This window comes from Pantherophis guttatus, chromosome 4 (genome assembly GCF_059756535.1).
Source record: "Pantherophis guttatus breed Tessera chromosome 4, ASM5975653v1, whole genome shotgun sequence".
In the NCBI taxonomy this organism is placed as follows: domain Eukaryota; kingdom Metazoa; phylum Chordata; class Lepidosauria; order Squamata; family Colubridae; genus Pantherophis; species Pantherophis guttatus.
The window spans coordinates 62,535,470-62,675,135 of record NC_142066.1 but is presented as its reverse complement, the minus strand read 5'-3'; the positions used below and the strand labels follow the sequence as shown (position 1 = coordinate 62,675,135).

General features: G+C 39.0%; 3 protein-coding genes across 9 annotated transcripts; 1 reads left to right on the top strand and 2 right to left on the bottom strand.

The window, feature by feature from the left end:
• Window positions 1–30,225: 30,225 nt before the first annotated feature.
• On the top strand, window positions 30,226–66,094 carry YTHDC1 (YTH N6-methyladenosine RNA binding protein C1). 4 transcript variants are annotated; one of them, XM_034416280.3, is made up of 17 exons: window positions 30,229–30,539; window positions 44,543–44,644; window positions 45,402–45,733; window positions 46,026–46,428; window positions 48,459–48,548; window positions 49,019–49,072; window positions 50,066–50,160; window positions 51,240–51,348; window positions 51,817–51,934; window positions 53,636–53,720; window positions 55,173–55,339; window positions 57,546–57,628; window positions 58,300–58,336; window positions 58,416–58,455; window positions 58,542–58,604; window positions 64,218–64,352; window positions 65,151–66,094. In XM_034416280.3, the coding sequence occupies exons 1-17, from the start codon at window positions 30,512–30,514 to the stop codon at window positions 65,367–65,369; spliced, it is 2,160 nt and encodes a 719-aa protein (XP_034272171.1). In that variant the 5' UTR covers window positions 30,229–30,511; the 3' UTR covers window positions 65,370–66,094. The 4 variants fall into 4 exon arrangements, with proteins under 4 accessions (XP_034272172.1, XP_087748439.1, XP_034272171.1 ...); XM_034416281.3 differs by lacking the exon at window positions 49,019–49,072 and having other exon boundaries at window positions 30,226–30,539; XM_034416282.3 differs by lacking the exon at window positions 58,542–58,604 and having other exon boundaries at window positions 30,236–30,539.
• Window positions 66,095–67,431: 1,337 nt separating this feature from the next.
• LOC117664885 (UDP-glucuronosyltransferase 2A2-like) lies at window positions 67,432–98,623 on the bottom strand. The gene is made up of 8 exons (XM_060691758.2): window positions 98,550–98,623; window positions 88,139–88,184; window positions 83,235–84,120; window positions 80,389–80,537; window positions 70,409–70,540; window positions 69,700–69,787; window positions 69,385–69,604; window positions 67,432–68,747 (listed from the first exon to the last, which is right to left on the bottom strand). Exons 3-8 carry the CDS (start codon window positions 84,001–84,003, stop codon window positions 68,468–68,470), a joined length of 1,638 nt encoding a protein of 545 aa, XP_060547741.1. The 5' UTR covers window positions 84,004–84,120; window positions 88,139–88,184; window positions 98,550–98,623; the 3' UTR covers window positions 67,432–68,467.
• LOC117664883 (uncharacterized) lies at window positions 96,413–126,131 on the bottom strand. Of its 4 annotated transcripts, none has more exons than XM_034416278.3 (5): window positions 125,661–126,131; window positions 119,959–120,016; window positions 113,468–113,546; window positions 100,648–104,678; window positions 96,413–96,552 (listed from the first exon to the last, which is right to left on the bottom strand). In XM_034416278.3, exons 1-5 carry the CDS (start codon window positions 125,674–125,676, stop codon window positions 96,477–96,479), a joined length of 4,260 nt encoding a protein of 1,419 aa, XP_034272169.1. In that variant the 5' UTR covers window positions 125,677–126,131; the 3' UTR covers window positions 96,413–96,476. The 4 variants fall into 4 exon arrangements, with proteins under 4 accessions (XP_034272169.1, XP_034272170.1, XP_087748437.1 ...); XM_034416279.3 differs by having other exon boundaries at window positions 96,413–96,549; XM_087892311.1 differs by lacking the exons at window positions 113,468–113,546; window positions 119,959–120,016; window positions 125,661–126,131 and adding an exon at window positions 112,737–112,812.
• Between the last annotated feature and the right edge of the window lie 13,535 nt (window positions 126,132–139,666).

Here is a 139,666-nt window from a genome sequence, read left to right as displayed (position 1 = left end):
TATCCTTACAATTTATATTGATTGTTTCCTAGTATTATTTGATTGCTTAACCATTTCCTTGAGCATATATACTTTCTTAAATGGACATATAAGGAAGAGCTAAAATGTATGAGCAAAATAGTTATAGTTATAGTTGCATCAGCAACTATAGTGAATGGAGACCGGAATTCCAACCCAATGAAATGTGAGGTCTCCATGAAAATTACTATTAATCTTCTCATCGTTCCTATCACCCATCTCCTTCCACTAATGACTGTAACTTTGTTGCTTGTATCCTTACGATTTATATTGATTGTTTCCTAGTATGATTTGATTGCTTATTTGTACCCTATGACTATCATTAAGTGTTGTACCTTATGATTCTTAATGAATGTATCTTTTCTTTTTATGTACACTGAGAGCATGTGTACCAAAGACTAATTCTGTGTGTCCAATCACACTTGGCCAATGAATAAATAATTCTAATTCTAAAAATATATTGATTGTAGTAAGTTTATGTAAACAGTGTCTATGTCTTTGTTGAACAATGCATTAATGCATTATTGCATTATTGCTTGCTGGAATACTGAATCAAATGCCTTTTCATAGTCAATGAAAGCCATGCACAGAGGCATGGTGTACTCGTTGTACTTTCAAACAACCTGGATGTGATCCATTGGGCTGTATCCACTTCTGAACCCTGCCTGCTCCTTTGGTTGTGCATCACTTAATGTTCTCAATATTCTTTTTGCTATTATCTTGTTGATGACTGAAAGAAGGCTCATTGGGCGATACTTCTTTAAATCATCTTGGACCCCTTTCTTGTGTTTAAGAATCACTTCAGTATTTTTCCATGCATCAGGTATTTTTTATTTCTCTGGGGCATCTCAAGTATAGTTTTGTTAGTATCTTGTGAAAACTGTGACCACCAGCTTTCAGCATTTTAACTGTAACACAGTCATTTCCTGAAGCTTTGCCATTTTTCATTGATTTTATGGCACTTGATACTTCCTCCACTAGGATATCTGGCATTTCCTTTTGTGGGTGTTGATACTTTTGAATGACCTTGATGTTTGTATAGCTTTCAATAGATTTTTTTCAATTATTTTAAACATTTCCTGTCTTGTTCAACACACACAGAGCCATCTTCATATTTTCATGCAAAAACCTTTTTTCTTGTATTTATAAGCTTGCATTTTGTTCTATTAATCCTTTTGTTTTCTTCAGTTGCCTTTTTTCACAAACTTCATATTAAACTGACATGTTTCTTCTTGGATATGTTTTCTTATGGTCTTGCAAAGTTCAACATACTCCCTTGTCCATCATTTTTTTCATTAAATCAATAGTTTCATCAGAGTTTTTTGACTGTACAAAGTGTTTTCCTGGTGGTGCTATAGATATAAAAGATTCAAGGACATTTTTGACTATTTGTTCATTTTATTTATTTATTTATTATTTATTTATTATATTTCTATACCGCCTTTCTCCCGTAGGACTCAAGGCGGTGTACAGTCAAGAAAAATATAGACACACAAACATCATAAAATTGCTAATTAAAATTATTACTTAGTTTGGTCAATTAAATAAAACCCAGAATTAGATAACATTTAAAAAATCATTCACATGTTCGTATGTTTAGCCCCGCCTGTTGGAACATCAGGGTCTTGAGGGCACGGCGGAAAGCACGGAGATCAGGGATATTCCGTATCTCCTGGGGCAGTTCATTCCAAAGGGTTGGAGCCCCCACAGAGAAGGCCCTCCCCCTGGGAGTCGCCAGTCGACATAATTTGACTGACGGTACCCTGAGTAATCCCCTCCCTCCCTATTTTGATCCATAATATTAATCTCTTCCAAATCTTTCAACACAGCAAAGCTACTTGATAGATTAATCTCAAAATCGCTACTTGATAGATTAATCTCAAAAAAATTGTTTTTGTTTTTTATTTTTGTTTTTTGTGATATCTTTATCATTTTCATATGCTCTTTTCACTTTAGCTCATACCATTCTATAGTCACTTTCAACATTAAAACAACTGACGTCACTACAATTGCAGAATATGGTTTTATCACTTGACAAGATGTAGTCAACTTTGCTTGTGCACCAAGATGGACTCTGCCATTTTTCTTGTAAAATGAGTTCATGATATAAAGTTCCTGTCCTTCAGCAAAATTTTCTAGTCTCTCACCTCTATTATTTCATTTGCCACTTCCATACTTCCATGCTATGGTTGCTTTTTCTCCAGTTATTGTTCTTCCTATTCTTGCTTTAAAGTCACCAATTAGAATTTGGTATTGACATTTTTCTTTCTTGAAGGAGGGCTACTTCGACCTCATCATCACTATATAATTTTTATAATACTAAAAAATCAGATACCTGATTTTCCCAAGTACATATTTCAGTTAATTTAGAAACCTATTCATTCCCAATAATATCATCAAGCTAGACAGAACTCAACCTTTCTGCTATCCTTAATTCATATTGAAAATTACTTTGATTGCAACAGGCATATCGAACATTTGCACCTGCTGTGTTTTAAAAAAACACCTGTGGAGATATGAAATATATTTGAATTGTTCCAATTTCTGGGTGTGTATGTATTTCCCCCCATAAATATTGCATCCTAAATCCTTCTTTAGTGATTAGCTTCTATAAAGATGGTCATTCATTACTACCACCGTCCCAACCCCTTTTGCCCACCCTCTAAATCTCAGCAACAATGAAGTGGAAGCCCAACATCCTCCTTCCTTCCAGACCTGTGAAATTACTCTTCCTCAGCCAGTTTGGCTATAAGCTTCACTGCTATCCCAGGGCCCCTTTATGGAATGGCATAATCTCAATATTGTACAGTAGCAGCTCATGGGTGGAGCTGCTTGTCACATTAGTGCAAATTGTGACAGGAGTCTTTTGAACCTCTCCCTTGTATTCTCGCTATTCAAGACACCAGGGAGACTGGGACTCAAATAGCTATTACAACCCAGGTCTTAATTAAGGCTACACCTCTCTTCCCATTCAAACACCTTGGGTAACAAGTCTTTATGCACCAATCCTGGGGACAGGATCTGATTCATGAATTTAGGTGTTAGAATGGGATAAGCAAGGCATGTCAGCTGAGGAAAGGGCCAAATGCAACTGTTGAATAACCTATTAGGAAAATAAGAGATGCTGTTTGTATAAATTAATTCAGTACTCATACTGAATACTCATCTACTCATCTAATGGAGTTCAGAAAAAAGACTCTTGAGGAAGGTCTGGCATAGGCATAAATTCCGCATCCATAGCCACTTGAAAGGGGGTAAATCCAGTGCTACTGTGAACAGAGTTCTCAGTGAAGGGCAAGAACTCATTCTAATTGTTTTGCTGGCACCGTGTTCCCCCCAAAATATGACCTACCCCAAAAACAATCCCTAGCCCAATTTTATGCCTGTGCCTAATATAAGCCCTACCCCTGGGATACTCTACACTTTCTTATACATAATTGGGTGTGTACTGTATGTATTAAGGCACCAGGAAAATTCTGTTTTGTTTGTTTTATGCATTTTATTGTTTTTGTTCTTTTATCACTGTCTGTGAGTCACCCAGGGTTATATTACATAAGATGGGTGGCTATAAATAAATAAATGCTACCACATTCTAGACCAGATACAGCATTTATCTTCAAGAGTAACCACATGCAAAATGCATTGTAGTCTATTGGGGGCGGAGGGTGTTAAACAATGCATGAATGACAATTAATAATGCCTCTTGGTCCAGGAAAAGGCCCAATTGACATACAAGAAGAATTTATGCAAGGCCCTCCTGGCAATGGTTGTCACCTGTTTCTTAAACAGAAGCATCAAGTCCAGAAGTCATCACCACTACCCAAAACTAGGCACCAGTTATGTCTGAGGTACTCCAATCCCTTTGAGAACTAAAGATGAAAGCTCTCCAAATTCTGTGTACCTTAAAACCCAAAGTCATTCAGTCTTGCTAAGGTTGTTGAATTGAAGCCCATTCTTTCCCATCCAGATTCCCATCGCCAGCATCACTTTGTTGGCCTGAAGTAGAGATTTATTTATTTATTTAATTTATTTTATTATATTTCTATACCGCCCTTCTCCTGCGGGACTCAGGGCGGTGTACAGCCAGGATAAAACATAGCATATAAAATTTAAAAACATTTTAAAAAACAATTAAATAATTTTGGCCCGAATTTAAAACAACCCAATTAAAATCGAATTTCGATTAGAAAAACTGAGAGGATGGGATCAAGCCAGCCCAGCTAGATGGAACAAGTGTGTCTTCAGGGCCCGACGAAAAGTCCGGAGGTCTGATATCGTGCGTATCTCAGGGGGCATTCCAGAGGGCAGGTGCTGCCACAGAGAAGGCTCTCCCCCTGGGGGTCGCCAGCCGGCACTGCCTGGCCGACGGCACCCTGAGGAGGCCCTCTCTGTGTGAGCGAACCGGTCGGTGGGAGGCTATTGGCGGCAGAAGGCAGTCTCGCAAATACCCCGGCCCTAAGCCATGGAGCGCTTTAAAGGTGGTCACCAACACCTTGAAGTGCACCCGGAAGACTACAGGAAGCCAATGCAGCTCGCACAGGAGAGGTGTTATATGTGAGCGCCCCGTCTCTCCCATAATCCCCCGTGCGGCCACGTTCTGGACCAACTGCAGCCTCTGGGTGCACCCCAAGGGGAGCCCCATGTAGAGAGCATTGCAGTAGTCCAGGCAGGAAGTGACGAGTGCTTGAGTGACCGTGCGTAGGGAGTCCCGATCCAGAAAGGGATGCAACTAGCGTATTAGGCGAACCTGATAAAAAGCCCCCCTGGCCACGGCCGTCATATGCTCTTCTAAAGACAGCCGTGCGTCCAGGAGGACACCTAAGTTGCGAGCCCTCTCTGTGGGGGCCAGTGATTCACCCCCAATAGCCAGTGATGGCACCAGCTGGCTATATCGGGACACCGGAAGCCACAGCCAGTCGGTCTTGGAAGGGTTGAGTTGGAGCCTGTTTCTCCCATCCAAGCCCACACGGCCTCCAGGCACTGGGACATCACTTCAAGGGCATCGTTGGGGTGGCCTGGGGTGGAGATGTACAGCTGAGTGTCGTCAGTGTACTGATGGAACTCCACCCCAAAGCCACGGATGATCTTGCCCAGCAGCTTTACATAAATGTTGAACAGAAGGAGCGAGAGGACCGACCCTTGTGGCACCCCACAAACAAGGCACCTCGGGGTCGACTGCTGCCCCCGTCAACACGGATTGCGACCGGTCAGAGAGGTAGGAGGAGAACCACCGCAGGACGGTGCCCCCCCACCCCCATCCCCTTCAACCGGTGCAACATGATACCATGGTTGATGGTATCAAAAGCCGCTGAGAGATCTAACAGGACCAGGATAGAGGAACAACCCCTATCCCGAGCCCTCCAGAGATCATCCACCAATGCGACCAATGCTGTTTCCGTGCTGTACCCAGGCCAGAAACCGGACTGGAGCGGGTCCAGATAGACAGCTTCATCCAGGTACCGGGGTACCAGGAGTGCTACCACACTCTCAACAACCTTCGCAACGAAGCGAAGGTTGGAGACTGGACAATAGTTAGCCAAAATAGCTGGATCCAGGGAGGGCTTCTTGAGGAGGGGCCTCACCACCGCTTCTTTCAAAGCGGTTGGCAGGACCCCCTCACTCAAAGAAGCATTAACAATCCCCTGGAGCCAGCCTCGTGTAACCTCCTGGGAAGCCAGTACCAACCAGGAGGGATATGGGTCCAATAAACATGTGGTTGCGTTCAGCCGTCCCAGGATCCTGTCCACGTCCTCGGGAGCAACAGGATCAAACTCCTCCCAGATAACACTCTCAAGACCTGCCTCAGTCATCCTGTCCAGACTTACCCAGTCAGAGGCCAGGCCTTCCCGAATCTGAGCGATCTTGTCATACAGATACTGCACAAAGTCCTTAGCTCGACCCTGCAAGGGATCGTGCTTCCAGATGGAGGAGGGAGCAGGTCAACCTAAACAGGGCGGCTGGGCGATTATCTGATGACGCGATAAGAGCGGCAAAATAGCTAGATTTTGCCACTTTTATCGCCACTAGGTAGGTCTTAATATGAGACCTCACCAGTGTTCGGTCGGATTCGGAGTGGCTGGTTCTCCAACTACTCTCCAGGCGTCTTTTCCGATGCTTCATCTCCCTCAGCTCCTCAGAGAACCAAGGAGCTAGGTGAGTTCGGTGCCGGGTCAGAGGCCGCAAAGGCACGACACAGTCCAAAGCCCTGGTGGCCGCACTATCCCAGGCAGCCACCAGGTCTTCAGCCGAGTCATGAGCCAGAGTCTCAGGAAATGGCCCAAGCTCCATCTGGAACCTATCAGGATCCATCAGGCGCCTGGGGCAGAACCACCTGGTCGGTCCCGCCTCCCTGCAGCGAGGTGCAGCGGTTAGAAAGTCCAGTCGAAGGAGCGAGTGGTCAGACCATGACAAGGGTTCAATGACTATATCCCCTGTATCAAGGCCACTCAACCACTGACCAGAGACAAAAATCAAGTCCAGAGTGTGTCCACCTATGTGAGTAGGGTCATGAATTAACTGAGTAAGGTCCATGGCCGTCATGGAAGCCATGAACTCTCAAGCCACCTCAGATGTTTCACCGATAGATGGCAGGTTGAAATCCCCCATGACTAAAAGTCTGGGGGTACCAATCGCCACCTCGGCTATGATGTTGAGCAGCTCGGGCAGGGCCGTTGCCACGTGGCAGGGAGCCAGGTACGCGATCAACAAGCCCCACTTCACAAAAAGGGACTCACATCCAGCTATCTGTGGAATAGTGGTCTCCCTCGTAGATGTAGAATTGTCTTCAACATACCCCATTCTGGAAAATAAGCTCTTCCAACAACTTTGTATACTGTGGATATTGAACAGGAGCAGAGAGAAATTATCAGTTTAAATTGACATAAATTCTGGGAGGAATATCAGAGCTATTATTTTACTCTAGATCAGTGGTGAAATTCAAATTTTTTTACTACCGGTTCTGTGGGTGTGGCTTGGTGAGCATGGTATGGCTTGGTGGGCATGGCAGGGGAAGGATACTGCAAAACCCCCATTCCTACCCCACTCCTGGTAGGATTGCCAGGTCTGCTTCCAAAAAATAGCGGACAAGCAGGGGGTGGGGGTTAAGTAGTAAAAAAATTAAAAAAAAATTTACGATTAAATTATATATTTTCTTACAAACATTTTAACACGTATTAAAATAATCACTTCAAAACTTTACTTAAAATTCAAAACATCAAATATATTATGATTAAATTACATTTTACTTTGCTGTCGTGTGTATTTTTTATTTGGCTGCGCAGCTTTGATCAATTCTTTGTGTTTAAGGAATAATTCTTTAATTTCAGTACAATGTTGAGAAATATTAAAAAATGTACAAAGTTCACTTCGAACTGATGGTACAAGCAGTCAGTTACGTTTGTCAGTCCACAAATTTCCCATGACGCTGAAAATTCGTTCAACGTTTGCATTTGAGACCGGAATTGATGCACAATACTGGAACAGTTTCAGTAAACTCAGAGCTGGCTTTTTCTTGAAAAAGTACGTCCACTTATCAAGGGATGAATCGCCTTGCAGATGAACATAAATTTCTTCTAAGGCAGAAATTTCATCGAAGAGAGTGTTGGGTGGAAGTTCTTCTCGCCATGGTGATAATAACCAGATGTTCGTCATTTCTTTTAAAGTTGGAGGATTATTGCGATCAATTAGACTGAAACAACTTAGCGTCTCATATACTGAATCGGTGAAATTATACGACTTTTCTAGGTAAGCAATGGCTCTTTGATACACGTTGATGGCTTCTTTCTTGAACTTTTGCACGGCATTCTCAGGCAAATGTTTTTTACGTAAGGCAAATAAAACTTTCATTCCAAAAAACTGCTCATCGTATTTTTTATGCAAAGAATCATGCAGCTTACACATGATAATGTGAAGATCACATGCAAGAATTTTCTTTCTTTCCAGCTTCAGTAGGATGTCTTGCATTATTGACATGAAGAAGTGCATGAAATACAAATACAATTCTGAAATTGTTAGTTCATCGTCCTTTGCGAGTTCATTTTCCTGATCCGAAATAAGGTTCCAGATAACTTTATGGCACTCATCAGATCCAAGAGAAATAAAATACGATTTTAGAGGTATCCAGTTTAAAAGAAGTCTTTCGACCACTTTAAACAAACTTAACCAACGTGTTGGAACATGGTGCAAAACTTCATGGAATTCTGACTCGCAAAACTCAAAAAATGATTTCAACTCTTCTCGTTTCTTCGCAGAATTCGAAAATTCGGCAAAAACCTTCAGCACTACATTTTCGATATCAAAAGATAACTGCTTTAATGCATTTTTTGCACTGTTGTGTAAAATGTGATTATTGTAATGAGCATTCGATCTTTGTCTCATTCTAACTTATGAAAAAAAAGACAAAACATGATTCTCCCATCCTTATTCTCTTAGACTGTACAGCTTTAGATTACGTACCATTTCATCATAAAGCTTTTGAATAAAAAAAATGTCCACTATTTTGTGAAAAAAAATAGTGAACATAATGTGAAAAAGTGGACTGTCTGCTCAAATAGTGGACACCTGGCAACCCTATCTCCGAACTACTCCAAATTTCTGCTACCAGTTCTCCAGAACTTGTCAGAACCTGCTGAATTTCACCCCTGCTCTAGATCCAGCCTGGAGAAGAAAGTTGGGCTGGGCAAGAATGATGTGAGGTCAGAAGTCAGACTGCATCTCAGCATTGATTAAGGATTTGGATCCTGGAGTCACATGGCTATGTGCAGAACTCTGCATCACCCTAAGTATCTCTGAAAATATTTCACTGTAACCACAAATAAGCTGATGTTGTATATGTTGAACATATGTGAGGCTGCTATTGTTTACAGGTAATTCCAGACTTACAACAGTTCATTTAGTGACTGTTCAAAGTTACAACAGCACTGAAAAAAGTGACTTGAACCAGAATAGAGCTGGAAGGGATCTTGGATGTCTTTCTAGTCTAATCCTCTGCTCAAGCAGGAGATCCTATCCCATTCCAGACAGGTCTTTTCTTTAAAAACTTCATCCAGTGATGAAGCACCTAAAACTTTTGATGGCAAGCTGTTCCACTAGTTCATTGTTCTCACTGTCAGGAAGTTTCTCCTTAATTCCAGTTGCTTCTCTCCTTGATTAGTTTCCATCTATTGTTTCTTATTTTGCCTTCTGGTGCTTTTGAAAATAATTTGACCCCCTCTTCTTTGTGGCAGCCCCTCAAATTCTGGAATACTGCTATCATATCACTCCTAGTCCTTTTTTTTCCTAGACTGGCCATACACAATTCTGCAACTGTTTTTGTCTCTAGGCATCTTAGTTGCTCCTCTTTGCACTTTTTCCACAATCTCAACATGTTTTTTGTAATGTGGTGACCAAAACTGAATGCAGTATTCCAAGGATGGTCTTACTAAGGATTTATAAAGGGGTACTAATAGTTTATGTGATTTTGATTCTATGCCTCTGTTTATAACATCAAGGATTGTATTAGATTTTTTTTGGCTGGTGCTGCACACTGCTGGCTCATGTTTAAGTGATTGTCCACTTAGGATTCCAAGGTCCCTCTTACTGTTTTTGAGCCAGGTTTTGCCTAATTTGTATTTGTATCTTTGCTTTTTCCTGTCTAGATCTTCGCTTTTCTCTACATTAAATTTCATGTTGTTGGATAGGACCTATTGTTCAAGTCTGCCAAGATCTTTTTGGATTCTGAGCTTGTCTTCTGGGGTGTGGGCTATTTCTGCCAGCTTAGTGTCATCTGCAAATTTGATGAGTTCCCCTTCTGTTCCCTTATCTAAGTCATTTATGAAAATATTGAAGAGTACTGACCCTAATGTAAACCTTGTGGTATCCACTGCTTGCTTGCTTGCTTCCTTCCATGTTGATGTAGTACCATTAAGGACTACTCTTTCAGTATGGTTTGTCAGCCAGTTACAAATCCATCTGATGGTGTTGCTACCTATCCCACATTTTTCTAGTTAATCAAGAAGTAGGTTGTGGTCTACTTTATCAAATGCCTTGCTGAAGTCTAAGTATACTATTGTAGGAAGTTAGCACCCACCCCTCTCCTAGAAGAATGAAATATTTTAGGAAATATTAAAAAGACAGAATATATTTCCCTGGATGAGAAATATGTTTTAAAGACAAAGTAGTTTCCTGCCTCCCCCCACCTTTGTCAATGGGCCATTAAGGCCTCAGCCAAGCTCACTCATTCCCCCCACTTTTGTCAATGGACCATCATCTGCAACACAATAGCAATAGCATCTAGCAATAGAAACTCACCACATGGAACCTGGGAAGATTACATCAGCCAGCAAGGGTAGCTAAGACCCCCACCCCCTGGGAGTTTGACAACCAATCAGGATACTCTTCCTGTGCCTCAAGTAGTTCAAAGCTCAGAGAGGGCATAAAACCAAGGCACGCTCAGCATCTTGACCTTTTTTCTGCTCAGGAACCATGTGAACCTATCCACCATTAAACCATCTTTCCAAGCAGTCTCCATGTTTCCAGAGTCTTTTTCTCCACTGAAAACTGAACCCAGAAGGGTATTTCTTCCAACACTATGTCCACAGCATTTCGCTGGTCTACTAATTTAATCATTTTGTCAAAGAATGAAATAAAATTGGCTTGGCAAACCCATGCTGCCTTCTGGTTATAACTTTGTTTTTAGATATTCACAAATCTGTTTTTGATTATTTTTTCCAGTATCTTCTCAGGTATTGATGTTGGGATGATTGGTCTGCAGTTTCCTGGGTCTGTTTTTTTTCTCCTTTTTTGAAGATGAAAACTTCCTCAGTGCTCCAGGATTTTTTAAAGATATGGTACAATGGTTCTGAGATAACATCTGCCAGTTCCTTCAGAACTCTGGGATGTAATCTAACAAATTTTTCACACTGATAAGTGCAATTTATGACCATTGCAGCATCCCCATAGGCAGGTGATCAAATTTCAGACACTTGGCAATTGACTCATATTTATGATGGTTGCAGTGTCCTGGGGTCATGTGATCCCTTTTTGCAACCTTCTGACCAGCAAAGTCAATGGAAAATCAGATTCACTTAACAAACATGTTACTAACTTAGCAACTGCAGTGATTCACTTATCAATTGTGGAAAGAAAGATCACAAAATGGAGCAAAATTTACTTAACTGTCCCACTCAAGGACTACCTGTATGAATTTATTATGCTTATAGAACAGCATCTCAGGGACACATATTGTGGGTGTATGTGTGTGTGTGTGTGTGTGTATAAATTTAAATTGCTAATTTAAAATAGTGGAGTAACCATGCTCTGCACATGGATAGAGTTCTAGCATCATATAAAGCTCATTTCTGGCTACATACTTTCATCTTTTCCCTTTTCTGTTTAATGGCTTTTCTCATAGCTCTGGGGCTTTTAATCCTTGCAACAGAAACAATTTGGATTTTATTCTACATTCTTGAGCTATATTTTGTATGCTGCTGAGAATTTGAGTTCTAAATCTTAAATGACATTATGATACAGTACTTTTGTAATCTGCTAGTAGTTCCTTAGTTAGTATGTATTTAGTTTCCTCTATAAATATCTTACATAAAATGTGATGAATTACTGTTTTCTTTGCCTAGTTATTACATTATTTTTAGAGTGATCTGATACAAACTTTTAGCTTTTATCAATGGCAATAAAAACAATAAGATATGTGTGTGAAAATTAATAAACATACCTCATATTTTTTAAAGAATCCTCTTTTGTGTTTCACAAGGAAAAAAAAGAAAAATGTTAAGGTACACGTGCTTTCATTCAGTTTAAAGGAATGTTCTTAGCAAGTTCTATCCTGTATGTATTCTAGCAGTTAACTCTTCTGTCAACATCCAATGAGAAATGAACAAGGTGTGGAGCTACTTTGACTTGGAAACCACTGAATTGAAGACTGAATTTAACAATGTCTATTATGATTTGAGTGTCGTCATAAAAGCAGATATTGTGGTGAACTCTCAAAAACCTGGTGACTCACTCAATAAATAACTAGTGAACATAATTGACTGCAATGAACTATGTGCTTCAAACAACTCCAAGTTTCTAAAGTCTGTTGCTTAATAGCTGGGTCCTGATTCTTTATATAATTCTTTATATATGGGCCTGTGTAGGTGCTTGTTTATGGAACCGAATAGCTTCATGCTGGTCTGGAGGACAGGATACTGAAGATAAGGAAGATTCAGTAAGCTAGCAGAGGTTCCTTTGCTTCTTAGAATTATTTTTTTTCAAACATATTTCCTGATTCATTCTATAATACCACAGACTTATCCTGAATTATGGAATTATTAATATGATATAGTTAGAGGACCTGACTTGTCAAGAAATTGAGAAATGTGTCTGGTTCACATATAAGAATTTAAACTTTAATTTGAGAAGATAGACCTCACCTTTCTCTCCAAAGTTCTTCAAAGCAATTAGCAATATAAATATACATCCACTAATAACAATATTAAAAGTGGAAAATAATATTATGAACATGGTGAAGAAAACATGGACCAAGAGACAGAATATCAAAATAACCCTAATCTAAAACAAATGAAATGTTGAAAATGTTGACACAAACAGCATCTCTCAGGATACAGAATTGTAGATTGTTTTAATCCCCCCCCCCAAATTTCTTACAGAGTATATCTAGATTTGACCCAGTAAAGGGAGAGTAGAAAATGGAACAATAGGTGATTACATGACTAATTATCTTTGATATTATAGAAAAAGTACTGAAGATGTCACCAGACACAATGCCATCATAAATCATCCAAGTATCACCTAGCATTTTTTTCTGAAATTAAATAATTGCCCACCATTATACTCTAAGTAAAGAACAACCAGGAACATCCTCAATGGAACTACTTTTTGTGGTTTTATATTTTGTTTAGGTGTTGCCCTTTTCAGCTCATTAGTCATCTGCCAGAAGTAGGACTGAAAATGAATTTATCTGTTTGTTTCCACATGACAAGATGCAATAGGGAGCAGCACTTTTATGCACAACAGAAAAAAGGTATCTCCTTGATGTTTCAACTTCTTTTCATAAAAAAATCAATTGTTTTCTCTCATCATATACACTCCAATACACATGTGCACACACATTTGTAGGCAGGAAGAACTCCAATATATCTTGTCAAAGAGATAATGCCTATATCTCAAAGCAAGTATTGTTGCAATTAACAGATTTCTTTCACATAAAAGTACACAGAGTTGAGGGCTTCACTTTATTCTCCTGGATATGTAAGCAGAAGGAGACAAGGAAAATGTACACATGTACAAAACAGGCAGGATAACACAACATCATTTCAACCGTATAAGTCTTTAACACTTTGGATTGTAAGGGGAAAAACAACAGTAGGCAGACAGGACAACAGTTCTCCCTTAACAAAAAACATTGCAATATTGCTATAATAGTTTATTTAAAGGATTGCAGGCATGGAACACTATTCATACATAGAAAATGGAATATATGGAAATCCTGTTGACAGGCAATTACCAATTTTACATTGGCTATTAAATGTATTACAAACACAGCATGATATTCTTGTGACCTTTTTGCAGTTGCATGTAGTTTAACTTTTTGAGAGTCACTATTATCAAACGAATGTTTTTCCGTCTAGCAACTTTTACAATCCTTTGCTTCTGTTTTTATTTTTTTGGGGTGTAATGTTTATACCATTACAGTGTGAAGGTCTTTTAAGGAATGTTTATCTTTGGAAACTTTTTTTTCCAAAATACCTTTTTTCATGTAAATGTTTTCATTCGCTCCTAGTTGACAAATATTGTGCATTAATACGTTGGGGAGAAGCTCTGATTTATAATCATGTCATGTCTACATTTAGTTATAGTCCTATCCATGGTTATTCAGAATCTGGATCCATGGAGTGCATTCACATTCACATTTGGCTCTACCAGATGCTGGGACTCATCACGTTGTGCTGAAAATGAGCGTTGGTCTTACCTGATACGCCACTTCTAGTCACTAGGAAACGCCGGTCACTAAAGGGTTATAACCTAGCCAGTAGCTCTAGAACCGAGTCCACCAACAAAAGAAGCCCCGCCTCTTCCTGTATCCAGTTTGAGACGAGGACGAAAGGTAGACTGTCGTGTCTGTAAAAAATAAAGGAAAGGTAAAAAATCCCCAGGACCCACCCCCCTCTGTCAACAGCCAAAAGCCAGCACAAGAGGTGCCGGACCAATTGGGAGGAATTGACCGGCATTTCCTAGTGACTAGAAGTGGCGTATCAGGTAAGACCAACGCTCATTCTCAGTCACGGAGGAAATGCTGGTCACTAAAGGGATATACCAAAGCCCGTGTACCTATTGGGAGGGAGAAGGCCGGCGCCTCTCCTGGTCCTGGGAAGATACCCGCTGCAGCACATGTCTTCCAAAGGAGGCTTCCGCCGATGCATAAACATCCAACCGGTAATGCCGGATAAATGGAGATGGAGACGTCCAAGTAGCGGCTCGGCAGACCTCCTCGAGTGAAGCTTGGGTAGACCAGGCAGCCGAAGTAGCTGCGCTCCTGGTAGAGTGGGCTGTAACACCATGAGGCACTGGCAACGATTGAGCTTCGTAAGCTAAAGAAATGGAAGCCCTGAGCCATCGACCCAAGGTAGTAGAAGAAACCTTTGACCCCATGGACTGGGGTTGGAAAGACACAAAGAGAGCCTCAGAGCGACGAAAGGAAGAAGTCCTGGAGATATAAATCTTGAGAGCCCGATGAACATCAAGCTTGTGCCACACCTTCTCCAAGCGATGACGGGGGGAAGGACAGAAGTTGGGAAGAATGATCTCTTGAGAACGATGAAAAGCTGAATTGATCTTTGGAATAAAAGCTGGATCCAATCTCAAAATTATTCGATCAGCATGAATAATACAGAGATTCTGGCGAACTGAGAGGGCAGCCAACTCCAAGATCCTCCTAGTCAAGGTGATAGCCACTAGAAAGGCTGCCTTAAAAGACAAGAACTTCAGCGAGACTTCCCGGAGAGGTTCAGAAGGAGAACCAGTAAGAGCTAACAGAACCTTATTCCGGTCCCAGGTGGGAAACCGATGAACAGCCGGAGGACGTAGATTGGTTGCGCCTCTGAGGAATGAACGGATGAGAGGATGAGTGGACACAGACTCAGCGGTGTCGCAGGTGAGGATAGATGAGATGGCAGAGATTTGCCTCTGGAGGGTATTGGGAGAAAGCCCTGATTTGAAGCCATTGTGAAGGAAGCCCAGGATGTCAAGAATGGAAGCAGCAGTAGGAAGGACCTTCTTACGGCGACACCAGGCAGAGAAGGCCATCCAAGTGGCATTGTAAATACGGTTCGTTGATCCTCGACGAGAGGCCTGGATCATAGAAATTATTTCCGAAGGCATCCTGGCTGAGGACAGGAGTAACCACTCAACCTCCAGACGGTCAGCCGGAACCACTGAGGGTCTGGATGAGCTAGACGGCCCTGCCACAGAGATATTTTGTCGGCTGGGATCTGCCAATGGGGAGCAACAGAGAGAGCCATCAGATCCGCAAACCACGGTTGTCTGGGCCAGAAGGGAGCCAGAAGGATGAGCTCAGCTTGTTCCTGCAACAGCTTCCTGATGACCCTGGAGATGAGGGGAAGAGGTGGGAAAGCATAGAGAAGAAGACCACAAGGCCATGGGCTAATCAAGGCGTCCACAGCTTCGGCTCCCGGGACAGGAAATCTCGTGTAAAACCTTGGAAGCTGGTGATTGGATTCGGACGTGAAGAGGTCCACTGCTGGAAGGCTGAAGCAATGCATGATGTCCTGGAACAGAAGTGGATCGAGGCTCCACTCCGTCTGGTCCACCACCGAACGACTGAGAGCGTCCGCCTGAACATTTGCTGACCCTGAGATGTGAGAGGTGTGGATGGATGCCAAGTGACTCTCCGCCCACCTGAAGAGACGAGATGCCTCCCTCATGAGAGCCTTGGAGCGGGTCCCTCCTTGCCGGCTGATGTGGGCCTTGGCAGCTACGTTGTCTGTTCTGATCAAGACATCCAGACCTCGAAGGAAAGGAGCGAACTTGCGAAGAGCTCAGAAGATGGCTCTGAGCTCCAAGATGTTGATGTGAAGTCCCCTCTCCTGGACCGACCACTGCCCTTGGGCCAGCTGAGACCCCAGGTGAGCCCCCCATCCGAAGAGGCTCGCGTCCGTGGTGATGCTCACGTGCTGAGGCACTCTGAACAGGCATCCCTGAGCAAGAGCCGGAGAGGTCCACCATGCCAAGGACTGGAGAACTTGAGGAGTCAAGGGGACTCTAGCCTCTGACGTGCTCCTGCGAGACCGTTGAAACGGAAGTAAAAACCATTGAAGTTCCCGGCTATGAAACCGAGACCAGGGAGTGATCCCGAAGGCAGAAATGACCCGCTCAAACGCCAAACGGCCAATTGGAGCCATCCTGGATCTGGGTGGGACATTGCTCCTTGGCGTAGAGAGAGACGGTTCTGTGGAATCTCCCACGGGGGAAGTATGGACAGAGCCACAAGGTCGGCATACCATGGCCGACGAGGCCAATTGGGAGCCACCAGCAGAAGGTCCGCACGTTCTTCCAACAACTTCTGAATTACCTGAGGAATCAATGGAATTGGAGGAAAAGCGTACAAAAGGCCGGGAGGCCAGCGGCATCGTAGTGCGTTGTGATCCTCTGCCATCTGAGATGGGTAACGTGTCACAAATCTGGGAAGTTGGGCGTTCGCCGGACTGGCGAACAGGTCCACAACTGGCAGGCCGAAGACGTTGGTAGCCTCCCAAAAAATCTCCGGATCCAGTTGCCATTCTGACTGGTCTATCAGTTGTCTGCTGAGCCAATTGGCTCGGACGTTGTCTACGCCCGAGATGTGATCGGCCTTCAGAGATAGAACGTGACCCTTGGCCCAAGAGAACAGCTTCTCTGCTTCCAGCATCAGTTCCCTCGATCTCGTGCCCCCTTCTTTGTTTATATGGGCCTTGGCTGTGATATTGTCCGTGAGGACGAGGACATGCTGATCCTGCAACAGGGACTGAAAGTGACAGAGAGCTAGGCGAATCACCCTCAACTCCAAGAGGTTGATACTTAACGTCTGTTCTGAAGGTGACCAGCGGCCCTGCACTATCTGATCGTGGAGATGGGCTCCCCAGCCCAAGAGGCTGGCATCTGAGGTCAAGGTCAGCTGATCCGGGAGCAGAAACTGTGTACCGAGGAGAAGTTTGGGACCTGTCCACCAGCTGAGGGACAGGGAAATTTGAGGGGGAAGAGATACCTTGTGGAGAGAATCGCTGCGACCTGTGCGTTGAAAGGGGAGCAGGAACCACTGTAACGGCCTCGTGTGTCTGCGCGCCCATGGCACTATCGAGAAGCACGAGACCATTTTTTGCAACAGCTGGGATAGATGTAGTAGAGGAACAGACCGCTTGGATTGAATGAGCCGAATCAGGTTGCGAATGCTCTCTACTCTTTCCGTGGAGAGGGAGACCTGGCCCCGAAAAGAGTCGATCACTGCCCCCAAGTGTGGAGAACAGTGGTCGGGTGAAGGTGACTTTTCGGGAAGTTGATCGAAAAACCGTGGTCCTGAAAGGAACCGATGACAAGGGCCAGGTCCCGAGATGCTTGGCTTCTGGAGGAGGATAGGACTAGAATGTCGTCCAGATAGCACAACACCCTCACAGGTATCACTCGGAGAGCAGCCGCCACCACCGCCACCAGTTTTGTGAAAGTCCTTGGAGCAAATGACAAGCCGAAGGGCATTGCACAGTATTGATAATGGTCCTCCCCAATTTGGAAACGTAGGTATTGGCGGTGGGCCGGAAGGACTGGAACGTGCAGATATGCCTCCTTGAGATCGACAGACTGGAGGAGGTCGCCCCGTCGCACTCCAGCAAGGATGGATCCCAGGGAGTGCATCTTGAATCTGCGGTAGCGGACCGACAAATTCAGCTGCTTTAAATTTAAAATGGCTCTCCAACCTCCCGAATGCTTTGGAACCAAAAAGAGAGTCGAATAGAAGCCCTTGCCATGCTGATCCAGTGGAACAGGTTCTATTGCATGGATAAGAAGCAGGTGGACAACCTCCTTCCGCAAAAGAGCTTCCTTGTCGGGGGATAGGTGGGTCAGACAGCGGACGTAGCGAACTGGAGGACGCCCCAGAAACTTGATGGCCAGGCCGGAAGACATCGTCTGAAGAATCCAGGCGTCTTTGGCTGAGCGTTCCCATCGGTGGCTGAAAAGTTGAAGACGCCCGCCAATGGGATCCTGCAACCTGTAGTCATTTCCCTCGACGGGCCTGGCGGAAGCCCGCTCCACGGAAGGGGCATCTGGAGTTGCTGGGCCTGGGCCTGTCTCGAAAACGCTGTCTATCCAATGACCGGTCGGTTCCAGGAAAGAAATTGCGCTGTGAATAGGGCCCCCCCCGACCCCAACGAGGCCCGAAAGAGCTGACATTGAGAATAGGATGCGTAGTGCCATTCCGGTCTGCGGTACGAGGACGCAGGCATCACCTTCCTTTTGTCCTTGTCCTCGACCAGGACGGAATCTAGGGCAGGACCAAAGAGGTTCGGGGCCTTATAAGGGGCCGCCGCCAACTTCCACTTTGCTCTGGCATCAGCTCTCCAATTTCTGAGCCAAAACAGCCTGCGAGATGTCACAGATGAGGCCAAGGCCCTCGAGGCGAACTTCACCGAGTTTAACGAGGCATCCGCCGAATATTCGGTGGCAGCCACAATTTTATTTATATCTTGGTGAAGACGTGTGTCTTCCGGCGGCAGTCTCTCTTGAAGTTGCCTCAGCCAAAACAACGTGGCTCTATTAAAGAACATCGTGGCAGTCGCAGTCTTAATTGTCCAAGCAAGGGATTGATGTTCCTTACGAAAGGAGAGTTCAGTCTTTCTGTCCTCTGATTTAAGAACATCCAAAGCGTCCGAAGACAAGAGCAAAAAAGAAGAAAGGCTTGCAATCGGAGGGTCAACCACAGGTAAAGACAACAAGGAGTCCATTTCCAGAGCCCCACAGTATAACTTTTTGTCCAAGCTGGTGGGACCCATCAAAGAGCTCGGCTGAGACCAGGGGGACTGTAGAACATCAGAAAAGAGCTGAGGGCAGGGAATAAAATCCTTCCCTGGTTTAGACGACGAAAACAAGGCCCCATGGGGGATTGTGGAATCAGAAGGTTCAGCAGGCGGGACCCCCATGTTGGTGGTCTGTCGAGCTTTATGCAGCAGTGATTTAAACAAAGAGGGCCGGAATAAGCCGGAAAAGGCAGGAGTGTCCGGTGTAAGGCCCTCATCCTCTGAGAATTCCAATTCCTCAGGTAGCTCCTCATCCTGCTCGGAGTCTTCAGAAGAAATGTGAGCCAACCGAGATGGAGACTTGGAACGACCAGGAGCAGCTGAGTGAGAAGTAGAAGGCAGAGCTGGAAGAGGTTGCTGAAGAACAGATTGCTGAAGTCCCGCAGCCAATATGGAGAAAGGAGCATTGGACAACACCGCCTGGAAGTCCACCTGGGGAGTCAGCATCTGTCCATCTGGACCCCGAAGCCCGGCAGCAGTTGGGGTAAACGTTGCCTCTGCCCGACAGGAGGATGGAGCATGGGGTTCTGCAAGGCCCACAGCCAAAACATCTGGCAAGGACATTGAGGTCCTCTTAGAGAGACCACAAGGAAGTCCAGACGGAGCCTGAGATGTGGAAACGTCACGATCCGGAGCAAGGTCCGTACCTAGATCAGGGGTAGCATCAGGGGCCAAAATAGACCGACCTTGTGGGGATAGCTGCTGGTTAGTAGCAAAAACAGAAGCCGAAGTGGCCTGTTTGGCCCTATCATACTGCCTCTCGAGCACTCTATGTCGGCGCTGGGCGTCCTTCTCCGCCGCTGATGAGAGTCTGTGCTGGCGAGACTCAGTAGATGCAGCAGCAGACCTTCCTCGCGATTTCGATTTGTGCTTGGACTGGGCCCTAGGTGGACTGGGCTCCCGCTCCGAGTCAGAGGACAAGAAGGAATCCGCCATTCCAGGAAGGTAAGTCTATATATATATATATACAAATCTTTTTTTTTGTTTGTTTGGGTTTTTTTTATATTTTCTTTATGTTTTATATATATATATATATATAGAGGCGCAGTGAAAAAAAGCCTAGGAGATCCCCAATGGCGAAGACCAAGGACTTGGCTCAGGACAGGTAAGGCTAGCCTCTGGTCCCAGCACCACAGGGACAGCGATGAGGCAGAAACGGGTAAACAAGCGTCCAGACGTGAAACGGAGGATTGAAAACCAACGCGCTCGAGAGCGAGATCAAAAACATCTGTCACAAAAGAAAATGGAGCGACCAGCCGGAGGATCGAAGGAAAATGGCCGCCGGAACGACGACAGCCTCAAAATGGCGCTCGCAGTGCCCCGGACCACAGGGGCCAGTAGCGGCTGGCTCGGGGCGTGCTCAGCGAAGCAAGGCCACAAGAACGCGCCCCTCAGTCCCGGCTATACACTCCAAGGGCGTCGCCCGAAGGTCAGACGCCTAGCTCTCTTACCACCGGCAGCTCGGGACACAGCACGAAGCTCCAGAGATCGACGATCGAGAAGTCCCCTCAGCGCAGCAAACTCGGCAAGAAAGGGAGACCCGGCTGAGCTAATTAGTCTTCGCTCCAGCAAGCAAGTGCCGAGCACACATAATAATAATAATAATAATAATAATAATAATAATAATAATAATAATAATAATAATAATAATAATTTTATTTCTATACCGCCCTTCTCCCGAAGGACTCAGGGCGGTGTACAGCCAATTTAAAAACACAAGACACAACAATAATTAAAAATTAAAATAATTAAATAGATTTGGCCGATTTGAAACCCCAAAAATTTAAAATACCCCAATTTAAAATTATTAAGTTGATAGCCCGGCCTGGCGGAACAACAGGGTCTTCAAAGCGCAACGAAACACCCGGAGGTCGGAGATCTTACGTATTTCCGGGGGCAGTTCATTCCACAGGGCTGGGGCTCCCACAGAGAAGGCCCTCCCCCTGGGTGTCGCCAGCCGACATAACTTGGCTGATGGCACCCTGAGGAGACCCTCTCTGTGGGAGCGGACTGGTCGGTGGGAAGCTATTGGTGGCAGAAGACGGTCTCGAAGGTACCCGGGTCCTATGCCATGGAGCGCTTTATCAGAGCCTGCAGGGCAAACCATGCAAAACTCCGGAGCTGCTCCTACGAGAGCCGATGTATAAGCACAAACACAAATTCAAAATAAAGGTGTGGGGGGTGATTACGGCGATCCACAAAGCCCGCGCTCACACCGGCGGCTGTAATTTAGATCAGGGGACCGCCCCGAAGGGTCGGAAAACCCCAGCTGCGGTCTGACGGCCGTCAGAAGCCCCGGGGGAGAACGGACTGGAGCCCCAGTGCCGATTCCTACTCCCTGCAGCCTTCTCTTATACAGGCTCTCACCGAAAGAAAAGCTAAACAAAAATAAATAAAACCCTTAACGCCATAAATCTAAGAAAGAGGCAAAGGTTGATCACGAAGAGAGAAAAAGCACACCAGCCTTCAGTGACTGAGTGAAAAGACTGGTGCATTATGGGAGCAAGGGGCGTGGCCACAGGACGAAGAGAGATCCTTTGAAATATCACCCAGTCAAAAATGAAGTGATGATGAAGGAACCAGCTATGGACTGCAGGAGCAGTGCTCTGGAAAAGAGTAGATTGAAGAAGGGAGGGAAAGGAAAGAGAGGAGAGGGGGAAGGATTGTTGTAAAACAAGGGAGATGAAATGGCAGAGGAACAATCCTGAATATAATTAAATTGTTTAGGATGAAGATTGTATTAGTATGAAAGTTAAAATAAAATATGTATGTTAGATAAAAAATTATACATTTAAGATACGTTTATGAGAAAATAAAAAATAAAAAACTTTTTCAAAAAATATATATATATAAAATTGAGCCCAAGGAAAGAGGGGAGCGGAAAAGAGGTAGCTATTGATATAGTTTGGTGAAGCGTTTATTAGAATTTAAAAGCTGGCACAGTTTTGAGTGATCTTAATAACATAATAAGGATTCTACAATGTTTATAGAATTAGTTGTTTTTCTTAGTTTTCCTGAAGGATCACAGGAGAAGCTCAAGGTATTTGGAAGCTGAATATTTTGCCTCAGCTAGTTAGTGACTGCATGTACAATTATTATGGGTTTTCTTTTCTCTGATCTGAAATTGGGTTAACACATTTATTTATTTATTTATTTATTTATTTATTTATTTATTTATTCATTCATTCATTCATTCATTCATTCATTCATTCATTCACATATTCCCACTTCTCCCCAAAAATACTACTAGGGAACAAATAAGAATTATACAACCTGTCCTTAATTTATATTGTATCTCTTTGTGAAGTTTAAGGATGCTGAAAACAGGATAGAAAGATAATGCAGAAATAAACAGCTTGGAGCCCATCATGTCATGATGTCTCTCAGGTTCCCAACTTATCTGCCTTTATTATTCTGTAGATTACTATAATAAAAATTAAGCAAAAATCTAGAAATGTTATTTCCAAAATATCTCTTGCCCTAATGTAGATATAATTGGTACCATTAGAAAATAAGACAGTTTATGACTGCAAGCCAGTGCTTTATTTAGAAATATCAGCAAGAAGACAAAATTACACTTGGATGATACAGTGCATTGTGAGAGGCTAGTTGTAACTGGAGATAAATTTCAGTTTCTTTCTGGGAGAAAATGTTTTGGATTGGCTGTCTCCCCATGGCCTTCATTTTGTATTTGAGGGGCTGCCACGAAGAAGAGGGAGTCAACCTATTTTTCAAAGCTCCTTGTGCATGACTATGCACAAGAAGCAATGGATGGAAACTAGTCAAGAAGAGAAGCAACCTAGAACCAAGGAGAAATTTCTTGAGAGTGAGAAACAGGAAACTCTTAAGTCTTTACTACCATCTAGTGGTCACCTTATATTTTGTAATCCAGATGTTATTTTATTTAATTAGTTTATCTCTATATTTAAATAGGTAGTCCTCAATTTATGATCTCAGTTGAGCCCAAAATTTCCATTGTTAAGCAAGGCAGTGATTAAGCGAGTTGTACCTCATTTTATAACTGTTTTTCCATAATTGTTAAGCTAACCATTAAAGCTGTTAAGCGAATCTGGCTTGCCCATTAAATTTGCTTGTCAGAAGCTCCCTAAGAAAGTTGCAAATTACAATTCCAGGACCCTGGATGCCGCAACCATTATAAATACATGCCAGTTGCCAAGTATCCAAAGTTTGATCACATGACTGTGGGGATGCTGCAATGGTCAGAAGTATGAAAATTGGTCATGTCACTTTTTTTCAGTACTGTTGTAACTCAGAGTGGTCTTTAAACAAATAGTTGTAAGTCAAGAACTACCTGTATTCCATCTTTATTAGTTTTATAAATAACTCAAGATAATACTTCTTTGTCCTATTTTCCTCACAAAAGCTCAGTAAGATGGTTTGGGCTAAGTGAGAGTGACTGGTCCAAAGTTACTCAGCTGACTGAATATGTCTAAGGTAGGACTAGAACTTCCAGTGTCTAGCTTGGTGTCTTAATTCCTAGACCAAATTAACATTAATTATGACAATATAGTGTACTACAATCCTCATCTTGCACTCTCAGTAATGGAATTATGCTTTTACCAGGTGTGAAATAAATGGATTTTTCTACTCAATAAATCTGCAAAAGCAGATGAATTGCCTTCCACTATTATCATTAAAAACAAGTAGTGCCTATATATGTCCTATCTTATACTTTAAAAACAATACAACATGTTAAAATGGAAGTTAAAGAGACATGTTAGATATCTTCGATAGCTCGTTAACTTTGAAGAGAAAGATTTTTTGATAGGCTGAAGTATGTACAAGTAGCTCCAATAATGAAACATATAATTGACATCTCACTGCAAATTCCATCCCTTATGTACTTAGTAACATCTCAAAAAAATACAAAATAGGTAGAGATAAAGTCACAAAACATATTTTGTTATTCATTTCCATTTGCTCCCCTTTGGGGAACCCCCTTATTGATATGTGAATTCTCCAGTTCAGCGGTCCCCAACCTTTCCAGCTTGGAAAGTGGCCCGGGGCAGGGGGGGAGAGTGCGGACATGGTTCCATTTGCACAAGCCCAGGCTCCTGCTGCTCATGCGAGTGGAGCTTCATGTGTGAGCACAAGCACCGACCACTCACACATGCAGCTCCACTCGTGTGAATGGCCTGTGCTTGCAAAGCTCCACTCATAAGATCCTGCTGCTCATGCAAATGGAGCTGCATGCATGAGTGCAAACACTCCTTGCTCATGCGAGTGGAGGTGCGCGCACATATGTGCCATGGCCCAAGGGTTGGGGAACCCCTGCTCTAGTTTGAGTGGAGGGAAGGTGTTATTTTTTTCCCTGCAGATTTTGCAGGAATTAAGTTTTGCTATTTATTTTCATCACCTGTATTTTATACTTCAAGAATATATTTGTGTTCACTGAAGGAAAATATCTACCAGTATGTATTTTGTCCTAAAAGCATAAAACTATACAATATTCATTGACTTTGGTATAAATATAATTTACACCTTCTTTTAATCTCATTGGTGATTTTTTAAAAATCCATCAAGGAACAGTAGGTGGTCAATAGAAATTTTTGTTGCTTATCACCAGATTAAAATGGTAGAATGATGGTCCTTTTGAGCAAGACTTATATTAAAATCTCCGAGACTAATTTAAACAAAAGTATGTAAGAACTTTTTTTAAAATTATACCATCAAGTAATAAAAAAGGGTCCTGGTGGCTCAACAGACTAAAAGCATTGTGATTAACACCAACTGTCTGCAATTACTGTAAGTTCGAATCTCACCAGGCTCAAGGTTGACTCAGCCTTCCATCCTTTCTAAGGTAGGTAAAATGAGGACCCAGTTTGTGGGGGCAATAAGCTGACTTTGTATAAATATACAAAAGTATGAAGGCTATTGCTTAACGCATTGTAAGCCACCCTGAGTCTCCGGAGAAGGGCGGCATATAAATCAAATTTTAAAAAAAAAATCAAAAAAAAAATCATTGGAATCTGATGATTAGCTATCCATGTAGCTAATCATACCCATACTGGTGGTGTTTGAAGGTTTGAAATATATAAATATTACAATTTATATGTCATACAATTTCAGACTTCAACATTCATCTTGATTTGGATTTCTAGAAAATGTGGAATACTTAGAAAAATCTGGTCTTGATAAAGGCTTAACTGTATTGGGTTATTGAATTTAGTGTATCTAGCATCTATTTCAGGTTACAGTTTTGATACTCCAGTCAAGACTTGTACTTTCAAAGAAGACTTCCCACTGCAACTTTTTGAAATCTGTGTGACAAGAAAATAAGAACTCCAATCCTTCCAAGTTCCTCTCAGACACATGGCTCAGATTTTTTAATTTATGGTACTGAAGCTGCTGAGAGAACTAGCATAAATAGCACAGAAAAACTTCTCCTTTCTAAATCCTGATGTAAAGTGGTCAAAATAGTGTAAGTACTAATTTTCCATTAATTGTTATTATTTTTGTTGAAGCATGAGTAGGATTTGATGCAACCTCTGAATTTCTGCCTCTGGTGCAGAACTACTAAAATTACACAGATCCCGAGAAAAAGAATCTGACAACTCCTTTTTCTGTATAAATAATCCCCCAAAGGAAATAAATGGGTCAAAATGCCATTTAAGCTGCTCTGCTCAGTTTCTGAAAGCTGATACTATAAACTATCTATGATGGTTACTATCATACTATCTATGATGATTTTCTTTGAAAACATTTAACTCTTCAAAAATAGAACAGCCAGATACAATTAAATGCTCAGAAAAAATGTCTACTTCTTTCTACCGCAAATATGTTCTAAGGATAGAATTTCTTAGATTTCTTGCAAAGGGTCAGCCTTCTCTTTTTTCTCCTGTTTCATACTGATCCTAAACATGTCTATCAATCCTTCAACCTCTTTCCGACTTTTTTCAGCAGTATCAACTGTGTCTGATGCTCCCCCCTCCATTGTCTTTTCTCATAAACTCTTCCTTTCTGGATACCAAAATAATACTTTAATTAAGATACTTTAAAAAAAAATAAAATTACTGATTCTCTGAGTAAGTCTAAAGCAGGGGCTGTCAAACTTGTGGCCGTGAGCTAGATGCATCACATTCTGGCCATGCTCACGCCTGGTTTAGCAAAGGGTAAAAATGTCACGTGACCGCCATGATGACATGAGTTTGACACCCCTGGTCTAAAAGGGTGGAGCTAGGCAGATCAGGAAATTCAGAGATGGAACCTTATATACCTAGAGTTTTCTGGTTCTCAAAACTCGGTATTAGTTAGTGAACCAAACTAGTTTTACTGGTTCAATTAGTCAGAACTGCTGAGTTTCTGCTACTTGTTTATTCAAACCGCACAAGCAAGGTATACATAATATATGCACTGATTCATACTGTTAAACTTGAAATATGATACTATTAGCACAGAAATGGTTGATGAATCTACATACCTGTCACTTAAATTGTTTTTCCCCTTCAAAAATGGAATAATGGAAGCTTGGATCTTCTTTAAAGGTGAACATTAAGAAAATATGTTCAGATTGGATTTCTGATATGAAAGGCCAGATTGCCTTAATTTCCAAATATGCTGAATTACAAGCAGAAGTGATACTACTCCTGAGGCAACTCATATACTGGTCCTTTTTAAACTACATATTGTTTTCTAAGCCTTTAGATCTCATGTAAAAATCAAGCTAGAAAGCTTCTCCATCCCCCTCCTATATACAAATTAACAACCTATTTATCATAGTATGTTAATATTTTCACATATCTAATTTGGACTCATACTCAATGTACTTGCCTATAGGTATTTTTTATAAGTTTCCTCAAGGGAAGTACAAACCTATCTCTCACACTCTCAAAATGACATGGCTAGGACTGTAAATTCATAGTCATTCAAGAACTGTAAATGTTACAAATCATTCACAGTCAAAAGCTATAAAGTCTTATTCTCCGATAGGTTCAAATCAAGTACCTTTTATTTCTGTGTTTTCTTCTGTGTAATAGCAATAGCACTTAGACTTATATACCGCTTTACAGCCCTCTCTAAGCGGTTTACAGAGTCAGCATATTGCCCCCAACAATTTGGGTCCTCATTTCACCCACCTCGGATGGAAGGCTGAGTCAACCTTGAGCCAGTGAGATTTGAACTGCCAAACTGCAGGCAGTTGACAGTCAGCAGAAGTAGCCTGCAGTACTGCATTCTAACCACTGCACCAAGGCTCATGTTTTTTAATCTTCATATTCAGTCCAAGTTGCAAATATACATTCTCTACATTCCTGATCTGGAAATCTCTAACTAGTAACAAACCTCTGACAATTGTCTTTTGACTAGTATTTGCAAAACATCCTTTCTGAGTCTTTGCTATGGATGATGGTTAAAATGTACCGTATTTTTCGGACTATAAGATGCACCGGTTTAGAAGACGCACCATGATTTTGAAGAGGTAAGTAAAAAAAAAAAAGGTTTTTGCTCTCCCTGGCCTCCAGGAGCACTCTGCAGGCCTCCCAAACCCTTTGTGCGCCCCGTTTTTATAATTTAGTTATATAAACATAGGCCATTACATATTTTTAAAAAAGCATATATAAGTAATCCATACTTAATCTAATCAGTGAATCAAGTCTGTAGTGATTCAGAGATACAAAACTATCTTAATTTGTAACTGGAAGATGACTGAACATTTATGATTATGGTGTAGTTCCCATCTTCAAAAAAGGGGAAAAAAACAGATCCAGGAAACTATAGACCTATTAGCCTGACCTCAATACCTGGGAAGTTTCTGGAAAAGATAATCAAACAACAAATTAGCGAACACGTCCTAGAGGCATACAAAGTAATAACCAAAAGTCAACATGGGTTTGTCAAAAACAGATTATGCCAGACAAATCTTACTGCAATTTTTGACAAAGTGACAAAATTAATAGACCAACGGAATGCTGTGGATTTAATTATTTGGACTTCAGTAAGACATTTGATAAAGTAGACCAGGGGTGTCAAATTCAATTTCATTGAGGGCCACCTCAGGGTTGTTTTTGACTTTGAGCGGGACGGGTAGATGTGGCCAGGGTGGAAATGGCTAGCTTGACATCACTCAAATTGGAGGTACTTGTGGTGGCCCAAGAACCCTGCCAGCAAAAAACAAGCTGTTTTCGCTGGCAGTAAGTTGCAGGAGGCCATCGCAGCCGAAAACAGAGCTTGGGAGGACCACGCAGTGCCCTCCTGAGCTCCATTTTTGCTGGCAGAGGCACCACGGGCCAGTCCTTTGCTGTTTCTAGGAAGGCTCACCGGGCCAGATCTAAGCATCCCGGGGGCCAAATTCAGCCCCCGGACCTTGAATTTGACACCCCTGAAGTAGATCATAACCTACTACTTGATAAGATAGAAAAATGTGGGTTAGAGAGCATCACCACCAGATGGATTTGTAGCTGGCTGATCAACAACACTCAACATGTAGTCCTCTACATGGAGGGAAGTATGCAGTGGGGTACACAAGGCTCTGTTTTAGGCCCAGTACTTTTCAACATCTTCATCAATAATTTGGATGAGGGGATAGATGAGGAACTCAACAAATTTAGATGACACCAAGCTGGCAGGAATAGCCAACATTCCAGAAGATAGGCTCAAGATAAAGAAGAATCTTGACAGGCTTGAACATTGGGTACTATCAAACAGAATGAATCAATAGTGAAAAAGGTAAAGTTCTACATTTAGGCAAGGAAAACAAAATGCACAGGTACAGTATATGTAGTACTGTAGTACTATAGTACAAAAGTAGTAACTGTGAGAGGGATCTTGGAGTCTTAGTGGACAATCATTTAAATACGAGTTGCCAAAAAAACCCAACACAGTTCTTGGCTGCATAAACAGAGGGATAGAAACAAAATCATGTGAAGTGTTAATACCACTTTATAATGCCTTGGTAAGGCCACACTTGGAATACAGCATCCAGTTTTGGTCGTCACGATGTAAAAGAGATGTGTAAACTCTAGAAAGAGAGCAGAAAAGAGCAACAAAGATGATTAGGGGACTGGAGGCTAAAACATATGAAGAATGGTTGCAGAAACTGGGTATGTCTAGTTTAATGAAAAGAAGGACTAGGGGAGACATGTTCCAATATCTCAGGGGCTGCCACAAAGAAGAGGGAGTCAAGCTAGTCTCCAAAGCATCTGAGGGCAGGACAAGAAGCAACAGATGAAAACTAATCAAGGAGAGAAGCAACCTAGAACTAAGAACAAATTTCTTGACAGAACAATTAATCAGTGGAAAAATTGCCTCCAGAAGTTGTAGGTGCTCCAACACTGGAAGTTTTTAAGAAGAGATTGGACAACAGTTTGTCTGAAATCGTATAGGATTTCCTGCCTAAGTAGGGGGTTGGACTAGAAGACCTCCAAGGTCCCTTCCAACTCTATAATTTTATTCTAATGGTGAGAATAATCCGCGTTCTGAAACTTTGGCCCACACGCCCCCATCCACCTCCACCCCAGAGAACAACATCTGAATATACTTGTGATTGAAGAGGCATTCTGCTACAAAGGTGTTGGATTCAAAGCCTCAGCCTCTCCTTATCTATTGCAACGATAAATTGCACCTTTATCTTTCTTTCCTCTCTCGGCCTCTGCTCCCACTAATTTGCTAGCTCTTGGAAGGCAGAGCGCAACCCACTGCCTTTGAAAATGGCTTTTCAACCGCGCGACATAAATCGTACAGCTCAAACCCAAAGACAATTTTGGGTCGAAAGGGCAGGAGCGCCGGAAACTGCCAGTGCTGCTTTGGGACGGGAGGGAGAGAAGGAGGAGGTCATTCTCTCCTGCTTCTCCCCACCCCCACCTCCACAAGCCCCAATGACGCCCAACCTATCCTGAAGTGATCTCCCTAGGGCAGGGATGGGCAACTGTGGCCCTTTTACAACCTGTGGACTTCAACTCCCAGAATTCCTGAGACAGCCAAGCTGACAGCCAAGCTGGCTCAGGAATTCTGGGAGTTGAAGTTCACAGGTTGTAAAAGGGCCACAGTTGCCCATCCCTGCCCTAGGCGGGTTTCCCCTTCGTGTCAGGCGCCCTTGGCAGGCTTTCAGAGTCTCCGCTGTGCGCGCGCATCGCCTCTCTAGGATGGCGAGCCCCCACTTCCGCCGACGCCAAGGCCGCGTCTTGTGACGTGTGGCGTCCGTCGCGAAGGGCATTGTGGGAGCGAGAGAATTGTCGCGTAGGAAGTCCGGACGGAGAAGAGGAAGGAAGAGGAGGAGGAAGAAGTGGATTCTGAAGGGAGCCTCCATTTTGGCTGGGTAGCCCCTGAGAATATATATATATAAATATATTTTTCTCGCTGGATCGTCGTTGGATCTTGTCTGCCACTTGCTTCCTCGTCTCTCGTCACCGAGTGCGGTTGCCTCTCTCTGCGTGGCAATCGCTCTGCTTGTTATATCCGGGAGCGGCTGCGGGAAAAGGATGGCGGCCGAGAGTCGGGAAGAAAAAGGTAGGGAACGAGTCCCTTTCCTCCTCCTCCTCCTCCTCCTATACCGCATGCTGCCATGGCAGCGGGGCTGCCCGTAAGTACGTGGGAAAGCGCGGTTAACGGTGGGAGTGACGCGCAGTCGGCCCACGACGGGCGGTCCTTCCCTGCCCTGAGGTAAACCACGCCTTTCCCTCCTACGAAAAGTGTCGGCCAGGGTTTAAGAGTTCACTCTAATTACTGCTTTCCGTCTCCTGGAAGGGTCAAGCCAGGGGAGGTTTTGGGCATTTAACCGTCATAAAGGTCAGGTCAGGAAACCAGATCGAAGATTGAAAAAGGTTTGATTTCGTTGCATAGGATCCAGCCGGGGGCGAGCACGGATGGGTTCCGAAAGGATCAAACCTTAAAAATATGTAGGACGTAATTTTCGTGAACTATTTTTATTGCCGCATTATTGATTCTGGTTTTTATTTACCTATCTGTATTTTGATAATCGTAATTCACCCTCAAGGTGAGCCTGTCCTATGTGCAGCTGCTGTGATATATTTGATTTTTGATTTCAAGTACAGCTTTTGGGAAAACTTCTAATGCTTTGGAGAAACGTCAAACGTTCACTCCATCTGTTAATGTTCAATAACTACATGGTAGGAAAGAGCTTCCCTGAAACATGGGGAAAGACATATATGTACTGCAGCTAAAACTGGGGAGACCCAGCTTGAAGACTAGCTCTGCCCACTGAAGTTCATGAGATGATTTTCTGAGAATCACTCTCTCAACTCAGCCTCTTTCATAAGGTTGTTGTGAGGATTAATGGACAGAGTGGCGCTGAACTATTACAGTAAAGGTGAGAGAAAAAGCAGACCGATAATAATAGAAATAAAATAAATATGCTTCTACATAATCTTAAATCTCCTATGCACCTGTGTTTGGAGATCAGGATTACTGGAAAAATCAACATTTATTTCAATGACATTACAGAATTAGATAATACAATGGACTAGCTGGTGATGCCCAGTATCTCCTTAGAGAATTTGCAGTTCTACCTTGGAAATTGAGAATGATATGGAGTACAAGCAGAGAAACTGTTTCTACTATGTGTTTTCTCAATCATGTAACTGTCCATTGCAAGTACCACATGACCCAGAGAAAAGTAGTGTCTGCTTTAAGTAGTTACTGACAGGTGCTGCACTTGCACCTCCATACACTATGAATTTTATTTAAATAATGTATATGGCCATCTATTTCATAAAAGCGATTTAGCATCATGCAAGTACTGAAACATTTTAGTTTAATGTAACTTGTCATTTGTTTCTTAAATTAAGAATTTACAGAGGGTAAAAGACACACAGTGTGAAGAAATCCTGGTCATTCTATCAAAAATTGATCTGGCCCTCAAATATTTTTCATGGAATGTTTTTCATAATTTGCAAGCTCTTATATGCATGGCAAAAATGTCCTTGATTATATAAAATCCTTCCCTCAGACTATGCCCAACCTATATTTACATATTGTGCACATTCAAATTAGTTTTTCTAAGTAAGAAAAACTTACGTTTTTATGTAAGTGGCATACCATTAAAGATTGACTTAAAGTATGCATTCTCAGAGAGACTATTTAAAATTGTTTAATGTTATACTTGGGGGAGGGGGTTATTGTAATTCCATCTTCTGTTCTAATATATGTAATATCTGAATAAATCTCTTCTACAGAGAGAACTTCTACTAACTTCCACAGGTAGTAAATAAGAGAAGTCTCATATTTTTAATTAGTGCTAACTATTAGAATATGCCTATCTATGTGTGACTATTACACACTAAACACATTCCTAAAATCTGCTTTGAGCTGATTATTTGCAAATATACATTCCCTATCTTCATGCCAAATTTTTTCCTGAAGGAAATTGCTGCTTTTCAAAGGAAAAAAAATGTCTCTGGACCTGCCCTAATTTTTCAGACCATCCCTGTGTTCCCTTGTATCATGAGTACAAAACTGAGGTTATAATCCAGTCTGAAAGTTATCAACTACCCAAATTGCAGAAAATTTGGTTGAGGAGATTATTTTAAAAACATTTTTCAAACATTGAATTAATTCTCAGAGGAAAAAGCAATAACATAGGAATGTTCTTACCTAGTAGGAATCTCTATAGAGTGTTTTTTAAAAACCTTTTTTTCCTTTCTTCCCCTTCCCTTGCAGATTGTACAGATCTCCCAAATTCAGCTGAAACTCACTGAGCAGCTTTAAGCCTGTATTTGAATCAATAAATATGGGCACTCACTGAAAGGGGAATTAGCTTGAAATTCAGTTGTATAGGTAAATTAAAAATGAAGCAAAGTCTTGAATTAAAGCTCATAAAAGTTTAGATTGGATAGTTTCTATTAGATTTAACCTTTTATAAACACATACCTATAAGCTTTATACACTGTGTGCACAATTATTAGGCAAGCTGTATTTTGGAGGATTAATATTATTGAATAATTACAATGCTCTCGATCAATCCAAAATGTTAATAAACTTCAAACCTGTATATTTAAGAAAGTAAAAGTAAGGTTATGGCTTTCTTAGGAGAATATCTATGTGTGCACAATTATTGGGCAACTAAATGAAAAATGAAAATTTTCCCATCTCATTTATTTTAATCTGTTAAAGTGAGAATAATAAAATAATTTGTAAAATTTAGAAATAAACATTTCTGACAGTTCAAAAAAAAAATCAGTGACCAATATAGCCACTCTTCTTTTTAATAACAGTCATAAGCCTTCCATTCATGGAGTCTGTCAGTTTCTTGATCTGTTGACAATCAACTTTTTGTGTAGCAGCAACCATAGCCTCCCAGACACTGTTCAGAGAGTTATACTGTTTTCCTTCACCATAAATCTCCTGTTTAAGAATGGCCCACAAGTTCTCAATAGGATTTAGGTCAGGTAAGGAAGAGGGGCATGTAATTCGTTCATCTTTAAGACCTTTACTGGCTAGCCACACGATGGAGTACTTCAATGTATGCGATGGAATATTGTCCTGCATAAAAATCATAGTCTTCTTGAAAGATGGCTTCGGGGTGGAGTTCCATCAGTACGCTGATGACACCCAGCTGTACATCTCCACCCCAGGCCACCCCAATGATGCCCTTAAAGTGATGTCCCAGTGCCTGGAGGCCGTGCGGGCCTGGATGGGGAGAAACAGGCTCCAACTCAACCCCTCCAAGACCGAGTGGCTGTGGCTTCCGGCGTCCCGATATAGCCAGCTGACGCCATCGCTGGCTATTGGGGGCGAATCACTCGCCCCCACGGAGAGGGCTCGTAACTTGGGCGTCCTCCTGGACGCACGGCTGTCGTTAGAAGATCATTTGGCGGCCGTGGCCAGGGGGGCTTTTTATCAGGTCCGCCTGATACGCCAGTTGCGCCCCTTTCTAGATCGGGACTCCCTACGCACAGTCACTCAGGCACTCGTCACTTCCCGCCTGGACTACTGCAACGCTCTCTACATGGGGCTCCCCCTGGGGTGCACCCGGAGGCTCCAGCTGGTCCAGAACGCGGCCGCGCGGGGGATTTTGGGGGCGACGAGGCGCTCCCACGTGACACCTCTCCTGCGCGAGCTGCACTGGCTCCCGGTGGTCTTCCGGGTGCGCTTCAAGGTGTTGGTGACCACCTTTAAAGCGCTCCATGGCTTAGGGCCGGGGTACTTACGAGACCGCCTTCTGCCACCAATAGCCTCCCACCGGCCAGTACGCTCCCACAGAGTGGGCCTCCTCAGGGTGCCGTCCGCCAGACAATGTCGGCTGGCGACCCCCAGGGGGAGAGCCTTCTCTGTGGCGGCGCCCACCCTCTGGAACAACCTCCCCCCAGAGCTACGTACAATAACAGACCTCCGGATTTTTCGTCGGGCCCTAAAAACCCATTTATTTCAACTAGCTGGGCTGGCTTGAGTCAAATTTTAAACGGATTTTAAATTGGAATGTTTTAATTACGGCCAAAATTATTTAATTATTTTAAACAGATTTTAGATTTTGTATGTTTTGTATGTATGTCTTGTTTTTACTTTGGCTGTTCACCGCCCTGAGTCCTACATTGGAGAAGGGCGGTATAGAAATTTAAACAAATAAATAAAATAAATAAATAAAGATGCAGACTTTAACACTGCTTGAAGAAAGTGTCTTCTAAAAACTGGCAGTATGTTTGGGAGTTGATTTTGAGTCCATCTTCAACCCAAAAAGGTCCAACTAGCTCATCTTTCATAATATAAGCCCATACCAGTACCCCACCTCCACCTTGCTGGCATCTGAGTCGAAGTGGAGCTCTGTGCCCGTTACTGATCCAGCCACGGGCCCATCCATCTGGTCCCATCTCATCAGTGCATAAAAGCTTTGAAAAATCTGTCTTCAGATATTTGTTGGCCCAGTCTTGCCATGTCAAAACTTATGTGTCTTATTCAGTGGTGGTTGGATTTTAGCCTTCCTCACCTTGGCCATGTCTCTGAGCACTGAACACCTTGTAATTCTGGGCATTCCAGGTAGGTTGCAGTTCTGGAATATGACAGTACTGGTGGATAATGAATAAGAAGTTTGATTCTTCTCAAATCTTTGGCAATTAATGTGCATCTCTTTTTCTAAATATATTTCTTGAGGCTCTTTTGACTATTTGCAACAAAACGTTTGATGGTTCTGTGATCATGCCCCAATATCTTAGCAATTTCAAGAGTGCTGCATCTCTCTGAAAGCCTTCTTACAATTTTTGACTTTTCAGAGTCAGTTAAATCTCTTTTTTAGCCCATTTTGCCTGAGGAAAAGAAACTGCCTAATAATTATGCACACTTTGATATAGGGTGTTGATCTCCTTAGGCCACACTCTCTCTCATTACACAAATACACATCACCTGATATGCTTATATCCAATAAGCATGCAAGTTTATACAGCTTGGAGGTGGAAAATATGCATACAAAGGATGATATAGTCAAAATACTCACTTGCCTAATAATTGTGCACATACTGTAGTGCCTTATGTGGTATACAGGTAGTTCTCCACGTACTACCACACTGGAATTCAAAATTTCTGTTGTTAAGTGAGACATTTGCTAGGTTAGTTTTGCCCCATTTTACGACCTTTCTTGCCACAGTTGGTAAGTGACTCAATGCAGTTGATAAGTTAGTAACACGATTGTTAAGTGAATCTGATTTCTCCATTAATTTTGCTTGTCAGAAAGTCACAAAGGATGATCACGTGATCCTGGGATACAGCATCGGTCATAAATGTGAACTACTTTCTAATCATGTGAATTTTGATCACATGATTATGTGGATGCTACAAAGGTTGTAACTGAAAAATGGTCATAAGTCACTTTTTTTTAGTGCCGTTGTAACTTTGAATGGCCACTAAATGAACTGTTGTAAGTCGAAGACTACCTGTATTTGTTTTTGCTTTAAAACCTTAAAAACTGCTAACACTCTTAGTAGCTTCCATACAGTCTTTGCACTCCTGTTACCTTTTCAGTAACTATCCTAATTAGTTCTCTCCAGGATCAAGGATAAATGAAAAAAGATCATTGCAAGATATTCAAAGACCTTACCTTAACCACTTGTTAAGGTATTTTGTTACCTTAACTTCTAATTATTTTTTTATTTATTTAATCTAATTTTTATACCGCCCTTTTCCCGAAGGACTCAGGGTGGTGCACAACCAAGAAATAAAACAAACACATATATAAAATTAAAAGCAATTTTAAAACATATTAAATAATTTGGCCCCAATATCATTAAAAAACTAAAACAACCCATTAAAATTAATATTTAGGCCAGCCCAGCTTGTTGGAACAATAACATCTTGAGGGCACGGCAAAAGGTGCATAGGTCAGAGATCATCCGTATCTCCGGGAGCAATATATTCCAGAAGGCGGGTGCCCCGACAGAAGGCTCTCCCCCTGGGGGTCGCCAGTCAACATTGTTTGACCGATGGCACCCTGAGAAGTCCCTTTCTGTGGGAGCGTACTGGCCGGGGCGAGGCTATCGGTAACAGAAGGCGATCTCATAAGTACCCAGGTCCTAAGCCATGGAGCACTCTAAAGATGGTAACCAACACCTTGAATCGCACCCAGAAGACCACCAGAAGCCAGTGCAACTTGCGCAGGAGAGGTATTACATGGGAGCGCCATGTCACTCCCATAATCACTCGTGCGGCCGCATTCTGGAGCAGTTGGAGCCTCCAGGCGCTCTTCAAGGGGAGTCCCATGTAGAGAGCATTACAGTATTCCAGACGGGAAGTAATGAGGGCATGAGTGACCGTGCGCAAGGAGTCCCGATCCAGAAAGGGAAGCAACTGGTGAATCAGGCGAACCTGATATAAAGCCCCCCTGGCCGCAGCCGTCATGTGATCTTCTAGAGACAGCCATGCATCAAGGAGGACACCCAAGTTGCGAGCCCTCTCTAAGGGGCCCAAAATCTCACCCCTAATAGTCAGCGATAGAACCAGCTGGCTATAACGGGACGCCAGAAACCACAGCCACTCGGTCTTGGAGGGGTTGAGTCTGAGCCTGTTTCTCCCCATCCAGATCCGCACGGCCTCCAGGCACTGGGACATCATGTCAAGGGCATTATTGGGGTGGGTCTGGGGTAGAGATGTACAGCTGAGTATCATCAGCGTACTGATGGAACTTCACCCCAAAACCACGGATGATCTCACCCAGTGGCTTCACATAAATGTTAAACAGGAGGGGCGAGGGGACCGACCCTTGTGGCACCCCACAAACAAGGTGCCTCGAGGTTGACCTCTGCCCCCTGCCAACACAGACTGCGTGCGGTCAGAGAGGAAGGAGGAGAACCACTGCAACACGGTGCCCCCCCACTCTTAACCCTTCCAACCGGCACAGCATAATATCATGGTCGACAGTATCAAAAGCCGCTGAGAGGTCTAATAGGACCAGGACAGAGGAACAACCCCTGTCCCAAACCCTCCAGAGATCATCAAACAATGTGACCAATGCCGTTTCCGTGCTGTACCCAGGCCTGAAACCCGACTGGTACGGATCTAGATAGACAGCTTCATCCAGGTACTGGGGAAGTTGTCGCGCCACCACACTCAACAACCTTCGCCACAAAGCGAATGTTGGAGACTGGACGATAGTTAGTTAATACAGCCGGGGCCAGGGAAGGCTTCTTGAGGAGCGGCCTCACCACCGCCTCTTTCAAGGCAATACTAATGATGGGAGGCTCTCTTTGATGAATCATAACTTTACTTTTGAGATAGGTAGTAGTTAGCTTTTCCGCATCATAAGAGCTTGAAAACTTCTGAATCCAATCAGTAAAATAAAGATGGTAGTGATGTCACCAGCATAACCTGGCTGTTACCTAATAAGGGAGAATAAAATTTACTTTTAGTTAGAGCTAAAACTATATAATTTAAATATTAAAAGGGAGAATACAATCTTGGTTCACATCTTTCTATATAGAGATTTCAACAGATAATGGGCTTTTTCTGGCTTACCTAGGATGGGAACATTTTCATGTAGCTTTTTAACTGAGTGTAACTATCTTGGCTCAATGCAGGAGTGTGTCAGTTACTACCAGAACATATTGCTAAGTATAAAATCAAGGTATAAAATAGAAATTTTAAAACTCTGTTATTTATCTTCCAGAACTTTTTCTCATTGAAATCAATCCAAAAGTCCCCTCTCCACCCCAAAAAAAGGTTTATATATTTTATTTACAGTGACCAAAAGTATTTAGACAATAAAGGCTGGATTAGCCCTGTTCTCTCTTTTCTTTCCTGTTCTCTTCCTGAGACTCATACAATGTATCTCCAATTCTTAGGAATGTACAGAAGACTTATGTTTATATCACTAAGGCATGTAAAGATAGATGCCAGAACTGAGGTCTGCAATCTGTATTCTTTTTCATAGAAAAGGGGAAATTGGATCATACAGGAAGCTTCCCACTTTTAAATTGTCAGTTCAGTTTGGGAATGTGAGAGAGAACTACTGTGATACTGGCAAGTGAGGAGCAGGTCACCTTAGATTACTTTGAGCTGCAATGGTGGGAAATAAAGATTTATTTATTATTTTATTTATTTTTTATTTTATTGAATTTCTATACCGCCCTACTCCCGAAGGACTCAGGGCAGTGAACAGCCATGAAATAAAACACATACATATACAAAATTTAAAATCGAATAAAATGAATTAAATAAATTTGGCTGAATTGATACCCATGATTTAAAATACCCATATTTTAAAATACAGTAAAAATTTAAAATTTACACTTAAAAGGGAGAAGATTTAGGCGAGGCCTAAATCTTCTTGTGGGAAGAGCCACAAAATAACTCACCACAAATTTCTTCCTTGTGTTTATTACTTTACCAACTCTGTAAGAATTCCTTGCTCTATAAAAACTACAATAATCTAGAAGCCACTATCTTTTTTAAAATTAGTCAAATTACATAATTTCAGATAAATGGCATCCATTTTCTTTCTTTTGATTAAGCTTTGTACATATGGGTAGTCTTTGACTTACAACTGAGCGCAAAATTTCCATTGCTAAGCAAGGCAGTTAAGTGAGTTTGCCCCATTTTTTATCTTTTTTGCCACAGTTGTTAAGCAAATCACTGCAGTTGTTTTCCATGCAGTCATTAAGCAAATTTGACTTCCCCCAATAAATTGGTTGGGTACAAGTGAAGATCATATGACTCTGGGATATTGTAACCATCATAAATAATTCCAGTTGCAAGCATCCAAGTTTTGATCATGTGACCATTGGGATGCTGTAATGGTTGTAAGTGAAAAGTGTTCATAAGTCACTTTTTTCAGTGCCATTATAACTTCAAACTATCAATGAATAGTTGTAAGTCAAGACTGCCTGTACTTTTAAAATAAAAAATTTGCCATAGAGTGAATAATTTTTAGGTTTGTTTATTTTAGTAAGTTAGCCTTGAATGCATGCACCCATGATCAAACCAGGGTTGTAATATGAAATGGAAGAGTTTGTTTTTATTTTGTGCCTGATCAGGTACAATTTTATAGGATTGCCTGGCAGTGTCCATTTACCATGTTTGGATTTTGTCTCTTAAATTAAAATGTTATGCAACACTAGACCCGTCTTGGAAATTAAATAGGTTTGAGTTAAATTCCCCACTTTTGTAGATCATTTCATTCTGGTGTTAGTTGTGTTTTTCTCTATGCAGATCATTTTTTGTTAACTGTATGATTTTCTCTTGATTTCTCCATTAACTAATTGTTAATGGAGAGTTTTCAATATTACCATAACTATAGAAAAGTATTAAAGGATGAAACTAATTTTTAAAAAATCATATAAAAATCATATAAAACTATGGCGTAAGTAATGCTGGATCCCCATTCCTCCATATTATATGCTCCAGTAATATCATGTCCATCAAAAAGTTAAAGTGTTTATCATTTGTATTGAACACTGACTTGCAAATAAATTCCATGATCTTTACAATTGTGAGGAAACAGGCAGGAGCACCATTAGAGAAAACAATTTTTTAAAAATATGGGAATAAAGAACCATTACTACTTCCTAATATGGTATTAAGATACGGTGGGAGCATCAGAATCACCTTATATTAACTTATATAAGGTTTGCTTTAATCTATCCCAGGCATTGAATAGCACATCAGTTTGACCTATTGCCTTCTTAGCAGAAGAAAAAATACTAACAATCTAGTGTATGTACCTGTCTGTATTGCAGGTAGAAGTGAATCACATGTACACAAGAAACCTGCAGACTATTTGAAATTCTAATGCCTCCTCAGTTATCACCTAGTCTTCAGCGAGGGAAGACAGAATTAAAACCTTGCAATACAATTATCACCAATAATGAAATCTTCAAACAAAATAATATATAATTCAGGAAAAAAATTCGTCAGCTCTCTTTGCCTAGACAAATTTATAATGGGCTATCACAGAGAGTTGTATGCTCAAAAGCCTTCTTTGTTAAGTTACCAAGAATTGATAAACAAGGTAAAGATTTCCCCTGTGCAGTCATGCCCAACTCAAGGAAGCGGTTTCTTAGCCGAGGGAGAATGTGTAGTCCAAAGACATTTCCATGGATATATGGCCAGCATGACTACCCACTGAGGTGCACGGAATACTGTTACCTTCCAAACAAAGTGGTATCTATCTATTAGTATTCGCATGCTTTTGAACTGCTATATGGGCAGGAGCTGGGGCAAGTAGCACAAACTCATCCCCATGATGTGGTGCTAGGGTCTCGAACTCAGGCTGTCAGCTTTCCAGCTGACAAGCTCAACATCTTTAACCACTTTATCAATTAGATATTAACTATACAGCCTATTGCAAAAAAGAGTTTATCAGCTAAATTCCATCCTACACTTAAACATGGTGGATGGCCAATCTTTTCTCCAAATGATTTAAATTCTAGATATATTCTCAATCTTCCTTCTTTAAAAGTTATTAAATTATTTACTAAATGCCAGCATTTTTTTTAAAATTTCCTGGAATACTGCTGACTATAAAACTAGAAAGAATGATACTTATCTTTCTAGTGGATCTTCTGTCTCTACTGCCTCTACCATTTGTAGGACATTAATTTTATGAATTGTAGATTAACGGGTTATGGTAATAATCACATCTTTTGTATTTGAATGTATGTGCTGGCAGGGGGAGTTTGGTATTAGTAGGTAAAAGTCAATAGAAGCTTCTATTTGTAATACTTTTTAAATAGAAAGTGATTCATCAAAATAAAAATCATTATAGTAAACCTCCAAATCTTGTCAGTGATCAAATTAAGGTAAAGGATTTATTCAGTAAAATCCAGGTTATTCAAGTTTCAGATTTAATTTCTATGCAGCCTCTAGTTTTGTAATCTGTGCCAGATTTAGCAGAAGCAATAATGATGTTCATTGGAGATCATATTCTGTTTGCATCTTTGAGTGATTGCTGATTACTGATATTCCTAATCACAAGTAACATTAGCATTAGAAGAACAAGACAGGATGATAAGCATGCCAAAACTCAACAAATTAATCCTCTTCAACAAACCATGCTTAGATTTTTTTCAATGCTTTTTTAAGCTCAACACAGGAGGATACATGAGGGTGCACAGAGTACATCCAGAGCTTAACAAGCCATCCCAAACAACACTGTAGTAGTAATCTTCATTTTATACAGTCTTAACAGCTTCAGCAAGATTTGCATATGAGGCATATCTTTAATATTATCTACCTGCAAAATAAAGTACAGGTAGTCCTTGACTTATAACAGTTCGCTTACAATGACACTGAAAAAAGTGACTTATGACCATTTTTCACACTTATGACCATTGCAGCATCCCCATGGTCATCTGATTTACATTCGGCTGCTTGGTAACTGGTTCATATTTATGACAGTTGCAATGTTCCAGGGTCATATGATCACCTTTTGTGACCTGACAAGTAAAGTCAATGGGGAAGCCAGATTCACTTAACAAGCCTGTTATTAATTTAACAACTCCAGTGATTCACTTAACTGTGGCAAGGAAAGTCATAAAATGGGGCAAAACTCACTTAGCAACATAAATTTTTGACTCAATTGTGGTCATAAGTTGATGAATAGCTGTATAGCATAAGATGTTAGTTAGTCTATGTGATGAACTGATAGTTCTCTAAATAGTTCTTTTAAAAAAAAACTAGCAGTAGTAACTTACCAGACATGTGTACAGCTGGAAGCATTCTTTTTTATTGGGCCATGTACCTCAATTTTCTTTTCCTTTCAACAATCTCTCACATCACCTCATCCAGTCAAACCAATAGCAGCAGAGATATGACTGCTCTCTGCTTTTCTACCAGCTAGAGTGGACAGAGCTTGAAAACAACCCAGTCACAAGCCACAAAATAGCAGCTTAGTTGCAATCCTCAGAACAGTCAGAGCGTTCAATATGATTGTGTTTGAAACAACTAGGTTTTGCTTCACTTCAAAACAAAAATTATTTCACATTTTTTGTATATAATAATAGTAGGATTATAGCTATTAGATGCCTCTAAATTACCTAAAAGATAATGGAGTTTTTTCCTAAACTAAGGACCACCCTTTATTTTTGACTGATGCACCTCAAATCAGAAAGGGTTGAGAAAAACATTAATTTATATTTTCATTTATTTAAATAATCATATTGATTACTTATCTTAACTTCCCCCTACAATTTTATGTTCTGAGTGGGCATAGATTATGGGTTTTGTTTTGTTTAAGCATTCAAGTCAATCACAACTACTTGGACAAGTCCCTGTAATTGTCTTTGCAAAATTTGGTACTGGTTTGCTATAAATAATTGTCAGCTATCAGTATAGAAACTTATTAAATCAGTTCAGCAATGGAAATGGCAGAATTTTCATACTTTTAAAAAATTGTTTCTTGCAAATCATTTTCTTTAACCACTAAACGAGATACTGAACTAAGTCATAATTTGTTTTAATTGGTTTATTAAGTAAACTCCAGTGACTAAAACCTCACATTAATGTCCAAGGGTGCTTTTTTCAAGAGGCAACTGGACTTCCTTGTTTTTCTTTGAAGATGTTTCACTTCACATCCAAGAAGCTTCTTCAGCTCTGACTGTATGATGGGGAATGGAAGGATTTATACTCCTTGCAGGCAGCTAGTCATTTGCATTATTTTAGAGCCTTCTTGAAACTGTTGAAAGGACTGTCTATAGAGATTCTCAGTCATCCAGGTCATGGTTGTTCCAAAGGTGCTTTTTCCAGAGGCAACTGAACTTTGTTTTTCTTTGAAGATGTTCTATTTCTGAAGCTCTGACTGGATGGTGCTGAATCTTGTCCTAATGGGTTGGTTCAGGACAAGATTCAGAAGTTCACCTGCATTTAAAAGATGAAGGCCACTTTTTTGAAGACAGCAAAGTCCACATTTTGTACAGAGAAGACTGCTGGTTTGAAACAGGGATCAAAGAAGCCATCTACGTCAAAATTGAACAGCCCTCTCTCAACAGAGGGCGAGGGATATAACATCATTCATCTCTAGTCTACAACACAGTCCTTTCAACAATTCCAGAAAAGGCCTCCACACCAATTTGCCCTACTCAAGTGACTCTGAAGACACAGATAAACCTCCAGGTGTCCTTAATGACTCGCTAAAAGGATGCAAATGGCCAGCTGTCTGCAAGGAGTATAAATCCTTCCATTTCCTATCATCCAGTCAGAGCTAAAGAAGCCTCTTGGATGAGAAGCAAAATGTCTTCAAAGAAAAACAGAGGTCTCAGTTCTCAAGAGGTCTAAGTTGCCTCTTGAGAAAAAAAAACCCACCTTTGGGACAATCATGACTTGGATGATTGAGAATCTCCATAGACATTTAGCTACCTCACATTAATCTTTAAATTAGTTTTCAAGTCACTACATTTGGGTTCATGTTACATGGTAAGTCAATGTCAAACAAGCTATAGTATAGCTTAGAATAGTAAACTCTAGTCAAGTGCCCCAAATACGATCATGTGGGTGGGGTAGCTGTCAGAACTTTGAAATAGGAGAGCCTGTCAGAACTTTGAACAGTTGCTAAGCAACAGTAATTAAGCAAAGACTATCTGTAGCATAATACAAAGAAGCAATTGATATTAATGATGAGCAGACTAGGAATTTCTCTATAGAATAGATAAAATTATTTAATAATTATTCTTTGAGTAAGTATTAATCAAATACCATATAACCTTGTGGCAAAAGGAGCTTGAATTCCTGTTCTAGGCATAGCAGGAATTTATTCACTGCCACACTTGACAAGTAGATATTGCCAGTAAGATCAACAAGGACAGAGAAATACACCACCCCTGGAAGGATACTGACACAAAGTTTTATGCAATTATTTATTTTCTTGCTTATATTACAGTATATTACCTCTTATTTGTTCAACATATTTATTTAAAGAAAACTTAGTACTCAGTTTCCACTTTGATTCTAGGCAACCATGAATAGAATAGATAAGGAATGGTACTAATAGTCTGCAATATTGGCTTGCAGTACCTTTTCATTCAGTTTTTTTTAAAAAAATACTGTATCATTTCTAAATAATATTTGTTATGTCTTCATAGATGGTGAATTGAATGTTCTTGATGATATCTTGACTGATGCACCAGATCATGATGATGAATTGTATAATCCTGATAGTGAACAAGATAAAAATGAAAAAAAAGGTATACTACTTTACAACTTGGTTGTATTTCCAGAGAGCTGGGTAAATAATTTTTGGAGCTGAATTAGATATGATACCTACTAGATAATTTATCGCCTTGCAAGTGGCCTCTTGGCAAGTTTGAAAACTGTTCTCAGTATGCAGGAATTTTTATTTTTCTTGCCAAATGCTCTTATTTTTTTCCCTTCATTTAGTAAAAGTAATTTGTGTAGCAAATTCCCTGTGAAATATTTCTCTCCCCATCACTCCTGGCTTTTCAAACATTGCTTAATCTACAGTATTTAGCGTATGTTATCAATCCTCCAATCCTCTTTCTTCATACCTTTAACAGATATGAAATGGTTATTCAAACTTGTGCAAAATAGTACATAAAATAAACTAATACTATTTCTTTTAAGTAATTACTGTTGTTTTGTAAACAAATATTACTAATAATTTGAAATCTTTGAAGGCAGATAAATAGGAAATGTTCCCCTGATATGAAATGGAAACAAGAAACAAAATTTTATTTCAGATATTTCCTATATTTTTCATCTTTATCCAATAATTTTCACATTCATACCTTAGTTCCCCAAGCTTTAATCCTAGGATTTTTCATCATCTGGCTAAAAGTTGATAGTTGCAGAATTACTGATATTAAAAATTTAGATTAAATGTCTCTTTATGCTTTGACCTATGCTAAATAAGAAAATGTTTTTGAAAATGTTTGCAACACGTTTTTTAGCATTTAAGTAATTAATAACTTTTATTTTTTTAAGGATCCAAAAGGAAAAGTGAGCGGATGGAAGTAGCTGAAATTAAAAAACAAAAACCATCTGTACATTCCTCAAGGCAGATCTTACCCAAACCTCCAAGCTCTTCTGTTAGCAACAACAAAAGAATTGTCAGCACAAAAGGAAAGCCAGCATTAGAATACAAGAGTGAGGATTATCGGAGATCTGACAGAAGTAAGCGTCCAGAAAGTGATAGAAAGATACGTATGTCAAGTAGCACCTCCAGAGATCCGTATAAGGGACAGCCTGAAAAGGCATGTATGAGGAAAAGGGAAGTTGACAGAAGAGCTAAGTCCTCTACCCCAGATGCGTCTGCAGTAAGTAATGGGTTGTAAATCTGTCTGTACTTAAATAGATAGGATCTTTTCTGCAATAGTGTGTTGCTTTTTATTATTAATTTCAGCATTTCACTTTCTTGCTTAGTTTTAAGCAGTACCAGTATTTGGCTTTTAATTTTTAATCTGTTCTCTCCTAGATTTAAAGAGAAATTTATTTTTTAACCTGAATGAATAATACATTGCAGTTACATTAAATGAGTGTTTAAAGCAAGCATTTAGAACTCTCTCTCAAAATAATTGGTCTTGATTGCTGATTTTTTTCTATAAACAGAGACTAAGGCATGATGTGGAGAGACAACCAAGTAGGTCAAGCCATTCTTCAAAAGAAGAAGTAAATTCTGAGGAATATGGTTCAGATCATGAAACAGGTAGTAGTGGTTCCTCTGATGCAGGAAATACTGAAAATGAAGAAGAAGAGGAGGAAGAGGAAGGAATGGAGGAGGAAGAGGAAGAGGAGGAAGAAGAGGAGGAAGAAGAGGAAGATGATGATGGAGAGGAAGAAGAGGAAGCAGAAGAAGATGGAGATGATGAGGAAGAAGAGTATGATCAAGATGAAAGAGATCAGAAGGAGGGAAATGATTATGATACGCGAAGTGAAGCTAGTGACTCTGATTCTGAATCTGCATCTTTTACTGATGCGTCAGTCAGAACTGGTTCAGGTTCAGATATATCAGGTTAGAAATGCTATTATCTCTTTCTGTCCTATATCAATATTCCAACAATTTGAGCTAAAAATACTAGGTTTATTTTAAATAGTGGGGACAGAAAAACATGGATAACACAATGGCAGACTTCAGTAGTTTCCATCATAGAGTTGATCTACAGGCCAGAAGAATTGAAGTATAAAACATAAGGTTGTGCTAGTGCAATTATTTATTTTGTTCCTAATTCTAACTTTTTAAAAATTTCTATTAGCAAGGAAAATTCTTCAAATTAGAACGTAGTCCATATTTTGAATACTGTAACAAAGTGAGCTAAGACTTAAATCTATATTTTCCATCAGTAAACAAATTAGTAAAGGTTTCAGTGAGAATAAAGATAAAGCAAATAGTTCCAAGATAACATGGGGGTAGGTCTGTGTGGTCTTGGAACATTTTGTCGAGGCCATCAGAACTACTTCCAATTTGGAGGATTTACTTCCATAAGCCACTGGATTGTAAATTTTGGAGAAAAAAATAACATGGTGTCAAGGAGAACGGGGCATTAAATATTTTCCTGAACATCTAATCCTGAATCAATTAGATTTGTTCAGTCTATTGGCATACATGTAATAGTTAATGATCACTAATTCAGCAAATTATGTTTGAAGTTATTATGGTGCTGAACAATAATATAATGATCCCCAAAGGTCCCAGCTGCACTGGCAACCTGCAAACCTCTGCAACCCAGTAACAGCTATCTCTGGTTGTGCTCATACCATACTTTGCTGGCCATCCATGAACCCTGCCCCGCCCAGCAGCAATAATGTGCTTATCCACTAACTTGCTTGCAAGTCATCTGGAACTTGCAATTTTGTATCAGATTTCCCCGCAGATTTTGTGTCTTGGAAGCTGGCAGGAAGTTACAAGGAGGTCCTTGTTTAATGACCTGTGATCCTCACTTAATGATAGCAATGGGGACTACCAGGATTCCTGTTACAAAACAATGCAGTCAAATAACATTGCACTTTACCACTGCATTGTTAGCAATGGAACTTAAACCTACATTTTCTACCAGTAAACAGACTACTAAAGGTTTCTGTGAGAATAAAGATAAAGCAAATAGCAAAGATCTGGCTGTTTTAAAATTGTTAGTCATTTGTAAAGCAAATAAATTTTTGAAATAGTTATAATCATTAAGGGAGCACTACTAGATATTTAGTTTTGTACATGCATTTACCCCTTCCTATTTTATATAAACAATGTGATTGGAATAATCATACATGATAATTTTTCAGGGTTTAGTCTTAACTAGTTTATTTGTTTCCATTTCTATACCGCCCTTCTCCAAACAGGACTCAGGGCGGTGAACAGCCAAAGTAAAAAACAGAACGTACAAAATTTAAAAACAGTTTAAAATAATTAAATATTTTGGCCGTAAATTAAATAGTTGAGTGCAGTTTGAATATATCAATATTTAATTTTGCTTTGGAGAGAAAAAATCTAAACATTTACAGTGGAAAAGTTACATAGACATCTGCCATACCCTCTTTTGTTCTGAGTATTAAATATTTCTGATGAAGAATCTGCAGCAATGATAAAGGACTTTCCTATGTGATTCTGTTATTCAGGTATTACCAATGGGGCTTTTAGTCATGCAAATGAGGCAACTACAGTAAATTAGTATGTATAGATTGGGACCTAATTTAGGTTTGTAACTATGTTTATAAATAAGAATATACTTAAATGCATTACATTTATGACTGAAACATTGTTGATATTCCAAATGGAGGTTAATGCTCTTTTTTAAAAAACTTTGAGCAGCATCCCTCACAGACACTCTAGAAGTTTCCCTGAGCTTCAAATATATCTTTGACAGACAATGTTTCTGTTCAGACCAAGTTGTCTAAACTTCTGATACTTTGAGAACTATTGTCACAGTTCTCTGAATTCTGACCCAATATAGTCAATTATACACTAAATATTCAAATTATATATTTTTTAGAAATATTAATTTTTCGTTTGAACCTTTAAAGTACTGCTATTGCTTATTTTGATGATCTTAGATGAGAAAAAGAAGGCCAGGAAAAGAGCTAGAGGCATCTCTCCAATTGTTTTTGATAGAAGTGGAAGCTCTGCATCAGAGTCATATGCAGGTATTTTGCGATTGCTTATCTTCATTGATATGATCTGTAGCAAACTCTTTAAATGCATCTGTAAAAGTAAACTGTAGGCCATAATAGGCTTGGGACACATAGCTGAAATGGTATAGTTAGTTTTCTGGCATGTTCTGTGTGAATAATTTGATAAAGTGGGCTTTCTTATGTTAATTCTATTATGTTGCTTAAATGGAAATTTCACTTTTTTAAACTTGGAAGATGATGATTCATTGACTAGTTTTCTCTATAGAAAACTGGTCTAACAAATGAAACCTAAAAATGGACAACAACAAAAAAAATCAAATTCAAATCCTCGTGCACATTGAGAAGCATTCTTTTTGTGTGTGGGGGTGCCTATAGGAGGAATAATTTGTCATGAATGAAAATAGTATGTGAAAAGATTGTAGAATTTGTATCGTATCTCTATTAAGGCTCAATCTGAACAAATGTACTTTGGCTAAATACAGGTTCAGAAAAGAAGCATGAGAAATTATCATCTTCCGTTCGTGCTGTCCAAAAAGGTATAATTTAAATTTGAACTTTTTAATGCATGCATCTATTGCAAGCTATCGTTTTGACTTTGTTAATTATATAGCAAATAAAATAATGTTCTGATGTATAGTAAAATGCATACTAGTGAATAATTCAAATTATTTGCATGAGGTTTTTAATGGAAAAAACAATATTTCGTCACTGAATTAGCAGGCTAATAAGCAATCTAATCAATCCTTTTACAGACAAATTTCACAAAAAGATTTTTCTGATTAAGGCTATATGTTGGCTATTACAAATAAAAATATCGGAACATTATTAATGTTGCATTGGCTTCTACCTTGAATAGCTTATTTTGATTTTAAAGTTTAGCACTGCATGGTATTGAAATCTGAATTTGGTGGGATTGAGCCATTCACTCATTTGAAGAGCACAGATTGTCTGTTTGAGCTATAGAGCTTCCTTTTATTAAGAAGAAATTCATGGGATTAAACTGCATATGCCCTACTAGAGGCCAATTTTGCCATTGCAACAGCTAGACTTTGTATTCCAGATCCTATAAATATAGGGAGACCTCAAGTTACAACCACATTTGAGCCAAAAATTTTCATTGCTAAACAAGACAGTTGTTAAATGAGTTTTTGCCCCTTTTTCTACCTTTCTTGTCACAGTTATTAAGGGAATCGCTGCAGTTGTTCAATTACTAAGAGTTTTTAATTGAACCTGGCTTTCCCATTGATTTTGCTTGTCAGAAAGTCATGAAAGGTGATCACATGATCCCAGGACATTGCAACCATCATAAACAGATGCCAGTGGTAAGCATCCAAATTTTGATCAGGTGACATGGATATGCTACAATGGTCATAAGTATCAAAAATGGCCATAAGTCACATTTGTCAGTACTATTGTAATTTTAAACAGTCAGTAAACAAATGGTTGTAAATTGAGGACTACCTATATTTAAGTTTCCTTGGCAAGTTAAGTTTACCAATACGGTTATCTGTTTTGTTTTTTCCTTCTAGACCAAACTAGCAAACTTAAATATATTCTCCAAGATGCACGATTTTTTCTTATAAAAAGTAACAACCATGAAAATGTCTCTCTTGCCAAAGCTAAGGTATGTTGAATTTCTGTGAAGTCAATTACATATGCAAAATATGGAATCGGATTAATTGCTTTTCTTTTTAATTATTTTATTTAGTTTTTTATTAAATATAATTACTAAAACATAAATACAAAATAAAATATATATTTATTTGTGAATAATTTAATTATTTCTTTTTGGTTCATTGCCTCATCTAAAATGGGGGTTATATTTTTCCCCAGTCACATGTTTCAAATTACTATATTCAACCACCAGAAGTCATGGTAATTTCACTGGAATGGGTGAATTTCCGGTGGTAATTTCACCGGAATGGGTAATAACAAAAGTTTTGTTAATTTTTGTCGTGTCCCTATCCCCCCATATTTTGTAGATTTTGTGCAAAATTAATGCTTTAAGCCTCTGAGTGTCATAATGCACATGTATAAGACCTTAAATTTTACAAATGTACTGCTGAAAAGTCACAATTTTGATCTTAGAGTTCAAATCTTAAAAACACATGTGTTTCCTTGAGTGCCAAAGAGATTTGTAGAAACGTGCATGTGTTACAGGCAAACTATTAGAAATAATGAACTAGTGTCTCATCTGTTGTATTTTTTCCTCCTTATTTTTGCATTGTATAGAACAGCTGCTCCCAACCTTTATAGCACTGGCTTCACGGAAGACAATTTTTCCATGGATTGGTGGCGGGAGGGGAATTGTTTCGGTTACCCGTGCTTACCCGCCAATCATTTCCAGCTTTGCAGCCCTGATCTTAACAATACATAGACTTGTGCCATTTCATGGTCCAGGAGTTGGGAATCTCTGGTATAGAAAGAAAGAGGAATATCACATGTTAGTTTAAAATGAATTTAAATTTAGTGAATGTTATCTGTAGATTACGGAGAATGTGAATATTTCTGATTTTTTCCCAAATTTTGTTTTGCATGCTTTTTTTAATGACTCAGATAGATATCTGTCTTGGATCTGTTCTCTGGATCTGGAAATTGCAGGGATAAAAACTGAGGCCTTTTTCAATATATTCCAAAATCTTACTGAACTTGAACATATCAGATAGCTTTTGGTTTGTAAATTATTTGCTCATTTCTCCATAGGGTGTTTGGTCAACCCTTCCAGTAAATGAGAAAAAGCTCAATGCTGCCTTCAGATCAGCAAGAAGCGTGATCTTGATATTTTCTGTAAGAGAGAGTGGAAAATTCCAAGGTAAGTGCAGGTAGTCCTCGACTTACAAACAGAATTGACTCCCAAATTTCTATTGTTAAGCAACAAGTTATTAAAGTGAGCTTTATGACTTTTCTTGCCACTGTTGCTAAGTGAATCACTACAATTGTTAAATTAGTAAGACAGTTGTTAAATGAATCTCTCTTCCCTGTTGACTTTGCTTGTCAGAAGGTCATGAAAGGTGATCTCATGACCTCAGGACATTGCAACCATCATAAATATGAGCCACTTGCCAAGAGTCCAAATTTTGATCATGTGGCCATGGGATGCTACAACTGTCGTAAGTGTGAAAAATTGTGATAAGTCACTTTTTTCAGTGCTGTTGTAATTTCCAGCAGTCACTAAATGAATGGTTATGAGTTGAGGGCTACTTGTAAAAGGAATACTTGCAGTCATAAATCAAAAATTATTTGCATAAGTGGCCTCATCGCACTTTTTTAATTCTTACAGGATTTGCAAAGCTTGCTTCTGAATCTCACCATGGAGGGTCTCCCATACATTGGGTGCTACCTGCAGGAATGAATGCAAAAATGCTGGGAGGAGTATTTAAGATAGATTGGATATGCAGGTAAAATGGGTGGAAATTAGAAAATAAAAGTGTGGTTGATAGGCTATTTCTTATAGAACAGATGTATAATGTTTACGTGGCAAGTTATATCTGCATGCCAGAGCCCCCATCCAAATTCGACTTGTCTTAAACCAAAAAAACAAAACCCAGTAATATCAGCTCTAGTTAGTACTTTGATGAGAGACCACCAGGATGTCTCAAGGCTATAGTAGACCTGGATTTTTTATGGCCCGCAGGCCACATCCAGCCCATGAGCTGTCCTTGTCCAACTCATGGCCTTGGCGGGGGCAGCGGCAATATCAAGATTGAGGTGGTATCAAGAGTCCTCCACAACAGTCCAAGTTTCTTATGTGGCCCTTTGGAAAAATTAATTGCTTACCCCTGGGCTAAAGGAACAAATGGGAAGATGAGAAACATCTTGGAAGATAGCAATGTGAATCATATCCGTATTGATACCAAGAAAACAATATGGATATGTTCATGTAGGTGTCGAGAGTCATCTCACTTGACTTAGAATGTAGTATTAAAAGGTAAAATTAGTTCAATGGCCTGGACATCCATATTTTGATGCATCAGAATCAGGGATTCTCATATCTCATTTTTCTTTCTCCGGTATAATTTTTCTGCTGTGTTTTTTGTCTTAAGATATTTACAGATTCTGAATTACTGCCTTTTTGTCTTATAATTCTTATAGTCTTGGGTGTCTTCTGTTGATGATGGATGGCTTCCTTTCCTTGGATTTTGAAATCACATTAAGTGTAAAATGGGAAAAGAAATCAAAAGCTGGTTTTCTTCTCCAGTGGGAAGTTGTGCTAGAAATGTGACTCTGAGATTTTAAGAAATATTATTTAAAAAACTATTGTGTGTTTTATCCCTTTCAGTTTAGTAAGGATTAGAATCCCTTCTATTTTGTTCCAAAGCCTGGAAGCACAACCAGATTTTTTCACTAGAAATATAAATGAAAATAGTGCAACCTAATTGAATCAGATTTCAAAAATGGTGTAGAGGATTTTATTAATAATGATAAATAAGTTTGCCAAAGATAAGCTTGGAATTTGATTCTAAAAAATAATGCCTCATAGATTTTTCCCAAACCAAGTAGAATGTTTAGTTCTCTGAAAATCAAACCCAATCCTATTTCAGATGATTAACCTCTCTGATTGATTATTATAGAGAAAATTCACTAATAGTCATCAACTTTATGACACATAGTCAATCAGTCTGATTGATTAGATTTAGAGAAGAACAAGACTGATCATTTCTTGGCTTCTACCATAGCATCCAATTTTGCTTTTCTGTTTCCGACACCTTTTTTCCTTCTTTTTCTGCCTTGCTTAACTTTGTAGGGTGGCAGATATGAGGAGCACTCGGTCAAAAAGTTTTCCATTATTATGTAATTCATATAGGGAAAATACATTTTTATCACTTTGCTTCCTTTGTTGCCAAAGCAAGGGTTTGGATGAAGGAATTTGTGAAAATTGGATAGGAAGAAAAAATAAAGGAAAGCTTAAATTATCTGCCTTAGAGTTTCTTAATCAGAAGTGAGGAGAGATTTTGGAAATTGTAATATTTGCTTTGTGAGGTGAACATTATGGGATAGCCTTTAAGGTCCATGTCATTCATTAGACCCATTGCTAGTTGGATTCTCGTATTTTTAAGTTACACTTCATTATATGAGAAAGTGTGTCATCATATTTTTAGGCGTGAATTGCCATTCACAGAATCTGCTCACCTGACGAATCCTTGGAATGAACATAAACCAGTAAAGATTGGACGTGATGGACAGGTTTGTCAACTGCCTTTGACTGCTCTTCAAAACATTAATCTCAGTATTTTAAAATATTATTAATAGGTTTTTTATGATATAGTTGTTCATCTTTGACAGCTAATTCTGCTAATCTCGTTTTATCTATATAATATTGTCTATATAATATTGTCACATTATGGTAAAAAGATTGCATTTCCAAATATTAAAGCATCTGGGGATGTACAGTAAGTTCCTTTAAAATAAAATATATCATTGTAAGCAGTTTTCTATAACAAGGTTGCAGGAAGCCAGAAGAATTGTCATTCAACTTTTTAATCAAAGCACTCATAATGAAGGAAAATGGTGATTGAATTGATGGAAGAAAGATGATAAAATACTGGTAAATATATCACAGTCACAGCATGTCATAGATTGGCATTCTCATTTTGCACAAGGACTTGTATGAAAATTGTCTACTTACTAAGCATGCATATTTAAATTGGGGTGTGCATTAAATTAAACATAGACAGGCAGACCGTGACTTATAAATGGGAACGGAATTTCCATCACTAAGTAATGCACTCATAAAGCGTGACCACACCAATTAGTGATATAAATCTCCATAGTTCCAATTGCCATCATTAACTGAATCATATAGTCATTAAGTGAGGCAACTTCCTGCCAACTTTCTTCAACTAAAGTCATTGGGAAAGCTGGCAGGAAGTTGCAAGTTTCAGGTTTGCAAACAGGTAAGTGGCAGCAGCTAGGTGAGAGAAAGGGCAAGGGGGTACTGGTGAAGGCTGATGTGTGTGTGAGGTACAGGTGGAGAGCATGTACAAGAGTATGTGAGAAGCACTATGCAGGTTGGAGAGTGTGCAAGAGGTTCCATATGGGCTAAGGAGGGAGTGTAGGTCAAGGAGAGTGCCTAGAGGTGTGTGAGAGGCTGGCATAGTGTAAGCATATAGGAGCTAAAGGAGGAAACTTTCCTGAGCAACTTACGACTTCTCTGCCAGCTTTCCCATTCACTTTCTGGAGAAGCTGGGCAAGAAGATTGTAAATAGCAGTCACGTGATTGCAGGGGGCTTGGTAACTGGGAATGTAAATGGTCACCAAGCACTCAGATTGCGATCATGTCTTCAAGGATGCTGGGATAGCCAAAACTCCCAAGGATCCCAAGGATTGACCATCATTTGTTCAGCACTGTCATGGCTTAGAATGGTTACTGACTGAGTGGTCATAGATCGGGGACTACCTGTAACTATACACCTCCCTTGATCCATCTCTTTTGTTAATTTCACTAAAATCAGTACATTTGCAATTTAAGTGGCTTAATGGATGTGTTACGTTAAGCTTTCACATGTTCCTTAAATTAGGCATTAGCATTCATAGAATGTATTCAGTTGGTCTTAAAATGAAACCTTATAATTAAACATTAATTCCTTTGTGTGGGTTCTGCTATGAACTTATAACATCACTATTTAATTGTTACAGGAAATTGAGCCTGAATGTGGAACCCAACTTTGTCTCCTATTCCCTCCTGATGAAAGAATTGACTTGTATCAAGTCATTCATAAAATGCGTCATAAGAGAAGAATGCACTCTCAGCCCCGGTCAAGAGGACGTCCCTCCCGTCGAGAGCCACTCCGAGATGTGGGAAGGTTAGAAACATTCTTTGGACTGATAATAGGCACATGTGTCAGAATAACGTGATGGAGGAATATGATTCATCAAAAAGCTTTCCCTGCAATCAAGAAGAGAGAAAATCCTCACATCAAGCTGCATGGACGGTTTTGTGGCTTCATTGAGGATTTCACATTGTCCCTCTCCCCCAGTTTGTCACTTTCAAGAGGAAAATGGGGACATTTTGCTTACACAGAGAAGTTTATGTCAATCTAGTTTTGACTAGATTTTTAGTCAATTGTAGGTAAGCCGATTTTTTTCAAGACCAGGTTAGGTGGAGAAAAATCAAGTCTGTGTGTTCCAAAATGTGTTAATATCTTGTAAAAGCCTTTTCTTTCAGGTATATCTCTGGATAAACCTTGTCAAATATGGGACTTTTATCAGGATCACTTATAATTTTGCAGAAGATGGTCGCCTCATTTTGAGGATAAAATATTTATAATATTTTGCTGTTCAAGAAGAGCGTGTTTGGGACTGTTTCAAATTGTATCACCGTGCTGTGGTTATGCCCATTGCCAAATATTCTCTTACATCTTGCTGTGCTTCTGGAAGCCGTAGGTTCTCTCCAAAGGAAGTAGCCCTTGGAGACCCGGCAACAAACCAAAAAGAATGGCTGTTGCTGTGTCAGTGTATACAACCTTTCCAGATGCTGGCAGCACCCGTGGACTTAAAAGTTGTTTTAGAGGATCGCCATGGTTATTGATCACTACTCTATGAACTTACCAACCTTTCCCAGAAAGAAGGGTATATCTTGTTACAGAATTGGAGGAGTCTTTGCAAAGGACTGATAATAATCCCTCCTATCCAACACGTTTCCCTGATCCCTGTGTAGCCACTTTGTTTTCTGATAAATCTAAAGCATTTCTGCTAAAGACTGTGGTTTGGGCTGAAACCTTTTTGGTTAGACTTTCCAGTTTGTGGAAATGTCCCGTGGTAGGTAAAGATATCCAACGATTCCCCATATCCTTGCTCTTAAAGGACATTGTAACCTGTAGGTAGGAGGAATCCTGGCAGCAACCCCCCTTTCTTTGGGCATAAAAGGACTGAGCACCAAGATGGCTTTTGAAGTTAAGCACTAAGAGATTTCCAGTGCAATAAAGTATTTACAAGTGAAGGTTTTGCAATGGACTGCAAACTATACATTATAACACCATCACACCTTCTCAAGCCTGCCAGGGCCTCCATTTATGTATGTGGCTTTCAGCTTAAAGTCAGTAGTTGGACTACTATATGAACTGTTACTATCATATATTATACCGGTCGTAAGTGCACACTCAAAACTACAAGAAAGCGGTATGTTTATTTTTTACACCAGCTATTTTCTAAACTCTTTTTTGCTGTACGTACAGTTGCTTTATTTTCTCAGAATGTGATACTTATTCTTAATAATGATTTAAATAATAAGTGGGGAGGTGGGAGGAATCATTTTGTGGTCTATTCATGTTTCCTTGTTATAGAAATTGTGAAGGTGCATTGGAAGGGAACACCAGGTAACTTGCTAATGAAGAGTGAAAAGCAAACTAGAGCAAGAAATCTGAAAGATCGTTAAAAAAACAATTTAAATTTCATTTTATTAAAATGTATAGCAGCCTAAAATAATGGGCTCTTGATTCCAAGATTATGATTTTGTTAAAATATTCATGCCTTAAATGTTTTTTTTCCTGTACAGTAACAAGTAATTGTGTCTATGCAGGATGGGATTTGCATGTTGGAAATTGATCAAGTTTTTTACAGACCAAGTAAGACAGTTAATCAGATCAAGTGTATAAAATGGTATTCAAAATTATGTAGCTTATGCTTTCAGGGTAAACTTCAATGTAGAAATTCTGTAAGCATCAAGTAGATTTCATGCTGCAATTTTTATGGACAAAAGAGAACACAGACCACAAAAAGTCAATGGGACTTTTAAAGAAATTCATATTCTGACTGGAATTATACTGGGTATGGTTGAATGAAATTCCCTGTTAAGAATCTAAAATTTTCACATCATATTCTAGTTAAGAATATACATTTTGTTGCTACCACAAATACAAATTCCTTGTAATGAATTCTGGGAAACTCAAATAGGGAATTACAGAAAACACACACAAAAAAGCTGTGAGCTGTTCCGGTGAGTCCTTCTAAAGATGTTGTGTTTACGTAAGTTGTTCCAAACAGTTCTTAATTATTGTCTAATTTATGTAGGCGTCGACCAGAGGATTATGATATTCATAACAGCAGAAAGAAACCAAGGATTGATTATCCCTCTGAGTTTCACCAAAGACCAGGTTAATATCTTACTGTTTAAATGTATATGCACAAATTTACAGATTTGTGTATTACAATAGTCATCATGGGAATGTTAATATTAAATAAATTATTTAAATTTAAGGTAATAAAGGCTCTGATTAAGATAACAGAAATATGAGAACATAACAATACATATAAGAGTAAGAGGACTTTCTTGGAATAACTATCACTAATAAGATTCTAAAAAAGTTATGCAATAACATGGCCTCTTTGGAACAAATAGAGGCATAATATGGAGGCATTCAAAAGAATGTACTACCTCTTGTCAATCTGTAAACCAAAAGTTAGACAAAGGAATCAAACTGCCTTGTATTCTGAGTAGTCCAAGCATTCATTTAATTTCACACAATGCCTTGGTGTGTGGTGGGGAGGGAACATATGGCTGAATAGATTCCAACAGTCCCAGGCAGTCTGCCTAAAGATACAAGATGGTATTAGTTGAGATTCAGCCTCCTGTAGGGCAATATTTTTACCTTTGCCATAAAGTTACATAGTTATTTTAAAATTGAAATTCATGGGCCAGTTGGGAACAGAAGAGTCACTCCTATGAGTAGCCAGGCAGTAGCATGCTTAAAGTAAATATGGTAATAGCTATTTATGTTGCCAAATATAATAAATGTGATACATAATGCTGCTTGATTTTAAACAGGGTATTTAAAAGACCCCAGATACCAGGATATAGACAGGTAAGAGATGTTTAACAATGTCATTTTCTAATTTAAGATATCTGAGTATTTGTGTCTAATTTAATCTTATTCTCAACAGACGATTTTCAGGAGTTCGGAGAGATGTCTTCTTAAATGGGGTAAGTTTATGATCTTTCATAGGCAGTAACCGAAGATGTTTTAATATTGCTTGATTTTGACTTTCTTGTATATGTGTTTTTTGTAGTCTTACAATGATTATGTGAGAGAATTTCATAACATGGGACCACCACCGCCTTGGCAAGGAATGGTTTGTAATTTTGTATTCTTTGACTTTAATACACCCATAGGGAATATTGCTAAACGCAGCTGTTCCTCTTATTTATATAGAACCCAGCATTTTGCTGTGATTTTAAAACTGACTTGAAGATTTTCGGTAAATCTTTATGGTGGTATATTCCTCATTTTAATTACTAATTTTAGTCAAATGAGTTAGACAAGTCTGACAAGTCAAGAAGTAGTACCTGTGAAAATCCTTGACATAGCAGTTTTCATCAATGAAATCAGTAGGATCCAAGTAGTAATTCTAAATTTCACATAATGTTTTTCATGCCATAGTTTATTTGAAAATTACATGATTTTAGTGGAAAAGAACTACATCAGGGTTTCAGAATATTTGTTGCCTCAAGGACTGTAGCAGAGCACTTGATGACAAGACTTCAGGAATTAAAATGGGTGTTTTAAGCATCATCATAAATTATTGTGGAATGCGTACTCCTTAACATACACTGCCCCTCTCCCTCCCAGCAAAAGAAACAACCCTCTGTTTTGTCCCTTGGGCTTTGGGAAGAGAAGCTGTGTTTTTGTACCCTTGAACTAACAGGAAACAATGATAATAAGAAGTACTTGGAAATTAAAGGTCCTGATACTGAACTGATTCGTTGTTGCCAAACTATAGACAAAGCAGTTCCCCTGAAAATCTAGAGTTACACACACAACCTGCAAAACATTTCAGAAAAGATTCTGTATAATTACATAGTAGAGATGAAAATAAAAACTGAACTAAAGCAGCTTACACTGACAAAGTGGAAGAGTTATACCATGATTAGCAAATAAATGAAGAAAAGCAACACAGATAATCCTTGATTTATGGCTACATGGAAACCTGGTCATAAGTAATTTTGGTCATAAGTTGAAGTGCTCACATGAACAAGTGATTGTACATTCTACCAGCATTCATTAGGCAAAGTCACAGTTGTAAATGTGAATCCACTGGGCTTTTTTGTTGGTAGCCAACACAAATCACAGTCATGTGACCGTGGAACATCATGAGTGTTCATAGATCTGACAGTTTGCCAAGTGCCCAACATGTGGTTATGTGATCAGATTACAGCACAAGATTTTTACAATGGCCATGGATGCTTTATGGACTTTAAAGCTCCTGTTCCATCATAAATGCAGATGGTTGTTAAGCAACCTAGCCATAAGAACCAGCTATAATGAAACCCATACTTGAAACACAGGTCTAAATCCTCTTCAAAGAAATGCTATGATAGAAATAGTAACATTTCAGTTGAGTATGAGGAGAAAAAAAAATGATCTCAATTAGTCAATAAGAGGCTATAGATGCAGTGGTATGTGTAAATGATCTTGAGAGATGCAGCTGAAGTACAGTTGGATAAGAGGCAGTTTAGCACGTAGCAGGAATGTAGGTGTGGGAAATGTCTCAGAAGGGAGCTTCCCTTAGTTTCTTGGTCTATAAAGGCACCAAAGGAGAAATGTTAAAATGTTCTTAAAATTCTGTTAATTCTAACTTTATAATAAAGTAGAATTAGTTCATCTGGATATGCTTCCTGTCTGGATTATGATGGATTATTATGGGAAGCTAATCCTCCAAAATTGAAAATGATCTATAGGGTTTGACACAGATTTTGGGTTTTACAATGATTTTTTTAAAAAAAAAATATTACCATACTATGCCACAAAACTGTTTCAGCATTGTTTGAAAAAGAAGTGAATATTCCAAGTCATTCAGTTTTAACACAACTGCTTGTATAGTTTCAGTATTTTAGGTTTTCTGATGCATTTCTAAAAAGAAAAACCTTTTTAAAACTTTTCCTGTTAAGACCAGAATTCATGTCAACCACCTCCATTTTGTTACTCCAGTATACTTTTTTAAGTGGGTCTCATGACAGCAATATAACTAAAACGGTTGATTTGCAATAAAGGTTTTCAAGTGTATTTTATACTTTGTTAACTGATTAATTAGCATTTATATCTCAAACAAGTAGCAATGTAGTCATTTCTATGACAGTTACTGAAGTTAATTGAGGGGGGATGATGCATGTGCCTTCTTGAGCTTTTCACAGTATTGAGATTTTGATATACCAAGTGGTATGAAAATCTAGTTATCATTTTTAGATACGCTATGCTAAAGATACAATATTCCAAAATACCTGCCAGATAGTTTTCACATCTGTTATCCATCCTTTTCATGCATTTTTAAATTTTTAATCTAAACATACTCACACTGACACACATTGTTTTTTATTCATATTTTTTTTTATTCCTAGCCCTTGCAGCCATTAGTGAGAATTTTTCAGATTCTGTGTTATATAGTTTTTTAAGTGCAACATATCCAACTGCTCTACCCATTGATCTTTTTTCTCCATTTTCCTAGTTCCTTTCTTTCCCTATCTCCTCTTATATATCACTAACACATATTTCTCATTCTCCACAAATATATTTATTTATATTTATGTTTATTCAAAATGCATGTTTTGTTTGATAATTGAATCATAGGGCTGGAAGGGACTTCGGAGATCTTCTAATCCAATCCCCTGCCCAAGGCAAGAATCCTTATGCCATCCCAGACAACTGAGTGTCCAATCTTTTCTTTAAAAGCTATTCCATTGGTTAATTGCTGTCACTGTCAAGAAATCTCTCAATAGGTAGGATCTTTAACAAGCTTCTACCCATTACTTCTTATCGTGCTCTCAGATGCTTTAGAAAATAAGTCAACTCCCTCATCTGTGATTACCATTCAAGTCTTGGAAGATACCTGTCATGTCGCCCCTAATCCTTCTCTTTGTTTGGCTAGACATACGTAGCTCCCTCAGTTGTTGATCATATGATTTAGCCTCCAGACCCCTTTTCTGAGAGTGCTCTTCTCTGAATTCTTTTAAGGGTCTCATATCTTCTTTTGTATCATGGTGACCAGAATTGGATGTAACATTCTAAATGTGGCCTCACTAATGTCGTATAGAGCAGTACTATCACTTTTCATGATTTTGATGCTATTCTTCTGTCAATGCAGCCTAGAAATGCATTAGCTTTTTTTGACAACTACAGCATGCTACTGTCACACATTTAAATAGTGGTCCACTAGGATGCCTAGATCTCTCATAATAACTGTTGTTGAGCCAGGTACTACTTATTCTATACTTGTATATTTGGTTTTTCTTGCCTAAGTGCAAGACCTTATTTTTCTCACTATTGAACTGCATCTTGTTGGATAGGCCCATTTCCCTAATCTGTCAAGATCCTTCTGAATCTCTTATCTTCCAAAGTGTTAGCAATGCCCCTCTGCTTAGTATCATCTGCAGATTTGATGAGGTCTTTCTATTCCTTGTTTAGATTGTTTGTGAAGTTGTTGAATAGTACAAGACAGAACCTTGAACCTTGACAGAACCACTTTATCACTTTAATCACTTTATCAAAGAAGGCAGTAAGGTTTGTTTGGCCCCATTTGTTTTAACAAACCCAAGCTGGCATTTATTAATCGTCTTGTTCATTTCTAGGTGCTCCCAGATCATCTGCTTGATTATCTTTTCTAAGTTTTTCCTGGTATTGATTGGTTTGTAATTTTCTGGTTCTACTTTTTTCCTTTTTTCCCTTTTTTGAGAATTGGAACCACATCAGCTAAAGAAGCTTCTTGGATGAGAAGTGAAACGTTTTCAAGGGAAAATTCCAAGAAAGACCATTTGCCTTTTGAAAAACACTTTCAGGACACCCAGGACTTAGAATCTCCATTGGCAATCACATCGGCTCTTTTTCTAATCCTCCTCTTTTCCAGTGTTCTCTCTATTCCAGGAACTCAGTAATGTTTTATTCAGTAGTTCTGAGATCAACATGCCGGTTTCTTCAGAATCCTGGGATATAATATTTCTGGTCCTGCAATTTGAACTCATCTAAAGTGGAAAGGTGTTTTCTTACTGTTCTCCTCTCCCCCCCATTTTGTCCTTTCCTGTTCTGTCTCCCACCCTGCTATTTTTGATAGATTGGACTATTTTTTCCTGTTGCATGTGGACAGATGCAAAGAAGGAATTAAGCAGTTCCATTTTTCCTTGACACTCATCACTATCTTGCCATCTTCTCCTTTAATAGACCTATCATTTCTTGACTTTTTTCTTGTTCTTTACATATGTTGAAAAAACTTTTAAAAATTATTTTTGGCATTTGTTGCAAATCTTAGTTCATTCTGATCCTTAATCATATGATTCCATCCTTGCAGGTTCAGGCTATTGGTCAGTATTTTGTTTTAGTTATGTGTGTGTCTGTCCATTCCAAGTCTTACTTCATTCTGAGCATTAGCTTTCCTTCTTTCCATGCTTGCAGATTCAGAGAACCATTCTGGGCACTATCCAAATGGAACACCATTGACCTGAAATAACTTACTTTATGTATGGAATATTTTGAAGTAGTTTATTTTTTACTGTTTTATTAAACTTAACCACAAAAAGTCTATTTTGCAAATCTAGTTTTGCACACTTCCCTGAGCAAATTCATAGGAAACCTGGCAGATCCAATCTTATAATGGTTAACCAGTATTTATTTATTTATTATGCAATGAAATTAATTTTCCAACAGTTTCTGTCCTTTTAAAAACTGAATTCCGGCAAACTTATTAGTGTACAGTGTAATTTGGTACATAAGGGATTCTCCAAAAACAAATTATGGATAGTATCAACTAAAGAAAGTAAATCATTATTTCTCAGTGATAATGAGAGATGGGGAATTTATTTTCTAAACAAGATCCAGGTAGAGAAATATACTTTGAATTATCCTAAAACAAAAGTTGTTTTTAAGTGACCAAATTGGTCATTTTTGAGCAGTCAGTTTCCCCCTTTTAAAGCAGTGAGATACTTACATCGAATAACTATCCCAAAATTTGTAGGGCGTTAACAACTTGACATGCAGCAATGCACTTTTCACAGCAATTTTGGAGGGCTGATACAAAAAAATACCATTTGAACTGAGATTGTTTCCCAGTAGACAAGGAAACCATAATTCCTGCCCTGCAACTCTGCATCTTCTGCAAGGACTCACCTAATAAAACACCCAAGAAATACTGATCCCTTTTATCAGTAGTAGTATTACTACTATTATCAGATCAGCACAAAGTGGCTTCTCTAAATGTGGCCAAATTTTGTTATACTATATGCAAAATTAGGCAGATTCTAACTGCCCACTGATAATCCATCACTAATTGTAATATTTTGTCTGCTTTTATTTGTAATGCTGGTCTAAAAATTGATTGATCGAAATGTCCAAATTGGTCTGAAATCAAATTTGTAGTTGATGCACAGTCCTGGTGCAATAATAATGATTAGAGTGGTTTCAGTTGAAACTTTTATTGAACAATTGATCTTTCTTATTTATCAAATCCTATTCTAGTGTTACAAAAAAAAGAGAGTATCTTTTATTAGCAGTGGCTGTAAAATCATGCTCTAAATAACTTCAGCTTTCCTGGGGTCAGTTGTGAAAATGTACTTGTTGCAGAAACGTTTAATTGCATGAGAATTCAAATACCATCCTAGATATATATTGCAGTACTGCTCAAATGTTAAATTATATTTTCCTATTGATGCTGCTATGTTATAGGATAGTGGATTATTGGAGTAACAAGGATTTTTTTTTTTAGCCTCCTTACCCAGGTATAGAACAGCCTCCCCATCACCCCTACTACCAGCACCATGCTCCTCCTCCACAGGCTCACCCTCCTTACTCAGGACACCATCCCATGCCACATGATGCACGGTACAGGGATAAGCGAGTGGTAAGTGTAGCCTGGATCATTGTTTTTCCAAATTAGGAAAATGTACACATCAGATTTCATTGAAAATCACTATATTCATTCTAAAATATCTATGGCTAAACATCTAGGACTAGATAGTTACAGAAGAGCTAATTTAATGTAGCGTTTAAGGCATTAAGCTAGAAAATGGAAGATCATGAGTTCTGATTCCATTTTAGATAGAAAGCCAAATGGGTGAATAATCACTTGGAATAGTCATTTTCAGCTCTAGGTAGGAGAATGGCAAACCACTTCCAAAAACTTTGCAAAAATGCTGCAGGAACTTGCCCAGACTGTCTCCTATAATCAGACACAATTGAAAAGAAAGGAGGAAAAGATATTTACATATTTGTAAAACTCAATGTGGCAAGGTTTGCAGGCAGCATATTTCAAAAATTTCAGTTAAAAAAAATAAAGATCAGTATATGGAAGCTGCAGAATGTAAAGAATATGGCCCTGAGGAAGAGAGGGGAGAGTTACCAAATAATAAACATAGATTAAGTCTAGGACATGTAGAAGCTATGTGGAAAGAATTCCTGACAGACATCTTCCTAAATCACATGGTTATAAGAGATGGGCGGCAGCACAATTCAGACTTGCACTATTATTATTACCTAAATCAAGTGGTTTTTAGTATATAGTAACAGTTTTATTAAATATGTTAACATTACAACAGTGAACTATCGCTGGATAATTGGTAGCCCTTTTTAGTAACTCCCAAGTTGATAGAAGTTGCAATTTTAAACTTAGTGATATTTAAATTTATTCTGTCTTCCATAGCATGACTATGACATGAGGGTAGATGACTTTCTACGTCGGACACAAGCAGTTGTCAGTGGCCGGAGAAGCAGGCCCAGAGAGAGAGAGCGGGATCGTGAACGAGATCGGCCCCGAGATAACCGAAGAGACAGGGATCGGGAACGAGGGAGGGAGAGGGAGAGGGAAAGAATATGTGATCGGGACAGAGACAGAGGGGAAAGAGGAAGATACAGAAGATAATGTATTGTGAAACTACAGTTACTTAAGGAAGCAAAGGCTTGTATATTTGCGTGTTTACAAGTAGTAAACTTTTATTTTCCTAAGTCATCATACTTGATTGTGTAGATGAATTTATAATTGCCCCTGTTCCAAGCATGCTGTAAGCTGTGAACTGAAATACTTATTTCGGCCAAAAACATGCGAAGCTTGATTCTTCAGTTGATATTTTCATTTAAGCAGCAGTTTAGAAGACAAATTTAAAGAATGTAGAATTTTCCCAACACATTTATCTTAACAATAATTTAATTATATGTTCCTTTGAATATGAGTTATTAGCTGCCATGATTTTTGCTCTGGTTTTTGACATGTAGCTTTTAATATTTCTTGGGGGGGGGGTAAGCGTGGAATGCTGCTATCAAGTACACAAAAATACTGGGTGTGTGATAGTTGGCTGTATGGCAGTATTGAAGCAGTCGCCTTTTGTTTTTCTGTTTCTGTTTTAATTTTTGTAAAGACAAAGCTTGTTCAATAATGAAAGCAATAGTAATATGTTATTGAACCTGTGCTCTGATTGTATTTTGTTTAATGCTCGTCTAATCACCTCACTTGCACCCTTTTTCTTCAAATTAACCATACTGTTTAGAATGTCCACTGTATGTGTGTGTGCATATATGCGTGAGCACAAATACTGTTGTATTCTACATTGCTACCATTTCTTTTTTTATAATAAATTGCTAATAGTCAAATTCCATGGACTGTGATGCTTTTTGGCTTCTTATAAAAGGAAGATTAATGATTAATTTGTCTATGTCATTTCAGGCATTCAGGCCTCAGCATGAGACAGAAAAAGAGGCATTGTCAGGGTTGTTCTAGGTAATGATAACCCAAATAAATTTCCATTCTTATCCAATATATTTAAATTTGTGGCATATATATCTATATTAACAACTCCATAAAAATATCAAGTATGGGAATCTCAGACTCAGGAAAGTGCATAGTTTTGTTATAGAAATAGGAAACTTTTTGAAAATGGTGGCCAGTGAACAGTTCCATGTTAATTTATTTAACCAAGTCCCATGCTATTTATTGCAATTTATTGCCAGTAAGAATGCTTGTTCATGCCTGAGACGAAGCAAATTGTCTATCTGATATTATAGTAGGAATAGCCTGATATTCTAATAATTTATAGTCATTCTCTAATGAAAAAGCTAGAAATATAAAGTTTCTGGACATTTTGGTTCTACAAATAACATTTCTCCTTTTTTCCTACTAAAATAAAATAAATAGCAATACCTGGTGTTCTTTGCCAATGTTGTTATTTTGTCACCATAGGAATATAATGGAGTTTATGTATAATTACTCATAAAATCATTTTAATATAACATTAATATTGATTAACCAATTTGAAAGTGTGGTTGGGTATTTTTGAAACAAACTATGAGATTAGAAATCAGTTATAATTTATATAGAAAATGCATTGATGTGGTCAATGAAAGGGTTAATATTCTGACTTCAAAACCCTTGTATTTCTATTAAAAATAGTGTTTTCTTTTAACTTTTTTGTGGTGTTTTCTTCTTTTATGGAATAAAAGCATTAAAAGGCCAGAAAGAGGAATTTCTTCCAAAGCTTTTACATTAACAGTTCCTAGAACAAGTAAAGCAATTGGTTAACTCATCTTAATACAGTACGTACTCAAAAAGTCACCTTAATTTAAAATGATCTTCCTCCAGAAAGGAAATACTGTGTCTAGGAGAACAGACTGACTGTTTTTCTCTCCTTTATATACCACATCCCTTGAAGCCTAGTCATGCTAGCAGGACAACAGGATATCCCAGAGGATAGAAATGAATTGTACTCTCTCAAGGACAGTATATCAAGGAATGCAGTTTTTTTTCCCCCTCTGTATAGAAAAGGAAGATAATTTTGTGAGAGTTAATTGTAAATTTTTTACAATCAAAAGAGCCAGTTGGTTGTTTGAGGCAAAAAATTTTGTGTCTTGTCTTAAACACTCACAATTGTAAGAAAACAATGCAGTCAACCATCCCATTCATTCACCCAACGAAGAAAGATCCTGGGCCATTGTTTTGCCAAGAGTATATTTACTGGTGCTTAAATGGTTACAGAAGTTTAACAAAGCTGGCATTTTGCTGTGCATGCTACACAATTAACATTCCCCTTTCCCTGACCATCTCCCCTATTATCAGCAAACATTCAATTAAGCGCTGGTATCTTTTTTGGGTAATGGGACTTTGGTTTTACGGGCTTTTCTGCTTTGCACTCCGGTGGATGACCTTGGCGAGCAGGTGTTGGCATGTTTAGATTTCTCTTCTTTCTCTCCCTCTTCTCTCTCCCCCCCCCCCCCCGAAGGTGTCAGGCTTTCAGTTTTGCAAAGCTTGGCTTGGGGGATGGCAGATGCATAATCAATTTTTAAAAATATTTTAAATCTTGAGAAAACAGAAATTTTGGAATTTTTCCTCTAACCCTTTACAGCTGCTAAAGCCCATTTGTTGATACGAATATTGCACAAGACAGGCAGTGAATTCCAGTGAAGGCTCTCAAGTATTTTCTGATAGAAGTTACAAAAACTATTGTGAAAGCAGCAATTTTTGGATACTTTTGTTTGTTAGTCTTAATACATAACAAAGATGTGTCCATCTACAATGCAACACAACCAAAAGTTCTATATAAATTACTGTTTAATCTGATTTTCTCATACTTTTGTTTGACAGCTGAAGATAAGTTCATCACTTAGTCTTACCTAATTCTCTCTTATATTAGATAAGATGTTCCATGAACATTTTTAAACAAGTGATTGGCATTTTGAGGAAAAAAATTATACATATGAATTTCTAAATAAATTAGATTTGGAGAAAGAATTATAGAGAAGCATTTGCAAAAAAATACTTCTCATTATAGCTCAATTTCCAGTTCAGAAATACTTAACTACCAATCAAATCAAAACAAAACTAGTTAAATTTGTTAACTATTTACACATACAAATAAATTTAATGTTATGAATGGAATCTAATTATATGGAAATGTTCAACATAAATCTTACTGTACTAATAATGAGCATAAACTATGTTAATCAGGTAATGGAGACTGAGTCTCAGAAAAATTAATCTGTTTTTGATTTTTGTAAAATGTTGCCACATTTCCAAAAACAATACGAACAGCATTTAAAAGTGATGAATGCAAAAACTACTGTGCAGCCAATCAAGAAGGCTATGACATCTAGACAGTGATACTGATACCAAGTCAAGTGATAGGCAGCTACTTGCAAATGCTTGGCACCTTTGTGACGTATGACAAATTCAATCCAAAAGATAGCCCGGTCCAGTGGCTTTATCGGTTGCTCATGATGGAACTGAGATACTTTTAAAGCATTTTTCTTAAAACTGGAAAAATTAAAGGACACAGAAAAGAGTAAATTAGAGTCAGAAATCAGCTTTCTATTGTTTTTAAGAACTTCAGTCTTCAAGCACTTATGGACTTTACATCAAACAATCTACCGATTTGTCAAAATTCAAACTGGCGTAGTGCCTGTTACAATTTCTTACCTGAAATCAGTTCAATTACTATTATAACCAACCGCTAATTTATAGTCCATTAAAATTCTATTTTATCTTCAATAACACTTGCATTCTATTCATTTTCATGTATAAAAAATATTATCAAAAAGTTGGGTAGAATTTTAAGATCCTTTTCTGAACAATGAATTTAGGTATACTGAACAAAGCACAAATGCGTTCTATATGAGGGAAAGGATGATGCTCCAAATTCCATATAGTCCTAAGTAGCACAGATAATTGGTAGGGAATCCAGTCCAGTAAAATGCTCAGAGTACATATTCTACTATTACCTCTTTATAGATATACAAAAATTAGAGATAATTGAGATAAAATATCATAACTGGCAAAGTAACCAGAATTACTATTTTTGCAAAAATAATCATGACATCAAAGAAAAAACCAGAAAATTAATTACTATTTTAGACATAATCTGTATTCTGAAGAGAGTTTATAAACAACTTACAAATCATTATGAATGACAGTATTTACAGCATTTACTAAATCTTCTGCTTTCATTGTGTGGATGTCCAGTTCAACAGCCATTCCTTTCACCTTCATATGGATAATATTATCAGTCTGGTCTGCAAATAGGGGAATCCCTACTATGGGAATTGCATGGTAAATGGCTTCATAAATTCCATTTGTTCCGCCATGTGTTATAAATGCTTTGGTCTTTGGATGGCCTAGAATAAAAAGATGAAAATGTTCTGACAAAATCCTTTAGGATATGAGCAAAGTTACTATTTTATTTAGTGTAAAGGAGTATAAGGTGTCTCACCAAGAAGATCATTTTGTGGTATCCAATCATAGGTCCTGGTATTGGCTCCAAGCATTTCTAGCTTTTTCCCTTTATACCGCCAAATAACCTAGGGTAAATATAATTGGAATGCTATTTCATGTAGTCCAAATTGCAAACAATGTTAGAATTTTTCCTAGCTCATGAATTTCAGATTTTCTAATTTGTTTGGGTTTGGGGGATTGAATTGGGTCATGGATCTTTTAATGTTGCATTCTTGTGAAACTGCTGAAACTCCAAGGGATTACAAGATAGTTTAAATGCAATAAATAATTAAAATTACATGCCATTCTTTTTTATGACAATAAAATAGTGAACTCAATTTACTAGTAATTCTTGTTCTGAATTCTACTTCTATTTAAAACATTTATGTTGCATAACCAGAATTTAATAGATGTATTTCTTCTGTCTTTTATCATAAACCTAATAGAAAATATGAGTTTTAACAAAAAGTATTTGTAATCTCTTCCTTAGTATTGTGGGAATTTTCAGAAAGAAGTAACTTATATAAAATCAGTTGAAAATGCACATGACATACTCCAAAGAAGTTAAAAGTTATCAGGATAAGAAAATTTTAGACACAGTTCAATTAAATGAAAATCAGTAAATCAGCAGTTTATTGGAGAAGAAAATGAACAGATTTCTGGAATATCCGTAAAGTGTCCTTCCTCACAAAAATTTGTAGACTGACCTTCTGTGGAAGTTGGCTGAGTGCTGATGCAATTATATTATTTTTTTCATCTGTTAAGTTTTGAACTAATGAACCAAAGGAAAATACTACAATACCATGTTCACCTGAACTCTGTACAAAATTTTCCATTTCCTGTTAAAAGCAAAAGGAAGAAAGAATCAGACCTCTTTATCATTGCATGAAATGTTACATTTACTTTGGTTGGCCATGATTAGTGTGCTCAAACCACATAATTTTTGATCATAATGCAAGATGATGGACCAGGAAAAAACTGCATGTAGTAATTTGCATTTGAAGGAAGCAGAAGAAATACAATAACAATAAGTTGGAAGAACTTTGGAGATCTTGTAGTCTAACCCCTTGCTCAAGCAGGAGACACCATACCATTTCAGACAAATGGGTGTCTGCCTTAATGAAGCTTGTCCATCCCAAGGATAAAACACCCAGACACAAATTGAGCATTATGATATGTGGAGTACAATGCAGCAAGACGTGCAGAGCTCTACATTGGGGAAACAAAACAACCACTTCATAAACGCATGGCACAACATAGGAGAACAAACCCATCAGGACAAGATTCAGTAGTCCATTTGCATTTAAAAGGCAAAGACCACTCTTTTGAAGACAGCAAAGTTCACATTTTGGACAGCCGGTTAGAAAGGGGGGGGTCAAAGAGGCCATCTATGTCAAAATTGAAACAGCCCTCTCTTGACAGAGGGTGAGGGTTACAACATCATCTATATTCAGTTTACAATACAGTCCTTTCAGCAGTTCCAAGAAAGCTCCACACCCATTTGCACTACATAGGTGACCCTGAGGACTCAGATAAACCCCAAGTGGCCTCAATGACTCTCTAAAAGAATACAAATGGCCAGTTGTCAGCAGGGTGAACTAAGAGCAAATGTATTTATTTACATTGAATTAGATAGATTAAGGTTTGAACTGGAAACATGGTGGCTTTCATTTTATAGTTTTAACTATTAATGCAGTATCAATTTATTCAGATTGCGATTCAAGGCAGGCAAGCTCGCAATAAATCAAACAACTTAAGTAACGTTTATTGAAAAAAATTAGGAATCCATAAACAATAGAATTCCTGCAACTGGTGTAATTCATGACCCAGTGTCAGGCATGAAAGACATGTGAAGTTCCAATTAAACATATTATTGCTAATTATTGCTAATGCCCATGCACAAGAATATTCTCAACTAATAGTTAAAGCCAGCTACGATAAGGATCAACAGAATTCACAGTGGGTTGTACTTAATGCATTTGTAGCTACGTAGCAAGTCTGATCCCTTTTACTCCCACTGTCATACCCCTTCTCTTTCAACAGTCACCCCTTCTTCCATGTCATCTTTATAGCTGCCCTCCACTTCTTGCATGGTTTCTTCAGAATCTGTGTTCTCATGTGAACTTGGCAGGGCAGGCAGTAAAGCCATTTCAAAGGAATCTTCTTCACCCATGTCCAAATCAACCTCTGATCCAGCTGGCGCTTGCTGAAAAAAAATATTAATCTCCTACCCACCCCTTGGGATGTGAAGGGCATAAGTGGAGGTTATTCAATACTCAACCTCTCCTGGATGAGTCCACAGAGGCTGATTAACCCCTTCAGCTACTGATTCTTAGGGCAGGTCACAGGGCTAGAAGCTTAGTCAGTCAAGGTTAACCAGAGAAATGATGGTGAAACTACTGAATCAATTCAGGAACATGGACATATCTGGCTTTCTCCCAAGAGTGTTCAGATTCTGAGTATACTTTCGAATGCATCAGATACTGTGTTCCTTTGCCCTTTATCCTGGAGCCTGCAATCTCTATCACTTCACATTCCTTTTCTCTTTCCTCAACCAATAGCAGTGGGGTCAGGTACTGGAAGCTCAAGGTGCTAGGGGCTTTTCTTTTGAGTATGGTGAATGGTGAAAGATTGGGTTTTCATTGAGAGGGCAACTGTAAACGAAATGCTACAGGATTGAGCTAGTGGGTGTCCTTGAAGGGATGCACAAAATTTGCATCTAGCTTCTTAAACAGTATTGCAGTGATTTAGAATGTGGTAATAGCAAAACTTCGTCTCCTGTAGCTATAGGAAGCCTTCCTGTCAATGGGCATCTGCAACCTTCTTGTATAACTGCTTCCCTGTTCTAGTTGCTGTTTCATTGGTGTTTGGGCAACAAGCTACTCTTGCAAAAAAAACCCCACAACTTGTGATACAGAGCCCTCTTCTCAGGCTCCCTGATAAAACTGTCAGATAATCAGATATGTACTGTACAAAGTTTGAAAGGGGTGATAGCAATTGATGTGTGGAGACAAGTTTTTGTATGAAAATTCTGCCAATGGTAGGGGTGAGGGCCTTGGGTGTATGTGCAATAGCTTCTCAAATACTGTTGTAGCATTTGATTAGTCTTTTCCATCTCACCATTTGTAACTGAGTGGTGGGCTGAAGACAAACTTACTTGGACATTGGAAGAGTACCCTCCAAAACTTGGAGAGAAATTGCCCGAGACCAGTCTAGATACTATTGCTCTCTAATGAAAGACATGGTCCAAAAAAAGTTGAGCAGTTCTTTGGCAGTGGGCAGCCCTTACAAAGGATGAAGTGAGCCATCCTCATAAACAGATTCATTACAACTAATATAGATATGTAGTGAAGAATAGCAAGTAAATCAATAATAAAATTGAGAGAGGCTGAATGCCAAGGGTGTGGGGTTGTAACAGAGGAGGGGGAGTTGTGTTATGGCCCACCAGTGGATTGGCAGCAGATTCGGATAGTGAGGAGGTTGGGGAGGAACATGGGCCAGTCCTGGAGCCTGGGGAAGGCTCTGATGAGGGCTCTATGTCGGAGGCAGAGAAGGGGCCAGGGCAGGATGCCAGTTATCAGATGCCTTCAGAGTCAGACATCAGTGAGGCAGACAAACAGATGGAGCCTGTTCCCAGTGTGCGCATGCACAGAGTTTCCAGACGAAGGGAATAGCTGAAGAACAAGGGTCGACTTGGGAGTAAGGCCACAGGTGGATGATGAATGGCCCTTCCCAGAGGGAATAAAAGAGGAGCAAAAGGGGAGTGGAGTTTGCAGGAGACAATTAGTTCACCTAATTGGTTTGTCACTTTCCCAGAATCTTTGCCAAGTTTTGAAGATATCGACCTGGCAGCTCTTCAAGCCAGATAAGGTCTGTGACTAAATTCTCCCTTGAAAGACTTTGCTGAAGATGAATGAGAGGAATTCATTGTTTGTTTAATAAAATGGGTTTTATTGGGGCCAGGATTCTGCTTTGTGATTTTTGGGGAAGCCTAGGTCAGAACAAGTTGTAACAGCTCTGCTGGCTTCTGATGGTGGGATTTACCCTTCTGTGGGTACTGCAAGATACCACCTACCCCTTCATATCCACTGCCATTTAGACCACCAAATTTCTTAATATTCTATGCAGTGTTTTGAACACACCCCCATGCCCCGTTGTTTGGTTATCATGGCAAAGCTGCTAAATCTCTCAAAGCTGAAGGAACAATTCTGCTCTTGTGTTTAACACTCTTTGCTCCACTGAAAACAGATACGGTACCTTGTGGGGCCTGAAAGAAGTGGTCTAGAAGTTGTTGTGTCTTGATCCTGGTGATTAAGTCCTGGTGTGCTTGAGGACACCAATGTCCCTTGTGTGAGTACATGTTGGAAATTAGAAGGCTGTAAGATGCTGGCACCTATTGGGTTTGGGAATGAATGTGAGTCCTCTGGTTTATGGGACAGCATGTTGGCATCAAATTCTTCAAACCTGGGACAAACTGTATGTAGAAGTCAAATAGGAAGAATAGACTCCGTCTAACTCACCTTGGATCATTACAGCATTTCTAGATTTTTATGGTCAGTGTTGACTTTGATGCGACAGTGCACGCTTTCCAAAAAATGTCTCCACTAGGAGAAGGCTGGCTTGACTGCTAATAATTTTTTGTTAAAAATGTCATAGTTTTGTTTCAGAGTAGTCAAGGTCCTTGAGAAAAGTACACAAGACAAAGAGCATTTTCCCCCTCATGGTCCTCTTGCAAGAGAAAAGCCCTGACAGCCACATCAGAGGCATCAGTCTGGGTGATGGTTCAGGAAATTTTAGGAGGGGTTGGCTGCAAAGAGCTGTTTTAACTCCTCAGTGGCTGTGAGTATGTCCAAGCAAATTTGATTCCTTTTTTCAATAGCTGTGTTTATGGGCAAAGCATGGGATAATCTTTCTATAAACGTTGCAGATCCTAAGAAGTTCTGAACATACTTAACTGTGCAACGGGGTTGCTACTCAAACACTGCTTGAACTTTCTGAGGATCCATTTGAATTCCATTTGTCGAAATGTGGTAGCCCAAGAAATCTCGCTATTTCAAATAGAAAGCATTTTCTAATTTAGCTAAAAGGTGATTTCCCCTTAGGTTACTGAAGACCTCCTGCTCATAGTGATCATGTGAGATTTGTCTTTCGAGTAGATCAGGATGTCATTCAGATAAAGTACCACAAACTTATCAATAATATCAGATGCAAATCTGATATTAGGGGTAATGGATAATGTCTCACCATCACAGAATTCAACCATTTGTAGTCATGAACAATTCATATGGGAACGTCACCACTTGGTTTGTGGTGTCTGAATCTTCTTGAGGATGAAAAAGGTAGCTGCTGAAATTGGTGACTTCAAAGGTCTAATAAAGTCTTTCTGCAACTTAGAGTCCAAACACTGGTTTAAAACCAATAACTCCTTAGCTGACAAGCTTCTTAGAAAGTATTTTAGTTCCTCGAATTAAGTCTATAGCACTGTTGCAGGTTGTGTGGAGAGAGGACTGCTGCTTCTTCATCTCCAAATACATCTGCAAAATCTGCATACTTGCTTGGTAGTTTGGGATTTGCTTCCCTGGGATTATGGATGATCAGAGTTTGCCTTGTGGGCATTGTGATCATGGCAAGCCGGATCAGTTCTTGTCCCCAATCCATTGAGGGGTTATGAGGCACCAGTCATTCATCCCAATACAATTGGAAAGTGGAGGTGGCTCATGACATACAAAGTTAATAGCTCTGTGTGTTGCTCTAAAGCAGAGGTCTTCAAACTTGACAGCTTTAAGACTTGTGGACTTCAATTCCCAGAATTCTGAGAGTTGAAGCCCACAAGTCTTAAAGCTGTCAAGTTTGAAGACCTCTGCTCTAAAGTTATCTGCAGGGGGCTTGTGGAGTGTGCAATCAGATCTGCTTTCAAATCTGATGCAAATCACCTTGACTTGCATCAGAAAGAGACTCTGAAGAAATGTAATGCCCTAACCATTGCAAAATCTATAAAATTGTTCGCTGCCCCTGAATCCACCAACACAGCAATAGCTTCCTCCCGCTGGTTGGGTAGGGACAAGGGAACATAAATCTACAATGAAGTAACTTTAAGGGAATGGTTTAGAACAGTGGTTCTCAACCTTCCTAATGCCGCAACTCTTGAATACAGTTCTTCATGTTATGGTGACCCCCAGCAGGGGTAGGTTCTAAATTTTTTTACTACTGGTTCTGTGGGCGTGGTTTATTTTGTGGGCGTGGCTTGGAGGTCATGTGACTGGGTGGGCGTGGCTAGATTCACCTGTAATCAAGGTGGGTTGGACCCTGTAAAACATTGGAAGAAGTGATTAGTAATATAATGTTGGACTTATTTAATGAACTGTTATTAGAAGCTAAAATGCCAGATTCATGGAAAGAGGCATACGTGACACTCATACCTAAAGAAGATACAGATTTACAATTGATTAAAAATTATAGACCGATTTCACTATTAAATGTGAAAATGTAAATGTAGATTACAAGATTTTTGCTTCAATAATGGCAAATAGGTTGAAAAACCGCTAAATGAATATATTCACAGTGACCAAAATGGATTCTTACCAAAAAGGCAAATTAGAGATAACATGAAGATGATTTTGAATACCTTGGAATATTATGAGACTCACCAGAAAAACAAATGGCGTTGATGTTTCTAGATGCACAAAAAGCTTTTGACAATGTGAACTGGCAATTTATGATAAAGCAATTACAGAGAATGGATTTTGGGGTGAGATTTATAAATACTATAAAAACAATATATGACAGACAATTTGCCAAGATAATGATGAATGGAGAAATGACAAGAAAGATTAATATAATGAAGGGCACCAGGCAAGAATTTATCACCATTATTGTTTATTTTGACTCTAGAAGTTTTAAACAGAAACATTAGACTAAGTGATGGGATAAAAGGAATGAAAGTCAAAAAAGAGGAATATAAATTACAAGCGTTCGCTGATTACTTAGTTTTTATTATAGAGGAACCGCAAATAACAGGTCCTAAATTACTAGAACAGCTAGAAGATTATGGAAAAGTATCTGGTTTGAAAATAAAAAAAGATAAAACAAAAATTTTGGTGAAGAATACAACAGAAAAACAAAATAGAGAGATAAAAAGAAAATCTAGACATACAAGTGGTGAAAAAAGTGAAATACTTGGGAGTATACTTAAGTTCAAAATGTGTAACAATAAAAGAAGAAAAGTTAAAGCAACAAATTGAAAAAGACTTGGAAAAATGGAAGAATCTTAAACTATCACTTATGGGTTGGATCGCATTGATAAAGATGAATATATTACCAAGACTATTATTCTTATTCCAAACTGTGCAAATAAAAATTGAAAAGACTTACTTTCAATATCTTAATAAGATCATGAGGAAATTTATATGGCAAAGGAAAAAAGTAAGAATAAATTTAAGAATGTTGCAAGACACGAGAATACAAGAGGGATTTGGTTTACCAAATTGGGAATTATATTATCAAGCAGCAATATTGACATGGTTGAAAGAATGGATTGAATTAGGAAATGCAAGGTTATTAACACTGGAAGGGCATGATTTACAAGTTGGATGGCATGCCTTTTTATGGCATGGTAGAAGTAAGATACACACATACTTTCATAGATATTATATAAGAAATGCATTGTTATTGGTCTGGGAGAAGGTTAGAGGTAAATTTTATGTGAAAATACCAACATGGTTATCAATAACAGAAGCTTTGATACACCCAAATGTCTCTAATTCTGGAAATACTGTCAGATATAATGAGTTATTAACAGATAACGGGGAACTGAAAGAGAAACGAGAATTGGAACAACAGGGAATTGAGATAGATTGGTACATGTATATGCAAATAAGAGCAAGATATGAAAAAGATGCTAAACTATATGGTTTTTATATGGAGAAGACTGAACTGGATAAGATACTCATGGGAACTTTATTAAGAGGAAAACTTAATTAAAAAATGTATAATTTTTTGTTGTATATTGAATTGGAGGAAGAGCAAGTAAAAGAAACAATGATAGCTTGGGGTAGAAATTTTGGTTATCCAATTGAATTTGAAAAATGGCAACAACTATGGGAAAGGAATTATAAATTAACAATGTCAACAGCATATAAGGAAAATCAATATAAGATGTTTTATAGATGGCATATGCCATTGGAGAAGTTAGCAAAAATGTTTAAAGATAAATCAGCTAAATGCTGGAAATGTCATCAAACACCAGGATCTTATTACCATATGTGGTGGACTTGTCCCGAAGCAAAAATTATTGGTACAAGATTAAAATCTGGCTGGAAGAAATGATACAACAACATATTGAATTTAAACCAGAGTTGTTCCTACTGGGTATCTTTCCAGAAAAAAATAGTAAGGAAAATGTATATTTGATTATACATGTAATAACAGCTGCAAGAATTGTGTATGCTCAAAATTGGAAATCAGAGAAAATACCTTTGGAAGAAGAAGTAATAAAAAAAAATTTAGACTGTGCAGAAGTGAATAGATTAACTTTGATGATTAAAGATAAGGAGGAATCAGAATATTTTAAAACATGGAATTATTTTTAGTTGGTTGGAAAAGAGATATACATGATTGATACTATAATGGTGTACGAATGATGATTATAATATTGATTTAGAAATGAAATCTTATAATGGTTTGGATGAATATGAACATTGATGTATTAAATGTTTGTCTGTCTTAAAAAATAAAAAAAATAATTAAAAAAAAAGATGGGTTGGACCCGTTTATATGAAATAATGTTCAAACTCTCTTGCACTTGTTTTATCTTCCCATCCTTGATAACAGATTATTTGGCTCTCTTTTTTAAATGGCCTAGCCTATCTAATGGCGGCATAGTGGCTCTGCAGTTAAGATGCTAGACTTGTTAGCTGGAAAACCAGCAACCTAGGTTCAAGATCTAAGCGCCATATGACTGGGTGAGTTCCCATCCTCAACCAGCTCCTGCCAACCTAGCAATTTAAAAGCATACAAATGCAAGTAGATAAAAAGGTATAACTCCAGTGAGGAGGTAAAAGTGCTCTGTGATGTGATGCTAGCCACATGACCACAGAAATGTCTTACAACAATGCTAGCTCAAGGACCTTGAAATGGAAATGAGCACTATCTCCTATAGTTGACAACAACTAGCAGAGTAAAATCTACAGGGACTCCTTAGACCATCTCTATCACACATTTGTTTCTGCAAAAGCCCAATTTTCTCTTATCCTATTTTTATTTAACTCTGTGAGAATTAAGTCATAAGGTCTGTATAATTAACTCCTAGGTATGGGAGTGATAGCAGCAGGGTTTTTTTTAAATTTGACATACAGTAATTAAAGGTTATCTAAGGCTATTGAGACTCCAACTCAGTTTCTCAATCCAACTAAGATTTAAAGCAGTTAGCTTTTAATTACATTTGACTCAAGCTCAAGAACCCCTTATTTATTCAGAAATGGTTTTTAAAAGATGTAGACTTAGCAATTTTTCAAAGGGATTTTTAATTGGTTTTATTTTACATCCTATGATGTATATTATATCAGTTCTTCATTTGTGTTGAATTGAAGACAGTTCATAAATCACTTGCTTTTTTGAAAAAATAACTTTTGGAAGCACCCTAATAAACACTGGTAGTCCTTGACTTACAACCCCAGTTGACCCCAAAATTTCTGTTGCTAAGTGAAACATTTGTTAAGTGAGTTTTGCCCCTTTTTATGACTTTGCTTGACATAGTTGTTAAGTGAATAACTGCAATTGTTAAGTTAGCAACATGGTTGTTAAATGAATCTGTTTTCCCCATTGACTTTGCTGGTCAGAAGGTCGCAAAAGCGGATCACATGACCCTAGACAATGCGACTGTCATAAATATAAATCACTTGACAAGCATCTGAATTTTGATTTCATGACCACAGAGATGCTGCAACAATTGTAAGTGTGAAAAACAGTCATGTCACTTTTTTCAGTCCCGTTGTAACTTTGAACAATCAATAAATGAACTGTTGTGAGTCAAGGACTACTTGTAATGCAGAACTACATGCAGGGTCATCCTATTTTGATTTTTTTTTTTTTTTAATTTGATTTATATGCCGCCCTTCTCCGAAGACTCAGGGCGGCTTACAATGTGCTCAGCAATATGCTGATATTGTTTATCAGTAAACAATAATAATGTATCAGAATTTGAGTTATATAAAGAAATGGGATTTACTAACACAGAGAATGCGTTATTCTTTGGATCTAAGCAAAAGGGAGATTATGTGTTATCAAGTCAGTATTGACTCTTAACAACCATATAAACAGATTTTCTGTATGACAATCTGTCCCTAACAAGTTTTTTTCAGATCTTCAAGAGGGATCCAGAACCTTCCCTCATTCTGATTTTCTACTGAGATCTCTTTTCACCAATCCATTTCTGTCTTTCAATCATTACGATGCAAGCTGCAGTTCAAGAATACATGTCTGTCTGATCCCCAATTTTATTGTAATTTCAGATCATCTTCATTCTATGGATCCCTGTATCTTCAATTTCCACAAACTATCTCAGTCAAAGAAGGAAAAACCACAATTTAAAGAAAAAAATACTGTTTGTAAGGCATTCCGCCCCCCCCCCATCGTATTTCCTTTGAAAAAGCTTTGTTATTACCAGATCAATGGTGAAGGATATAATTACCTCAGATAAAGGCTTGGCTGGCTGGCAGTGCAGACCTCCAACAAATTCAAAGTTTGGTAGAAAAGGTCGTGGAAATTCAAAATCCCAGTAGGTTCGGATTAACCATATTTCTGCTTTGCCCATTATTTCACACAGCGTTGTGGGTCTCCCTATAGATATAAAGTACTAAAGCTATGTACTGCTCATATTCAAATACATTTATGTACTGCTTGTTTTTCCTACACTGGTACTTAATAGGTTTAGTGATGCTGATTTCAGAAATATTCAAAATCAATACATTTATGTTTTCAACTGAATGTTACTCAACAGTTTTAAAAAACATATTATCAAGGGTTAATAATAAATTAATAAAAACAGTAAACCCATAGACTAAAAAAAGTTAGGGGGAAACTAACCACTCAAGAAAAAAATATTATAACAAAAAAAAAACCTGCTGAGTTTCAAACCAAAGATTTTTTGTGTGCTTTGCAAAGATTTTTGCTATCTATTAATACTAAATACTATAGGAAAGTATGAAAGCTATCAAAGACCATGCTAAGCCCTTGTTTGTTTAAATAGATGAGTCATATTCTCTCTCTGTAGACATGAACATTTGAGGTAGCCCAAAATGGAAAGTGTTCTTCAGAAGGGATAAGTAAAACTTGCCCTGAAGTCACTTTCATGATACGTGAGGGATTACTAGAAGTTGATGCCCTTTGTTTCTATTCTCATAAAGCAGTTTGCCTATTCTGGTGATGGGGCAATTGACAATATGATACACCTAAAAAGGAAACAACAACTGAAACAGATGGCAGGAAAAAAAATAATTTCCTTTTTTAAAAAAACTCAACTCGGTGAATTAGAAATTTGTATTTGTTCCCAAAATTAATCTTCAATCATCTGAATCACATGGAATATGAACTATAAAGCTACAATGGAATTGAATGTGTAATAAAGTACAGGTCCTATGGAGATGCCCAAGTCAGGTTCTTGCCCAGTTATCTGGGAACATAGGAGGAAATGAAAGCAGCAAATGAGTATCAAAATATTTGACCAATACAAGATAGAACAGAAGATAGGCTGGTCCTATAATTTGATTTTTTAAAATGTATATCTATTCCCAGAAATCCACAGGTATAAATAATTATACAAACCTATACATGTGTGATGCTGTCCTTTTTAAAATGATTTAGTTATTTAGATAACTTGGCTAATACAAAAACTGAAATAACTGAAATTAGGAGCCAGTTTCCTTTTGTTCCATATGTGTTCATAAAGCCAAGCTAATAGAAAAAAATGTACCCTATGCGTAAAGCAAAAGTTGTATCATTCAATTCTTCCAGTATTGTTTAGGAATGTAAAAAAAAAATGGAGCCAAAGCTTTAATATCTAACAAAGAATTTCTTACATTGTGTGTTCTAGTAGAAGTAAAAAAAAAATGTGCTTTTTAAATTCTTATTTATTTATGAATAAACCCTGTAAGTTTATTAATGACAACAGAGATCAGATCTTAATTGCTTCTGGACCAGGTTCCAACCAAAGTATGCAAAAAAGAAAAAAAGAAAAAAAAGATTTAAGTTTCTTAGTAGGATGGGAAACGGACAGAAAACCCTGGATCCTGTTAAACTGGGTGCTTGCAAAAGCAAAACTGAACTATTTCTTTAACATGCTAGCCCATTTCTTTCTTAACGACAATGGTGGCCAGGAATATCAATAATTATTAGTGAGGAGGGAGAACAACAAAAGATACTTTTCAGTACTCTGTGTTACTTTTTGACCAATGGCCAAATACTAAAATTGTCTCTTTTTTCCTAGAGGGCGACCTCAGATTTAATAAAGGACAAAATTCAAAAAGAAACCTAAATCTGAGACAATCTGAAAGACAGATAGGCAAAGGCAAGACAGTTATCTAACCCTACCAAACATGGATTTAGAGTCTCACCTTGTGTTGTAAGCCGTTACTATTAACGTAAATACAACTAATATTTGAGGAAGATTGGGACATCTTGTTTTTCTATATCTGTATGAGATTATCCATATTTTATGAGTTTTGCAGAAAACTTCAGAACAGAACTAATGGTGCTAATAACAAAGTGCTATCTTTTTATACAGGAAGAAGGCAAAATTATACGTTACTAAATACATTCAGCTGGCCCTCTCTTTTATGTTTATTTTTATTTATTAAACAATAAAATAAATATACAGATCCCAAATTTAAAGTGAGATGGTACATCCAATTTATAGGACTTGTGAATTTCCATAAGAATCATATCTCTAGGTCTGAGGAACAGCAAACAAAATATGACAGCCTCACTGCAACATTTGCCCAAAAACAGAAACTAGACAGATGGAAGAATAAAAACCAACGAGACCAAAAGGAACAAAATGAGGCCGGATGTATAACTGTTTAAGATCAAAATGGTAGCCACAATGAGTTGATGGATCTGCATGTTTTTATGTGTTTTATATATATAACACAAATGAAGCTTTGATCATATCACCACAGATGCCATTTTGACTTCACCTTGTGAGCACCTCTGAAAGAAAAAGAGTATCTCATCTATTTTTTTCAATTCAAAAAAATACCAAACTTGCTCAAATGAAATTATAGTCAAGCAATAAAATTATCTACCTCAGTTTTTTCTCCCAGATCTTTTACAATTCCATCAACCCTAGCCAACATAACACAAGTAGGATTGACAGGCATATCTATTCTAATTTGTAGCAATGTGTTTAATTTATATCTTCAGAATGAGACTTTTCTAATTCTGCTTTATGAAAATTCTTTTAATCCACTGTTTTCCTTCAGTACTGAAAGCTACGCCAATGATACTTAGGAAGTAAATAAATGAATAAAACTGACTTACCCAAAACTTGACTGTAATAGGAATCCCATTCCCCCCAATATTTTTGGAAAACATAATCTTGAATGTAGTAAGACATAATATTTTTTATCCTTTCTCCAAATGACAATTTGTCTGTGAACCCAGATAAAGCAGCTGGAACATAAGAAGGAGGGGCAGGCATTTTTCCACAGTGTCTCTCCACTGTTGAGGCTGGAGAGAACCTTAGCGTGTATAAGAATGGGATGTTCAGCTTCACAGCAATCAAATCACCACATTGCATCACAGGATCAGAAAGAAGTACATCATATTTAGCATTCTTTAGCTTAGACATGAGTTCTTGATTAGATAGAACTGCTTCACACATTTGCCTATTGAGTTTATTTACTTTCTCCATCAATTTTCCTAGTTCCAGATAAAATCTATAAAAGGTTGTAATAGATGGTTTATTATCCCACCACAACTTTATCATATCCATGATCAAAAAATTAAACTCTTCCTTTGTAAAGGGAACAGAATATACTTCAAAATTGGCAGCTGCAATATCTCCGGATGTGATGAAGAGAGATGTTGTCGGAACCAGGATGCTGACATGATGATCTCTGTTTATCAGTTCCTGAATTATTATTTTAATATTTAGCCAATGGCTGGCATCTGTTGGCCAAATAAGCACATGCCCACACAAAACATTTTCTACCAGCGTTACCTGAACCATTAACAAGGGGATGACAAGTTTTATCGCAGTTGATCTTACTGATTTTGACGTCACTATAAGCTTTTCTTGGGCAGTCATATTTTCTTCACAGATTCTTCCTCAATAATTTCTGCAGAAAGCTTCCTGTCCTTAACCAGGTGGATGAGTTCAGTTTTTAAAAACCTCTAGTCAAATTCTGTTGTTTAAGGATAATTTCTGGAGTAAAGAAACAAAACTTTTTCACTACATCAGATTTCAGTACATTTATTCTTACATTACAAAATCAGTAAAATAACTTTACCCTTATCCAATAAACATGAATAAACTTCTCTTTGAATACCAATACAAAAGGGCTGGATGTTATCATTGATAGATATCCAGCTCTCTTCTCTTTAATGTAAACTATACAACCAAAGGGACTGATTTATTTCAGGGACTGATAAAGGCCTTTTTTCCCCAGAGGAGTGGGGACAAAAGTGCTGAAGAAAAGAATATTAGATCCTACCTTTTAAGAAAATAAGAGATAATGATTATCTTCAGAAAGTTCCAATAAGGATGGGCAATCAACCATGGCAACAAAAACTTTGTAACTCAAAGAAAATGATGATTCAGCTTTAGAACTATTACTAGAAACTTATTAACAAGGACTCAGTGAATGATTGGTAAAAAAAAAAAAATAATAATTGCAAGACTTTTCCAAGTAATCTTCCACTATAGTTAACACTACTGAAACCTCTTAAAGAACCTAGATTCTTATAGAATTTGCTCTATTTATAGTCAGATATGTTTCACCTCCTGCCAGTGTAAATGTAGACATACATTACACTGTAAAGCACAAGGAGAGATTCTTAAGATAAACTAATGTTTTTTTAAATAAAAATGCTTAGTATCTAAAAGTGAAATCAGACCAACACTAAAGCTATACTGATTAGTTTAAGCAAAACTAGTTCCACAAAACCCAAGTGTGCCCAAAGCAAGGCCTGGGACAACATGATAATTGTGGTCTGGACATTTAAGCAAATCAATTCCTTTCTTCATCTCAGTAAGTTTTATAGGCAAATTCAGACAGGCATCTTTTGCTAAATAAGCTTGGGGTACCTAAGAGATTACTCATTTCTTACTATGCCTTGCTGTAGTTATCAGGTTTCAGTATACTTTGCTTACTTTCACCTATGCTTTCTTGCTTGTCTCCCTCCATTTTCAATATATAACTAGGATGGCAGGCAAAATACAGATATTCCTTGATTTACAACCATTTGTTTCATGATCATTTGAAGTTACAATGGCACTGACAAAAGTGACTTATGACTGTTTTTCTCATTTATGATCACTGAAGCATTTCCATAGTCACATGATCAGAATTCAGATGCTTGGCACCTGGTTCATATTTATGATGGTTGCAGTGTTCCAGAGTCATGTGATCACCTTTTGCAACCTTCTGGCAAGCAAAGCCAATGGGGAAGCTAGATTCCCTTAACAATCATGTTACTAACTTGACAATTGCAATGATTCACTTAAAAACTTTGGCAAAAAAGGTCTTAAAATGGGGTAAAACATACTTAACAACTGTTTCACTTAGCAACAGAAATTTTGGGCTTAAGTATGGTCATAAATTGAGGATTACTTGTACCATGATAATAAATATTGAAGATGGCTCTGCCACTTAGAAAACTTTTGAAATCATGCTTTGTGCATTGGGAGACAATGTAAATTTGATAAATAAATGAAATTAAAAAAAAAGTCACCAAAAAGAATTTACCCACAGTTAATCTAATAAAAAAAGTTTGAATGCTTTTATTTCTTTGTTCCACTCACATGGCCATCTGTTCACCAGGTAACTCCAGGCAGCTAACAAGAATTAAAGTTAAATATACAAGAAAATGATAAAATAATGAAATATAATGAAATAGAGATTACATAGAGACCGCACAATTACATAGACAGAGAGGTCTGTTTTAATGATTAATAAAAATAAGAAATATTATTTTTTAATTAGAAATAAAGAAAAATTACTTCCTTTTATTGTTATTAATTCATTGTTATAATATGTATGCTTTTATCTTGAAATTGGAGGGAAAGGCAGAAATTTTTATTTCCTCTCACTAAATTCCAGAGGAAGCACTATGCTCTCTCTAATATAGTTTTTGTTTTATAATTGTGGATTTTGAAATATGGCTAATTTGAATACTATCAAAGGGAATATTAAAGGGACTAGATCAATAATTATGTGCAAGGGAAATAGTAAACTTTAATAAGTCAAATAGCATATGGATACAGGAAACATCAAAAAAAGAAATGATGTTAAAAATCCCATATACACTGTCTGTGGAGAAGGTTTTTAAGCAATGGCTCTCTAAGGCCAGAGGAATAGCTTTTTGGATTGCAAACTTCCTGAATTTTAGGATTACTAATTCAGTGAGCGACAATGAGGAGGTTTTATATTTCTAAAAATGTAAAGAAACAAACAGGGGAAATAAGAAACCAATAGAAAGAAAATGGTTTATCAGAAGATAAAAATCAGTGGAGATTGGATTTATAGGCTTTACAAGAAGATGGAAGCTATCATCTTCACCCATGACTACCTCATTTAATGATATTATTAATCAGCAGTCCACAACCTTTATGCCTCTGTGAACTGTCAGCAGCGGCAGGGGGGGGGGAGGAGATGGTTTTGTGTGTGCGCTACTTGCGCAAATGCAGCTTTGTGCTCTTACGCACTCACCTGCCACTTACGCAGCCCAATTCCCAACAGGCCGTGGCCCAGTAGACCAGACTACAGACAAGGAGTTGTAATAAATGGCAAACAAATCCCAGATTCATCAGAAGAATCATGATTCTCTAACCTAAACCTAATAAGAATTTTTATGAATTTTTGAAGAAGTAAAGGATTTTTTTCAAAAACATCTTTTTGTTTTATAAAGTAACAGGAGATATTAAAGAAATATTGTCTGAAAAGAAATGTGTCTAATAGTGTCCTTGGCTTTAGTCTGAAATGGGAAAGAAGTTAAATATTTATGAACATGAAAAATTCAAGACTGTCTACTAAAGCGAACATGTTGAATCTGTACAAACTTGTGAATCGCAGAAATTATGGATGGGGATATTCCTGCTTCAAACATTGCCAATGAAAAAGCATTCTCATGCATGTAATGAGTGTAACCTTACCTGGGAAAGCACAGAGCAACTGACTATTTGAATTACTTGCTTATTATGAAAACTAGGGAAGGGGTGGGAATTCATCAGGATTGCTTATTCTTTAAAAAACTGTAGAAAGATTTAGGAATGGTGAAAAAAAAGTGTTTGATACATTTCAAAATGCAAATCTATCTAATTATTATTTAATGGAAACTGAAATTTAATCATCAGCCATATCCAAAATTCACCAAACTTGTATTTTACCAAAATCTGATTATCTAGCTAGGAAAAATCTATACAAAAATATTTAATTTTTTAAAAATGGAGTATAAAATTATGAGTTATATTAGACAAAATGTAAATTCCAAACAAAAATGCCCATTTGGAGAAATGTACACCAGAGTACATACAATGACAACTGGATAAAAAATCCCAGTATGACAAACTGAATGTGCCAAATTTTCACCATAAGAAAAACCAGAATAAATTCAATCCTGTCTACAGATTTGCTTCTTGCTATAGAAACAGGAGACTTTGGTTTTATTAAGAAGACAAATAAGCAAGACTATAAATATAGATATAGAAATATCACACTTGTGCATTTGATGTCTATCAAAATCCTCATTCCTGAAATTTTCTTTGCCATGCTAAACCTTTGGAATGAGGTGGCTTTTGATTAGACATTAGACATGGCTTGGATTAGACAAAAACATTTCAGGTTAGTTTAGTTTAGGTTATAAAGTAATTCTTAACCTTCGGGACCTAGCTAAGATATTAGTGAATTTCACCTTCTGAAAGGCCGAAGTTCCAGAGCTATTTTCCATGACCTGCATCAATCCATCTATAGTTGTATTCCCTTAATTCCTTTCCCATCCAAATTCACAAATCCAGCAAAGACAAAAAGCCAGGATATGAATATTTGTTATCAAGTACACATACACAAGATATATACAATCATTCTGCTAGGGGCAGAATTACTTTCTTTTAAAATACTAGTACAACATTTTAAAAAGTAGCTAGTTTTTACTTTAATTGAAACCATACAACCATATTAACAATCAATAAGAACTCTTTTTAAAACAAGAAGTTTTAAATTTACCTATTCTTCATTGTCCTCCTTGCTTCTTTCCTCTCTGATAGCTTTTCTTCACAGTACAAAGACAAAAAGAGACTTAAGTAAGATTTGTTATGAATAGAGGTCTTAAATGGAAAATGAGAAATGTGAGAACTGGGCAAAAGAATATTCATTAGAGTATAATGATTATGCTATGCTTCATTGATTTAGTGACTGGGATTACATTCTTAAAGTAGATTGGATTAGCATGATTTGATTTTCAACTCTATTAGATGAACAAAATAAATCTCACATATTTCTAATGACCATAAATGGGAACAAATACTAAAGGTATCCATATAGGAATTTTATATTCATTGTATAATACTGTATGCATGGCACAAATTGACTTAGTAAAGTCACTTCTTCTACAAAGGAATTCATGCGTTGATGACATGGTCATAAACTCATGCCCAACATTTGATACAAATATATTAAGTTATAGCATTCACATATCATCCTTGCAGCAAGATGGGTGGCAAACAATTTAAAATTAAATAAATAAAGTGTAATTTCTTCCATCTCACCCTGCAGACACCCAAGAAATCCATCATTTGCTTTCTAGAGAAAATTTTCCCTTAAGTGTATTAAATAGACATGCAATGGCAAATACTAATGGGTAGAGGAGTTTGACAAAAAAAACTTCATTGAGCTACAGATGAATCAACACTGTAGGAACGAGAGCACAAAAGATGATTTTCCCCCTTCAAAATAAAAATTAAGCTAAAAAAGCATAAACTGTGTCAGAATATTGCCTACATGTGATGTACCAGAGACTAGAAGAGGTTAAGTCTTTACAGACATCACATGTGACTATATCAGCCAATGAACTCTCTTATTGGACTCTTACCAGAAACCACTTGGACATCTTCCCTGTATTTTTCTCTCTCTCTCTCATCTATCTCTCAGCAAGACAACACGTGAACTTATCTCTCCTCTCAACATCTGAGTCATACAGTTAGGGTAAAAGGTGCAACAGGACACCCTGTTCATTATTGTATGCATGTATATATTATGTAAATAATAAAACAACTTTTTGAACCCGAAGCTGCATTGACCAAATAACTTCCTCATAGAACCAAATGAACACGACCATCAATATATATCTGACAAATGGTAGCAGACGATGAAAAATTAATGCTCAGGTCTATGAATTTTTTTTGTAAATTTTAAAATCATAGAACGATTTTTCCTAACATGGAATCCTTGAAAGTGAACGAATTATCTTTACAAGAGATTGATGCATTAACCGTATCCTTAACAAAACAGCACCAATCATTATCCAAAAGACTAAAAAAAACTTTCTATTGAAGCTACGCAGCAAGTACAAACCTCTTTAAGAAAGGACCCAATTTTTTTTTCTCTTCACCTGAACACCGAAAGAACAGAACCACACTTACAACAACCTTGCGTCGATCTCAATTCTACTCCACCTCATGACTATCATAAAGGACTTCAACCTTCTGAATCCCTTGTATGTTCCAACCCTATAACTTTAGACCAACTTTTATTTTCTCAAGCTTCTCCAATACAGCATTTATATCAAGCTTTACATGCGACAGGCCTGCTAAATGCAGGCTGGACTCCTCAAAGAACTGTTGAACACCCTTTCAACCTCACCAGGCCTGGCAAGCGACAATTTTTTGCTTCAACCCATAGATTCCCAGACTGACCTTTTAAACACCTATTATATTAAAAATCCTCCCTCCCCACCTATTGACTTTATTGCTCCCAATATGGCTTCCACCTTCCCCGAAAGCATGGCTTCAAAAATGGCCGACAAAATGGCTGCCCCCACACTCCACCATGCGGTCCACAAAATGGCCGACAATTTATATGACCACACTTTAAACAAAATGACGTCTACCACTTCAGACCACAAGGTCTCATCCAACTCCCTTGCCCCCATACATCTTACTACCCACCCCACAACTGGAGATATTCAGACTGATTCCCTACCTTCTTCATCTAGAGCACCAAGTTCGAATCCTCCCAATTTTTTTTTCAATTTTCAGAACTTTTCTATTTTTGCTGCCGCTACAGACCTCCCCATCTATACCGCTGCAGCAGCTGCATATATTTCTACTGATACCAATATTGTTTCCAATGTAAAAAGATCCTTTTCAGTCTTTGCAGCCGCCGCCTCGCTCCCCCCTTATTGCCGAAGATGCCGCCGCTGCCGTTGCCGCTGCTGCCTCCAACACTACAGATGCCCCGTCCAAACAACAAATTCACACGATTTTTGCGGCTTTTGCATCAAAAGCCAACCTACCTTCTACAGCAGCCGACGCCATTGCAGCAGCTCTTCCGAATCAAACTACAACCACCACCTCCATTATTCCTCCTATTGTTGAATCACCTGCAACATCTTCTCTCACACCAAATGACTCCAATCAACAATCCGACGTTCAATTACCTATCTCTGCTGACAGTAACTCATTTCACCCTTCTATTACTGTAAACTAATGATTTAAATATTGAAACTAATCATTCTTTGTCTTTATCTACTAATGTAAATTTATCTTTAGAAATTGAAACTGTTTTGCAACATTTTAAACAACATGGCCCATTACCTTTATCACCAAACTTCAAAAAATTACAAACCTCAGGTAATAATTTCCCTACTTGGGAACAAGAAACTCATTTACATCTTTTAAGAGAAGGCACATTTCTTATAATTGAATCTCCCCCTACTAAACCTTGGTCATCTGACTTAACTTTTCTTCACAATAGTGTTTATGCCACTCTTATGTCAACTTTAGAAAGTGATATTGTTCATTCTATACCTACAGGTTTTACTGCACAAGAAGTATGGCAATACTTACAAAATCATTACAACAAACCCTCGCCTGCAACTATCGCTACTCTTGCTGGTGACTTTTATAGCACCATATATAAACCTGGCACATCTATGGCCAAACATCTCTTCCATCTCGAATCAATGCGAAAACAACTGATTCAACTCAATCATCCTGTACCTGAAACTGCCATGATTGGTATCATTTTCAATTCTATTAAACACATTCCTGGTTGGTCAGGATTCATTAATAGTCTCCACTCCTTACCACCACCACCCCCACATGTACACTGTCGTTGAAATCAAATCCAAATTAATAGACGAAGATAGAAGACTCTATCATACTGATACATACCCTACTTCTTTTGACCACCCTTTTTACCCTAAACATGATTCCCATCCTTCACATTCTTCACACAAACCATTCTATCAAAACAGGCAGAAACACCCTCTCAATATCAAAATAATTTTAATTATTGTAACTATAGAGGATATCATCAAACCTACAACTCCCATCCTCCACACGGTGACAACACCACCCACACTCATGATACAAGGGGATACACCCCTACAGACAAGACTAACAAAAGAAATCATACTATCAAAGAACCTAAAAGATCCATGGCCACTGAATTTTACATTAGAAAGGGTCCCACACACAAAGATTATAAAGACAGAAGGGGACAACATACTGAACAATCTATATATTCTAACTCCGAATCCCAAATATTCGGCATCTTTTCCAACACCCAACAATACCTGCGTGATACCATGCACTTATGGGTCATCGATTCTGGAAGCATACACCATGCCACCAATGACAAATCCATATTATATGATATTCACCCAACCAATATTTCAATTACAGCAGCAAATGATACTTCCAATACAGTTGAATATGAAGGATCTATCTTTATACCTGGTATAGGGGAAATTAGTCAAGTGCTCTATACACCTACCTTTGGCCACAATATTTTGAGTACTTCAAAATTAGGTAAAATCGGTTTTAAAGTATCTCTTGATGATCAACACGGTTTTATAAAATCCAAACATGATAACACTATTATTGCTAATATTTCTATCATTAATGATTTACCTTTTCTTATTCCAGATTCTTTACATCATCCTCACCCACAACTCAACTACTTCAATCCTCATCGAGACCTGACCCTGACAATCATCCTGACAGTACCCCTGACACCCACCACGAAGGTACCACACCTCACCATACCAATACACATGACACTTCCAAATCACATAAAAACCAACACACCACACCACACCACACCCCTCTCCAACTTCACCCACATCACAAAACCAACGAACTTCAAAAACAAAAATTCAAACTCATATAGGTGAACCTTTATATGATAATTGTGCCCATTTATTACACAGACGTTTAGCACATGCCAATAATGTTGCTGTAGACAATACTCAAAATTTCTCCCAAGGCATATGCACTAAGGATTGCCCTATCCAACTTGACTGTGAGTTTTGTAAAGCTGCAAAATCAAAGACAGCTCCAATTCCCCACACCAGCACCAGACGATCAAAACACATATACGAATTGGTACACGTTGACATTGTAGGCCCTTTTCCACTTTCTTTGGGCAAACGCAAATATTTTTTGAACTTAGTCGATGATTTCAGTCGTTTCGGACATATCTATACCCTTACTGAAAAATCTCAAGCATTCCAAAAAATAAAAAATTTTTACACTCTCATACAAAACCAACACAACATCAAATTAAAGAAAATTCAAACAGATTGTGGAGCTGAATTCACATCTGTACAATTTCAAAACTGGATTGGCTCCAAAGGCATTATACACTACAAAACATCTCCTTTTATCCCCCAGCAGAATGGGATTTGTGAAAGAAAAAATGGAATATTACAGACCATGACACGCAGCATCATGTTAGATGCTGATGTACCTGCTAGCTATTGGGGAGAAGCCCTTGCATATGTCAATTACACTTTTAACCGCACATGGAGTAAGGTTATTAACCAAACGCCCTACTTTCTTGTATATGGCACTCAACCACACCTCACACATCTTCGTGTTTTTGGCTGCTATGCATACGTCAATATCCCCAAACCACTCAGACCGAAGGGGAATGAGGTGTCCAAAAAATTACATTTCGTAGGATATGCACCAGGTTCGAAAGCATATCGATTCATAAAAAACAACAACACAGTAATAATTTCCCATTCAGCCACATTCATAGAAAATCACAACTGCACCAAAATACACTCAAATGATTCATACGTAATAACCCAAGAAACAAATACATTAGATACACCACAGAGAATTCAACATGTACAAACAACAACACCAAAAGTTACACCATGAACAAACAACACAGATACACAACTACCAATCAGAAAATCCAAACGAATTACACAAGACATCCCACCTAAAAGATTTGATGTGAACAATGTGACACAGACAAACCAAATACCCATTACTCCAAAAAAATTTAAGCACATGCTCCAGTTACCGGAATCAGAACAATTAAAATGGTGGGACGCTATGTCCAAAGAAATGGACTGTTTAATAAATTTAAAAGTATTCACAAAAACAACACCTCCACAATACAAATACCCGATTGGCCCTCAATGGATTTACAAAATTAACACTCCCTGACAACACATATCTATACAAAGCACGCCTTGTAGCCCAAGGTTTTGCCCAACGCTTTCCTGAAGATTATGATGAAACTTACTCCCCCACAGTAAAACCAGAAAGCGTAAAAATGGCACTGACTTCAGCCATTGTCTCAAATCAAGAAGTCTACCAATTTGATGTCCAAACCGCATGCCTCCATGCACCATTAGAGGAAGAAATTTATGTCAATGGGGCACCAGGATTCCAAATTGAATTCGGCAAAACATGGAAGCTACACAAAGCGTTATACGGCTTAAAACAATCAGGCAAACTCTGGTTTGACTGCCTTACCAAAATTTTAAAATCAATGGGGTATAATTCGATCAGACCAGTGCATAATGACAAAACCTTATAAAGGGGGAAAAGAAATTATTTTAATCTATGTTGATGATTTGATTTATATCGAGCCCAACATACAATCCAGCGAACAATTTGCAAACAAATTAAGAGAACATGTTAATTTAAAGACCTTAGGTCATATAGACCAATATCTGGGTGTACAAATTTTTAAAACTGATAGAGGTTTTTGCTTCTCACAAAAGGATAAGATTGAAGACCTGTTACAAAGATGTGGCATGGAAGACTGCAATCCCACAGATACACCTATGCGCACTGACTATAATAAAATTGCTTATCTAGACGGTAACAAGCATCACGATAAAACTCAATATCAATCCATCATAGGATCATTCCTTTATATCAGCAGATGGAGTAGACCCCATATATCATTAAGTACAAATCTCCTATCTAGGCAAGTAAATGAGCTTAAAGAACAACATTGCATTGCTATGAAAAGGTTACTCAGATATTTGCATAATACAAAAGATATGGTCTTATTATTAGAACCTGATGAAGGGGTCACCCCAGAACTTATCTGTTATTCAGATGCCGATTGGGCAGGGGATGAAAAATCAAGAAAAAGCACATCAGGCTTTATATACTTCCTAAATGATTGTCCCATAGACTGGCGCATTTGTCGCCAAAACTTCATTGTTAATTCCACGGCCGAAGCTGAATATGCCAGTGCTTCTGACGCTTGCACACTTCTCACATGGATATACGAATTAGTTTCAGATATTTGGACACAACCTTCACTACCTATCACTCTCCATGAGGACAATGAGTCCGTCATAGCCTCTTCGGTCAGGGATGATGTCAGCTTCAGATCTCGCCATATTGATATACGTTATAAAAATGTGAGAGACCTAGTTAAAAAGGGTTTTGTTGAATTTGTTCATTGTGATACCAAGGATCAAATTGCCGATTTCTTAACTAAACCTGTACCTTGTGAAATACATTGGAACCACTGCAAATCAGTTGGACTGTACTTATAATTTATTTTTTCTTATACTTGTGTTTATTATTATCTTTGAACACTGTTCCATCACACTTGGCAATAGAAGGGGTCTGTCAGAATATTGCCTACATATGATGTACCAGAGACTAGAAGGGGTTAAGTCTTTACAGACATCACATGTGACTATATCAGCCAATGAACTCTTTTATTGGACTCTTACCCAGAAATCACTTGGACATCTTCCCTGTATTTTTCTCTCTCTCTCATCTATCTCTCAGCAAGACAACATGTGAACTTATCTCTCCTCTCAATATCTGAGTCATACAGTTAGGGTAAAAGGTGCAACAGGACACCCTGTTCATTATTGTATGCATGTATATATTTTGTAAATAATAAAACAACTTTTTGAACCTGAAGCTATATTGACCAAATAACTTCCTCATAGAACCAAATGAGCACGACCATCAATATATATCTGACACACTGTGTATTGTGGTTTGAGTCATTCGTGATTTTATTAATCTCTTTTAAACTCAATGAAAGAAGATTCTAACTTTTTTCTAGATGTGTGCTTATCTAAAGTGCCAGACATTTCAATTTACTTCATCTCTTTCACTACTCTTTTATTTTTGGCCACAACACATGTTGAATTATAAGTAAATGGCAAATATTACAATTTAATTAAGATGTATTGAGTATTTGATGCAATATTCCATCTCTATTTTGAAACATATATTAACTACCGTAGTAGAATTATCAGGAAATATAAAAAAAGAAAAACGTGATCCAGCAAATTGAAGTATTTACAGCATTCATATGAAATTACTCTTTATTTAGTCATAGACCAGTAATTGATTAGTGTTGTAATGTTAACATCTGAATAGAGATGATGATACAGAATAATATGTTCTATCAATTTGATTATTCCTTCATCACATGGACCCAGTCTCTGGATTTTGTTGGCATCTTCCTTCAGTAATGACTGTTGGCATTGAATATGGCTAAGGAAAAGGCCCTTAATTTTGGGATGCAACAGGTATCTTGCTGGTTGGAGAAAATGTGCACAGTGGTTCAAGAAAGTGTTCCTGGGTAGAGTGGAAAGTCTGTTCACAATTCTAAATCAATGACCCACTATTTGAGATCAGCTAATGTACCTACGTATTATTCCCATCAAAATGATGGGAACCTGATAAATTTAAGAATGAAAATGTAACTAACTTTCTTTTCAGACAAAGTCCACCAATTGCAAACTGTTCTATCTTTGTCCTCAGGTAACATCAAATGACAACCCTGCACTGTCTCTTGCATAAAGTGTGCCATAAAGCAGTCAGCAGGGAATCAGAGATTGCTATGCTATTTCATTTTTCTACTGGCAGCTTTGTTTCACATATTGATCATCAAATATAAAATTTTAAAAAATAAAACATCCATGTTTTTTCACATGCATCACAAAAATGAAAGCTTGCACATTGTCTAAAGACAAAACCACCTCTTATGTTTGTGGTATTTTGTAATCTTTATTTCTTTAAATTCAAGTATTCACTATTTTTTCACTGTTAGGTCAATGCTTTGCAGCCATCTTTATGTGTAAGTGCACAGACAGTGGTGCTGCTCGCCTTGGTCCTTTAGGTACTCTGCTATTCCAGAAATGGGGAAAAAAAAAAGAAATGATTTAGTCCCTTTCATGTCTTAGAATGAAAAAAACACTTCTTAGTAAATCTAAAATTAGATTAGAGCAAACTACTTTCTATGTTCAAGTGGCAGAAGTGCACGTGCGTGTGTGAGCAAAGTAAGCACACACACGCGGCCCCATTGTGAACCGGTAGTAAAGATAAGTAGAACCAGATCACTGATGATGACATCTGGGGAGGTGGGCAGGGCCTCCCACCGGTTTTACTATCGGTTCTTGCGAACCAGTCCGAACCTAGGGTAACCCACCACTGAGTAGAACCCACCCCTGCTATGTTCTATGTTCATATCTCATCTTCAATCAAACACATTTTGTCTGTTTTGAAACAATACCACACTCAACACACCTGTTTCTGAACAAAACTTTCCTATGTATAATATAAGCATCTGATTTATCATACTGCTTAGAACTCTAAGAATAAATTATTAGTCTGAGTACAGGTTACATTATTATTCTTGGATCCCTCTGAAATGAGTATCAAATAGTAACACAAGTAACACTATTGTAATACTGTAGGAGATGGCCATAAATCCAAGTCCCTGCGCCCCTTCAAGAGATCTAAGTCTGGTCCACCTAGAATGTCTTTCTTATCTTATGCTCATTTCCCTTGACTGTTAGTTGGTCAAATTCTTACAGATAGCTTAAGCTTGCAATAAGTCTTTATTCTTGTTTGAACTGCCTGAATCTCCGGATTTCTCCAATACCTGACAGTTACTTGTGTTAATTTTATTATTTGTGCTATAATTAACTTGTGTTACTAATGTTGTAAACTTTTCAGAGTCATTTAGGTGAGAAGGGTGGTGTATAAATTTAATAAATAAAAATAAACACAGGGTACATTGAGCTTAATGGCCTAAAGAGCCACAGAAGTGTATCGATCTATTATGTTTCCTCATTTGCATGGATAGATTCCATATTGCATATTTACTTGGGTATAAATACTACTCTATTGCTTTAGCTTCAAAAAACATATCAGTAATTGAAACTAGAATATGCTTTCTTAGAATTTTTACTATCTTTCATATTGAGATAGTTGGATTTCACAATAGATATCGAAATTCACACCTGGCTCAAATCTACTTTTGTTTACCTATAAAAATTTTGCTGGACAAAACAAACTGAAATTTTCAAAAGTAATTCAGCAGACATATTAAATATCCCATAGAGTTAATGAATACTAAACTGAGGACAGGAAAACCTGAATTAAATTCCAAATTATCCATAATTCTGATCTAGTGACTATGAACTACCATGTTTCCCCAAAAATAGGACATGTCCCGAAAATAAAGCCAAGCCTGATTTTTGGGGCGGGCGTAGATATACACCCTCCCCTGAAAATAAGCCCTCCAGCAAGCGCGGCTGCTTTTGCCATGGATTGCGGCCACTGCAGCAGGAGGCCAAATGATGCGCCCCATGTGCCTCACAGTGGCCTTCCGAAGGGTACTGTAGCAGCAGCTATCCACAATTTTTTTTACCCTTATTTTGTCCCAACTGTACTGGGCCACATGGGTTGGGACAAAATAAGGGTTAACAAATTGTGGATAGCTGCTGCTATGGTACTTTTGGAAGGCTGCCATGAGGAGCGAGTCTCGCTGCAGAAGTGACTGCGCCCGAGGAGCACTTTTGGGAGAGAAAGCAAAGGGGAAGCGATCACTTGCAAACTCCCACCCTGCTCCTGCCTCTCCGCCAGGCAACTCCAGGCAGCCCCAGACGCCCAAAGCCTGTGCCTGTCTAGCTCCCTTTTCCCCAGTGCCTGACTCTTTATTGAGGGGGGTGGGGGAGAAGCGAGATGCATGGAGCGAGCCCTGTCTCGCTCTTCTTGCCATCTCTTCTCCCCCTCTTGCTGGGCATGGCAAGGCTTCCTGCCCCTGCCCAAATTGGATGCAATTTGGGGGGTGGCAAGTGGGGAGGGCGGGGGCTGGGGAGATGTGAAATGTGTCTTACCTGCCTTGTAGCTCCATCGCGTTGTCTGCAGGCAAACATGTTGGAGGATAAAAAAAACCTCGCGAGTTCAATCAAACTTCTCGAACTCACGAGAAATTTGGTTTTACCCTACAACATGTTTGCCTGCAGGCAATGGCGAGATATGCAACAGAGCTGCAAGGCAGGTAAGACATGTGTCTCATATCTCCCAAGCCGCACCCCTCCCCACCTGCCACCCCCAAATTTCATCCAATTTGGGCAGGGGCAGGAAGCCCTGCCATGCCCAACGAGAGGGGGAGAAGAGACTGCAAGAGGAGCCCCGTCACATTCCATGCATCTCGCTTCTTCCCCGCCCTACCTGCCACTCCCCTCGACAAAGATACGGCAGGGAAAGGCAGAAGCCAGGCTGCTGTTATGGTACCATTGGGGTGCGTGGAGCCGTCTTCCCTGCCTTACAGCTCCGTCGCATGTCTCTGTTGTCTGCAGGCAAACACGTAGGGTTAAAAAAAACCTCGCGAGTTCAATCAAACTTCTCGAACTCGTGAGAACTGTTTATCTGCAGACAACAGAGAGACATGTAACAGAGCCCTTGGCGAGGGGGGAGAGAAGAGATGGCAAGAGGAACGAGCCCCGTTTCGCTTCACGCGTCTTGCTTCTCCCCCACCCCACATACCACCCCCCTCTATAAAGAGCCAGGTGTTGTAGAAAAGGGAGCTGGGTGGGCACAGGCTTTGGGCATCTGTGGCTGCCAGGGGTTGCCCGGCAGAGAGGTGGGACCGGAGTGGACATTTGCATGCGAGGGGATGGATGGATGGATGGATAGGAGGCAGACAAGCCATGACATGGCCATGCTCACTTTCTCCTGCACCCCCAAAATAATAAGGCCAAACCCTTATTTCGGGGTTCAAAAAAATATAAGACAGGGTCTTATTTTTGGGGAAACACTGTATGAAATGTTGGATCAACTCTAACATATGAATCAGGAAAACAACCTCATAGGAATTTTTCACAGTGCTTTTTTGTTACATCAACATGTAGTATTGATCAACATCTGAATATGATTCTGGGTTTCATAATTTAAGACTACAGAAAAGGGAATCAGGGATTGTACAATCTACTTAACTGCTAACAGTGGTCAGCAATGTTCTCATGAGACTTCTGAAGATAAATGGTATCCCAACCACACAGTAATATAGAGCTACTGGGAAGATTATTGTTTTTCCCTAGAAGATAAAAGTCTATGTGTTTTCTCTCACTGTATTTTGATTTCAGAGAAATTAAGACAAGGAATTTGCAACTGGGTAGGAAAATAGAGTATTATATCTGTATTTGAAAATCTCATTACTCAGTTAAGGGCCACATTCAGTGATCCAGAATTCTTTCCTATCCACCAAAAACATAGGGAGTCAGGTATAGTGAAGGCATCAGGCTAGAAACTGGGAAACTGTGTACTCTCTAGTTCCATCTTAGGTACATGGAGCTAGCTGGGTGACCTTGGATCAGTCATTCTCTCTCAGTCTTAGCAACAGCAATAGCACTTAAACTTATATACCGCTTTACTGCCTTCCTTAAGCGGTTTACAGAGTCAACCTATTGCTCCAACAATCTGGCTCCTCATTTTACCGACCTCGGAAGGATGGAAGGCTGAGTCAACCTTGAGCCGGTGAGACCCAAACTGCCAAACTGCTGGCAGCTGGTGACCAAGAAATAGTCTGCAGTACTACATTCTAACCACTGCGGCTCTTTTTAGGAAAAAAGCAATGACAAACCACTTCTGAAAAGTCTCCAAGAATAGGACTTGACTCCAATGCCATATAAAATGTAAGGACACCTACTTTCCTATATATTCTTCTACAGCTTATATAAAATTGTCTGCACATTCAAAACAAAAATGTCCGAAGAAAATATATCTAAAATCTTCCTTTTTAGCTTGGTGTGCACTGAGAGTAATTTTTATAGGGGAGCCCTTAAATTAAATATTTTATCTGCAGTCTCAAGTCATTTAATCAAGCCACACTATGTTTCTGTTCATCTATTTATCTGTTAGTCCTAGAAAAAGGTTTTTAAAAAAGTTAATATATGGCATAAAGTTGTAGTAGAACAGTCTCCCTTTTCTTACCTTTTGGCTACTGTATGATCACGTACAGCTGGAATCCTGTCTTTCCGGATTTCATGTGAAGAGGTTTGCACCTGTGCCTCTGTACATATGCGAGATGAACGCCATTTCTTTCCTCGTGGTATGTCGACATATGAGGTCTGAACCTGAGCTTCAGTAAATAGAGGAGTTTTTGGCTTCCTTTCCACTGTGGAAATTTGATCTAATTTTTCCCTATCTTGTATTTTAACATCTGCAAATTTCATTGGACCCTCTACTAGCTTTGGAAATAATCTCAAATCTTCCTCAAAAGACATGCCAAAATTGGTGCTTTGCATTTGAAGCACTGCTTCCTCTCTCATGGTCCATAATTCAAGCAATGATTTTTGCACCAGAGCCCTACTGTGTTCTAGGCGGAAAGTCTCTGTTTTTGTGAATCCTGATGCAGGAGTTGATGGTCTCCTTGGACTGGAAGTTCGTGATGGAACCCGAGACTCAGCTATGCATGGAAGAAAGGGAGACTCAATTATGTGCGACACAGTAGGAAACTCTTCAATGCTCAAAGGTGCAGGAGACACTTCAGTAATCAAAGGGGCAGGAGATACATCTCTGTGTACAGGAGCCGGAGATACCTCCATGTGTGATGGAGCAAGAGGCAACTCCATGTGCAGTAGAGGAGAAGACACCTCTGTGTGTGAAAGAGCATGAGATGCATCCATATGTGATTGGGTGGATGACTCATCTATGAATGATGGGGAGCTTAGTAGAGGGCTCCCAGGGGATTGTTTCTGGATATTTGGAAGGTCCTCTGGAGCATGCATATCAGTCGGAAAGGTTTGAGCACCGATATCTGGAAAATCAGTCATAATAGTTTTTATTTGGTCTTCCATTGGCTCTGTCACCCTCAATATTTCAGGAGTAGATGATTGCTTTGAGCTTTCAGTCTGTTGTGAGACAGGAAATACCTCAGTAGTTGGAGTCAAATAGGATAGGGAAGTTTGAATTTCAGCGTCTGTTAGATTTTTTGTCTTCCATATATCGAGGGAGGAGGTCTGCACCTGGGCAGTGACTTGGCTTGGAGGAAGAGATTCTGCCTTTACAACCAGGGATGGGTGAACTGGGATCTCAGATTCAGAGGGGAAAGAAATTTTTTCTGTAGATCCTGGCAAATCAGCCCAAGATGTTTGCAGCTGTGCATGATTCAGTTCCTTTGTTTTCCATATGTCAAGGAGAGAAGTTTGTACTTGGGTATCCATTTGTGGTGCTTCAATTTTTGCCTCTTCTAGTGAAGTCTGTTGCTGAAAATCTGCATACCTATGAGATGGATGCCACAAATCCTCCTGAGGCATCTCAGGATCTGAAGTCTGCATCTGAGCATCCATTTGTGACACTAGACGAGACTCTTCTTTTGCTTTCCATAGGTCAAGTAGAGAGGCTTGTGGCAGGATATCCATTTTTGATGGTGTGGCTGACTCTTCTAGTTCTAGTGAAGTCTGTTGCTGAAAGTCAGCATACAAATCTGAAGGAATATCAGTATCTGATGTTTGCACTTGAGCATCACCAGTCTGAGATACAAGAGAGGGTTCTTCCTTTTCCTCTAGTATATCAACAAAGGAAGTTTGTGCTTGGGTGTCCAGTTGTTCTTTTTTCCTCCATATATCTGTCAAAGATGTCTGCATTCCAAAATCAGCTTTCAGCTGCTGAGAATGCGCCACTTTTGCCTCCTCTAATTTAGTTTCAGATGTCTGCTGCTGCATGTTAACCAATTCTTTGGCTTTCCATATATCAATAAAAGAGGTCTGAGCCATATTGTCTACCTGTTCTGCAGGAGATGTAATTCCTTGCTTTGACAATTCACTTGCAGAAGTTTGCACTTGAGCATCCATTTGTTCTTTTACTTTCCATATGTCAAACAGTGATGTTTGTGCCTCACTATCAACTACTAATGTAGGAGGCAATTCCACTGTCTTGGGGGAGTCTGATACTGAACTACGCATCTGGGCATCAGCTAAATCTCTTGCTTGCCATATTTCAAGCAAGGAAGGTTGTCTCCGAGATTCCGATTGTTTTGGAGAAAGAGATTCTATTTCTTCTGTAGTCAATTCAAGTCCTGAAGTCTGAGTTTCAGTTTCAGCTTGCAGGCGCGATGCCCGCCACCTATTTCCAAATGGTATTTCAACATATGATGTTTGTACCTCACTGTCAACTGCTGGAGACCAAAGATGGTCTCTTTGGAAAGGAGTCTGAGAAGCTGATGTTTGAATTTCTGGGAGCTCATGATACCATTTGCGGATCTGAGCTTCTATTACTTGTGGGGTAATAAGGTACTCCTTTCCTTCTGTTATCTCTTGATTTTCATCCTCAGCCTCAATCAAGGACAAAGAGGATAACTGCTCCTGGAGTTTGGTCTGTGACAAAGAAGAAAGCTTTTTCATTAGTTCTAAATCAGATGTTTGCACTTGAGCTTCTTTTTTGAATGATGAGGAAGAAAATGGTGTTGCAGATTCATATTCTGAGGTTGGTAACGCTTGTGCTGAAAAGGGACGTTTCTCTAAATGCTCATCGCTGAAAATTCTGTCTTGGGTCTCAATATCTGACCAAGAGGAAGCCTTCCGCATTAATTCATGACCTGACTGTTGCAACTCGGGTTCAGCCACTGATAGTGAAGAAATGTTCTTTAGAAATTCAGCATGAGAAAGTGGGTCCATGTTCTCAATCTGTGATAGTAAAGAAAGCTTCTTTAACAATTCAGCAGTTGAGGTTTGGACCTGTACACTAGCTTGTGGGTGTAATAAACGCCACTTGTCCCAATGCCGAATCAAAGTGTCAGATGTTTGTGCAGAAGCTTCAGTCAATTGATATGGGAGAGATTTCTTTTCTATGAACAAAGGAGCTTCCCACTCTTCTTCTTCTTCTAATTCAAGCTCTGATGGCTGTACCTGGATTTCAGGTGTCTCTATCACTGAAGTAAATGAGGTCTGAACCTGAGCCTCAGCATTCATTCGAGCAGTACGCCAATCATTCCCAGGAGGTGCTTCCACAGGTAAAGTCTGGACTTCAGCATTAATATATGTAGAGTATAAGTTGCTTGGTTTCACCAGTGATGACTGGGGAAACAACTTACTCCGGAGCTCATTCTCAATAGATACATCCTCCTTTTCTGACATATAGTCTGAAAATGAAGTCTGTACTTGCATGTCTGTCTGTGAAGGTATGCACAAATCAGTAGGTGAAGTCTGCACTTTAGCCTCAACTAATATTGGCAAAGATGCAATCTTCTCTAACAATTCTAGATACAAAGGTTGGGTCTGGATACACTCTGTCAAAAATTCTTCAGGCTCCCTATCTGATAAGGAAGTAAATGAGGTTTGCACCTCAACTTCCTTTTCTTCAGGTAGTGACAATAGTGATGTTTGTACCTGAGCCTCCATTCTTTCTGGTAATGACAGCAGTGATGTTTGCACCTGAATTTCCTTTTCTTCAGGTAAAGACAGCAGCGATGTTTGCACCTGGGTCTCCTTTTCTTCAGGTAAAGACAGCAGCGATGTTTGCACCTGGGCTTCCTTTTCTTCAGGTAAAGATGACAGCGATGTTTGCACCTGGGCCTCCTTTTCTTCAGTTAATGCTATCAGCGAAGTTTGCACCTGAGCTTCCATTTCTCCATGTAATGACAACAAAGATGTTTGCACCTGGGCTTTCTTTTCTTCTGGTAAAGAAAGCAGCAATCTTCGCACATGAGCTTCAGCCTCACAGAGTCTTCTTAATTCTGCAAATGAAGTTTGGATTTGGGCATCAGTATCAACTGGGGTTGGGCTCCGCAGGGAGATAAATGAAGTCTGTGCGTGAGCATTAGCTTCTGTAGGTATGCTTGAAAATGAAGTCTGGATCTGAACCTCAGCCTCAGATGATGACTCTGCTTCTACAATGGGTATTGAAATAATGGAAGTTTGCAACTCAACTTCTTTATGTAGTCGTGACCACCGCCATCTGTTTCCTTCTGGAATTTCCACATTAGATGTCTGAACCTCAGCTTCAATATACAAATCATCTTCCTCCTGTTTGGAGAAAACATTATTATCTTGCATATGAAAGTTATCTTTTGGAGTTGAAAAAGATTCTTTTTTGCTTGCAAGAGCCAAAAATCTGGATTTCTACTTAATGTACTGCTTGAGCTTTTACAGGGCTACCCAAGGAAAAGGAACATTAAATTAAATAAATAGAATTGTTTTGTTCTAGCTGCACTGAACTGCTAATTCACATTAATAAATAGAGATCTAGCATTTGTGCATGCTAGTTCTTAATCCAGTTTGACTTAAACTGTCTAATTTTTCTCAGAAAAATTTTCTGCAATAATACTATCACCAAACTACAACTTCCTACTTCCTTTGGATCATGCCAAGGTATATATGTATGTATATACCTGTGTGTCTGTATGCATGTATGTGTGTTTATATTTCATAGTTTTATATAGGAGCGCATCTCAAATAAATGATTCTGGACAGCCTGCAACATTAAAATAAGAAACACATTTAAAAATCTAAAACTCATATGAGCAAAGAATCATTAACAATGAACAGCAATTGACATGGCTTCATTAGATCCTGATTAGGAGGAGGAGGAGATGTTGGAACTGGGGCCATATGATGGGGAAGACACAGTTCTCTTCAAATGAATGCAGAGTCCAAGGGCTGAGGACAAGGCAGTCCCAGGGCTGTCTGGCAGTTGGGGTGGGGCTGGGCAATAGCTGACTAGATAGAGCACAGAAGAGCAGCTGCAGAGAATCAGCAGAGATGACAGGCTCCAGATCACCTATGATGAGGAACAGATCCCTCCTCCACCCACCTAATCCATGGGCGAGGAGAGTAGAGTGGAGAGAGGCACAGAGAAGATCAGCGAGGCTGTTGTGAGGAAACAACCTGCCCCTCCTTACAAAGAATAGCTGGAGAAGGGTGATCTAACCAGTCACTGGGGGAAGGCGTACTTGTTGGGGACACTTGTTTGTTTTGATGTGCACTTCAAAATGTCACTTCACACAAACAACCATTGAATTCTTCAGCCACCATGTCTCCCGCAAGAGCCTAGCAATGAATCCCACAAAGCTGGAAGCGCTGCAGTTGTGGCAGTCCCTACGCCGGGTGAAGAATGTGCAATGGCTTCTGTGCTTTGTGAACTACTATCACAGGTTCATGCACCTATATTAAATGTGTGTTAGAAGGGGTGAAATTCCACTGGGGCAAGGCGAAGAATACCTCTGATGCTGTAAAAGCCACCTTCACCTCAGACCCTATTCTGAAATATCCTGATCCGCTGAGGCCTTTTGTAGCAGAGACAGATGCATCAGATGTTGTCATAGGGGCTGTCCTATTGCAGGCCTATGTACCCTCAGATACCCTGTTCCTTTGTGTCTACTATTGTCAGAAGTTGTCTCCGGCAGAAAAGAACTATATCATCTGGGACAAGGAGCTGTTGGCAGTGCAGGCAGACTTTGAAACTTGGGGGCATTATCTGGAGGGTATCTGGCATTAAAACAAGGTCCAGACCAATCACCGCAATCTGGACCATCTGCAGGTTGGCCATCTCTGAACCAGCAACAGGTCCACTGGTCATTGTCCTTTTCCTGCTTTGACTTCACGGTGATGTATATCTCAAACAGGTGCAATCCATGTGCAGATGCATTGCCCCCCAAGCCAAAATATATTCAAAAAGAGGACAAGTTAGGGCCCAAACTGTAATCCCATTGGAGAGATTCACCACTACTGAAGAACCCATGGGTTTGAGAGCACAGATCTGGGATGCCCAGTAGCAAGACATGTTTCTTGCTGCACTTCATTGTGAGTTAGCCTTAGGTGAAGGAAAAGAGACACCTCCTTGATCATATACTGAGGACTTGCTCTACTTTAGAAACCACATCTACATTCTGGTCGGGTCCCTTTGGGGTCTCATCTTACAACAGTGTCACAATAGGCCAGCTGCAGGCCACTTCAGGGTGTTTTAGACACTCCATCTAGTTTTCTGAACTTTTTGGTGGCTGCGGCTGCAATATGACATCCATGGATATGTGGCAGTGCAGTGTAGGCAAGCCAAAAACATCACAGATGCTTTCCCCAGACTGCTGAAGCCTTTGCCCATATCACAGAGACTGTGGGGAACTGTTTATATGAATTTCATCAGTGAATAGCCACCATCTAAAGGAGCCACCGTTATTTTGCTCATGGTAGATATGTTAACCAAAATGGCCCATTTCATCCTGTGCTCGGGACTACCAACTGCATGGACCACTGCACAGTTATCAGCTCAGCCTGGTGTGGCTTGGTGTCTCATAGGCATCCTGCCATTAAAGGCTGGAAGGGGAGAATAGAAGGGCAATAAAGCTGTGTGTATATGTGATGGGAAACAGGTAGAGGGAATGATAGATGATAAAGATCGGAGCAGCCTGGATCCAGTTTGTAGCAGTGTCCCAAGGCCAGGCACCCTGAGAAAATATGTGGATTACCCCCAAACATCCCAGCATTCTCAAAACATTTTGATGAGCTCCGATTGGCTGGAAACAGGCTGGTCAAGGGGTGGAGGGATGGGCTGCAGGCAAATCTTTCTGTATCTTTTGAGATTCAAGGAAAATTCAGAGTTAGCGTGACTTTACTGCAGCCAACAACTTTAGTAAAAAACCCTTTGCTTTAACCTAGGAGTTGGCAACCTGTGGCTCCGGGGCCGCATGTGGCTCTTTGAGCCCTCTGTCGTGGCTCCCTGTCACCCTGTCACGGCAGTGGCATGGTCAGACCCTTAGTGCAGAAGCAAAGTGCCCCTGCACTTGCCTTTGCGTGGCAACAGTATTCCGCCTGGTACATTTGCTGTTGCCATCATCAAAGGCTGCTGGGAGAGAATGGCGGGGGCGGATCTTGCGGGGTGGAGGCCATCCCCAAGCCTCCTCCCTTGTCGGCGGGGCCAAGATAAAGAAGGGGATGACATGGGGAAGCACTCCCCTACCCACGCCGCTTTCTGTTTCCTATGCTTTCCCTGGTCTCAGCTCTTTCAGAAAGAGCTATATTTCTGTTTGCTTTTGTTTCCCCAGGGGAAGGGGAAACCCACTCTCTCTCTCTCTGTGTCTCGCTTTCTTTCGCTCCCTGCCTTTGTCTCTTCTCATTCTTGGAAAGCCCTGCAGCCCTGCATGCTCTCTTTGGGGGTTTTTGCCAGCTATTTTTTTCCCCTTCCTTTTGAAAAATCGGGTTAGTGGAGCAATGAGCGCAACCTGCAGTGGAGACTTCCCTCCCCCTCCTCCTCCTCCTGTGCGCACCTTCCCGGCCCCGCCACAGCCGGTCAGGAGGGGTGCAGGAGGAGGAGGGAAGTGCTCATTGCTCCACCAGCCCGTCTTTCCAAAAAGAAAAAAAAAAGCTGGTAAAAAGCCTCTAAGAGAGCACACGGGGCTGCAGGGCTTTCCGAGTGTGAGAAGAGATAGAGGCAGGGAGCGAGAGAGAGCGACACACCCGCACACACAGACAGAGAGAGAGAGACACAGAGAGGGGGGAGAGAAAGAGAGAGAGAGAGAGAGACACAGAGAAGAATGAGAGGGAGATAGAGAGGGTGATGGGGAGACAGAAAAAGACAGATGAGAGAAAAAGAAAGATAAGAGGGAGGGAGGGAGAGGGAGATAGAGAAAAAGAGAGATGAGAGAAAGATACAGAGAGAGAGGGAGATAGACAGAGAGGGAGAAAGAGATGGGAAGGAAGGAGAGAGACAGAGAGGGAGTTACCTATTTCCCATAGAAAAACGGAGTCACAAAACCTGGGTAGACATGGCTGGGAGAGTCTTGTGTGAGTGACATTGAGTTGGCCACGCCCATCCAGGTTTTGTGGCCTCCAGTGTTTTGTTTTCTGTGGGAAACAGGCCCAAGTGGCTCTTTGAGTGTTTAAGGTTGCCAACCCCTGCTTTAACCAAATGGAGTCGAGGGTCTTTCTTTCCTAAGGGATCAGATTAAGGCAGGTCTGACATTAGACTAGCTATGCAGTTGTGGTCAACCCAACTGCATAGCTAGCCTAGAGGAAATTGTTTCTACCATGAGGATCATGCAAACAATGTTGGCTCAAAGGAATGACCAGGAACAGATTGAAGGCTGGTGGGGGCATCATCGAAACCCCCTCCTGGAGGGCTGGATCTATCTGAGTGGCTGGGAGAGAATGATCCACCAAAACTCCAATGTCCCTCAGAGTCAGAAAAAAGGAAGAATGGAAAAAGAAACTTGTGTGGGTGACATTCACCCGTGGGGGCCATGGCAGCTGCCGGTGAGAGATTCGAGTGGATCTGGAGGAACTGGAGGAAGAATCAACCACAGGTGAGCAGAGCAAGAGGACTGGATGTTGGAGGAAGCCATAAAGTTTCTGAGGGGCTAGGGTTAGCATGAGAAGTCTTAGTCCGAGCAGCACATCTCACTGATCAGCTTACTCCAGCCATGGCAAATGATGGGGCAACTACCTCTGCTGCCACAACAGCAGCAGAAGCAAGCACCCCAGCAGCAGCAGCAGCAGCAGCCCCAATGGCTGGCTCCATAGCCCAGCTGCAGGGGCAGCACCAGCACAACAGAGAGGATGCAAGACACCAGTCCTGAGACTAAAGTTCAATGGAGACTCCAAGCAATTGGGGTCCTTCCTGGCGCAGGTTTGGACTTACATGCAACAGTATGGTCCAGAAATAGCTACCAAAGGGGCTAAGGTGAGTGACCATGGAGGCGATTGCAGCTGAATGGATGGTCACTCTCCACAATGATGTTGCCTCAGAACTGAGAAACTTTGACTGCTTCATGGTCACACTTCGGAAACACTTCAAAGACCCCTTCACCAATCGCAAAGCCAGAGACCACATAAAGAGCATCAGTCAAGCACGCAAAGGAGTAGCTGAGTACACCAGGAGTTTCACAACCTGGCTTGTCAACTGGCCAGAAGACATCTTCATCAGATGTTTCTGAAATGGGCTAAGTGACGAGGTCTACAACACCTGCATTTCCAGAGGTACCCCCTCATAGCTGGTATGTCCTAGCAGAAGAATGGAAATCAACCTGACTCGATCCAAATACCATCTGAGCTGTGGATGGCAAAGGTCCCTCCCTGAAAAAAAAGAGGCCCCAAAACTGGTGCCAGGTGAGCAGAGCCCATGCCAATGATCCACTGGCTGCTTCAGGTGTGGGAAGGAGGGGCATCAAACTGCTGATTACCAAGCTATACACCCAACCCAGAAAACAATTCAGGATCCTGCCAAAAATTTAGCAAAACTCCTACATCTGTGAATCTGTGAGACTGCGCTGAAGGGAATAGAAGCTATAGACTTCCCCTCTCACCAAGGAGGGCAGGAGAACTCTGAATGACCTGGTGGATAGTCAAGTGGAAAACGAATCAGATTATGACAATGATCCCAGTCAACCCTGTAATGATCCCCATAGAACTGGTGGTCTGATCCTTGGGATGCAAAGGGAGCGTAGTAGCTCTCCCGAACTTGGGGTGCACCAGATGCCTGGTCAACCCTGCTCTTCTTGAGAAACTGGATGTGAGACTCAAACAACTTAAAGTGTCCATAGCTTTTTGCCAGATGGATGGCTCAGTGGCAGGGGGAATCCCAGCAACAGTTATTACCGAGCAAATAGAGAAGGATAGGCACACCCACACACAGACCCTGAGTTTCACTGAAGCCCCTGGCATGGAAAGTCCCCTTGTGTTAGGACTGTCTTGGTTCCAGAAATGGAACCCTATGTGAACTGCAGGAAGGGAATGCTAAAGATCCAGCGGGCCAGCTGTGAAGAGCGTGGTGAGAAGGGCCATCAAAAGCCTACTCCTAAACAGCAGTGGGTGAAACCAAAAAGGGAGGTGGGAGCAGCTGCAAAAGACCGTCCTCAAGGTGATCCTTGGATCCCCAAAAAGTACAGGACATCTTCTGTGAGAAGGGGTCAAATATGCTCCCAACCCACCAGACAAATGACTGTTCCATAGAAATTCTGCTGGAGGCCAAACTATCCAAACCTAAATTGCATTCCATGACCCCTAGGGAACTGGAGAAATTGTGGACTTTTATAGTAAAAAATCTGAAGCAGAAATTCATCCAACCTGCCAGGCCAAGGATGGTTGTCCTAGTACTGTTTAGGGAAAAGAAGGATAGGTCTTTTCATTTATGCATGGACTATCATGGACTTAATGCTGTGTGTGTCGAAAACAGTTACACACTCCCCCTCATGAAGGACATGCTAGCCCATTTGGCCAAGGGGAAGATCTTCACCAAGTTGTGTTTGTGGGAGGCATACTACTGAGTGAAGATCAAAGTGGGGACAAGTGAAAAATGGTTTTCAATTGGCCTTTAGGATGTTTTCAATTCTGGGTCCTCCCTTTTGGACTGCAAGGGGCCCCTGCTGTATTTATGCAGCTAATTAACAAAGTGCTGCATGGACACCTGAACAAGGGAGTGTTAGTTTACCTGAAGGACATCTTAATTTATACTGAGACCCTGGCAGAATACATAAAACTATTCAGAGCTATGCTCAAGAAGCTTCAAGCTGCCAAATTATATGCCAAATTTAAATTCTACCAGAGTAAAATTAACCATCTGGGCTATCTTATTTCCCACGAAGTAATAGAGGTGGACTGCAAAAAGGTGTGGGCAGTGCTAAAGTGGGCTCCTCCACACACCTGGAAGCAACTACAAAGCTTCCTGGGATTTGCAAGCTTTTACTTCCAATTTGTTCCCTTGTTTGCCCGGATAGCCCTCCTCATCACTAGCTAGCTGCCCCATTTGTGCCTCTTTCAAAAGGTGATAAGAGGGAACACCCAAGCTTGTCCAGCCAATAGTAGAATCTAAAGTCCAATGGAAAGAGATATCAATGGACTTTATAATAGAACTGCTTCAAAACTCGGATAATACAGCAATTTGTATGATAACCGACTTGTTTTCCAAGAAAGTGCACTTTATACCCTGTCAAAAAATCCACTCCATGCACACTTTGGCTAAACTATTTGTGCAGCATGTCTACCAGTTGCATGGTGCTCCAGAAAGAATAATCTCAAATCAAGGAGTTCAATTCACTTTGCAGTTTGGGCAGAAGTTCCTAAAACCTTTGGGGACCACTCAGGGGCTCAGCTTCTCACATCATCTGGCTACTAACGGTTGCTGTGAACATGCAGTTGGCATCTTGCATGTCTCAGATGTTATATAAATTACCATCAAGACAATTGGATGGATTTCCTCCCTTTCGTGGAGGTCACCTATCATTCTAATTCGTAATTCTATTGATATGTTTTTAAAGTTATTTTGGTTAACCAACAGCATTTATATTCTGACTACTGGAAGTAGAGGAAATTATAGTACAAAGACATTAGCAACATTAATTATTCTGATGCTCAAAAATCACCCATAGCTAGAAATGATGGATTTGATTCATTAATAAAGCTCTCCTGATATTTAAAGTTTTCTGGCAATTAACTTAAGCTTCATAAATATTTCCTTACAAGCTAGTGATTTTGAACTAAAGTAAAAGTTGGGAAGAAAGCTAAGCATTCTTTCTGCCTTCCTGTCTTCAATTTACAAGGTAATCAAGCTCATTTTCCTTTCACATATATAGGAAAACATAAAACAATAATAGTCATACTGGTCATGAAAGAAAATAAATACACTATGAAGGTAACACCTTCATTAAACCAATTGAAAGTTCATAAAATAGTTGAAGACCTTCCAGTTTTCAAGAACTAATCAGGTAAAGTAGAATTAAAAGGAGAGAGAGTTGGGGCACTGAAGAAAACTCAGCTTGCATTTCCAACCGACATATGCACTGTTTGCTTTCTGTTTCTTTAGAGATCTTAACCTCATCACTAAGGAAGAGGTACTACAAAGATCAGATGTAGAACACCTACTGAGAATTGTGAATGAACTTCGAATGTGGCTTGTTGGCCATATCTTACATATACCTAAAGACCAGCATTCAAAATTGCACTACTTTGGATGCTTCCTGGAAAAAAAGAGGAAAAAAGGCCAGCCTCAGAAAATAGGGTGCCAAACATTTAAGGAAGATTTTAAGATTATTAATGTCCCGTGCACAATGATGCCAAAGATGCTGCAAATGATCAAAACTGCTGGAAAACACTTACTTCCCAAATTGCTCTGCACAGGATCTAATGATGATGATGTGCACTGTTGAAAAATTATCCCAAAACTGAATTTATCTGGGTAAAGAAAAAATAATCATCTGCAGATTTTCAAGAAAACAAATCAATTACTCAGTGATAAAGTTTAAAAAGATAGTTCCCTAGTTACCAATCTCCACAAAATCTGACACTGCATATATTGTTTCAATGCCTAAGAAACTTATTCATTACAAGCAAAAGAAAGTTTCAATAAATTTATTTAAGTTTGGCAAACATTCATTCAGTCTTGTGTATCTCCCAAATTTGGGAATCATATTTCTATCTGAAATATTGAAGTGAGTAAAAGGTAATAAAGAAATAATTATTCCAAAGGAAGGTTTATATATATTTTTCTCTTCCCTTTTCTCATACTGTAGAAACCACCACTTAGCTAGGCAGGAGAGGAAAAAAATGATTTTCTAATGAAAGTAACTTCTTGCCAGAACCATTTGGGGATCAATTTATCAATAGTATCAATTTTCAAACTTTAAAAAGAGACATTATTGAAACTGATGTTGCTGTGGTTTTTAAATATAAAAAGCAGAAAGCAGTCATCTATTTTAACTCAAGTTTTAAATATAAAAGGCACCAAACAGATATTATCATAATGTTTTCCCAACTGTAGTGACTTCATGACCTGCTCATTTCCAATTTGGAGGAAAACACTATAAAAGCTAGCTTCTTTAGTGGATTACCTCATGGTGGTCTAGCTCCAGGTCTGGCTCAGACAACTCTGAAGAAGATTTGAAGTGATCAGGCCCAATAATATTAATGCTGAAATACATAAGGCACAAAAAAATTTCATAGAGGTATAAATCAGCATAAAGAAAAGTTTTAAAAGTCATTGGGAAAACATTATAGAACTAACAAAAGAAATACTTATAAATTAAATTATTCTAAATTTAATTTTAAAATTACAGAATTTGTCATTACTGCAATACCAAAAAAGAAAAGAAAAGAAAAAAGGGGAAGGGGAAGGGGAAGGGGAAGGGGAAGGGGAAGGGGAAGGGAAGGGAAGGGAAGGAAAGGAAAGGAAAGGAAAGGAAAGGAAAGGAAAGGAAAGGAAAGGAAAGGAAAGGAAAGGAAAATGCTCGCTACTAACTTTTTAAGCTGAAAAGAGGCATAACTATATAAATAAAGCTTGGAAAGAATCCAGAATTGAATCTCTTAATATTAACAATCCATTAGAATATTACTTAATTGCCTCCTTTAAGGCATTGCACCAGTTTATTAAAAATAAAATAAATGTTTAAATTAATTTGAATTAGGGGTAAATATATAAGTTTATTAATAGAAAAACTATCTTGGATGAATATAACACTCAATAAGCTGACTTAGTATTGTCTGTTGACAATCACATCACTTTAAACCATGTTGTAGAGAAATCTCATATATTACCTCTACTGTATTGATACGAAAGTTAGCTTTGATTCTATTCAAGAAATAAAAACGATTCTAAACTTGTTCTTATTTACAGTATAAATCAGTCTGATTATTCCATACCACCACTGATTTTTAGAACTCTTGTTTAGACCAGACAAAATGGCAAACTCAAAATATATGAGGATTGGAATGGAGTGACTACACCAGCTCTGGACAGTGCATCTACCAAGGGGATTAAATCCTTACAGGGTAAATTACCAAAGACTTTCTTCAAGATGATGTATTAATAGATTCAAAGAGAAATAAAAATGGTGGCGCCAAAAAATATACCTTTTTCTCAGAAAGACATAAACCCCTTTTCAAGGATTGACATGATACGGATATCTAAAAATCTTGCAAATAAAATTCTACCTAAATCCTTTTCTGATCATAATCCTATGTGTTTGGTTTTAAGAGGAAAGAGTTCGAGTTTCAGATGGAGACTAAATTAATCTATTTTGCAAAAAGGAAAGGATCATAAAAGACTGTAAAAAGAAACCGCAAGACTATTTTTGACAATAATTTAGGTAAAGGGACAAGCTTAACACAGTATGGGATGCTAGTAAAGCAGTCATGAAGAAATTTGGAATTTGCAGCCTTGGCAAGTTTTAAAACAAATAAACAGAATACAACAATGTTGATTAAGAATCACCTGCCCACATGCCTGGAGGTGTTATTACTGGATTAGGTCTGGAGCTCAGACCTTTTGAGAGGAAGTCAGCGCTCATTTTTTTCCCAATGTTTATCTGCTGCTTTCAGCTGGAAAGTTGGAGAACTGGAGAGGAGGATGGCTGAGGGGACAGCTCCAACAGCTAAGGTGACAGCAGGAGAGTCACAGGTCACAGAATTGATAATCACACCCAGAGCAAGAGGCGGAGCCTGGGGTGCCAGACGTGCGTCCGAAGGAGCATGAGGGGCGAGGAAATGTGCAACTGACAATGCAGGGACAGCCAGTCACAGATGTAGTCCATGAGAAGGGCCGAGGTGGGGGGCTCAGTTCATCTATGGCTGCTGGGTCTAGCCTCCAGCCACGTCCAACCCCTAGTTATTTCAGAGTCCAGGCAAATCTATGGCATGAAAGGCAGCGCAGTGCAGTTAGACATGACCTAGCATTGGGAAATTATTCAGTTTATAGTTGTGCCTATGATGATTGAATCCATAACCCTAGGATTAACATCATTAGACAAGAGGGGTCCAATGATATAGTGGGAAGGAGGGTTCCGCAAGCTGAGGAATGGGACAGTCCCTGACCCCTGCCACATGAATCCATTCAAGGGGGGAAAGTACAGGTCCTGGAGAGTCCATTCCTGCCAACCCAAGTTCCACCCCACGCCTCCTTTCCTCGAGTCTACGCAGATTTGTCAGAAGTGTTTAGTGAGGACAAGTGTGATGTGCTGTCTCCCCACCCCCATCGGCCGACTGATTGTGCCATCAATATTCTACCTGGGGCACAACTATCAAAGCCCAAGATGTACTTGATCACCCCAAAAGCAATGGAGGAACTTAGGAAGTACATTGACAAGAACCTGGCTCAAGACTTCCAGTTGACGTTGCAGTGGTACAGACACAGAGGAATGGGTCTCCGTGTTCCCTGTGCTGAATTCTTTGTGTTTCTGGGTTCTGGAGGGAGCCAAAGCCACCCTGTAGGGGGGTGAAGCAAAGAGGGGCACCCTGTGAGGTTGGGAATAGTCCCAGCTCTCCTGTCCAGCCCAGGGTTTTTTCTCCCTCTCAGCCATGGTAAGAGGAAGCAGGCTAAAGATGGCTGCTACAAAGCTGGGACAACCAAAGAACAACAGCTAAAACTGGTGCTGAGAAAAGGTGGTGAGCCATGTTGGAACTGGGGGAGAGGATTTTTCTTTCACTTTAAACTTAACTCCAAGAAACAATTCAGAATCATTTGCTCAGAACTATGTGTTAAAGCAGCTTTTAAGCATTTTAGGGGCATTCTGAAGAAATACCTAACCAGAAATGAAAGGTGCAGGAGAGTAAATAATAGATTTTGAAATAAACAGAAAATTGGACTCCTATACTGGGAAGAAGTGATACTGGGAAGGCATTTTTAAATGTTGGAATTATCTATTTACAAAATTTATTCTGATTTCACAATTGTTTTATAACCAAAATGACAATGGACTAGTAAACTGAAATCCAAGTGAAGAGTGCCACCTGCTGACAAAAAGGAAAATTACAAGTCTTCCACTTATATGACAGACAGTGAAAGTGAAAATTCAATTGGATTATTTTTAGCTACCTATGAGTACTGGAGATCCAAATATGAAAATGGGGAAGTAAATCAATTACAGAGACATTTGAATATTACACTAGGGGGATGAATTTGTAAAGAGGACATAAAAGGGCTTTTAATAACCTCTGGGACTACTTAAATGGAACTGATTGTTAACCTATGAGACATAAAGAACTGGGACTAGTGTATCTTTGAAGGGTAATTTAAAGACGGAATAAATAAATAGTTCTTGGACTGTTGGATAAAAATCAATTTAAAAAAAACCAAAATAAAATATTTAAAAAAGAAAAAATGAGTGGAATTGTACAGGAGATGGATTTTCTCTTTCAAAATAGAAAAGACATTATGGATAAAGGATTTAAGGAGATTATGGAGGAAATGGAAAATAACATACAAGAGATGATGAGTACAGACCATGCCCAGGAAAGGAAGGAGTCAAAAGAAGAAAGGAAGAAGGAAGAAGACAAACAAGAGATAACAATGAAAATAATAATGATTGATGAATCAAAGCAGGGGAAAAACATATTAAGAGAGTTGGAAGATATGTTTGAAATGGAGGCAGGGGCCTGGATAGAAATTTTAGAAACTAGGCAGTGGAAGAGGGTAGAGGTGGGAGGAACACCTAGATTGGACATCCAAGAAACAGACATAGATGGAACTTTAAGAGAGGAATTTGGGAGGCAAGTAAAAAAAAAAAAAGCATAGCAATTAAAGTATTGAAGCGGGCAAGAGATGATGGATAGATGATTTTCTTGATTACTGTTGTTCTGATTCATTTTTCTTTTTCCCTCTCTTTCTTTTAAAGCATAGCAGTTAAAGTATGAAGCGGGCAAGAGATGATTCCTTTTTTTTTTTTTGTTATTGTTCTGAGTTGCTTCTACTCCCTCCCTCTCTATTCTTTTTTTTTTCCATTAGGCAGGTGACATGATTAGAAGTTAGACAGGAAAGAGAGAAAAAGTTTCTTAATAAAGGGTGACATGATTAAAAGCTAGAATAAGTAACAGAAATAAGGGGAATACTAATGTATACAATTTTATTTTATAAAATGAAAGTAATAATGAGAAAATGTGGAATAATTGAATAATGATAGACTGCAACTTAACATAGATGTGTATTGTTATTAGAAATACATAAACTGATTGAATGTAATAATTATGTTTAATCTGATCAATTTCATTTGTATTGGAATGTATGGTGCCCAGGTGCCACACTGTTCATGCATTGATTTGACATTTTTATAACCTGGCTCAGGGGTTCATTCAGTCCGCTCACTCAAGGATTGCGGTGCCCATCCTATTCAAAGAGAAGGCCGGGACTATGTGTTTATGTGTGGACTTCAGGGATATTAACAATGTGTACGTTGAGAACATGTACTCTTTGCCTCTGATGAAAGATATGTTGGCCCACTTGAATTTTTCTTTTTCCCAATCTTTCCTTACTTTTCTTCTCCCCTTTCCCCCCACTGCTTTTCAATTTTCTTTTGTATTTGTATCTTATCTTATAACCTAATAAAATGTTTAAAACTTGAAGTACTAAAAGAGAGAGAGAGAGTAGTCAGCATGTTCTGGAACTCTGGATCATCAATAGGTAAGTGAGCCTATTAGGTCCCTGTAGGGAGGAGGAGAAAATAGGCAGGGGGAATGTTGTAGTGTCTCTGCGATAGGTCATAAGGGTGAACGACTGCCATGGTGCTACAATATTTGTAATTTTCGGGACTGTGTCATAAGTACTTTTAGGGGGTGGTGTTGTGACTTTAAACCATCACTAAGTAAACTGTCATAACTTGAGGACTATCTGTATAACACCATCTGTAAAGTCTATTTATCTTTAACAGATTGTTTCTCTATCAATCACTATGATAATAGAGTATATACTCATTAATTTTACTTTTTTGTTTTATGTCAATGGAGATTCACAGTCATCCAGGTCCTGGTTGTCCCAAAGGTGCTTTTTAAGAGGCAACTGCACTTTCTTGTTTTTCTTTGAAGTCGTTTCGCTTCATATCCAAGAAGCTTCTTCATCTCTGACTGGATGGTGAGGAATGGAAGGATTTATATTCCTTGCAAACAGCTGTCCATTTGCATTCTTTTAGAGAGTCATTGAGGCCACTTGGAGGTTTATCTGTGTGTTCAGGGTCACTTGAGTAGTGAAAATGATTGTGGAGCCTACTTGAAACTGCTAAAAGTACTGTGTTATAGACAAGGGATTGATTATGTCGTATCCCTTCCCCTCTGTTGAGAGAGGGCTGTTCAGTTTTGACACAAATGGCCTTTTTGATTCCTCTTTCAAACCAGCAGTCTTTTCTGTACAAAATGTGGACTTTGCTGTCTTCAAAAGAGCGGCCTTCTCATCTTTTAAATGCAGATGGACAGCTGAATCTTGTTCTAATGGCTTTATTCTGCTACGTTGTGCCATGGGTTTATGAAGTGGTTGTTTTGTTTTCTCAGTGTACAGATCTGCACATGTCTCATTGCATTGTACTGCATATACAGCCATGTATACATGGCATACAGTACAGTGGTTAGAATGCAGTGTTGCAGGCTATTTTTGCTGACTGCCAGCTGCCAGAAGTTTAGCAATTTGATTCTCATCAGTTCAAGTGTGACTCAGCCTTCCATCCTTACAAGGTCGGTAAAATGAGGACCCAGATTGCTGGGGGCAATATACTGACACTGTAAATCACTTAGAGAAGGCTGTAAAGCACTGTGAAGAGTATATAAGACTAAGTGTTATTGCTATATGTCTGGGTTTATGTCTGGGTGTTTTATCTTTGGGGAGACAAACTTCTGCCTTAGTGTATTCTTGGTTTTAAAGTGTGCCTGTATGTTGTATTGGCTGAAGATCTTCCTAAGCTTTTCAGATATTCCTGAACGGAATGACAACATTGCTTCATTTATTATTCTCTTTTTTGTCTGTTAAGGAAAGAGCTCCTGCTGGGTCTTTTTTGGGATTTGATGAAGGCCCACTTGGGATAACCACATGTTCTGAGGGCTTCCTTGATGTGTTTTAGTTCTTTTTCTTTCCCATCTTTGCTGGTTGGCAGGCCTTCAGCTCAGATGTATAGGCTTCTGATAACTCCCATTTTGTGCTCCAGTGGGTAGTGAGAATCAAAATGTAAATATTGATCTCTGTATGTAGGTTTTCTGTAAACTTCGATGTTAAGGCTCCTGTCTTCCTTAATGTATACTGCACAGTCCAGGAAGTCTAGACTATTTTTCTTAACATCTTCCCAAGTGAATTTGATGTATCTGTCTACAGAGTTGATATGTTTGGTGAATGCTTCCAATTCCTGTGTTTTGATCTTGACTCAAATGATTTTGTTTTATTATCTTTCACATTAGACTAATCTCACAAGCAATTTTTTGAGAGCCAGACAAACAAGAGAAAAACTATATCTATATATCCAATGTATTCATATAGTGGACTATTATATAGTCCGGTATTATACTGTAACAATATGAATATCTGAGGCAAACTTCTAAAAGGTGCCATTGACTATTAAAGAGGGATGGATCTTACCAAGTTGACGACTGAGTTTCTGGTGGAACAGCACAACAGAAAAATTTTCTCCAACTGCCTATAAAACAGATGGAAAACAATTTTAGGAAAATATTTTTTGATCTGCATTTCATTAAGAAAGCATCCCAGGTCATAAAAAGAAAAAATAAAAGTAGCCATTTTGTGAGAGTGCTGGTAACATAAAGATTCTAACAGCATTCATCTGATCCAAAAGGCAAACTTTTTAAAATAGTAATAAAATACCAAATTTCCTGGCACACATTACACTCAGACATCATAAAAATGCTGCCAATAGTACTGAAAAATGCAGGACAAATCATGTGATTTTTTTTTAAAAAAATCATTCATATATATCCTACTTACTATGTGCCATTAAGTCAGATTCTTTTAGAAATGATTTTTACTGGTTTAAAAATAAAATATAAATAACTAATAATAATGTAAGAAACTAATACAAACTAAGATAAATACAAAAAAAGTATAAAGAAGAAAAGGGGGGATGTGAAAGGAAGAAAATATGAAAAAGAACAAAAGGTTGTGTGTTTGTTTGTGTCTGTATTTTACTTCTCCCTTCATCAAGACAAATACAATTTCAATCTCAATCATATCGCCTTCTATAAAATGTCGATCATATAATTCATTTTATCTATTAGTAAATAATAAAGCCTCATCATTTAATCTTAATCAGCAAAAGACCATTACAAGCTACAAAAACAATACACACGCACACACACTTCTAATAGTAAGTTTCTTATTCTTTTCATTTATTTTATACAATAACTGTGTTATTCTAAGTTATACAATAACTTAGAATTTTCTATAAAAATCTATCTGTAAACAAATTTTTAAAGCCTCATTTTTTAAAATTTCAAAAATAATTCTTTAAAATCTACCAAAGATAACAAAATGTTGAAACTGAATCCCATCAATGTTCCATAAATTAATTTCTTCTCATTTTCTATTCATCTATCAGAATAATACCATAGCTTACCACTTTCTCTTAAAATACAACCAAAAAAACCTTTCTTCTTCATAATATCTATAAAGAAATTTTAAAGCCTCATCATTCAGTCCTAGTTAAGAAAAAAAACATTAAGCTATTCAAAGAAAAATATAATATACATTTCAACTATGGTTACATAAATCAACTTTATAAATTTTTCTTTGTATATTTAAAAGATATTATGTTTATTTTTTTAAGTAATGTCCTAAAAATTTATTTCTTTTAATTTTCTATCTTTTGTCAGGAACTTCTTCTTGAGAACACATCCCTTTCAAGTCCAAATTTTAAAAAATGTCCAAGTCATTCTTCTGAACTGAAATCCAAACATCCAAGTCACACATGAATTATTATTTGTGCATCCCTTTTTAACTATTTAAATATCAACATTTCATTTGTGAATCTTGTATAAGTTCTTTGTCACTATCATTCTTATACATTTTAAAATCTAGATTCAAAGCAGCCTGATTTTCAGCTGTTTCCTCTATCTCCAATTTTGAACCCATCTGATAGTAATAAAAAATGTTCTCAGTACATTGTTGCTAAATATCCTTGAATTCTGCCAAATCGTTCTCTATTTTATATTAGAGTGTATTCTCCTTTAATTACAATCTTTAGTTCTTTCTGGTTGTCTTTAGTAACCAGCTTTCTTATCATGTTTTTCTCTAATCCATTTTCTCAGGAAAAGACTTCTTACATTTAAATTCAAAATCTAGAATATTAAAATATAAAATATATTTTAATAAGATTTTGAACAAACCACAGGAACTATAATTTATATAATTATTGCATAGTCTTATTTCCAGCCAATTTAGCTCCTTAGTCCATTTTAAAACTTTCTAAAATTAATACTTATTCATCTTTTTGCTCTTTATTTCCAAACAAAAGGTTTTAATGTACATGAAACTTCTTTTCACTGAGGATTGGGGGAAAAAATCATCCAATGTAATAAAACATCCTTCTGAAATCAACTGGACTTTCTTGTTTTACTTGAAAACATTTCATTTCTCATCCAAGAAGTTCTGACTGAACAATGGAGAATGGAAAGATTTCTATTCCTTGCAGTCATCTGGTCATTCTTTCTGAGAGTCATTGAGGCCACTTGGATGTTTATCTGTGACCTCCGATAAAGGGATTTTAGGAGACAATTTTAAACATTTATTCCCAATTCTGTGGCATGTTTAATAAAATGATTTTTAAAATCCATATTCACCTTAATTTTGTTGTATTACAAATAAGTATTCTCAGGAGTTTTCTCCAATAAAAAGTTCAAAGGCATCAGTTGTTTTCCTATCCTGTTTTTTGAAACTTTCGTTCCATAGCAAGTCATAGGGAATACTACGGCTTGCATAATTCTGATCTTTATAGGTATAGACACATTGTGGAGCTTAAACAGCTTCCAAGGCTTTATGGCTTCTCTACAAGAGCTAGTCTACAGCTTATTTCTTGACTGCTTATTCCTTTACTGTTGAGGTTAATCCTAAAAAACAAAAGCTATCCACTATTTTAATAGCTTCAGTGTCAGTTCTGAGGCTTATTATTCTACTTGCTGTTATTAGTTTCATCTACTTTATGTTCAATTCCTCCCCCCCCCTTTTTTTTTTTTTCACTATGCTCCTTGATTTTTAATACTAGCTTGCAGATACTTTGCATTTTGGCTATCAGGGTAGTGTCATCGGCAAAATTCAGATTATTCATATTTCTTCCTTCAGTTTTAAAACCATACCAGCTTCCCTTAATGTATATTCAGCATATAAACTGAATAAAAAGGAGAGCGTATGCAGGCTGGTCGAACTCTTGCTAATCTGGAGCCAGTCTGTTTCTCCATTTTCTGTATCTATAGTAATCATGAGCACTATGAGATGTTCTGACATTCCTATTTTGCTGAACATTTTCCACACCTTGACATGATCAACATAATTGAAAGCTTTTCTATAATCAATGAAGCACATAGTGATTTCTTTTTGGTATATTTTGACTATCTCAATTATTTAGCATGCATGAGCAATAATGTTTTTTGTTCCTCAGCTTTTTCTAAAGTTAGCTTGAATATCTGGCTTTCCATGAAAGGCTCTAATCTAATCTTTTGCAGGCATATAAAATTAAGCTTATGCAGTGGTGGGTTTCAATTTTGTTAGCTATTGGTTTGCTTGTACGCAAATGTGACGCTTCTGCACATGCACAGAAGCTTCTGCGCATGCGCAGAGACATCCGAGCAGGTAGGAAGAGCTTCCCGCCCCCGCCGCTACCAGTTGGCCTGATCCGGAGTGAACCGGTAGCAACCCACCACTAAGCTTATGGTATGGTGTTCACAGTGTTAATTTTTTGGTATTGGAATGTAGGCTGACTTCTTCAAGTTGCCATTGTATTGTTAGCTTATTGTAGTTTTTGAAACCAAGACTTACATAACCAAGGAAAAAATAAGCTAGCACACTATCTCTATTAAGTTTCCTCAAAGGTTTCCTCCCCCTATAGAGTTACTTCACAGAAGACAAATCTGTCTTCCTTTTTGCTCCTCCTTTTTGTGATTTTAACCTTCAGAATTCCCCATCATAATCTAACCACCATTAATGTGCAGGAATCAGATTTGATTTCCTTACAAGTGAATCTTTAGAGACATGTTTTATGTTCTTCTAATATACTATGGTTGAGTCTGTGCAGGGAGCAGGATTAGAAGGCCAGGACTAATTTGAGCCAGAAAAGACTACAAAGGATGCACAAGAGTGCTTACAACTTATTTTTGTTTCAGGAACCTTAGTCAAGTCTCAGAACAACAGGAACATTGCCTTGTGAACAAAAAATAAAAATAAAAATATCAGCAATATGATAGCTGGTTGCCATGACTTTTTATATGATGGCCATATAGCCATGACTGATAGCCATGACTTTACCAATTCCTAAAATGTATTTTGTGAACATAATATTCCATTTAGCTAGTAATGGCTCATAAATGATTTATTAATAAGGAATACAAAACCGAAGGAGGGAAATGGAAATCAGTGAACATAAAATCATAGGGCCAGAAAGGATATTGGAAGTCTTCTAGTTCAACACCCTGCCCAGAGCAGAAATCCTTATATTGTCCCTGACAAATGGATGTCCAATCTTCTTAAAAATGTCCAGCAATGCAGCATCTACAACTTTGGGAGGCAAGTTGTTCCATTGGTTAATTGCTCTCACTGTCAGTTAATTTCTCCTTTGTTCCAGGTAAGATTTTTGAAAACCCACTACCCATTGATTCTTGTCCTACCCTCAGGTGCTTTGGAGAATATCGATCCCCTCGTCTCTTGATAGCTGCTCTAGTACCTGAAGACTAGGTACTTGGGGGAACTAGGCTAGACATGCTTAGTTCCCCCAAGCATTCATCGTAAGGTTTAGCCCATTATTATTACTCTTTTTAGGATCACAACAGGTAGCATGTTGTATCATGAGGACTAGAATTGGATGCAGTATTCCAAACATGGCCTTACTAATGCAGTATAGAGCAATACTATCACTTCTCGCAGATGCATGTTGATTTTCTTACAAATGAATCATTAGAGAACGTTTCTAAAACCCATGTTAAGGAAAGCTTTCAGACAAGAAACTACAAGAAGCAGATCTGGCTATATTGGAAGAAAAACTATGGTTTCATTTAAATAGTTACCCATTATACCTGAAACTGCCTATTAAATCAGAAGTTATGTCATTGAGTGACATTGTTATGCAAATGACATAAATGATGCAAACACAATCAGAGCCCAGCTGCTGTAGCTAAACTCTGTTATATTGAAGTCCAATAAATCAAAGTTTTATTATATTTTAAAACCATAACAGCTATGAACTATTTAAGGCTACCTCAGGAATGTTGTAGAGATAAGATGAAGAATATTTCTGAGCAAAAAGTAGTTGCTTATATCACAAAAGAATCCTCTTTTAAATAGTTACATTGTTCCAAACAGTTCATCTGCCAATTTCATAGTTCCAGTATTGCCAGCCTTTATCCCTCATCCCAAAATACTGGTTGTCAACCAATCAAACTTCTAACATCTCTTGAATAAAAAGTTCTGGATATCTCAAAACTTTATATTTGTGATTTTTTCCATCAGCCTCATAATTGTTTTATCTTTAGAATTATTTTGTTTGTATTTATCTGCTCAGATTTACCTCCCAGCTTTCTTCCAGGATCTCAGGGAACCACTTTCTGAACTATTATTTATCTCTGGCAATAGCCTTCTAATGTAAGTGGATTTATGACTGATCCAAAGTACCAGAGAACTTTGTAGCTGCTTCATTTTTGCTAATTGTGGAAATTTTCTTGAGAGGATCAGGGGTCAGAATATGTCAGCTTTTCCTTACCCCCTTTTTATCTTCTCAACAACTATCCTTTCCTGAAAGCTGGAAACAAGATCTGAGTTAGCTAATCTTGGGTTCAGAAACAATGAAGTTTGATCTGGTAAATGAATACCCAGAGAATTTCTGGGTTGACTGAAACCGGCTTTCAAGTTGTCTTCGGATTCATATTTGAACACTTCGCCAGTACACCAAGTCGCCTCTGAGTTTCGGAGGCATTCTATAACTCAGAGGTCTCTATAATTCTATAGAGAACGCTCTATAACTCAAGAGGTCGCTCTTAGTGGTAATAAACCCGTACTTGAACCTCGCTTGCTCTCACATTAGCAGCCCAATTCTTCCCGCGGGCTCTCCTACGTGTGTCGCTCACCTTTATTCTTCCCCATGCTTTCAACACTCGCTGTATTCCCGCATGTAGTTGGTAACACGGCAGCAGCAGAAAGGTGCTGTTTGCTGGCTTTCTCCGGGCCCGGCACTGAGCGCCCCCAGCATCGCGCCTGCCTTACCAAGGCACGGTGCCGCCAGACGGCAGGTCGGACGTCACGGGAAGCTTTTTGACATCACGACTCCGGGATTGTCTCCCTGGCCATGCCGCTGCCGCCCTTCTCCCGGTGGAGCCGCCACCGCTGTGGCGAGCCCCTCCAAAAACAGCATCTGCTCGTTTGTCTCCTGGGAGAATGTGCTCTTTGTCGAAGCATACTTCTTCATTAGCCTTCCTCCCAGTTCCTTTAGATTGCTGGCTGTTGGAAAAGGCGGGTTGACTAACTGGGCGCGAAGCAGAGTTGGGAGCCTATTTTCATCGACCTTGCACTCAGCCAGACGCTCCCCCACCACCCCCAACGCCTTGCTCCTAGGCAGAGAATGGTGCCTTTAGACGCCTTCAGTAACAGCTTTGGACTTTTTGAGAGGTGGAAGGCTGGGAATAACCCGTGTACTTTTGCAGCAGTTCAATTTATTTTATTTTTATTTATTTATTTATTTTGTCAAACATGTACAAGATAACAGATATAAGTATAAACATGGACATAGGAAAGGAGTACAAATAAATGGGGACAGTAGGACAGAGACAGTAGGCATGCTGGTGTGCTTATGCATGCCCCCTTTACAGGCCGCTTAGGAATGGGGCGAGGTCCACAATAGACAGTTTAAGTTGATGCTGTGAGGGTTTGAGGATGTAACTACAGAGTCAGGTAGAGCATTCCAGGTGTTGACCACTCTGTTGCTGAAGTCGTATTTTCTGCAGTCGAGTTTGGAACAGTTTACCTTGAGTTTGCATTTATTGTTTGCCCAAGTATTATTGAGGTTGAAGCTGAAGTAGTCGTTGACAGGTAGGACATTGTAGCAGACAATTTTGTGTACTATGCTTAGGTCAGACTATAGGCCTGATACTACTAATAATAACTGATACTAATCAATGGATTAGTATTTTTCATTCAAGGTAACAAAACTTGTGATATACAAAAGAATGCTAAGGGATTGTTCAGGCTACAGAAACCAACCGGCAAAAAATTATACTGAGGATAGGATACCCTCGGGAGAGGACTCATATGAACCTTTGGCTTTCAGATCCCAGGGAGTCTTAAAAGGATGGTCCTCTGATCTTGAGAAAAGGATTAGGCCCCTTTTCAAATGCAGGCCAGCAGCCCTGCTTGGTTGAATGTCTGATTCCTGGGAATCACGTCAGGTTCCTCTCCACCACAAAATGAGTAGACTACATTATATTTTACCCTTGGTTTTATTTTTGTAAAAAGAAATATAATTTCATATGAAAAGGGAAAAGAATATTGAACACAAATTCGATTTTAAAAGAGTGGAAGAAATACTATAAGGAAGGAAAAGAGAAAAGGTTGTATAAGCAATAAAAGATTGAAGGATAATTAATAACTTCTGAATAATTAACAGACTTTAAGTATCATATACTTAATGATTATATTAGCATACTGCTAATATGCAGTATGTGATTGACTCAATTAGAATTGATAAAAAGAAAAAACTAAATAAAGAGAATACTTAAAATAATTATAAATCACATGTAGACGATATATCAGATATATCATATTATATATATATATATATATATATATATATATATATATATATATATATATATATATATATAATATATACATATATATTATATGTATATAATTTACATTTATAATGTAGCACAATTCCAATGTTTAGAAGGAAAGTCCACAAATGGTTCACATTACACATTGCATATCAGATTTTTGAAATATTAAGTTACTCCAAGACATTGAGGCATGTTTCTATTATATATTCTTTCATATAGGTGATCAGTTTTTTCAAATAAAAAGCATATAATATTTTTGCATATTTTGCATATTTTATCATATACCATGCCAATTCGGTATACTTTGAAGAAATTTGTGGTTTGATGAAGTTCAATAAAAATGCCTCTAATTGTAATGGAATTATAATTTTCAAAAGTTTACATTTCTTCATCTGCATTATGTTGAATTTATGACATAATCACTGTCCCACAAAGTTCCTATTATTTTTCCCTTATCCATTTCATCTGTACTGGTAAGAATTAAGTCCAGTATAACTGTCCCTTGTCACTGCATTATTTTATTTACCAGCTGAGCTCATTATTTCTGGACTGTCAGACTCTCCGTAGCTTTGCCAACTTCTTATCAGTAAACTACGTGTTTCTGCATCCACCCACATTCCTTCACTTGCCTTTCACACTCTTTCCTTTGTTCTCTTTCCAGCAAGGTCCGGCTGATATAGCCGGCAAGAATTATTTTCAAAAATGTAACAATTAACTTTTCTTAGTTAGTGAGGTGTTTTATTTTCTTTATAACAAATAAATGAGTTTTATTAGAAACCTTCCTTCGCGTTTCTTTTCAGATTATTGCAAACTTGGAATAAGCCTCGATTCATCTCCTCCTCTAAACCAGGGTAATTAGTCCCAGAGCCAAACATGGGATTAATAAATGCCCTGACATTCTGGTAGCAGAGGATGGTTTGATTTATGGCTTTTTTCCTTGTTTTGTTATTTCTGATAAGAGCGCATAGGCAATTAGTTTTTAGCTACTGAGGTACGCTAATTATATTGCTGAGATGCCGAAACAGAAGTAAAACAAATACAAAATGTATTTTGCTGAGAAGGTGGCAGAAAGGAGGTTTCCAGATTTCCAGCCCCTTACTACAGCCACACGCCTGGAACAAGAAAAAGCCGTGGGAACAGAAATGGAGACAGATAAGACAGAAGCTGTTTTTGAAGATGATGATTTATGACTGAGGTCAGTAACATTTTCTTCTGATCTTTCAAGCTCTGAAAAAGTCTCCCCAGAACCTTCTGAATTTGTAATGCTCGATGCAAGGCCAAAGCACACTGCTGAGCAAAATTCCTCCCACGCAGAGAGAGAAACAATTCATTATTCTCCTCGAAGCTCTAAGCTCACCCTGGATGAGCTGGCTGTGAAAGCCTATCGTGACCATATAAAATTCTATGAACAGCAGCTAGCCCAGGCAAAAATGGCTATATCTATGCTTGAGCAAGATAAGGGAGATAACTTAAATTTTTCAAAAAGCGCCATATTGTCTTCTTGCTCAGAGCCAAAGACACTCCCCCTGGTGGATTCTGTGTCAGGCCAATTAAGACAGAGGGCACTGCATACGTCACATGAAAGTCTCCCTGATCAAATTACACATGTCTTACATAACCACTCCTATTCAAAAGCATACAATGCCCCGTATGCAAAGCTGCCCGAAGCTAAAGGTGCAGCGCCATCTGCTGGCAAAAGTAATTTACTACAAGAAGCTGAAATGCCACAAGTGTTTCCACAGGCCCAAACTCAAACACCCCCTGGTGGTGATGGTGCCCTTTTAGATGGAACACAGCAAAGGCAAATGACTGCATCTCCAGCAGGTCATGCCAATATTGCAGCTCAAGCACAAATGGCAACTGGAATACAGCAGATTCCAGTGCATCAGCCACAGCAGCTACAAATGCCTGCATATGTGCCCCAGCCACAAGTGCAAAGAGGGCCACCTCCTGGCCCACCTCCAATGGCACAACCAAGACCATTTTTAGGTCCACAACAGGCACAGCAAATACCACAGGCATTTCTGCCAGCACAGCCAGCATACCAAGTGCAGGCTCCTTACCAGGCATTTTCTGTCTCTCCACTAACTGGTGAGTCAAAACTAAAAATGTCAGGACACAATTACAAAGCCTGGGTCAGTGAGATTACACTATTTCTTCTTAGAGAAGGCACTCATTTTATGGTTTTTGATCCTCCTGCTCAACCTTGGACTTATGCAATAAGAGATTTAGAGATAAGGGCTCGCACAACATTATTGATGTCCATGGATACTGAACTGCAGGTCACTTTTCCACCAAATACAACAGCCTGACAAATTTGGGCTGAATTGGAAAATTGCTACAGGCCTATCTCAATTGAATCTTCATGTTTACTCATGTCTGAACTCCACGGTTCGAGATTGAAACCCGGTGAACAAATTGGAGGACATTTGACCAAACTGAAAGGTCTGAGAACAGAATTGAGAGAAAGAGGCCATAACATTGAAGATATTCAAATGATCAGCATCATTATTAACTCTTTGAATTATGAATGGAAAGATGCTGTTACAAAAATTAACCAAGTCCCTATTGCTCAACGCACAGTGGACAATGTCTGTAGACTTTTAATTGAAGAAGAGGCATTCATGCTGGCCACACCACACTTGAGAGGACCACCCGCATCAAGAGCTCCAGCTAGGCGCCCCTTCCGAGGAAGGACCTATGCTCCAAGGATGCCAAGATGCTACACCTGCAATCGTGTGGGACATGCCACCCGGGATTGTCCCCAACGAGTTCCAGCTTCCGTCACGTACCAGCCCAGAGGAACAGACTCCAGAGGCAGAGGCAGAGGTGGAAGACAAGGTCGTCGTGGTCCCCGGCGTGATCCACAAACTCCACTCGCCACACTGGCTTTAACCAATGATCCACAACCTCAACCAGAGTACGACAGACGACTCCTGTGGACTTTGGACAGTGGTGCAGCATTGCATGTTACCTACAGAAAGGAACTTTTCACAGAGATGCACGAGCCAGAACCAGAACTACGTGAACTTTATTCTTTTTCAAATCATCCTTGCCAGGTCAAAGGAAAAGGAACTGTTTATGTTGAAGAGCTCGATGCATTCATTCCTGATGTTTATTACATACCAACAGCAACCAGTAATTTGCTTAGTCAGAGTCACTTGTCTAGAACATTAAAGCTTCAGGTTCACCACCTTGAAAAAGCAAGTTACATAGTTAAAGATGGAGATATTGTTGCTGAAACCATATTAATTGGTGGTGTTTATTACTTAAAGCCAAAGCCTAAAACACAAACACAGGCAAGTATGCAAACTCCAAAAAGGGAAGGCACAGGCCCAGAGAGAGATGCTCCAGTGAAAGATCCTGTTGCTATTCCAAAGGCTCCTAAAGCCAACAAAAATAGAATTGGTAAACAGGTTGTTCAGAGCAAGCCTGAGGTTCCGCATAAAAATGTTAATGTTGAGAATTCACTAACTGGTAAACCTTTGCATTCCAGGTGTATCCACAAATGGCATAGAAGATTGGGGCATGCCAGTTTCTGTGTTCTTAGGAAGATGCCGGAGTTCGCAAAAGGTTTGGATCTAAAGGGGTGTAAGGTGTTTTTGGATTGTGCTGTATGCAAGAAGGCCAAATCCAAAGCAGCAGCCATTCCCAAACGCGCTACATGCCTGTCAACACGCATTTTTGATTTGGTTCACATTGACATAGTTGGTCCATATCCTATGAAAGAAAAATCAGAGACCTTTCAGATCTTTAAAGACTTTGCAACCCTTGTTTCTACCCAACACCAAGTTCGCATCGCCAGAATCCAGAGTGATCGTGGTGCCGAATTCATGTCTCAGCGTTTCCAGGACTGGATGCGTAAGAATGGAATTATTCATCAGACGTCGGCGCCTTACACACCGGCTCATAATGTAGTCGTAGAACGAAGACAAGGGGTACTGCAAACCATGATGCGTTGTCTCCTAGAAGACGCCAACCTTGGTAAGATATACTGGGGTGAAGCTATCAAGTACGCAAATTACATTGTCAACCGTACTTGGAGCAGTGTAACAAATCAGACTCCTTTCTTCATGTTGTATGGCTACAAGCCCGATCTTAAAAACATTCATATTTTTGGTTCATATGCTATAGTGAACATTCCCTTAGCTCAAAGAAGAAAAGGAAGTCCAGCAGCAAAGAGACTGAGATTTATGGGTATTGATGATAACTCAAAATGGAGCAAATTTATTGACTCTAAACATGCAATTGTGATTTCCCAATCTGCTAATTTTGAGGAAGATATTGACTGGTCCAGGATTCATTCCAATGATCCTGGAGTTTATTTTCCTAGAGATGATACTGCTGATGCTACGCAGATTGATGATCAAGATTTCACTGATTCTTCTCAACCCGATGTTCCGTCTTCGCAAGCCGCGGATGCTGACGCTAGCGACGAAAGTGAGGACGAGGATGAAGCAGAAGAAGACTGGACAGTTGTCCCGAGACGTTCCAAGAGGGCCACAAAAGGGATCCCTCCACAACGATATTCTTGGCAACTGACAAAAGCACCCTTGCCTTTGATTTGCAATGTCACACTTCCACCTGATAATTTTCACACAAATCAAGCAGCTCCCTGATTCAGAGCAAGACAAATGGTATGATGCAATGCAGGCTGAAATGGACAGTCTAAAGAAACTTAAAGTATTTACACCTGCAAAACCTCCAGCAAACAAAAAGGTCATTGGCACTCGATGGGTCTATAGAATCAAAAAGAAACCAAATGGTGAGTCACTGTACAAGGCCAGACTTGTAGCTCAGGGTTTCGCTCAACGTTATCCTGAGGACTACACAAATACTTACTCACCGACAGTCAGAACTGAGAGTGTAAAAATTGCTTTAGCAACTGCAACTATCCTTGGTTTAGAAGTTTTCCAGTTTGATGTTGACACGGCTTATCTACATGCAGACCTAGATGAAGAGATCTACGTGAGAAGTCCTCCGGGATTCCGACAGCAAGAAGGGGATACCTGGTTCCTAAACAAAAGTCTTTATGGTCTGAAACAATCTGGTTTAATGTGGTATTTATGTCTTACTGACAAACTAAATTCAATGGGCTTTATTAAGTCCGAAACTGATGAGTGCGTGTTCACAAAAAGATCTAACAATGCATATGAAATAGTTCTTGTTTATGTTGATGATATTGTTTATATTGGTCCAAATAAGCAAATGAGTGAAATTTTTGCCAAAGCTTTACAGAGATACTTCACATTGAAATCATTAGGTCACATTAGCACTTATTTAGGTGTTCAGATTGAAAAGACACAGAAGGGGTTTAGTCTTTCACAAGAAGATAAAATTGAACAAGTTTTGCATCATTGCAACATGAAAGATGCTAACACAACAAAGACACCCATGCAAACAGATTTTCACAACTTGACACAAGAAGAAAGTCCTGAGTTCGAGGATCAAACACTTTATCGTTCAGTCATTGGGTCACTATTGTACATTAGTAGTTGGACCAGACCCGACATTGCACTTAGTGTTAATCTCTTATCTCGACACGTAGGTAAGGCAAAACAGTTTCATTGGACATGTATTAAGAAATTATTGAGATACCTAAAATACACTAAACACATGAAATTATTGTTAGAACCAACACATACTGATTATGCAGAATTATGTTGTTATGCAGATTCTGATTGGGCAAGTGATAAGAAATCACGTAAAAGTACTTCAGGTTATATGATGTTCTTAAATGGATGTCCTGTTTATTGGCAAGTACGTAAGCAGAATTTTGTTTCTTGTTCATCTACTGAAGCTGAATATGCTTGTGTTTCAGATGCATGTAATTCTCTAACTTGGTTTGATGCTTTAGTCACAGATATCTGGACACACCCGATCCGACTGATCACCGTGATGGAAGACAATGAATCGGTGGTTTATATTTCTGAATCTCATTTCACAGGTTCTAGGTCCAGACACATTGACATCCGTTATCAAAACATAAAACATTTAGTGAAAAAAGGTTTTGTCAAAATGCAATATGTATCTACACATGATCAAATTGCTGATATGCTCAACAAACCACTTCCAGCAGCTCAACACGAGTATCTGCGTGAGAAGATGTGCCTTATTTGATGATGTACTGATATTCGCTCAACTGGCAAAGAAGGGGAATGTCACTGCGTTATTTTATTTACCAGCTGAGCTCATTATTTCTGGCTGTCAGACTCTCCGTAGCTTTGCCAACTTCTTATCAGTAAGCTACGTATTTCTGCATCCACCCACATTCCTTCGCTTGCCTTTCACACTCTTTCCTTTGTTCTCTTTCCAGCAAGGTCCGGCTGATATAGCCGGCAAGAATTATTTTCAAAAATGTAACAATTAACTTTTCTTAGTTAGTGAGGTGTTTTATTTTCTTTATAACAAATAAATGAGTTTTATTAGAAACCTTCCTTCGCGTTTCTTTTCAGATTATTGCAAACTTGGAATAAGCCTCGATTCATCTCCTCCTCTAAACCAGGGTAATTAGTCCCAGAACCAAACATGGGATTAATAAATGCCCTGACATCCCTCTAGTTCCGTTCTCTACCTTTTGTATGATAAAATCATTGTAGATTTTAGAAAGAGTCAGCATAGTCATACTCCATTCAGCATGAAGGATGCAGCTGTAGACATGGTCAGCAGTATTAAGTATTTGGTGGTGCAGAACTAACAATTTGAATTGGTCTCTCCACTTGTCATCCTTAGTGAAGAATGCAAACCAGTGCCTGCATTTCCTGCATTGGATGAAGAGAGCACATCTTTTTCCTTCGATCTTTGCCACTTTTTACAGAGGCATCACTATTTGGTTTGGTGGCAGCAGTGCCTCAGAAAGTCTATATAGAGAGTGGTAAGGACAGCCGAGAAGATTATAGGAAGCTCTCTTCCTGTTATTCAGGATACTGCTTATAAGCACTATGTGCTTAGACCTCAAAGCATTGTTAGAGACCCCACACACACACTTTACGTTCTGTTTCTGTTGCTTCCCTCTGGGAGGAGGTTTCAAAGTATTTCTAGCTGGACTACCTGATTCTGTAACAGCTTTGTTCCTTATGCCATCCATCTGGTAAACTCGCAAGATTTGTTTTTCTCTCCAAGTACATGTATACATCTGAAGTATACAGATGTATACATGTGTTGTTTCTCTGTGTCATATAATATATATGGGCATATGCATATTTATTTATTTAATCATGTTTATGTAGTGTATGTTGGAGGTGGTCCACCTCCAGTCCTGGAACCAGCGAAATCTGGGAGCTGGGTAGGGGACAAAATGTATCTGCTCTCAGTGTGGAAGGGATTGCCACTCTCGAATTGGCCTTTTTAGTCATACTAGATGCTGTTTTAGGACTCTTTCCAGAGCATGATACCATAGTCTTATGAGATTGAAGGATGCCAATGAAGTAATGAAGTTGGAGGTGGTGGTCCTTTGAAAGTTGTATGCAATGAAATTTCATTTTAATGTATGCCAATTAATGTACATTCAAAGTGACAATAAAGTTAGTCCAAGTCTATACTAATAAAGCTGTTGGCTAGGCATGTCAATCCCCACTTCCTACAGAGTTGATTTCTCAGTTGATTCTAGGTTAAAGTCCTCCATTACTACAGTGGTGTCTTTCTTGCTCAGCTCACCTAACTGATTAGCAAAAGTCATTTATTTCCTTTGCTTTGTTGGATGTTTTATAGTACACATCTATAGCAAAGTCATTTTTTCTCTCCAATATTTACCCAAATACTTTCAAGATTTTATTCTTAGTATTATGCATTTCTGTAGAGTTGTAGTAATTCCTTTTATACAATGCAACCTCCCTCTTTTGTTGCGTTTGTTTGTTTTGAACAATTAATATCCTTCTAATTGTGTGTTCCAGTCATAGGTTCCAGTCATAGGTTCCATCCCACCAAACTTCAGTAATAGCAACAATATCATACTTGCCCTCATGTACTAGGACAGTGGCCCCAACCTTTAGGGACTGGTTCCATGAAGAAAGATTTTTCCACGGGCCTGAGCGGGTACAGTTTTGCATGCTGCCTGCATCCCACAGATGGAGCTTTGCTTGTTTGTGTGGATTGGCTGCTGGCATGCTGCGGACCGGTGCCGGTCGACAGACCACAGGTTAGGGACCCCTATACTAGAATTTCAAACTCTCCCTGTTTGTTCCCCATACTATGAGCATTGGTGTATAGACATCTGAGCCCTTTATCGTTGATCCTGGCTTTTCTTCTTATGTGTTCTGATTCATACTTGTGTGCCCCTTCTCTCTTACTATTCCTTTTCTCATTGACAGGTTTGTTGTGTTGTACTTTGTGCTTTGGGTTTAGTCCTAAATTTAGTCTTCTTCCCTCTCTAGTTTTAGTTTAAAGCTCTTTGGATTAACTGAGGCAGTTGTTTTCCAAACACATTCTTAGAATTATAGAATCATAGGGCTGGAAGGGACCTTGGAGGTCTTCTACTCTAACCCAGCCCATGATAAGAGATGCTTCCAGAAAAATGGTTGTCCAATCCTTTATGGAAAATGTCCAGTGATGGTACACCAACAACTCTGGAAGGAAAGCCGTTTCGTTGCTTCAAGTCCTTCCTGAAGATAATGTAAAACCATAGTCTAGTAATTCAAAGTTCTCACAATAGCACCAGTCAATGGTTTACTACTAAAGCCCTCCATTCCCTCATTGGGTGTTGACTTTCCATTGGGAGTACAGAGGAGAATACAATCTGAGTATTCAGATCCCTTTGCTTTTCTGCCTGGTTGCTTATAGCCTTTTAAAACTGATTTCAGACTCAGTTGTATCATTTGTCCCAATATGAAAGAGGAAAAAGGGTTAATAAGGTTGGTGATTTTAATAAGCCTCTGTCACATTTTTAATCTTTGCATGTGGGAGACAACACGCCTCCCTTGAAAAATCATTTAGTCTACAAATTGATATTGGTCCTCTGAGTAGTGAGTCCTAATCACTAATACATGCCTTTTTTTTTTTAACTACGATATTTGTCATTGGAACATTTGATGAAGACTCTCCAAGTATCTGCATGTTTTCTTTCAGGGAGAGTGCATGAAATCAATTGTCCAGCTCCAGTGGCACAGGCAGCATTTTTGGGTTTTTGGACTTTAGAATGACATACTGCCATTGCCCTTCCTGTTTGCTGGTAGTTTTCCTTCTTTGTTGTATCAGTTTGGATTTAGACTTCTGCCTTTACTAGGAGTTCTTCATGTTCACTGATGAATCTCGGACAGGCTGGTCATGGCTGGTATGACCAGAATTGGGTACAAGATTTCCTATGACTTTTTTGCCATAGTTGTTAAGCAAATCACTGCATTTGTTAAATGAATCTTGCAACCATTAAGCAAATGATTGACTTTAGTCATTGGAAACTGAATACATGACCCCAGGATGCTGCAACTGTCATAAATATATACCAGTTGCCAAGTGCCTGAATTTTGATCATGTGATTTTCATTGGATGATCCTGAGTTTTATTTTTGCTAGCCCATGAAAGTAAGAACATTGCACAATATTTGGTATGGTTTATTTTATTTTCTTTGCTACTAGTGGATAGGCACATGTTTTGTTCTCTGAACCTACTAATATAGTTTGGTTAGAACCTCCTTCTATGGTTGCTTGCTATATTTCCTGTAGCCTTCCCACTTATTAGTCCTAAAAGATTACAACGTTTAATCAATGGGATCTGGAGCATACTCATTCTTTTCTATTTTCATCGTCAATGTCTTTATAGATATTGCTGCAACACTGTTTCTTGCTTCTTCTAACAGCCATCTTAAATTCCTTGTTATGTCCTTCCTAAGACTCTTCTTTGCTTTGGCTTCTCTTCATGGAAATTTCCATGGTTTTGTTCTGACAGTTGCTTTATTCTACTTCTTGATCTTGGCAATTTCTTTTCCCATTCATCCTTAACATCTTCTATGATTTAATTCCACAGTTCCTCTGATTCTCTTTGTGCTTTGGAATAGAATTCAGGATTTCAAAGTTCCTAATGTTTTCTCTGAAAACAGTGGGCTTACAGCAGAGGTGTCAAACTCGATTTCATTGAGGGCTGCATCAGGGTTGTGTTTGATCTCAGGGGACTGGGGTAGGCATGGCTAGCTTGACGTCACTCGTGTCGAGGGTGCCTGTGGTGGCCCGAGCACCCTGTCAGCGAAAACAAGCTTCCAAGCTCCATTTTTGGCTATGATGGCCTCCTGCAACCCTCTACCAGTGAAAACGGAGCTGGGGAAGGCTGCATATGGCCTGCCCAAGCTCTTCACTGGTAGAGGAACTGCGGGCTGGTCCTTCGCTGTTTCCAGAGTGGCCCCATGGGCCAGATCTAAGCACCCCGCGGGCCAGATCCAGCCCCCAGGCCTTAAATTTGAAACCCTTGGTTTACTGTATGTTCAATATGATATCATAGAAAGCTTTGGCTTTGTGTTTACTCTGACTTGGAACTTGCATATGAGCTGTTGTAATCTAATCCACTGACAGCCCTTGTATTCTCTTTGCTGTTTTATCAGTGATTGGAGCATAAATTTGAATACTTGTAATATTAATTGTTTCATGTGGAGTAATTAAAATGCTATACAAGCCATCATTGTGCAGAAGCCATCTTGTTAGAAAGTGTAAAATACAACAGGAACAGGAAATGCACCACAGGAACAATAGAGATAAATCCTAGAGTAGCAATGTGATACAGGAAACAACTACACTAGAGAGGAATGATAAAGCTGCATATAAGGTAGGCATAACACCTGTAACATCTTCTCCTTTTCATGTTAATAACAAGCAACATCGTAAAATTTCAGATGAGAACCAGTATCAACACTTCCTACAGGTTAAATCTACTGGGTGGTTGTGAACATCTGTCACTACAGGTGAAGACTGGCTCTCTTTGTACTAAGAGCTTCTCCGACCTCATTGAGATTGCTGGGCTCTTCTCACCACTTACTGGGACGTTCAGCAATTGACTGCTGTCAGGTATACCGACTAGCTCAGGATTGTCATTAACATTTGTCTGTGGCATCAACACTATGCATTCCCTATTGTCAGTGGCTAAGTGTGGTGTGGTAATTCCTGGTGACTCTGACCCGTCCACTGGATATGGAGAGTCAGGCTGCTCAGCTACACGCAAATCCACATGATTGCAACAATAGAGAGTTCCTTCAATGTCCACTAGATAGGAGCATGGTGCCACCTGTTGTAAACAAATACCCATTTTCCAGCGACCTATTCAATTTCGGGTAGCAGTCTCATATGGATTCGTTCCCCAATATTTAATTGTGGCAAATCTCTGGCTGATTTGTCATATCTTGCCTTGAATACTTGTCTCTTTAAGTTGTAACTTTTCTGGGAGCCCTTGTATCATAGAGGGCTCAAGCAGCATATTTGCCACTGGTAAGGAGGTCTTTAGCCACCTTGACATCAGTCTCTGTGCCTGACTATTGTCCATGCCCTCAGCTGGAGTATTTTTCCAATGTAGAATTGCTTTCCATGGGTCTTTACCATCACTATGTGCTTTCTTGCATAAATTCTTAAGAATCTTCACAGCTGATTCAGCTTTGCCATTAGCTTGTGGATGCCATGGTGAGGAAATCACATGTTCAAACTCCCACTCAGCAGCAAATTTCTTAAATTGTAGGCTTGTGAACTGAGGGCCATTATTAGAGATCACTTATCTGGTTGGCCATGACATGGAAACTGAGCCTTGCACTTCTTAGGTACTCTTTTCCTGTATAGTTGAACAAATCTGTACTGGCGATCTGCCAAGGATGTGACAGTATCTCATGTGACATCATGGTTTCTTTTTGTTGCAAAAGTGGGACAATTGCTAACAAAGTCTTTGATTTTGCTTTGCATGTTAGGCCAGTAGAGTGTCATGAGCTTGTCTATAGCATGCCTAACCTCCAAAATGGCTTGAGTGTATGCCCAATAACATCTCTGCTCTCGGTGACTTTGGCACTATGATTCTTGGATCCTTGTAAAAGATACCATTTTGTACACTGATCTCATCTCTGAAGGACCAATATTCCCTCACAATTACAGGGACTGCCTCCCTCTCATCTGGCCACTCACTCAGAACGATAGCCTTCAGTGCCTGTAAAGCTGCATCAGTGTCTATGTGCTGCCTGAGCTGATGTAGCTGCCGATTTGTGTCATTAAGATAGTCTGCTTGATTGACTTCGGCAAAGGAGGTTTGTTCTTGTTCCTGTTGCAACAAATAAACCGTATGATGCTCATGTTCTCCTCCAAGTGTCACCTGATCTGATGTAGGCCTGCTCAGGTTATCACTGATAT

What these genes read in the sequence shown, in the direction of transcription:
- YTHDC1 (XM_034416280.3), top strand. Translation starts at nt 30,512, where the DNA reads ATGGCGGCCGAGAGTCGGGAAGAAAAAG. An exon ending in AGATAAAAATGAAAAAAAAG is followed by an intron (nt 44,645 to 45,401) that starts GTATACTACTTT and finishes TATTTTTTTAAG; the next exon opens with GATCCAAAAGGAAAAGTGAG. An exon ending in AAGATAGATTGGATATGCAG is followed by an intron (nt 51,935 to 53,635) that starts GTAAAATGGGTG and finishes TCATATTTTTAG; the next exon opens with GCGTGAATTGCCATTCACAG.
- LOC117664885 (XM_060691758.2), bottom strand. Translation starts at nt 84,003, where the DNA reads ATGACTGCCCAAGAAAAGCTTATAGTGACGTCAAAATCAGTAAGATCA. An exon ending in CTATTACAGTCAAGTTTTGG is followed by an intron (nt 80,538 to 83,234) that starts GTAAGTCAGTTT and finishes TTATATCTATAG; the next exon opens with GGAGACCCACAACGCTGTGT. An exon ending in TCAGCCAACTTCCACAGAAG is followed by an intron (nt 69,788 to 70,408) that starts GTCAGTCTACAA and finishes TATTTACCCTAG; the next exon opens with GTTATTTGGCGGTATAAAGG.
- LOC117664883 (XM_034416278.3), bottom strand. An exon ending in GAAACTCAGTCGTCAACTTG is followed by an intron (nt 113,547 to 119,958) that starts GTAAGATCCATC and finishes TATGTATTTCAG; the next exon opens with CATTAATATTATTGGGCCTG. An exon ending in GATCATACAGTAGCCAAAAG is followed by an intron (nt 96,553 to 100,647) that starts GTAAGAAAAGGG and finishes TTTCTGGAATAG; the next exon opens with CAGAGTACCTAAAGGACCAA.